This window comes from Antennarius striatus, chromosome 5 (assembly GCF_040054535.1).
Source record: "Antennarius striatus isolate MH-2024 chromosome 5, ASM4005453v1, whole genome shotgun sequence".
Taxonomy (NCBI): Eukaryota; Metazoa; Chordata; class Actinopteri; order Lophiiformes; family Antennariidae; genus Antennarius; species Antennarius striatus.
Window position 1 is genome coordinate 1,829,229 of NC_090780.1, and position 120,772 is coordinate 1,950,000.

The 120,772-nt window shown below is 39.2% G+C and overlaps 2 protein-coding genes across 2 annotated transcripts; both read right to left on the reverse strand.

Moving 5' to 3' along the window:
• Nucleotides 1–20,512: 20,512 nt before the first annotated feature.
• Nucleotides 20,513–30,795, reverse strand: inka2 (inka box actin regulator 2). The gene is made up of 2 exons (XM_068316141.1): nt 30,402–30,795; nt 20,513–21,863 (listed from the first exon to the last, which is right to left on the reverse strand). Exons 1-2 carry the CDS (start codon nt 30,471–30,473, stop codon nt 20,622–20,624), a joined length of 1,314 nt encoding a protein of 437 aa, XP_068172242.1. The 5' UTR covers nt 30,474–30,795; the 3' UTR covers nt 20,513–20,621.
• Nucleotides 30,796–37,239: 6,444 nt separating this feature from the next.
• On the reverse strand, nt 37,240–104,801 carry LOC137595745 (A-type voltage-gated potassium channel KCND3-like). Its single transcript, XM_068316007.1, has 6 exons — nt 103,699–104,801; nt 49,897–50,059; nt 44,389–44,490; nt 39,310–39,402; nt 38,231–38,475; nt 37,240–37,477 (listed from the first exon to the last, which is right to left on the reverse strand). Exons 1-6 carry the CDS (start codon nt 104,799–104,801, stop codon nt 37,240–37,242), a joined length of 1,944 nt encoding a protein of 647 aa, XP_068172108.1.
• Between the last annotated feature and the right edge of the window lie 15,971 nt (nt 104,802–120,772).

The window sequence follows — 120,772 nt, forward strand, 5'->3', positions numbered from 1 at the left end:
TTTACAACATATATCGAAACATATATTCCTTAAATTCAATTGTCTGTTCATTTTCAAAATTTCTTGTACTTCAGAGTCAGAAGCTTTTAATAATCTCTGACTCCGCACTAAAACAAAGGTTGATTTTTTTAATAAAACAAAGTGTGGATCACATGATTCACAACACAAACTGCATTTTCGGCGCTAAAATGAAATACTTTTCACATCTGCAAACATTATTGGATGTATATGATGAACATTAACATGCAGAACACATCGCCTGAGATTGTGAACAGACAGTTTTATTATTATGGCGATGGACTTCACGTCATGAGTAGTTTCATTCAGTTGGAAATAGATGATTTATTCCCCTCTGGTTTGTCTCCATGTTTGAATAAGGAATAAGAGACAATTAACACACAGAAAATTCCTCCTGTATTTACACAGGCAGTCGAGTGTGTGTGTGTGTGTGTGTGTGTGTGTGTGTGTGTGTGTGTGTTTAGACAGTGGAAACAGTTGCCCCAGTTGGTCACTGCTTGTATTTTTAAAACTCTCTTGTATCTTTACATATCAGTTGACACCGTGATTCACAACGCTGGAAGACGTCTTCAGAGGTTTTGGGGTACATCAGGGCTCTATATTTGTTCCATTATAATTTACATTGAACAAAACTGTTATTCGACCTAACTACAGTCGTGCTTTACGTGTCTGCAGCTCTGATCCACGTTTAGTTTGTTAAATTCTTTCCACAGACACCGATTAACACACTTCAGTATAAATTGAAATCCGCAAATCTAGATCTGAATGAACTTTTATTTCTGTATTTCATTTTGGAGCATTCTGTAAAGTCAGTGTTCATGTTCTAACACGAAGATCCTTCAAGTTAAATTATTTTATTCCTCTTGCCGGTCGTATGTATGTCTGCTAACCTTTTCTTTCATCTCTCACTTATTATATTTATTTCTTGTTCACAGCTCGAACACCAAACCTTGATCTAATTACTTCCAATGTAATGTCTTTATTGCTGCACCAGTGAGGTCATCCTGTCGTGAACCATCCCAGTGTTACACCAGTCTCACTCCAGCAAAGGAGGCTTTACCCAGTTTGTCTCCCAGATTCATGGCCGGCAGTTTGTGATGACAAGAGAATGTAGAAAAATCAATAATAATGTGTTTTAGAAGAAAGTGGCTGCCTTGATTTCCAGTCAATTACTCTTCCTGTTCTGTCACAGCAGCACTCAGCGTCTGTCTGGACATCGAACGAAACGCTTCACAGCCTCTGATCAGGAATGAAGAACGGCTTCCATCACAGTGTTTGTTAGAGCTGTTGTTTAGAGCTCTAAGGAGGTTGAGTGTGTTGATACTTCAATTAATCCAGTAACATTATACAATATAATATAATATAATAGAATAGAATAGAATAGAATAGAATAATGATATATAACATAATATAAAATAAAATAAAATAATAGCATAGAATAGAATAATAATATATAACATAATATAAAATAATACAATAGAATATATTTTATAATTGCCATTTAAAATGTTTGCTTAGCTCAGCGCTTCCTCAGACTCATAAGTTATACAGTAAATACCACTGGCTTAAAAGAATGGAAATTAATTCATACATGTAGTAAAAACGTCTCCAATATTTATAATCTGGCTTAACTGCCGACCATAAACACCAATCATTACTTAAAATGCTGCGTCGCCTTTAGGGAGTGTAATGCTGACTGATTTAGCTGTTGGAAAAATGAAGAACCATTTTTTTAGTAATATTATTGGATTGTCGCAAAAAGTTTTTCTCGGTATAAATATCCACTGGCAAGGTATTTCAAATTATTTTCTGGAATATTTCATCAATAATGATTAAAAACTTTGTCCTAATCTTAAGTGCTTGTATTGTTTTTTTTTTTTTTTACTTTAACATCTAATTCTAACATCTTTGTATGTGTACTTATACTATAGTTATTAAAGGTATATATTATATTATAGTTATCATTCTACTTAAGGTATTTAATGTCCCAAAACTTCACAACATTTTGACATTCAAGGCACATCTTCTTTCCACTGACAGCGTGGGATTAATCTTCCCACCTCCTCCGTGATACAAGATTAAATGTTTAATTCATACGTATTTCAATTTTCAACCTTATTTCTATCTTACATTTTCCATTGCTTTATTTGTCATTTCTCATCTCTATTTATTATCTCTGTTTGTTATGTTTGCTGCTGTATTTGCTTAGAAATAAATGGTGAATCTTTTAGTGATTTAAATGTACATGAATGTATTTTTTGATGTGTTCTAGTCCAGTAGCCCCCCCCAGCTCCCCTGAAAATGTCAATAGGAGCCTATCTGTGTTCGCCACCGGCTTTGTTCAGCATTACCTCATTGTCCTGCTCGTCACCGGCCCCCACACGCATGTCACACACCACAGTGAGTGTGTGTGTGCATGCATGTGAGGTGTGTGTGTGTGTGTGTGTCTAATGCTGCAGTCATTAGGATGGGGGCACTGTCTGCAGCGTTACTGATGCATCAATACCAATTTTCTCCAGGCCTCAGCGTTCTTCTCCCCCCACCGCCTCCCTGTAATCTAAACCCTCAGCCTCTCCTGGTCTAATAGCAGGTCAACGGGCTGCTTAGGTAGTCAAGGTGAGGGTGGGGGTGGAGGTGGAGAGCATATTTAATGGAAACCCTCTCCAACCACCAACGATTTCATCAGCACCAGATTCTTTTGTTTTTCTCCTTAAACAAATTAGAAATTGTGAAAAATTGGGTTCAGATTTTGGTGATGACAGTTTTTTTTCTTCATTTACTTATAATTGACTTATTATTATTGGGTTTTTATGAAGGTGCCGTGAGTTTAGATTGAATAAGACCAAAAAATAGAGTAATTTTATGTCAAATATTACAGGCAACATGCTGAATACTAGAAATGCAAAAAACGTTGACATCACATTGGTACTCAGGACTATTTTATCTCTAAAATATACGGCAAAGAAAAGGTTTAAATAAACACAAGTAGAGCCCAAACAACACTGCAGCAACAGTTCTGATGCTGTTGCTTTTTTAAAATTATTTTAAGGCACCGACATTTTGCTGTCATTTTATTAAAATTATTGTCCTGATCGAATTTTTGTGGTTCACACAGGAATGTTTTCAGTAAAGATGATTACACATGGTGGGCAGGGCCCCCCCTCTGAGGTTAATGGCTGCTCTTTGACATCAACAGGAGAAACAGCCTGAATGATGAGAGGACGGGTTTAGTTTGGAGGGAGGGGGTCTCTATGTGCAGAGACACACAATCTGGGGGGGTGGCAGCTCTTTACCGTCCCGTCCCGCTGATTCGGAGGTTTTGTGGCTGTGACATCATTTCCTCCCAATAAACCCCACATGGACTCCATGCCTCTATGGATGGATGGCTGATTTTTTTTCTATTCTCCTCCATTATTATCTAATTAAATTCATCACAGGTGTAATGGGGGGGGGGGGGGGGGGGTGTTTATTGTGCTCTGGTTGACTTTCACGGTTTGCCCCTGGTGCGGAGAGGAGGTAAATCAGCCTCCAGAAAATTGCTTAGATATGCACCTAGTCGTCTCTTGGGGTTAGGCGTTCAGCTCCACGCCTGTTCAAAAATAATAAAACCACCAGCAAGGCAAAAAACCCCCAAAACACTATACATTTTATTCAAAGCTGTGAGCCCTCAAATTATATACCCCTGTATATATTATATATTAGCTGTTGCCTCTTTAATGCCAAGTTTTGTCCTATAGGTTTGGATATTTAATGAAAACAAGATCCTCCAGGACACCGTTTGTGTTCTATTCACATGTGATACTATTCTACATGTGATAGTGTGGAATATCAGGGATTATTGTTGGAATATCTTCTCTAAACTGGAGCAATCCGAGACAGAAAACAAAGAGGGGTGGGGTGTTTTTCTTTGCCAACAGTCTTTTGAAATTGACTTTTAAAATGAGAAATATGTCTTTAAAATTAAATTTGTCAGGACAGTCCTGAAATAACAGTCCAGATACCATCCAATCAGACGTGTCGAGGCCCCCAGAAAAGCAGCAGGTTGGTATTTCGTTCCAAAGGACTCCTGAGGACTGAGGATCCAGCTGCTCTCTGCACTGAGTGTCTGTAATAATTCACCACAGTGTCATAAAGACTGGATAAAAGCTGCTGGATGGCCACTTGTGAGCTGTAACGCCAGATCACAAGGATAAACTGTCCAACATGAATAAGAGCAGAAACACAATTAAAAAAAAACTTTTTAAACATGTTAGCGGTTCACAAAACTTCATGTTCAGACTAGCAGGTAAGAAAAAGAGATTAAATCATGACACACAAGAGATTATTGATAAGTCATTTTCAGTGTTGTAATTTGAATATTATCCTCTACATATTCTTTCAAACTTTGATATACATTATATTGCAGTAAAAATACGTATAGGAATGTAAAATGTGAAGAATAAATAGAACTGACTTTACGGTAAATACAACCTGTGCAAAGCATTTTTTCAGATCACCACCGCTATATATAATATAATTTATTATAATATAACATAACATAACATAATATAATATAATATAATATAATATAATATAATATAATATAATATAATATAATATAATGTAAAATTCCCATGATGAGCTCTCACAATGCGTTGCAGGGATCTTACATGGGTTTGCGTAATGCTGGTGCTGCTTCCATTGTGTGAACATTTTGTACGTTAGTAGGGCCACACTTAGGAATACATCATTAAAAAATGTTTTTCAGAGTGAAGTTATAATATCACAAGAAAGTTTTTTTTGTGTGTTTTTTTTTATAAGAAAGGGAATCTCCATCATCTTTTTTGGAATTTTCAGAAAATTTCCCTCCAACAAAAATCGTCCTTGTGGTGGTTTCTCATGAAAAAAAGAAGAAGAGCAAACTGGTTTGGACACGTCCGTTAGACCCCATGACGACCCACCCAAACAGCTTTAATTATCAGCGCGACAATAAACTGAACGATCACTGTCGGACAGAAACAAGAGGGAAAACCCAGACTTCCTGTTTGTGTAAAAACAAAGACAACAACACAACACGCTGCTGATAATGTAACTCAAAAGCATCATTAACACACATAGTATTTTATGAATTAATAGACACACAAAAGACAAAAAGTGAGCTTTCATTTTTGTGTTCATGTTGTGTTCTGGTATCATAATCATGTTTTCCTTCAGCTGAACGCACGAGTCCATTAATAATAAAGAACCAGGAGATGAATCCAGATGCCCCACATTAACTGTGGTCATGCTGGGGGGGGTTTTAGGGGGGAAAAAGACGTTCTCTGGTTCATATAATTCATTTGGAGGCAAAGCTCATTTGGACATTCCCCCAGCAGCACTGGCTTTGCTGGGGAAAAGCCTTCATTACTGTATTTTCACAATATTTTTCCATTAACAGCGGAACCTCTACTTACGAAATTAATTGGCTCTGGAAGAAATTTCGTAAGTCGAGACGCGTTTTCCATTCAAATGTCCTAATCCGTTCCAAGCCCCCCAAAATTCAGACATAAATGTTTTATAAAGCATAAAAATGCATGCAGAGACGTTCGTTGGTAGAGGAACCACTGGATCAGGTGCACTGGATTATAAGGCACCTCCAATGAATGTCCTGTTTTAAAACATTTCTCATATATAAGACACACTGTCGGTTTTTGAGTAAATGAAACGCTCTAAGGAGCACCTTGTATTGCTGAAAATCCTGTGGTGTTTCTGTTCTCTGTGTTCATGAACATGGGTCTCTGAAGCGCTGATGTTTTTTTATCGTCTGGTAGAATCATCAGAGCTCAGCGAGACGCCGCCGGGAGCATCAAGCACTAAACAAACGAAAGACACCATCCAGTCCGTCCCTGAAACAAATGACGTCCTTGACTCAATGACCGGACTCCTTTGGTTGTTTGTCTTGTTAAAGATGAACATGAGACACCTTGAAAGAGGTTTTGATGAGACCAACATGTGCTCAGACCTCTTGTGGTTCTCTCCGGGCCTCCAGGATGGGACTTTATGTCCTGAGCTCCAGCTTTGTGAATAAACAGACAGCTGCTGCTCTGTTTCTCCCCCATGAAGGGAAAGTTGCTCCGTGTGCGTTTAATGAATGTGAATCCTGTAATCTTCATGCCAGTGGAGGTTGGGACTGGTGTTTGGGTCTAATTAGGGTTTGAGTCACCATATGTGTCTCTAACTGAGTTGATGCTCGCAGACGAAAACCAAAAAGCTTCTTTTGTCTTCATCACTTCAAAAAGAACTCGTCAGATTTCACACGTCCTTATTAAAATGTTACGAGCATAATTATATCTTTCAAATGTCCTGTCGTTATCATTCCTTATGCATTCTAATTGTTTTTAATTGAAAATGACAAAATGACACAACATTTTTCCCAAGAGCGTCTTCACAATGGGGAGCCTTTAATACAAGGAACAATGTGTGTGTGTGTGTGTGTGTGTGTGTGTGTGTGTGTGTGTGTGTGTGTCTGTCATGTGTTTCACAGGAGGAGGAAGACATTTAAATCAGACAGGAAGTGAGGAGGGACGGGGGGGGGGGGGGGGGCCGAAGGGCTCTTCTTCTTCTTTTTTACATTCTGTCACACGTCCTCCCCTTCACCTTGTGCTGCAATCGCCATGACGACATACAGTATAATGAGCACTGAGGGGACTCACATGCAAATATGATGCACACATGGTGATGGCTTAACCAGTGTTTACTATGATATTTAAAAATACATCTGGATGGATGGATGGATGGATGGATGGATGGATGGATGGATGGATGGATGGATGGATGGATGGATGGATGGATAGATGGAACGCATTAACTGTGATGAGCGAGGGATTACTGTATATCATATGTTACATATGTTAATATGTATGTATTTTTTTTACAGTATTATGTATGTATGAAGACAAAGATTTACAGAGAACGGATGCAGTTGTGATTTCTTTGTTCCAATGAGCTTCACGTGACGCAGCACACGAAGAGCACTTTTAATTTTCACATGTATAATTTAATCCAGTTTACAATCAAGAACACAGATCTCCTGACTCCATTTCTTGTGCAAATAGGGCAACGTAAGCCTGCAGGTAGAACAAACATGCTTCCGATGGAGATTTATATAACAACTGGCAAGAGCTGGAGGGGAGTATGAATGAGTAATTCTTTACCACAGGAAAACCACGGCGTAATTAAAGAGTTATGATGCGGTTCGACCTCTCCTATTGGTCAGCATCTGGGCCCGACCTTCATGTGTCCTTGGATTCATTCACCTTTAGCTTTGAGATGCAGGGAAGCTCAAGTTTAGCTTCTGTCACAGATATGCGCCTGATTGATTTTCTAATATATTTACTTGAATGCCGATGGCTCATATATTGATCGCAGGACTCTGATACAGTAAAATATACTGTAGTGTTTCTTCACAGCTTTTTTTCTCATCTGGTTGACAAAATTATAAAAATACTCCTCGATATGATGTCAGTGTTACTCAGTGAGGTCAGAGTCTGAAGTATCTCAGCGTCACAAGATTAAATCTAATCCAGACACCCATTAATCCCACATGATGTTCATCCTACCGACCTGCCATGAAGCATCAGAATGAATTTTGAATGCTGACGACTATTTAATGGATGGGCATCACTTTTGGAACAAATATTCACATTTCCCCCCCAGAATTAACTGTAATAAGAGAACTTAGTCACGAGTATCCTCCGTGTGCATCTTAAATATTTTTTAAAAGCATGATGCAGAAGAGCTGTAACTGCTGTAAAAGAAGTTTGACCAAAAAAACCTGAAACCCATCGTCTCGTCTTCAGCTGCCTTTTCCGCTCTCAAGGGTCTGCTGGAGCCAATCCCAGCTGGCTACCAGCGAAAGGCAGGGTACACTCCATATGTGTCGCCAGCGCATTGCAGGGCCAGACATAGACCACTCTCAAACAGTACAGTATTTTCTGCACTATAAGGTGCACTGGATTATAAAGCACACTGGATTATAAAATTCACTGGATTATAAATCACGACATCAATGAATGGCCTATTTTAAATCTGTTTTCACTAGAATAGGTGCAGTTTAGACTAGTCTATTGTTTGTTTTTGAGAAAATTAAACGCTTTTAGTTGCGCCTTATAGTGCGGAGAATACAGTGGTACCTCTACTTACAAAATTAATTGGTTCTGGAAGAGATTACGTAAGTAAAAAATTTCATAAGTAGAGACGCGTTTTCCATGCAAATGCCCTAATCCGTTCCAAGCCCCCCCCAAAGTTCAGACATAAATGTTTTATAAAGCATAAAAAAGCATCAAAACATGTAACAAATACATGTTACGACTAGATTATTACACAATAAATGAGAGTTGTGCATAACGTAAAAAACAAAGAATAGAGTAAAGAATAAAATGATGGTCATTTACCTTTTAACTGCTGTCCTCATTGTTTTTTGCCCTCTTTGGTTCATGCCCTCTTGCCCCACCATGAACAACAGAGTGAATTCCAGTCCTCCTTCTGAACTTCTCCAACCACCCACGCGATGCCTTAAACTCCTTCAACTTCCTTTTGTTTTAATAACGTGGTGATTGTAGATGCATTACGGCCATATTCTTTGGTGAGATCAACCAAACGCATCCCTTTTTCATGCTTTTCTATCATCTCTTGCTTTGTTTGTATGGACAAAAAAACTCTTTTCTTTTCCTCTTTTCTCCGTCACGTTCTTGGGGTCCATAGTGAATACTCTAAAAGTTATTATATATTTACGTAAAACCATCAGAACACCTCATGGGTCGAGGGCTGAATGAAGAGGACGCTGCGTAGACACCTATCTAGATATACATAGAGGTCCCTCTTAGCCAATGGGATGCCAGGATGCTAGGTAATAGCCAATGGCAGAGCAGCTATGAGAATGTTGCATTCAGGAACCTGTGGGAGCTGAAAGTATCAGCACATACTGTATTTTTACCTTTCATAACTCAAAATTTCTTTCGTAACTAGAGGCAATATTTTCCTGTTGAGGCGTTTCGTAAGTAGAACATTTTGTATGTAGAGACATTTGTTAGTAGAGGTACCGCTGTACTGTATTTATAGCAAACAAAAAAAGGAAGTAAAGGTCAGTGGGTCAATGCTTCTTTGGAACATCAGCACTAAAATTCTGAACATTTTTCAGCCCAGCCAGCAGACTCACCCCCGCAGCGAACGTCTGCCTGCATTCCAGCTGAGGTGACACAGAAACTGAAGCCATGACACAGAAAAAAGTCAGTGGAGGTTGTGTTCCATTGGTTTAGTGTTCCAGCGGTGTGTTTTCTGCACCAGCAGATGATGTGATGTAAGGCTACGCAGCAGCAGCAGCTCTCATCCGGCGGTGTAAACGTGTCTGGGTCAGCAGAGGCTTCATCCATATTCATGTGCTGAGGGAACGGGATGTCGCTGCTCCAAGAAAGTGGAGAAAGTCAGCAGTTAAATGTTTAATGGCCACAGCTGAGATGAACTTTCAGGATGAAGAGTGAAGAGATGAAGGGATGGAGGAAGGAAGTGAGATCCTAAACACCACCTCGAAAATATTTGCAAAATAGATAATAAATAAATACATAGATAAAAACACACAGTAGCACATATAGTGAAAGAGGCTTCGAGGTCAGGGAGTGTTTCCTGTTCACAGACGATGACGTGTAAAAGCTGAGCAGCGGATGCAGACGTCATGTCGCATGATTTCTGGATAATTAACTTCATAAAACTTTTAAATGTTAGAGTTATTTACTACTGCAGCTAATCGTTGTGAAGTTTCCTGCGCTTTCAAGACGGTCACATCACTATTTAATTCCATAAAAAACGCTCTTAAGACATCCGACACACATCCGATTGAAGATGTTTCAAAAGACACAATAATAATTTGAAATAATCATTAAAACCCACTAGAATAACTTTGTCTATTTTCTAATACCCACATAGGTGATGTTAAATAGGGTGGGGTTGGCAGGTTCTTCCTGTGTCTGCATGACTTCCCTCCAGGTATGCTGGCTTCCTCCCAAAGTCCAGGAACATTCACTGGAGGTGAGCTGGTGTTTCTAAAACTCCCAGTAGGTGAGAATGTGAGTGTGACTGGTCAGGAGTCTCCCCAGCTCCAACTCCCCCACGACTAAAGAGAAGCAGTCACAGAAAATGAACGAATGAATCAAAAACTGTGTTTTATTTTATTTTGTTTTAATTTATTATTGTTATTATATAATTTTTAATGTATTTAAAGTTGTCTATTTTCTATAATACTATAATTTCCATTAATGTTTGACTTTGGGTCAGAATGGTCAGTAAAGGCCACAGGATGACACGAAACTTAACCTTAAGAGGTGAAGGCAAAACAATTACAGTATTTTTTGCACTATAAGGCGCACTGGATTATACAGTATAGCGCACTGGATTATAAAGCGCACTGGATTACAAGGCGCACTGGAGTACAAGGCGCACTGGATTAAAAGGTGCACCGGATTATAAAGCGCACTGGATTACAAGGTGCACTGGATTATAAAGAGAACTGGGTTACAAGGCGTACTGGATTTAAAGGCGCACTGGATTATAAAGTACACTGGATTATAAAGCGCACTGGATTATAAAGTGCACTGGATCATAAAATGCACTGGATTATAAGGCTCACTGGATTATAAAGTGCACTGGATTATAAAGCACACTGAATATTAAAGGCTTTTATTGTGGAAAATACTGTCCTATGCTCGAACACCCCAGACATAAATGTCACACTCAGTTATGCCACCATTATTATTATTATTATTATTTTTAATTAATTTTTAAAAATTATTATTATTATTATTATTATTATTATTATTATTATTATTATTATTATTATTATTATTATTATTATTATTATTATTATTATTATTGTTATTTTCGTTTCTTTCAGGGTTTTTCAGACAAATCCAAATTTTATTCTAGATAAAGGAACACACAATCTAGAAAATCACAACATAATTTCAGTTTAATTGAAGAAAATGTTTATTTGAAATCAATGACATAAAAAATGGGACACGTTGTATTAAAACTGACTCACGGGGGTCGGATGGATTCACTCTGTGAATGAACGTGAGCTCCTGACCACGTGGTCGTCGGACGGAAACCAGCCGCTCCTGTCGACCCCGAGGGGTCAGCCTGACCCCACAGAGGTATTGACCCTCAGCCTCGTCACACTGGGATGGAATCACGCCGCCCTCTAATCGCCAGACCACAACGGTTGCTCCGGTCCGGGGCAGGGCTGCGTCTAAACTGCCCTGTGAGGGTTAGAACTGAAACCCACATTGTTAAATTTTGATATATGGGGCAGTTAGTCACATGGCTGGGGGAGGCTGAGGCAAAGTGAGGACCATTGACTACCCTGCTCCCTACACACATTTTACTACACACATATAACAACACTGGCTTCCCCAGTACTCTGTTCGTCCTCGGGGGCCGACGGTGGACGTCTCATTTCATTCCATCACCCTCCTCTTCCTCCTCGTATTCAGACTGTAATGAAGGGCAGAGATGCTGCTCGTCCTCTCCTCCCACCCCCCCTCCCTCCTCGCTCACATTTTCTTTGGGTTGCACTCATTGCCAAAGAATTACAACAGAATGGAAGAGCAGGTCAGACAATTGGCGTGTGTGTGTTTTTACCCAGAGCTGTGTGTACAGTTTATTTCTGCTATTGCAGATGATTTCTCACATCCTAAAAATGATGCAACACAGAGATTGTTCCGGCAAAACGTCCGTCACACACAGGCCGCTGTGTTTTTCCTCATGCTTCAAGTGATTATATTGTAATTTTAAGTGGAATGTGGAGAGAAATGAATCAACAGGTTTCCTTTGAATGGGATCCCTGATGTGATAAAACAGCACCACATGACGTCTGGACGTCTTCTTTTAGGAAAGAAAAAGACGTTTTTGTGGGTATTTACACTCTCCTGTCTCTCTTATATGATCTGCAGTTATAATTTCACTGATTCATTCATCAATGTCTGTTTTAAGCATAAGAAAATATCTCCTGGGAACATTCAAGTCATTTTTTTTTAATCAAACTCTGCAGTTTCCACTAATCCCTGCTAATTTAGAGCAGCGTCATTTGCATAACTTGGGTGAAACAGACCCAGACGCTGACATGATGAACGCAGCAGAGCGTTCACACTCTGAGTCAGTTTTCATTTCTATTCAGCATCCAGTGTGAGACAATGAGAGTCCAAAGGGCCTCAGCTGTGACTATCAGCGTTTCAGAGATATAGCTGAGATGTAGCTGAGATGTTTTGTGTGTGTTTCTGTGACTCCAGGCTTTCGTTTCCGAGCACAATGATCTGTCACTGAGGTGAAGAATGGAGGCGATAAGAGAAGGAGGGAGAAACTGTTGGAGGATATTGGGGGGAAAAGAGATGAAGGACTAGAAGATGAAGGAAGGAAGACGGTTAATGACAGAAATAGGATGGGAGATATCCATATTGTGGAGGATCCAGAGCAGGGAAATGTATATGAGTAAAAGGAGGAGTAGATTAATTTGTCTCCGGATAACCTTAAAACTGGGGTAAGACTTGAATTTTTAAATTTCTGACTCATCTTTGCTCATGTTTGAATAATTTACCTGATCTTCGGCTTGGAGGCAGAGACAGTGAATAATCCTGATTCAGTGTCAGGATTTGGGTCACCAGGAATCAAACTGGTGAGTCACTGCAGTGGTATGAGAAAAGTCCACAGAGATAATTACTGAATTTTTTTTAATGATAATAATCTGTGTTTCTCATCCACTCTTTGGGTTTTAATCTGCTCCTCTTCCTCCTCTTTAGAGACGTTTGGTGATGCAGAACGGTGCACACACGTCTCCAGCTGTAATGACACAAGACAGAACTGGGTTCACCATTAGTGAACCCGTCTGTTGAGGAGGGAGGAGAAAAGAACAAAGCAGTAAGAAGAAAGACTTCCCAATTTTACGTCAAATATGTTTGAATCTAAATAATCTGTATTATCAGGTCATCATTTGCTGACTATTTGTTAAAAAAGTTTTGAAACAGGTCATTCATTGAAGGCGTGCCTGATAGTCCAGTGCGCCTTATAGTGCACGAAATATTGTAGGTGTGCTTTGAGCAAAAACTACATTTCCCATAATGCATTAACTCGGACAGTTTGATCCTTGATTGGTGGAGTTATGTTATAAATTTTATTTTCTGTGTAACTGTAATGTTTGTAACTTGAATAAGTAATAAATTCAGAGTTATTTAACATTAGGGAGTAGTTACATTTAGTTACATTACACTGAGTTACATTTAGTTACATTTATTAGTTACATTAAGGAGTAGTTACATTTAGTTACATTACACTGAGTTACATTTAGTTACATTTATTAGTTACATTAAGGAGTAGTTACATTTAGTTACATTACACTGAGTTACATTTAGTTACATTTATTAGTTACATTAAGGAGTAGTTACATTTAGTTACATTACACTGAGTTACATTTAGTTACATTTATTAGTTACATTAAGGAGTAGTTACATTTAGTTACATTACACTGAGTTACATTTAGTTACATTTATTAGTTACATTAAGGAGTAGTTACATTTAGTTACATTACACTGAGTTACATTTAGTTACATTTATTAGTTACATTAAGGAGTAGTTACATTTAGTGACATTACACTGAGTTACATTTAGTTACATTTATTAGTTACATTAAGGAGTAGTTACATTTAGTTACATTACACTGAGTTACATTTAGTTACATTTATTAGTTACATCTGGCCTTCTGAGGACAGCTGTTATGCTGAAAATGAGTTTGACACCCCCTGACTCAGATTCACCAAAGCTATGAAATCACACCTAGCTAGCAGATTTAGTGTCAAAACAGAACCCCCCCCTCCGATTCCAGAGGCCTTTGGAAAAGAAAAGGACACACAAAGTGTTTATTTCTGTTGAGAACACTAGGAAGTGATCAGATCTATTCATGTGTTTAATTTCAGATTTTTAAATGTCCCATTAGAAATAATCTCCAGCTCCACGGCCTGACATAGATTGGAGCGGATTATTCTCCTCTCCAGCCTGGAAACGGATTCTATTTCTCTCCCAAACTTTACGTCCTATTTAAAAACCTCTTCTGACACTGAGACAGGCACGGGGGGAAATGTGGGGGGACAGTCGGTCGGTTCGTTGGTTTTGGAGAGAATGATTTTAACGTCAGACGACAGAGATCGACTCAAGGATGGATTTTTAAAATTCCTGAAATGTGAAGGAAAAACACATTTTAAAAATATATCCCAATAATAGACATGATTAAATAATAAAATTGTCATTATTGGGGACATACGTTGAGTAACAAGATGCAGCACTAAATAAATAACGGTCTGTCGCTGAGAGTCAGAACTGGGATTATGTGTTTAATCTGGATTAATGAGGATGAGGAACCCCCCCAGCGGCTCACAGTTATCATTAAATGAAAGTGGGGAAGAGGCAGCGACCCCCTGGAGTCGTGTGTGTGAGTGTGTGTGTGTGTGTGTGTGTGTGTGTGTGTGTGTGTGTGTGTGTGTGACTCCAAACAGCCAATTCATGAGGACACCCTGTAGAGATGAGGACCGGCTCATTTATTTCCTGTCTGAAGTGTTTTGGGGGGGATCTGAAGGGCTTCAGGAGAACTGAGGTGTCTGTTGTTGGGGGGGTGGGGGGTGGGGGGGTTTAAACGATGGCTGCTGAGCCATTAGCAGGAGTCACCTCTAATCCCAGTGTAACTTGGTCATGTTCAGCGATGTGTTCGCTGTAACCAGGGGCGACGGCTGCGACCGACAGGAGGAAACCAACCTGCTCAGAGATGATGAACAGCCTGACGCCGCTGAGATTCCTTCTCAAGGGACTTACTGGTGAAATAAAAGTTAAAATAAGACTAAAATAATCTCATCAGACTGAAACTAAAGTTAATTTCGTCACTGACTCGTCTGATTATCACTCCTGGATTATCTGTTAGCTATTACTGCCATAGAGTAATATTCCTGTTAATTTAGTCACATCATTTGTGTCGTAAGCCCAGCGGTCTGAAACAACCAAAACACAAATTCTCACATTTTTGATAAATTTTCCAAATGTTTTACCTTCATAATGGAATCACAGAAGAGGTGTTGCAATGAAATTCAGTGAAATGTAAAAATATAATTCCAGATGCACGTTATTGCATTCCAAAAATACATTTTACACGTCTAAAAATGAGATTTATATCAAAATGAGATGAAGAAAAAAGTGCCTACTCGGCACAAAGCTCAAACATGTTTCATTTCAATTCATCAAGAAGATCTGGTTAGCAGGAAGAAGCAGGAGTCAAAGAGCCGGAGGTCCTGAAACGACAGCACCAGCAGGTCTTCTGCTCGTGTGTGGCGGAGCTGGAACAACATCCTACTGCATTTGTACAAATACAAAATGAATTCCTCACATTCATAAAACCCCAGCAGGCAGGAGGAAACATTCTGAGTGTTTGCTTCACCTGTCGGAGCATCTGAAGGCGTCCATCGAGGCTTCACAGGAGGGTGGTCTTCAGTTTACAGTCTACAAATGTTTATTTTTGACATTTTATTGTCTTTTAGTTTTTTTTAATTTCACTTCATTTTATTTTATTTTATTTATTATTTTATTTTATTTAGTTTTTATTTAAAGTCACACGATGAAGGGACAAGAAGCATCAGATCTCCTTGTTAAAAGACGCCTCATCAACCTTCTCCGTTCCCATGATGATAAGTTTCAGTACCGAAAAGCTTGTGGATTGATTTGCAGCGTGTCCCAGTATTACAGTGTTTTCCTTTAAAATGCATACACCCTTAATGAAGTATCACACTTTTCAGCCTCCTGGAAATGTTTTTTTGTGGTTTTTATGGACAGAATCTTGAGGCGAGAGACCGATTAGCAGAATTTTGAAAAAGCATCTCTGTTCTTTGCAGATGATGTGTTTCAATTCGCTTCAAGATGTTGAAGACTGGTATGAGACTCAGCACCTCTGAATCTGAATGGATGGATGGACGAATGAATGGATGGATGGATGGATGGATGGATGGATGGATGAATCCATAATGATTAATTCGTTCCTCGTTGAACATGTTTGAATCCACATGCAAACACAAATACAGCCACGTGTTCCCGTCGGCCTCTTAAAGCGTCATTAATGCATTTTTTTGTGTTAATCCACGTCTGTCGCACCTCATTTACGATCCTTGTTAAATAATATTTCATGCGACATCATTACGTGTCTGTGAAGTTCCACTTTCCGTGCATTAACGGCAGGAGAGATTGTGATTTAATCGTTACGATAGGAATGGCACTGCAGAGCAGCCAGATGTTAAATCCAAAATAATTTGGCCTACTTTCAGCACCGCCTTTATCTCCTGGCCAAATCTGGTCCCGCTTTGTGGTTTTAAGACGCAGTCTTTCATTTCAGTAAGTGGGGGGTGTTTACGTGTTACTACAAATGACCTATGGGTTTTCTAGTCTTAGCGTGTCTGAGTGTGTCTCGTGTTTCTGGTGGGAACCTCTTGCAGAAAAAGCCGCACAGAGCGACGATTCTGGACGTCGAGTAGAGCTGACAATTATAAAAAGTGAAATGTGAGCACATTCCTGGAGTTGTGTGTCTGCACAGCTGAGGGCTTATTGAAAGACGAGAGCCCAGAGGGGTCACGGCACACACACACACACACACACACACACACACACACACACACACACACACACACAATGTACATGCTCACACACTGCATTTCTAATTCACTTTGCCCCATTAATGAAGATCCACTTTTTATGGTCATGCACCACATCATTAAAACTAAATACATATTGTATTTGTCACTTGCGCTTCCATGTCTTTCCTAATGCTGTGAAATCTGGGGAAACACATTTAAACACATTTAGATCCTCTGATTAAATTGCAATAAAAGGGCAATAAGACTAATTAATAAAGTAGGGTTTCATGATCATACTAATGACATTTTCATAAAATCAAATGTATTGAACTTTGTCAGTTAAATATGTTAACGCTTGTATTTCAAATTGTAAATAAGGACATTCCTTTAACCATTCAATACTTTTACAAGCTAAGAAAAAGCACATTTAACCTCTGAGGTTTATTACGATTAGAGTCTGTTAAAGCTAGAACAAATGTCAGGCAAAGATGTGTGTCTGAGCTAGGAGTTAAACTCTGGAATAATTTGGAAGATGCATAAATCTCATTCATTCATTCATTCATTCATTCATTCATTCATTCATTCTGTTCTGGTGAGAGGTTGCAGTCACAGATACACTGGATTCGGACCTCAGATGGCTCTGAGATCAACTCACTAGTAAAGTTGTGTGACTGTGCCGCTCGTGCCCCAGTTTGGGGCTGAGAGAAGTGTTGTGAGGCTGTGAGAGAGCGACAGCTGACTAGATGGGACCGGGGAGGAGGGGATGGGGGAGTGGTGAGTAGGGGGGAGGCGGTGTGTGTGGGGGGGTTGTGCTGGTCAGAAACTCCGTGTTCACTGCTGGGACCCCGGAGGAAACTGTGCCGAAAGAGAGGAGACTATAGTTGCAGCTGTTGTTGCTCTTTCTCTCTCTCTCACACACACACACACGCACACGCACACGCACACGCACACACACACACACACACACACACACACACACACACACACACACACACAGAGTTCATATACGTCTGTATATGTTATAAATTAATCTCAAATCACAATGACAGCGATGTCCAGCCGTCTATCATAAAAAAACGACCACAGCTCATCACTATGTTGACTATTAGATGATTTTCAGATTTGTTTTAGCTGATTTTCTCATGATTCCATCTAAACACATCAGAAAATAGCATAAAAAAAGACTGTTTGGAACAAATTTCCTGGATAGGGGAATTTTAAAATTATCTGTTGTATTAAAGCAAAAGTAAAATCCAAGGGTGTTAATCTTAATGATATCAATTCAGAAGAATTATTATATCCCATCATCAGACAAGCTGGAATCAGCACATGTCAAACATTTCTTCCGGAACAATGAAATTTGAGCTCTGCGACGGCCACAGAACATCAGATTAGAAGTTTAATTTATACTCTAAGGATAAGAAGTGCAGTATCTCTGCTGAAGGCGGTATTTTATGTTCCTCAAGGGACAGAAATATAAACTGATTTATGTTATCAGAAGTGCATCTAAAGCAGGGGGGGTAGAGCGTCATGAATAGTCTGTGATAAACTGCTGTGCTGCTGAGTTTGCGTAGCTTTTATTTATTTATTGAAGATGCTGATGGAGTGTGTGTTCAGATTTAGAATCAATCTCGTGAGCAGTGGCGCTCAGGCAGCGAGAAATGTGATGGCTTTGCAGAGCAGAAACAAGATTTACGCTGAAGCAAAAGCTGGTTGCAAGATGTTTGTCCTCCTCTCTTAAAATGTTGTGAAGAGTAAAGACGCATAGAAATTTGTTTTTGAAAATTTAATTTACAAAGAGTCCGTGACGGTTTATTGTGCACATGACACAAAATCAATACTGAAGGTTCGCAGAACCCTGATGAAGAATATCAACGACAGTGCTGAAAATTTCACTGAGACACATAAAATAAAAAATACATCTACCAACATATTAGGGATGCACAATAGTATTGCCGTTGACAGTATCTCGCAATGAAAATGACAAATCACCTCATCCCAAAATGAACGTTTGTGTGTCTGTGACACTCCGGTAGCACTAATCTTAAAAATAATAGTGTCCAGTACAGGAGAGAACAAATGATATGATATGACATGACATCACAGACTGTGCTCCATAGTGGTTTCTGTGTACGTTGGACCCTCTAAAATGTATGGTTTGACCTGGATCCTGACAGCACCACATGGATCCACTGGCCAAGACACTCAAAAGTCCTGCGGCCTAATCCGTGGCAGCTGATTGGTCAAAGTCAGCTGTTTGCTTCATGATAATAATTATAATCTCAGATTGTCCTTGGACAATGGTGGACCTTTATGAAAATGACGTATTTTGAGTCAGAGCAGGTACCGTCCTGAGGGGCTCTCTCTTAAAATGAAAAACACCAAAACATTTGACTATACAAGAGAATATATACTGTAGGCCAAAGTCTATATGAACTGTAAAAAGACTGTGACATAATTATTTGTGCAGAATTCTAAGGACCATGCACTGAGATATTACAATATTATAACAGTGTTATAACATGTTATAACGTGTTATAACATGTTATAATGTGTTATAACAGTGTTATAACACGTTATAACACTATTATAACACTATAATGGTGTTATAATACACTAATATAACACTACAATAGTGTTATACCATGTTATAACACTATTATAATGCTATAATAGCATGTTATAACACATGTTATAACACTACTATAACACTTAATCATTATTGCTGCTGGTTAGTTGGTGACAAATCTGTACAAAAATTTGCACATTTTCATGTCTGGAACATGTGATAGTTGTTACAGGCTTTTCCCATCAGTGTCTCAACCAACTCATCATCACACCCTGCAAAGTATTTGCCCATATATACAGTATTTAACATCATTATTATCATCATTGTTAGGTTTTTTCTGCATCTCCTCCCAACCTGCAATGATCCAGTTTTATGTCATGACTGTGCACCAGATAGAAGCTAGTTAGTAGTTCTGTATTTGTCATCTGTACCCCCTCCTCTCTCTGCATAACCCTGGACAGTTGACTCAACATGTACCATGTCTGCACAGCAGCCAAGAAAAATGTGTATTCCGACATCACAAATAGCACTGCTGAATACAAGGGACAAATCTCAGAAGTTAAATCTGCAGTCTTTGAACTCGTCATGCACCATATTGCTATTTCTAGGCAAAATGAGAAGAGGCAAGACTTCCTTAGTCAAAAGAGCATGCATTCCCTGAGCAAGGTGAATGAGACCGATGGGTTCAGTTAAACCTGAGTTTCCACAGCGTCATGGCTCGTTGGAAACGTAAGACAACATATGACTGTATTTAACTGGCAGTGCATTCAGTGACAGCTGCTTTGTAGCATCACAAAAAGAGTAACAAGGCAGTGTGAACGTTGGTGTGTGTATTCATAACTGCCAACATGTAGTATATACTGTATATTGAACAATGAAGTTAAAATTTCCTTCAACATATATACAGTGTGAAAAATACACATCTGTGATGGTGACATTCTGAAAAAGATGTACCGTCTGTAAAGATATCCCCCCTAAAAAGCTAGATATAACCCTGTCATACATGCACACTCACTTACAAAGACCACTGAAAAATACAAAACCTGCAGCATAAAGATTATCTTTAACTCTCTCTCTCTCTCTCTCACACACACACACACACACACACACACACACACACACACACACACACACACACACACACACACACACACACACACACACACACACACACACACACACACACACACACACACACACACACACCAAACAAGGATTGTCAAACCAACTGTTGGACTGATATTCTTGACTGTTCATCTGTCCATTTTTGGACAATAACTGCAAGCCTTTCATTCAGTCATTCACATGGGTTAATTCCACAGCACCTGTCACTCATTCAGTTTGGCATCACTGGAAGTCTGTTGGCCTCGCCGTCACACCCACACAGCTGTGTTGTAGTCAAATAGAGGCTGCATTTTCTTGAGACCCGTCTCCGACTGTCTCCTGTCTATATAAACTCCTGCAAATGGCGGCTGGTGGACCTGGGGGAACTGGTAATGGTGGTTCCCATCTGTCTCACACAAGTGAGGAAATGGCCTGTTTTTGCCCTGCTGTGCATTGGACCAAAACGGCAGGTAAAAGCTGTGTTTCGAACTTTTAGGGGCCAGTTTCTTTGGCCTTTTGAAGAGGTCACTCTCTGACAGTCCAGGAGCCATCCAACCTGGTCTCTCCTTGAGCAGCTTGTCCCTGTCCGGCCTGACGCTGCGTAGGAACTTCTTGAAGATGTTTGTAGTTAACGAAAACTTCCTGCAGATCTCCTGTGAGCGGCTGAGGCGCAGAGGGTGAGCTGGAGAGTCTGGTCTGTCTACCCCTAAATCCATTATCCTGTCCTCACTCCTCCGGTCTTCTTCCCCTTCTTCTCTCTCCACCTCTGGCAAGTCCAGCCAGTTGCCCACAAGGTCAGCGAAGACATTGTCACCAAGCACCAAGGGCTGACGGTTGCGGCCGCCGCTCATGAGGGAAGAAGTCCAGTCACTGTCATTGTCTGTGCTGTCCTTGGAGTAGTCACTGTCCAGTGAAGGACCCTCTCGAGACAGGTTGTACAGGATCCCAGGGAGGTCCACCAACTGAGCGTGATGGAGAGCTTTAGGGGGAGGATAGGGCTCTGGTGGAGGGTTACCCACCACTGGTCCATAGAAATCCACTTGTGGAGCAGCGTATCCTGACCACCTCTTGGGTATAGACTCAAGGTCATGCAAGCTTTGGCCACTCCTCATGCTTCTGTCACTCATCTCACTGTCAAGACTAGACGCCAAAGAGGAAGAGGAGGGTCCTAGGCTGCTTCTGTTTAGAGATGGACTCCTGTCATCAAGGCTCAAGGTGTTTCCACTCCTCTGTGAGGACCTCACACTTGGAAACAGACTCAGGCTAGGTTCTTCAGGCACAGTTTGGCTAAAGCAAGTCCTGCGATAATTGCCTGAGGTTGAAGTTGCTGTAGCTGATGCTTGAGGTGACGCTGGTGGAGCAGAGCGTGGAAGACTTCGGTTAATGGGTCGACCTGAAACATCAAGGTTTTCTAGAGCTGTCTGAACCTGTAGGAGCTTCAGTTCCTGAAGGGCTCCCATCATGGAGTTCATCTGAGCATGGAGGCCATCTCCGGCTTCTTTCATAGACACCTGGAGAGAGACAAAGATCATCAATGGAGGAGATAATGATGAAGAAGAAGAATCTGACATGTCAAGTTATGCTTCACATCACTGCTGTAATCCTGCTTTTTAGTTTCCTGCCTTTGAGACTTCTCTTTTGTTTGTCTCAGTCTGCTCACCGTGTTTAATTATGGGTCATGTAACGCGGCTTTGGATGACCAGGGCCCCATATGGTCAGCATATGAGACACGATCCAGCCTATGACAGCTGTGAAACAGACTGGCTTGCATTTTCTTTCTCTTCCACTCTTCCTATCTCAGCCTTTTCCAGTTTCCATCCATTTAATTTAGTCCACATTTGATCCTTCCTTTGCTCCTTTGCATTTTTTCTACACTCCCACTTCTCCCCCTGCAGCAGTAATCATACGTTACTCCTCTCTCTTTTTGTTCTCGTGTTTAAAAACCTGATCTAACCACCTCCTCCTGAAGGCAAACAGAAAGGCCTAAGGCAACATCGTGACCCGTGTCTTGACTTGTTTGCCTGAATCATCCACGCCTCCATCTAGACTTTGAATCATAACACGTTTAAAAAAAAACACACCCACATCGCCAAAAGGTAGCAGCTGATTGATGAGCAAATCTGTAGCGAACCCTTCTGATTTTGCAAAAAATGGAAGAGGAAAGAAAGCATGCAAGGAATTTGGAGTAACGTGTGGGGGGGTAACTCCTGGTGAGAAAGTTTTAAGACACACCTAGTGGGAAAGATGAAACTGATAAACAACTTATAAATGCAGCAACACAGACATCTGTTACCAAGACAGAAATAAATATTAATTGCCCTTATAATACATCTCTTACCGTCACCAAGCAGGAGGTGTGGATACGTCTGTCTGACTCTGTTGATAGTCTCTGTTTCTCACCTCTATATGTATCCTTCTCCAATAAGAGAACATTGTTGGGTATCGCAGCCAATCAGAGCTTCCTATCTAGGCTAATACATCCAAACGATGGGGGGGTAGGGGGTTACTCAGGCGGAAATGGTCTGACAATGACAGGAGCAAGAGGGGAGACTCTGGGTAGCCGGGATGGTGAGAATGGAGCAGGTTGGGGAAGGGATCCCTCGCCATATGTTTGGATGCTGAGGAGAAAACTGTTGATGGGTTTAATTATGGATGACACCATAAGAACACAGAAGGAGGTTAGAGGCTGTGATATTTAATCTTGGGGGAGCAAGGATTGTTTTCAACCCCAGGTGGGAAAAGTAGACGTGTTGAACAAATGGCAGTCACAAACAAAGGCAGCGATGAACACAGTGAGAGAAAGAGACGCCGCAGAGGGTTTTCTGGGAAATCTGACAGACGTAACAGATACTCAGGTTTGACGCTGGTGCTGTATGAACACTTAACGAAGCCTGTAAATATTTGTTCTGCTATCAAATTATATTTGACTACACAAAACCTTTTAGAGTATGATCTTACGTACTATACACCTACTATACACGACTTATTAATTTTATTTCCTTAGATTATCCTCCTGATCATTTTATTATTTAACCTAACTTATCAATTAATTAAATTAACTTATTAATTATTAATTTTATGTGAATACACATTGAAGAACCCAAAATCAGAGGAAATCTGGGTATATTTGCCGCTCTTCTGTGACAAGTTGATCATCAGGGCTTGTAACGAAAGGCTCTGCTATTTCTCACAATATGTACCTAACACCTTTACAATGTTATAACATGTTATAACACTATTATAACACTTTATCATTATTGCTGCTGTTTAGTTGGTGACAAATCTGTACAAAAGTTTGCACATTTTCTTGTCTAAAACATGTGTCAAACTCATGGCCCGGGGGCCAAATGTGGCCCCCCACATCATTTTATGTGGCCCAAGAGAGCACAAACGATTGTCTAAAATAAATAGGTCAAAAGTGTGCTTTGACCTGAAAATTACATTTCCCACAATGCAGTAGTTCAGCCCATTTTAACCCTGACTAAATGTTGTGAACAAAGTTAACGTCCAAACTTGTGTCTGATGTTATTTTTCTTTATTGATTGATAGTTTGATCCTTGATTGATGGAGTTCTGTGGGTTTAATAACCTGACAAATGAAAAGGATTTATGTTAGAACAGAGAAACAAACATATTTTTTTCTGTGTAACTGTAATGTTTGTAACTTGAATAAGTAATAAATTCAGTTTTTTAACATTACGTAGTAGTTACATTTATGTTACATTGTGTTTAGTTACATTTATTAGCTAAATCTGGCCCCTGATGTGGCCTTCAGTGAAAAAGAGTTTGTCACCCCTTCCCTAAACCATTAACACACTGGGTTAACACACAGCCATATGGATGAGTGGGTTTACCAGTGCATGAACAGACTTAAGATCAGATAATAACCCTATCACTGCACATGCTGGGAACAAAAGCCCCTGAGCTTCTCTCAGATCTCTAAATTATCTAGTGAAGGTTCGTGTAATTATCACCATCAGGGTGTCTCTGGTCTTTGTCTCTGGGACATATGGCTGACTTCATTAGCTATAAGTCCCAGGAGAGGCTGGGAGAGAGCTCATAATTACAGTTCACTTTCCGTCACAACAAAACAGTTGCTGAAAAGTTGGTTACTGTTGTTACAACTCATAGTTTATGTAGGGATTAGCTGTGGGGATTACCACAATCGGAGCTGCTGGTGTAATCTGGACCATTTAAACACATTGAAGCTGCTATCCTGAGTAGCGTGTTCTCATGCGGTGTAATCGGGCCACACCTGTTTGCACACGTTACCCAAACACACCCAACGTAAACGCTCACACGCGGCTTTTTTCCATTCATGTGTAAACGTGTTACTTAAAACACTCTGGGCTGTTTACAGGCATTTCTATTCTTGGACAACATTAATGAATCATATTGTTTCCCAAGGAACAAACAGAGTTGCAGTAGCTAACCTGGACTCCATCGCTCCACCTTCACCAGGCTGAACTTGGTGACCTGATTGTGTCAAACGTTTTCATTCCAGAACGTTGATGCTAAAAGTGACTTCACAACAGCGTCCCGCAGCGATTTCTACTTTAAACACAGACGCTGTTCCTTGTGAGATGTCTCAGATTTACAAAGTGTGAATCAGCCCAGGGGCCTTGTTAGGATGAAAACACAACAGGCCTGATTGGAACACCTTACAAGAGATGTGTCCTTTCTAATTTAATAAGAGGACTGGGATTAAAATGGGGGCCGTGGGGGTTTCTGGCTGTATTTCCCAGAAACACCGGCATCATTAACTCATCCTTGTGAAATTTAGTCCTTTTCTTGAAATAAAGGCGTTCCTTTAAAATAAATAAATAAATAAATAAATAAATAAAAATTAAAATTAAAATTAAAAATAAAAATTACATAAAGAAAATAAAAATAAAAAGTTTCTTGAAGTAAAGCCGTTAATATGCGTTCTTCAAACGTTTATTTTTGTGTAACACCATAAAAAGCCATCCAAGTGAAAATCTGAATGAACAGAAGAAAGAATGCCCCTGGATGCCCCCTTCTCACCCCCCCCCCCCCCACTTCTTCTATGGCTGCAGTGATGCCAGCCAACCAGACATAATTACCTATCAAGAGCCAAAGGCTTCAAAGTTTAAGAACAACGACTGACAGTCTTGCATTAATGTTGAATGAAGGCTTATTAGAAAAAAAAGATCTGCCCATTTTAATGAAAACCGTTTATTCTTTAATTTATACTCTCTCGCCAGGATTCAACGACGTTGAAGATGCATCCTGAAAGCATCCAGTATTCATGCAGGTAAAGTAAACCTCATGAACCAGTGGCCTTCATGTCACCTCCATCCAGTGATGGAGCGAGGCAGGAAATAGTTGTGCAAAAAAACACACACTGATCGCACAGATTCACACGTGTTCAGACACGACTGGCATGAACCAAGTCAGTGTGTGAACGACACGCATGTTCCTGTTTGCATGTTGGATTTCAGCTCCGTCCCCGCTGTTGTTTATTTATTATTGGCTGGAGGGGGGAGCAAACAGGGAGGCCAAGGTTATCAGGCCCAGAAGCTCTTCCTGTTTAGAGGGTTACTCCATCCTCTCTCCACCTTCAACCCTAATTAAAACTGAATGGGGGGCTGTGTGGGGGTCGAGGACAGGAATGGGGTGTCTGTCCATACAGAGGCTGACTGTGGCTGACCTGCTGGATGTGAGGCAGACGGCTGCGTTCAGCCCAGAGGTGTACTAACGCTGTGCAGCAACGGCTGAGAGAAATAAATGACAGTGCTGTGGCCATGAAAGCTACTCTGGTAAAAAGGGCTTTATAGTAACTGTGTTCAGTCTGAATGTCCTCAGGGTCACATTTAGTGGAGGTAAAAGAGTGAAAAGTGTTCACTCCTGGAGAAAAAGTAGCTTTAATATGTCGACGCGACAAATTGGCACATTTTTAACCCACATTCTACTCTTATAATATTCATTGTGTTGACTAAGATGTTTGTGCAAGATGAGATACAGTAATCCCTCGAGATTCGCACTTCAAGATGACCGGCTTCACCTTATTTTGATTTTTAGTAGGTAGTCACATGATACGGTACGCACATTCTATTGGCTGACAGTAATCCGGAAGTGCGCTGCGTTACGAGACTCACGCACTTCTGTGGATTAAAAAAACAGTTTATCAGAATGTTGGAAAAGGTCACACAGATAGAAGCTTTAAGCATCACAGCGCATGTTTGGTCCGCTAACACATTAATGTTCGACAACATGCATTCTGAAGTCACAACAACACGGGGACGGGATAACGTGAACTCAGACTTCTCCTCAAATGAAGGCAGAATGTGGAGCAGAAAGACTAGAAGTCACCCCCCAGCTGTCCTGAAACAATCAATTGAAAATGTGTTTCACAGTGATTTTTCTTCCTGTGACACATGACAAAGCAGTTCCTGTGTATTGTAACAAAGTGATAGAGCAGCTCTAGCTCAAACACAATGAACACCCAAAGAAAAGCCCCACAGTTGCCCCCCCCCCCCGCAAGAGCCGGGTTCCAATTTTAGTGGAGGGGAAGGAAGGGCAGGCTGGAGAACACGAGCGGCGGGGGAGCCACCGAACAAATGAGCGTGAAACCAAACCATTATAGTGTCCCATGTTGGGTACAGAGTTCTGACACCCCCCCCTGGAGGTAATAAACACGATGGAACTCTGGATGGTTCCAGAACACCCTCCGGTTTCTCTCAGGTGATCTCACGCTCGTCGGGTTCATCCTTGAATTCCACGCTGACGGTTGTGTTTGAAGATGAGCCTCAGGCGTGAGAGAAAGAAGGAAGTCTGGCGCATATGAAATCAGCTCCAGCAGTGATGTCATCAAAGCTTTGACTCGCCGTCTGAAGGGCTGGAGGAAAGCAGGTGTGAGTCCTTCGCGGTGAGTCAGAAGACTCCCCAGCGTGTGGAGCTTCACCTCAAACCGGCAGGGAGGGCCGGTGTTGCTTTAGTGTGACTTTATGTCTGTTTCTTTAAAGAACGGTGAGTCAGACGTGAACCTGAGACATTTTTCACTGCTGCCGTCACATCATCAGGACCAGACTCGGACTTGAACCCTTACAGCCCCATGATCACACCCCCAGTGATCAAATCACATGATGTTTTTAAACCATTCTTAACAAATGAAGTCTGTCATATGGATTGTTGTGCGCATGTTTACGTGAATGTAGAGATGTGAAACTGTCTTCTGGTTTTTATTTGGATACGATTGACCCCGGAAAACTGGAGATATAAACGTTTACACTTGATCTATGACATTTGATCTATGATATTTGATCTATGACATTTGATCAAATGGCTTCTTATAATCAGACGGCAGGCGCCGTGTTTCTGTCCGTGTAGTCGCCATCGTACAAGCGGTGATGCATGTATTCATGTGATTCGAACATGTCTCGCGATTCGTGCATTTTGTCACGTGATGCAAACATGTACCGTGATTGGTGCATTTTATCATGTGACGCAAACGTGCATCAAAATTTTCGCATTTCAAGTTGCGCCGTCTTATCTTAAAAAAATTCGATGAGCGTGTTTTGGGTTTTTATGCGCAATAAAATACAATTCTTCCATTTCCAAATTTGACTGTGTGTGTCTATTTTGCCCCAATATGTCAATATAATAAGTTATAGGGAAATAAAAACTATCTCTTCATGTAGCTGGAGCATGGGTATGTTAAATCATTTGTAATGTGGTATATAGAGACAAATATCAGAAGTACCAAAAAAACCACCAAAATAGGTCAGGGCTGTAAGGGTTAACAACCCTGTTAATAAAAGTCCAAAGTCAGGACCAAAAAGCTCCAAAAACAGTGTGGAGGTCAGAGAGACTTGACCCTACCCCACACAGACTGACCCATCCTGACCCCCCACCCATGATGCAGCGCTCACACACACATCTGAGCCGAATGCATTGGGTTTCGTGTCTACAATAGAGATTAAGTTGTAATTATGTGATTTTTAAATAAACGTTGAATGCTCAACTGTATCAAGGTCAGTGTATGTGTGTGTGTGTGTGTGTGTGTGTGAATCTGAGCTCTTATTTAAACATAATGTGTGTTTTATAGAGCTGGTGTCCAATTTCAGGTCTTTGTGTGTAATTTTGAATCATTTCCACCAGGTATGACTCTAAAAACTCTAAAAACTGTTGAAACACGTGTTCGGAGGCGTCTGATCGGCCCGTTCGTGACTCCTCACCCTGTGGGGGGGGGGCCACAGAATGCAGACATCGTGTTCTTACTGGTATCAGGAAAAGGAAAATGCACGATAAAGGTGATGATAATGGATGAGATCATTACAGATGCTTTTTGTGAGTTAATAATAAGCAAATATCAACACTATATAACATGAAACACATGACCTCCACCCAGTGACCAATGATGGTGAGCATGACATCATGGATGGATGCAACACTCATGACTGATCAGGACAGGGTCGGGGCAAAGAAACTCACCTAATAGAATATTAAAGTGAGATGAAATGGTAAATGAATGGTAATATGGTCAAATCAATGAATGTTTGTGATCAGAACCGTCCAACCTTGAATAAAACAATCAAAACGAGCCACAGACTGAACAAAAGAAGCGTCTGGATACGGTCCATCTTTACTCGATTATCTTTGAAGAGGAGCCACAAGTGATGAAGAACAGCTCGGCTCCAGGTTGCAGGTGTGAGTCAGCGATGAGATGTTTGTGATCTGCGTGGCAGATGGAGCCGGTTTACGGATGAAGATGAAGGATGAAGAAGCCTCGGAGCGGAAAGAGGAGGGACAACCTTGGCATAGACGCCTCTTATTTTCTGAACAACAGATTGCGTCCCACATGGGACGGTGCAGACGGAGAGAGAGCACGGGACCATGTGGGGCGCCTGTTTAATCCACAGCATGGCAGGAACAGTTTTTCTATTATGTTACCAAACTGTGTGTGATGGGGCAGCTGGAACGCAACACCCCCACCCCCCCAACCCCTCAGCGTCGACTCCCTTAAAACAATCTGAATGAGCCACTTCAGAGACTTGTGGCTAATTTGGAGCATCCAAATCTCAGTGTGGATCGTGTTGCAAAACAGACGACCATGTGAGGCTGAATGGAAACAAAAAAGAAAAGAAAAAGGAATCTGTTTGTGCTTTGAAGATGATTCCAAATGAAATCTGTGCCAGTTGCTGGCTCGTTTTCCAAAAATTGGTCCACAGTGTCGCTGCCAACTGATTTGGTGTGAGGGTGCAGCTCAAAGCTTTTGTGTTTACATTTCAAAGACTGGATTTAGAGATAGAAATGTGAGTTTGGCACCAACAAATACATTTATTTACCAGAGGAAAGGGAGACACGAGGGAATACCAATGTCGTGAAACTCCCTGAGACTGCAGCTTCTCTCAAGACCCCACACATACTGTACATTACAGGTGTGCAATAAGCAATATTTTGCTTATTTTGAGCAGCCGACATAATAAAAATCAGATTACGATAAAACAGAAAATTTAAAATCACACACAACTGAAGGAGGGGAAAGCAGAAAATCCTTTGAATTCCTGTTCCAGGAATAAACCTAACATGTGGTCAACTCTTAAAATAGTTGAATAATTCTGCCTCAGCAAATAATAAACCGTTTATTTCCTGGTCTGCAGCAGCACAGGAACACATTTAATGCAGGTCAAAAGACTGAATCATACAAATATTTCTCTAATATTTCTTCTAACACAGCAAAAGGAACCGACTGGAACTCTTCTAGTTTCCAAACGCATTTACAGAGAGGAGGAGAAGGCGTCCAAGCTTCTGCTGCGCTCAGAGAACCGCTTTAGAATAAAAAACGTGATTTTAAAAAATACAGGCGCGCAACCCCCCCACCCCCACCCAAAGGGGATCTTAAAACTACAACCAGGTCACACAATACGCGCAAAAATAGTAAAAATAAATCATTTTACTTTAAAAATATATATATTTATGAGAAGTTATTCGTTAATTTAGACACACTGCATGTTTAAATGCGTCATTACGCGTTTATTACGCGTTATTGAAGTAGACTGAATGAAAGAACAGAAGTGTCCAACATACCAGCTCCTGCTTCAGGCGTCTCAGACACGCGTCCATGTTTCTGCTTTCTGCTTTGGAGAGCTGTGATTCCATCTTTATTTGTGGTGGTGGGGGGGGGGTACAACAATTTCAGATGGAATGCTTCACCTATCGCGGCTCGAACATGACCGTGAGATCTTTTCTATCGCGCAGACAAAATAAAAAAAAAAAACACTCTCACGGAGAGCGCAAACCCATTTCCAGCTACGAGATGCGCAAAATGTTGTTCCGGAATGCGCGCTGGGGTTTATTGTGACGCGATCCTTAGAATAAAGAAAATAAAAATAAAATCCCAATGAATAAAATGCTGTAAACACGATGGTGTCCTGATGATGGCTGCTTCAGGACTCTGCTGGCCCCTGTGCGTCTTACTGGCTGCTGTTGGCTGCTGTCAGCAGGTTGTGCGCTTGCGGTTTTTTTTTTTTCCTCCTCCGCTGCTATTTTCCCATTCAAGAGGAGCGCTTACGTTGTTCATCCAATTTCCTCCAACCCGTGAGCGTCACGGGATGTTTCATTCAAAACGACATCCGATATTAATAACTCTTATGATTATTATTTCATATATTACTATTATTATTATTATTATTATTATTATTATTATTATTATTATTATTATTATTATTATTATTATTATTATTATTATTATTAATATTAATAATAATAATAATAATAATTTTATTTTATTTTATTTTATTTTATTTTATTTTATTTTATTTTTTATTTTATTCATGTATGAAATGACATAAATGAAGAGAAAGAGTAAAATCTGTGGAGCATTTGGATCCAGGTTGAAGGTCAGATGATTGAACTCCTCTTCTCTCATTCTGGAGTCTGTGCTGGAGGAGGTTTTCTAGAGGATGTCTAAAGAGAACCGTGTGCTGAGAGGAGCCACAGGGACAGCTTCCTGTCACCGCGTCAGGCAGGAAACACCTGAGCCTCAGGCTTCAGTTTCCTGACCTGGATGTAAAACTTTATTAGCAGAGCAGGAAGAGCTGCACAAACACTCATGTTGTTGTTGAACACTTTAGTTTTAGGAGATGTTTTACATGCAAAGCAGAAAACTTTGAATATTTCAGCTCTAACTCAGGTTAAATATTCACAAAACTGATGAGGGAGACTGTCGTTTACCCAGCATGCAGTGGGTGTGGACAGTCGGTTCCAAACAGCTGTGTGGATGTTCATCCAGCTCCCAGCCGACATCAGGACCTTTGACCCCTGACCTCTGACCTGCGTCTGTCTCTGGTCCATAAAGCTGCTGATGAGACCCACGTGGATGAAGCAGAGAGGAAGAGGAGGAGAGACGCTCCTCTGGACCCCCAGAGTCCTGGTTCTGTTGGTTCTGCTGGTACACAGAAGTACTCAAAATACTATGACTACGGAGAGTACTACAGTACTACAGCTGGAATTACTACAGAGAGTACTACAGTACTACAGCTGGAATTACTACAGAGAGTACTACAGTACTACAGCTGGAATTACTACAGAGAGTACTACAGTACTACAGCTGGAATTACTACAGAGAGTACTACAGTACTACAGCTAATGGACGCGTTTGTCTACTCCAGAGCTTCCTGTCACTTGTGACATTAAATACTACTGTTACTACTATTACTACTACTATCACTACTATTACTATTACTACTACTACTGCTTCTACTACTACTACTACTTCTACTACTACTACTACTATTACTGCTACTACTACTATTACTACTACTACTACTGTCACTATTACTATTCCTACTATTACTATTATTATTACTACCACTACTACCATTACTACTGCTACTACTACTACTATTACTACTACTACTATTACTAATACTACTACTACTATTACTACTCCTACTACGTCTACTACTAATAATATTACTACTACTATTACTACTACAACTACTATTACTACTACAAATACTATTACTACTACTACAACTACTACTATTACTACTAATACTACTATTTCTACTACAACTACTACCATTACTACTACTACTATTACTACTAATGGTACTAGTAATCGCATTAGTACTAATATTCCTACTACTATTACTACTCATGCTATTGCTATTACTAGTTCTACTACCACTACCACTACTACTACTACTACTACTACTACTACTGCTACTATTACTACAGTATTTTCTGCACTATAAGGCGCACCCCCAATGAATGTCCTATTTCAAAACTTTTTTCACAAACAAGACACGTTGTTGAGACAATGAAATGCTTCTAGCTGCACCTCATAGTGTGTAAAATACTGTAATTATAATATTAATAAATCAACAATGAAACACTGGATCAGGTTTTTTTATTCCCACATCTGTTGTTAGTTGTTTTCACACGTGACTGTTTGTCAGACTGGACGTCTGTCTCTGGATCCTCCTGTCAGGGTGGATTCAGTCTCTGCTGCTCCGACTCCACCAGGATTAGATCTGTTCCTGCAGTTGTTGGTCCCCCAGGATCCACTTCCTGGTCCGGGTCTGTGTTCCTGCTGACAGCTGGGGGGACGCGTCTCTGGATCACTCAGCGCTGAAACACATGGAGCAGCAGCTGCTGGACAGAGAGCTTCATAGACTGTCTTCACTTCTTTAGTCACACACACACACACACACACACACACACACACACACACACACACACACACACACACACACACACACACACACACACACACACACACACACACACACACACACACACACACACACACACACATTCAATACATTTGATAAGTTTCAAACGAACCGACCATGATTTAAACACACACATGAACTCTGACCTGAACAAACAAGTGGAGAGTTTCAGGTTTTGAACACAAACAGGATGCAGTTCACATCTCGACCAGACGGTGGCAGCACACGTGTTGGTTCCGTCCACCTGTTCCCAGCGGTCCTGCTGTCGATCATCAGGGGATGAAGATAAAATCAAAATGAGTATAAAACAACTTTTATCAATTATCCATTAATTATCACACATTTCACCATCTTTTCTGCAACAATTCTTTGTTTGCAAAATGTTTTGAAACCTTAGAAGAAGAACAGTTGATAAAGAACCAATAAAGAAAATATTTGATGTTATTTAAACTACATGACTCGTTGTGTCTCAATGTAAACAAATAAACAAACAAACAAATAAACGAGCTTTTCGATAATGCTCTTTGTTTTTTTGAGTATTCCGCAACTTAAAAAAAAATCTTTACAAATGTTGATGCTATGCATGAGGAATGTGAAGCAGATTTGCGAGCAGGTGGATGTGTGTGTTTTTATCTCCAAACTAGTCAGAGTGTTTAAATCAGTGTGTGACGGGATAAACCAGGCACTAATGATGGGGGGCAAGATGTGAAAGTGTGAGTCACCGGGAGGTGATGGAGATGACAGAACAACACCTGGACGAACCCATGAGGCGCGTCAGAAGAACTCCACACGACGCTGTTGCATTCAGAGGCAGGTTCTCTTTTTTTTTCACCTGACCCTGAGTTACCAAATAAACCATTGGGATTTAAATTTATATAATATTTAATAATAAAATATAGAGTAAGAACTGTGGATACAATAAAGTGTGATACACTATGTGTTAGGGGTGACAAGCATCTTTATCTAAATGATATATTTCACATATATTCCTCTGTGATGTGTGTTTTCCAGGTGACAAAGACAAATTGTGTCCCAGAAAGTTAAACTCATGAAACAGACTACATATTTTTGTTAATCCCACTTAGAGTTGTAATTCAACCTTAAACTCCTTGGTTTAGTTTTAAATAGAACTCTTGACCTGTTTCAGTCACATTTGGATGAATGCTGGTGAGAGGATGTTGAGACGCTTAGTCATGTTCTGGAGGGTTCTGTCGCGTTTCTCTGTCTGTTAAAGCGCTTTGAAATGTCTGCTGATGTGATTAACCGCTTTATAAATAAAGGATGATTAATGGATTGAATAGTTATAAAATGTTCAAGAGTTTTCTGAATGATCTGTTCATATATAATTTGCTGCCATCTAGTGGAAGACACACACACATGCAGGGAGGCACCATCGTGCTACAATAAAGTTATCCTGTATTTGCAGTGACGTTGAAAGAGCAGAACCTTTTATCGGTGTAATGCTGCAAAATAAAAAATAAATGAACAAAGTAAATATTGAAATTAGATAGTTAGAAATTTTAGGTTATCTATCATTGCTTTATTTCACTCTGACATGTGTACTTCAATATATGTTTACTTTTATTTTTCTCAAAAAGGTGAAAACTAATTCAATTCTAAAATTTATTCCGAGACAGAATAAATTTATAAATCTTGTATTTCTTTGCAGCTGTTCACTCCTTTGGTGTTAAGAGCGAGAACAAAGACAGCGCCGTGTTGTTGTGGCAGATTTTATTTCTTATCTGACACTTTGTCGTTGTTCTAACAAATAAATTGACAGAATACTGTAAGCACAGCAAATGGACAGAAAAGCTCAGTTCAAAAAGGATAAAAAATAGAAGAAACAACACAAACAGCAATGCCAAGACTTTTAAAAAAGTGACCCTAGAAAGTCCATCACAAAAATGACAACATGTAATCATCACTCACTGATGGGAGAGAAGTGCTGTTTGTTGTTAAAGCTGATACTGCAAAAAGCCCTAATGTGTAGAAACCGCATCCATCAGCGGGAACCGAAACCCAAACTATGAACACCATGATGCTTGATATTTTCGGCATTAACACTGAGAATAAAAAGTCACCTAAAGGGATTGATTTTTTTTTTTTTAAATAGCAGCATAGAGAGCGGGACAAAATACTGATATGCAACACAAATTACAAAAAATACAGCAAAATAATGTCACTGGTACTTCATGATCAAAAAACACATGAAGGTACAAATGAACCCAAAGGTAAAGTCAAAGCACAAGTAGTCACAAACTATTCCAAACACCAGGCGTCTATTATTCACTTTAAATGAGCAACAATGTGCAGCAGATAAATGAAACATGATCCACTGAGCAAATTCATTTCAGGACTTTTTTTTTTGCATCTTGTGACCTTCTCTGAGATCAACCAAGATCCTCTTCAGAAACATCCCTCAACAACAGTCTGTCAGAATCTATTGATCTATTGATTTATCAATGCTGGTTAACGCTTTACATCCATTTAATGCATATCGGCGCCCAAAGAGACCAAACCGTTCATTAAGGACGGGGTGTTGATGGCTGACAGAGAAACAGGACATTTAACAAGGATTCTCCTGTCAGTTCATAAACCAAACAATGCTCATTTGTACAATTTGTACATTTTAAATGTGTTTAACTGTTAAAAACTTTTGTTTTAATAAAACATCCTTTTATTAACGGTTTCATTTACAGTCAAGACATCAAATCTAATCCTTTGTTCTTCTGCTTGATTCAAGAGACGACAGGAAACAAAATAGGAACTCTACCTGAAACAACTCAATGATCAATCAATCAATCAATCAATCAATCAATCAATCAATCAATCAATCAATCAATCAATCAATCAATCAATCAATCATTAACTCAAACAACCAACCAACCTTTTAATCAACCAATCAACCAACCGACCAACCAACCAACCAACCAACCAACCAACCAACCAACCAACCAACCAATCAATCAATCAATCAATCAATCAATCAATCAATCAATCATTCATTAAATGAACCAACCAACCAAACAACCAACCAAACCAACCAACCAATCATTAAATCAATCATTAAATCAATCAAACAATCAATCAATCAATCAACCAACCAATCAATCAATCAATCATTAAACCAACCAATCAATGAATCAACCAACCAACCAACCAACCAACCAACCAACCAATCAATCAATCAATCAATCAATCAATCAATCAATCAATCAATCAATCAATCAATCAATCAATCACAATTTCTTCTTGTTCTCTCCACTTTAAAACTGAAAATTATCAGATTTTCACAATAATGTGGCTGTTTCTCACACACACACACACACACACACACACACACACACACACACACACACACACACACACACACACACACACACACACACACACACACACACACTGTACATGTCTGATGTATCTTTTTAAATTCCCTCTCATTCACACTAAACCACTGAAACTGGTCTCTGTTGTCTGAAGCTGTTCAAAACGGTTTCAGTTCTGATCTGAAGCCTCTTGGACGAGAGGAGAAACGTCTTCCTGAAACTTCCTTTAAGTCCAGTGGGTTGATTTAAACAGCTTCAGGTACTAGACTGAAAATAAAACTTTTTTAAAATCATGTTTTTGCGACGACTTCTTAAAGTTCTCGTCTCCCATTGGCCTGGGATCTGAGCGCCGACAGGAGATGTTTCTCACCTCCGTCTCTCCGGTTCCACAAAGATGGAGTCATGTGAAACAAACATGAAGCGTCTGAAACACAGTTTGAAACAAACCAAAAAAACCCCCCCAAAACTTTTCAGTCTCACAAATACTTTTATGACGAAAACTAAAACTTGTTTTCTGGAGTGTTTTTTTGTTTTACTCAAAATATATAAGACAAACCACACACAATACAAACAAGACCGACCAACACTTCTTCTCACTTCAACACGTTTAAAGTCCACAACATCTCCAGTTCCCTGCTGGACCAGCAACGCTTTACATTTGTCTCCACAGCGTCCGATGACTTTATAATTGCACGATGTCTTTCGTTCTATTCTGGCTGTACTTCACCCGTCTCCCACTGAAAAACTGGTGACTCCTCTGGAGCTCAGCGCTCCTCCTGTTTACAAGGGGGGGTGAGACACTCCTCATCCTCCCCTTCATCGCTCCTCTCCTCCTGATGGACTGTGTTACCAGCCAGAGAGTCACAGCGCAGAGACTTTGACGATGTTGGTGCAAGCTGAGCTTCTCGTGGTCTGGACGCTGGGGGCCACCGGGAGCCCCATGGGAGGGGGCAGCCTCCTGTGCTGGAGCCCGTGGAAACCGTCGCCCTCGGGGGTCAGAGCCGGAGGAGAAGGGAGGCTGATGATCGCCGTGGTGATCCGGCCGCTTTTGCAGTTAATTCTGCCGCTGTTGTCGGTTTTCAGGTTGAGGCTGGAACGACTAAAAAACAAAAAATACAGAAAGAGTTTATAAAGTTATGCAGGTTAACATCTGTTCAGAGATAACATCTCTGAAAAACGATAAAATATTAAAATATATTCAATCACCACTAATCAGTGATCTGGTCGACTAACTTGTTTCAAGGGCTTATTTGTACAAATGTTTGCTTTTAATCTGTGCAGCTTTTTCCGCACAAACTCAAAGTTCACTTTTAATCATAAAAAATAAAAAAATAATATCTAAACAGGAAACTTTTCACACACAAACTGGTCTGGAGTCTGAGGAAGGAAGCTGCTCCATATTACGTCTACATCTGTTGCCAGCTGGAAACAGGAACACAAGACGGAAAATGTACATCATCTAACTACAGTATGTTCAGTTTACGCTAAATAATCCACTGGATTATTAGAGAAATATGACTTTCTTCTGAACGTTAGCTGATCTGAAGCCTGGAGGGATTTCTTGTATTTCTTTTCCACCCAACCGGTCAAGGCGGATGGCTGCCCAAAAGAGTCCGGGTCCTGGCCGGAGTTTCTTCCTCAATGAAGGAGTTTTTCCCTGCTGCAGTCGCTGATGCTCGCTTATAGAGGGTTCTGTTGGGTTTTTCTATTTGTTAAAGCACTTTGAAATGTCTTTTGCCATGATTAAGCGTTTTAAAAATAATGATCGATTGATTAGCTTACAAGCATGGAGCACAGAAATCCATTCATTCCTTAGTTTAGTTTCTGCGTTTCTAACATCCTTTCCTGTTACCTGGCAGCGTGATAGGGCGGGTCGTCACAATGCATGCGCATGGCGCTGAGCTCCTGCAGGGGGTCCTGAAGGGCGGGGGGCAGGCTGACGTTGGGTAGGGGGGTGTTTGTCTTCCGCCTGCAGCCACAACCGCTACACCCGGCGCTGCTGCGGCTGGACAGGGACGCGCTGCGTGACGGGTACGTCTGGAGCGCCGTTTCCAAACAGTTCTGCTCGAACATCTGCTCGTCCACGAACTCGTGAGCCTGGATGGAAGAAACAGGTTCTGAAGGTTTATTTACTGCCTCCTGGTGGAGGGAGGGAGCACGTCTGTGTATTAAAGAAACACTTAAAAGTGCTTTAAACCTTCTATAATCTGTCAGTATGTCAGTATGGGGAGGGTTCATACACGTCTAAATTACCGTAAATAATAAAATAAATAGATCGTCGCAATATCGCAGAATTTCGTTAGTTGCGGGTCGTCCTGGAACGCCTTAACAGCGAGTAACGAGGGATTACTGTATACATTTTAGACAGTATATATTGACTATCAGAAAAAAACAAGTCATTCTTAGGATGAACTGAATTCACACAAAGACAGAAATAAATGTCCATGGGTAGTAATTAACAATGGAGGACAGGGAGTAAATGAAACCATGAAAAGTTGGTTTAGGTGTGAATAAAAACGTAAACTAAATAAGAATAATACAAAAAGGAAAGTGATAGAAAAAGAAATAGAAATAGATTTTTGTGAAAGTATATTGTTTCTACTCCAAATCCTTGTAGTTAGTATATTACATTTACATTTTCTTGCGCCTCATAGTGCGGAAAATACTGTAAATATAATATAATACCTACAGAAAAAATTTAAATTTTTTAAAAAATTTAATTAATTAATTGATTGAATTTTTTAAAAAGCTTTTAATTTTCTCAAAAACCAACAATGCGCCTTATAATCCAGTGCGCCTTATATATGGAAAAAAGTCTTAAAATAGGTCATTCATTGAAGATGCGCCTTATAGTCCAGAAAATACTGTAATATTGGTAAATACAATAAACAGTAAACATCACACATGATCAGATGGGGATCAGGTACCCACTGTTGTTTTTTCCAGACAGTGCAGCAGGTGGTGATGTTGGCTCTCTAACAGAGACACGGACTTGATCAGCTTCTGCTCCTCTTCCTCTGTGTCCTTAAAAAGTCACACACACACACACACACACACACACACACACACACACACACACACACACACACACACACACACACACACACACACACACACACACACACACACACACACACACACACACACACACACTTGATAAATGCATTGTTTGTAATAACTCTGATGTGGGCTCTGTCTTGAAGGTTCATACTGACTGATGGCCGCTCATGCAAATTAATTTCACACTAATGGTGAGCAGGTAGTCACACACTCCTGCTGGCATTCAAGTCGTCCACTTGCGGTTACATAACGTCATTCCTGCTAGGTGTGAATTAGTCTTGGGAGTGTATTTTTATTATCAATTAATTAACTGCTTCCTTGTGTAATAAAAAAAGAACTTCTTGTTTGCTTGAATATACAAATAAAACACAACTTGTACAGTTGCGTTGTTCCAGGCTCTGTTACTTAACTCTCTAAGTCGACACCACTGGGTGTTACGAGACGCTCCGAGGCAGCTGAGCGGTGGTTACTGATGTATGAAGCTTCATAAATTTGTGAAAACAAGTTGAGGAAAAACAGAAAAAAGAAACATATGGAAGCAGTTTTTTGTTTTTTTTTGGTATTTCTCCAAGTGGAGGGTTTGATTTCAAAAGCCCAGACTCCAAATACTGTCTCATAGTAATCAAAATTGCAAGAAAACATAAAAAAAAACGGAAAACAAATTAATTCTCCCCCCTACCACCCCATTCCACATGCACATTGTTACTCAAAGGATTTGTGTGGGTGGTGATCCAGCTCAAGGGCTCTCATTCAGATTCCAGACACATGAACAATACAGAGATGTGGGCTCCAGAGAACGCCTTCTGATGTCTGAATGTGATGATTTTCTCCATGGAAGGAGGTCCTATCAAAGACGGGGTGCAGCTGGAGACTCAGGCCTTCTCCTAGGTTCAAAGTTACCTTCCTGTGAGTGAAGGAGTGACTCTGATGCTCTCTGAAGCGTGTGACGCCGATGGCATCACCAAAGCAGCTCTTCATGATCACACGTTTCAGAAGGTGATCGGAAATACAATCCCTTTAAAATTCAGTCTAGGAGTGAACGTTTCCCCTCGATGGAGATAATCCACTCATCTGACAGGTGAAGCATCAAAAATCTGCTGATTGAACAACACGTCGTTGTTACACAGGTGCGCGTCGGAACGATTACAATAAAAGAGCCGCGCTAAAAGATGCAGTTAAAACACAACACAATGGCGCAGATGTCGCAAATTGTAAAGGTGGGAATGTTTCCATCCACTCGGCGTGACAGGAGTGGTTCAATGAGCCGATAAACAGCGTCATTAGAGAACAGGTGTGGTCTGGAATGATCACTATAAAATAAAAACACTAGCATTTGTTGAAAACTGCAATATTGATCGGAAATAAACAAAAAATATATAATAAAAAAAATAAAAAAATAAAAAATGTATAAATAAATAATATAAATAAACATAATATAAATAATATTATAAATTAATAATATAAATACTTTTAATTTATAAAATAAAATAATAAAAAATATAAATATAATAATAAAAAATATAAAAAATATGTTTATTGACATAAACATTAGCACCTTTTTTTAAGTGGTCAGTATCTGGTGTGAAAGATATTTTCCTGTCCATCATCTGCATGATTGAGGCGATCAGGTTGTTGATTGCAGTCTTTGGGATATTGGTTCGCGTCCCTTCAGTGGCAGGATATTGGCAGGCGCTGGAACACGTCGCACACACGCTGATCCGTAGGATCCCGTGATGCTCAGTTGGTGATAGACATGATGAAGGCCATGTAATAACTGGGATGTTTGCAGCCTCCAGGAATTGTGTGCAGATCCTTACAACACGTGTCTCTGGTGTTTTCTCGCTCCGACGTGAGCTGATGGTGCAGAATGAAGGGAATGAAGCCCTCAGGATGTGTGCCCATCATCAACACACACCTGTGTTCTTTGTCTAGTTTATGCTGCACATGCTACAACTCCACCGCCACCATCAGGAAGCTGAAGCTGCAGGTGTTTTACCCTGGAACAGATTCTACTATACCCAAAATCTTTGGTCAGGAGGGGCAACTGCTGCCTCGGCTGTCTGGTTGGCTGGTCTCAGGTGGTGTGTGTGTGTGTGTGTAGACTGTGGATTTAGCCATACAGAGCTACTATCCACAAGTCACAGATTTTAAGCAGGTAGTCACAGGATACTGTACCAAATGCTGTTTGCTGATGACATCCTGCTTTTCGTGAGAACACAGCGCACTTCTGTGAGACACAAAAGTGTTTTAAACAGTCTATCAGAGTGTGGGACAAGGTAATACAGATAGAAGGTGGTTTAATATCAAAACAGGGAGGGTTCAGTCTACATAATGTTAGATTTCTGACTTAACAACTGGTGGAAAACAAAAAAAAAGTTGCTGTGGTTGTATTTTATTTATTCGTGGGGAGTCTTTCTGTATGGCTCAAGTGCCTTTAAATCATTTATTATGGGTAGGTGATGTGATGCTACATAAAGGGGGATGCATGCATGGTGTGTTTTACTGGTTGCATTAAAAGACCGGAAATTAATAAGATCACAGATCATCTGGCGTCAAATTAGAGATGCTGTGTTTTATTGGATTTATCTTTATTCCCCCTAAAAATCACTGTTTGCTATCTTAGTCAAAGATGTCAAATGGCTTTCTTCATCCATCGTACTACTGAGTACTTTACATAATACTTAGATATATAGCATAACCCATGATGGAGAATCTTATCTATAATTCCCTTTTCTAAAACGCCTGCAGCTGTTTTCATCTCATTCGTTTCCTTTTCTGTGGAAAATTGCCTTCTGTCATTTCTTATGTATTTGGGCCAACCGTGATGCCGCATTATATTTAAGTCAAAAAATGAATATTAAGTAAACACCCACACTAATAAAGTCGAATATTTCACGTCATTGTCGGCTTTATCAATAAATCAGTCGTTATGATAATGATCCTGTGATGCGGTAAACAAATAAATGTCATAAAATGAAAAAGCCTTCAGGGGGAAACAGAGAAGACTAACAGAGCAGAACTTATAATTTAACTATAGAATATGAGTAAACCATCACTTTATCATATAGCCCCACTCACTCACACACACACACACACACACACACACATACACACACACACACACACACCCCGCCGGCTAACACGGCGACTGACTGACAGTAGTGACGCCGCTGTAATTTGATATGCCAAGACTCTGGCAACCTCATCACACACACACACACACACACACACACACACACACACACACACACACACACACACACACACACACACACACACACACACACACACACACACACACACACACACACACACACACACGGGGTTGGGGTCGCTCAGCACTCACAGATGGCATTTATATGATAATTCCAACCACTTTCAGACACCCATGAGCTTTCACACCGGACTCCGACGGACCCAAATGGGTTTTAGTAACCATCTGCAAAACAAGGGACTGTGTCACCGAGAGCAAGAGAAATTGTAGTGGATGGGAAGAATATAGGCAATTTGCTCATGTATTAACAAACACCTTTTTTTTCCTGGTGGTGTCATGTTTAAAAGATGCGAGGGAGGGTGGGAGCACGCCTGCCTTAAAAAGCAGAAACGCAGCCTCCGCTTTCAAGCCATCATTAAGAGAATGAGATAATAATATAAACCCAGAATTAACATCTGAAGGATTTTGTTGCTTTTTTGCTTGAAAGATAAAAGTCAAGGATGTGTGTGACTGGGGAGGAATATATGTTCTTAACATCGATCTTTTATTATTGACATAATGCTAAATAAGAAAGGATAAAAACTGGTTTTTCTTTCTAAATAAGTTAGAAAACATTAATTAAGTTCCGATCATGTGTGAAGTCTGGACCGGTCACAAAGGAGCACATTTCATTAGCTCATTCTGTCGTGTCATGAGGGGAGTGTGTGTGTGTGTGTGTGTGTGTGTGTGTGTGTGTGTGTGTGTGTGTGTCTGAAGTCACAACATGCAATTATTCAAGTAAATCTTCAAAAGGATTAAAACCGAGTTTCCGGTTCCGTGTGGGTTTCCAGCTGTGGAGATTGTTCAGCGTTTAGAATCGCGTGAAGTCGATTAACGTCAGAACGGCTCTGACATTTCCTCCTGACGCAAAAAGAACCTGAAAAAACTCTGAAAAGGCACCAGAATAAAGTTTCTGTTAAGACAAGCTTGTGAACTGACTGCACTGCCTGTTTGAATGTCGAACAGCTGACTGGGGCGGGAGGCAGGGTACACTCTGGGCGTGGCGCCAGTGCACTGCTGAGCCACATAGAGACAAAAAAGCACACATACACACACACACACACACACACACACACACACACACACACACACACACACACACACACACACACACACACACACACACACACACACACTCACACCTAGGGGCAATTTGAGAGCGGCCAACTTGCCTGAAGCTCATATTTTTGGAGGTGGGAGGAAGCCGGAGAGAACCCACCCATAAAAACCACTGTTTTAAATTATGCTAATTATTGCAGTGTTTTTTTCCTCCATTACACCTGCAATTATCCAGAAATTCTAAATTATAAAGCTTTGTTAACAAATTCTCTTTTTCTCCTGATGAGTTTCCACAAAAACAAAGAAAATCCCTTGTTAAGGTTTAGTGTTCAAAGACAAAAAGAACATAAAACAACATATAAATGACCTCTTTTTGCCCTTTTGGTTCATCTTAGCAGTAAATGTTGCATCATTTTGTGTGTATTTGTGTGTATTATGTAACCTGCTTGTGTGAAAATGTCACTTCTGCACTAGTGAGAGAGTAAACTTGAATTCTTAGCGTCAGGATTCAAGTTAAGGACCAATATAAGGAGTTATTTGTCCAACTCATTCACAATCAGATGATATTTAAGGAATGCCCGGTAACAGCAGCTACTTTGCTGTTGTCGGCGCTCAGAGGGGTCAAAGGTCGTTCTCACCGTCAGCTCCAGCAGCTCATTGAGCAGCCCGTTGCGTTTGCTCTGGATGAAGGCGTTGGCGCTGTTGGACTTGGATATTCTTATTCTGGCCAGTCTGGCTTTCTGTTTGTGGGAAGAAAGAGAGGTCAAGGGGTCAGACGGTACATTCCAAAATGTTTGGAGTCAGAAAACTGGAATGAGACACACTCAGCACAAAACAGTCTGTTCTTACCTTTACAATGACATCATTTTATTATTATACACCAAAATGAACCAGAGATATGAGATGCAGATAAAACAAACACACCCACATCGGCCAATCGAAATACAAACTTAAAGATTGTTTGGTAAAAATCTCACGCAGATTATTTGTTCAGAGAAAAGATAACAGAAGAAATGAGTTACTTGAAAATGATTTTATTTCTTTTTACTTATTGAATTTGACTTATTAATATATTATTTTCTCCAACTGTGTATCAGATTGTACACATGTAGTAATCCTAGTGTTGTACTGTAGTGTCTTTAATAACTGCTGGAGTCCCTCAAATTACAACAGAGGAATAAACCCGCCTCTTTTCCCTGGGGTTTGACACCCTTTAGAGTGTTTTGTGTACTATTTCACATTATTTTAATTGTTTTTCATCCTGATTTTATTTCCACTTTTAACTTATTTTAAATTGTTTTTATTGGATTTTTATTTGATATTTAATTTAACTGCATTATTTTCATGGTTTTATGGCACGTTTGTTGCGCTTTTATCTAGTGACTGTGCAGCACTTTGGAAACCCATTGTTTATTTAAATTGTGCTATATAAATAAAGTGGATTGGATTGGATTAACTTACAAAAGCGTAATAGAGAAGGTCTTAGAAATAAGTTATTATAATAAATAAATATGATTTTTATCTATTTGATGTTGTCATTGGCTGTGGCCATAAACATTATAAATATACAGTCTCTGTGAGCGATAGCAGAAGGATAAACCTGATCTGATAGATGGATGTGATAACTGAGCAGAGCAAAGGGACAGAGACAGTCAGATAAGATATGAGAGAAAAATAATATTGGGAATTTCTTAAAACGAAGCGGATATTACCTCAGGAGGACTCCATAAAATATTTGGCTGCTTCTAGTTCCTCTGGACACATAACGTTAGAGATTACTTTAACCTCTCCTGCTGAACTTTGTCCCTGATAAACGCATTTCAGAAACAGAAGAGAGATGGACAGAAATCCACATCAAAAGTAACAGATTTATCTTGGAAGCTTCACAAATTATAGATGACTGTAGACACCTGTGAAGATCTGAGGCGTGTTGGAGATGTGGACGTAATAATAATTCACACAGAGTGTGAAATGAAGAGAAAGAAGGGAAATAAGAGACGGTTTGCTGCTTCTCTCTCGGTAGCTTTGGTGAAATCTGAACAAATTTAAAAAGAGGAAAGCTCTGCTTGACACACGGCGAGGAGCGTTTACCCTCCTGCTGGGCTCATCGGAGGCAGTGGCTGCTGAAACTTTTCATGCGTAGGACCCCTGAACTGACATAGTTTAGACTGAACGACTGTTTCAAAGGTCGGTGCCTCACGGCCATTAGTTTAGACGTTTCATTGCAGGAGGATGTGGGCAGCGTGGTCTGTCCAACCTGAAGACAGAAGTGGAGGTAAGCTGGATTATTTGAGACTGTGCTGTTTTGGTCTGGCACATTTCAGGACCGCATTTGGCCACTTCCAGGAAAAAGCATCCGACGGTGAGTTTGTGACAGCTTCATGACTGCAAACCAGAATTTGTGGCAGAATTGTATCTGATATAGATCCTTCCTGATGTCCCTCATCTTTATGATTCCCTTTTTCTGTCTTCAGACATTCACAGACCTCCTCAAGTCCGTCAGTAAGTCACTGGTGATGGGTTCTACTACTATTTTTTACTTTATTTATTTCTCCTGTCATCTGCGGTCCTGGTTGAGCGAGCATTTCAAACCCAAATGCTCTAACATTACCACCCATTGACAGTCAGACAGCCAAGGTAGGGCACCAGATTTTCTCACCTCTAAGACAACAAAAACTATCTGTGTGTGTGTGTGTCTATATACATATATATGCATATACAGTATATATGTATATAGACACACACACAGTTTATGTTGTCTTAGAGGTGAGAAAATCTTGTGCCCTTTATATATATACATATATATATACACACACAGTATATATGTATGTACATATATACATATATGTATATATACACATATATGTATATATGTATGTTTATGTATATATGTGTGTGTGTGTGCATATACAGTATATACAGTACACACACACATATATATAGATATATACTTTAATGATCCCAAGGGATATATATACACACAACACACACACACACACACACACACACACACACACACACACACACACACACACACACACACACACACACACACATATATATACAGTATATATATATATATATACATACATGCATACATGTGTGTATATATATGTGTGTATATACACACATATATATACACACAGACACACGTACATTAAGTATATATATATGTATATATGTATCGGCTCCATAAACTCTCTTTCTGTGAGTTCACCCCCAGTTTTCTCCTCCAAGCCTCCATCTTTTTGGTTTTCCTCACATTTATTGTCTCTGGTGGGTTGAAACCATTCAAGACCTAAAGACTCTACTGGAGACTACAACGCACCGCTGAGTGATACAGTCGTCCAGAGAGCTTGTTTCGCTCTCTGTGGGGGATTTCAAACTAACAGGAGAGCTTATACTCTTGGCTGACCCCCCCCCCACCAATCCTTACTACAGTAGGAAATAGGGAATGACTATCATTAAATCCAATTTGGTCTCTATTTCTGTTTCCACTGTGAACAGAAACAGACAGGATCTTTTTGTCAAGTCAAACCCCCAGATGGCTACGTAATTGTAATGGGAGCCTGAAGCAGCCTGTTGGTAGATAAGAAAAAAGACAAATGAAACCTAGAGGGGGGGGCGGGGGGGCTAGAAGAGACAGAGTAATAGATGGAGGGAGAATGGACGAACACAGTTCATATAAAACAGATTTCCTTGAAACTTTCTCTATTGATTTTCTTTTCCTCTCACGCCATACGCTACAGCAAAGAAGACAAATTGATGTTTCTGAACGCTGTTATAAATAAGGTTTGATTGGTGCACAGGGACTGTGAGGAGAATCTTTTATATGTGTGCACTTTTCACCAAACCACACAGAAACATCTTCTAAAGCACCTTTTGAGAAAACAATCAATTCAACAAATTCATTATTATGGATGCATTCAAGTTAATACCTCATTATCATTAAATCACGTCTACATCCATCTATTATGAGAGCAACAACAGTTACTTTAATATATGAAACACTGCAGTGTGTGCTGGATACTTCCCCTCCATGACAGCTGCAAAAAATGTGACCCGTTTTCAACTATAAAATATAAATTCCACATTAAACTGTTACGCACCATTAAGCTGAAAGGGGACGGTTCACAATCCTTCTCATTGTAAAGTAGAAGAGATTAGAAATGTGTGTGTTTAGACTCCTTGATACTGCAGCAGTAAACAATAATGATATTAAAAAGAACAATAAAATTCCAATTAACACTACTGTATGCAATAAAGACAGCAAAACCATACAAAACAATGAAACATGCTGGAGTGGTGATTCATATAAAGTGCAGATTATAACCTCAGAATCCACGGTTTGACTCCAGACTTTGGGTCAAGTTTAGTCAAACAAAGATTCAGCGAAGATTTGTGGTTAAAAGTCATCAAACAAATGAAACGTGTTCTCAGAACATATTTTCTTGATATAATCTATACTAATTAATTTGTGAATTGCCACACGCAATACTCTTCTTTAGTTCTTCTTACACGAGAAAGAAAGAAAAAAAAACATCAACGTAATCAGGTTATTCTAAGGTACGAGTTACCGTCGTCTTTTGGACAGAACTTTACGGTACCGTAACTCGTACCGTAGGCAAGGGAACGCAAATTAAGTGAAAATTATTGAATACAGTAAACTAAAATAAAAAGCACATTACAGTCACGTTTTCTCTCGACTTTTCTCGCCTTTTCTCGCTCTTGCCAGCGAGAAATAATAATAATAATAATAATAATAATAATAATAATAATAATAATAATAATAATAATAATAATAATAATAATAATAATAATAATAATAATAATAATAATAATTCTAAGACAAAAAAAGTTCTGAATTTCTTGGTTGAATTCCGAGTTGTTCGATGTCTAAAGCGCTGGAAAACAAGGGTTTGCTTGTAGAACATAATAACTGGTTGTCATTGTCATTATCAGTTGTATGCAAACCTAATTTCAAGGATAGAATTACAGCATCTGTTGGGATACTGAAGTTGAACTACTTCATTCATTATTAATAGATGTATTAAACAGAAATTCCATTCCAGCATGTTGCTTCTTTTCATTCTGCTGCAGTAAAATGTAAGTGGAGCTGCTTTGTGACGTCACAGCTGGTTTGAAACAAGGATGAAACATCAGGGTTCAGGAGCTGAGACACTCGCTTTCATTTATCCGTCCACCAACCCTCTCCTTCGCTTTCTGCTAACAGCTCAAGTGGGTTTTTGTTCTCTCTGCTATGTTTGAAGATGAAAACATGAGGGTATGATCTTATTTCCTCTGGTTAAAAGAAATACATCAATTAATGCATCTATTAATTTAAGATAAGATTTCATTTTAATGTCAGAGTTGTTTTTTATATCATTATTGTTATTATTTTATTTATTTTTTGTCTTATTTATAATTTATTTATATTTATATTATTTATATTTATATATATATTTCATTTTTATTTTATTTATAAAATAACACATCTGAAATTCTTGCATCCCAATTGGAAAACACACCCAGGATTCTTTTATTACTAGGGTTTCAGACTCACTTTTTTTACCAGCAGCTGCTCTTCCTAATACTCAATAGCTGCTAAAATCTAAATTCATAGACAAGCTCACTGGCAGTGTGTGCTGAGCGGATGGGAAACATCTGGCATTTGGATTTTAAGTGTGTGTGAGGTGGAGTCATAAGTGTGTGTGCATGGCCTGAGGATGATGAAAAACATGGATCCGATAGCAGCAAATTGTGTGTGTGTGTTTGTGTGTGTGTGTGTGTGTGTGTGTGTGTGTGTGTGTGTGTGTGTGTAAGAGAGAGGAGACTACGGGATGACGTATATTGATGACACCCAAACGTAATTCATAGTTGAGGTCAAACCTTTTCACATCACCTTTTTTAAGCTCGTAAAATACGTCATCTGTCATCTGAATGTGAAAAATGACCTTCAAATGGCTTTTCATCATCAGCCCCCCCACCACCACCACCACCACCCACCCCCACAGTCTGTGTTTTTAATTAATACTTGAATCCTCCATTCATTGTCATTTTCTTAATGACCCTGACACACACTCTGGCCTATATAAAACCACGTTGGCCTGGTAGCGTGTCCGTCCACACGCTCCGGGATCGATTACCTTCTGAGACCTGCGTTTGTCCGCCCTCTGGTTCTGATGGTAGATGCGACTGAAGTTGGAGACGATGACGGGGACGGGCAGAGCGATCACCAACACGCCGCTCAGGGAGCAGATGGAGCCGAAGATCTTTCCCGCTATCGTCTTTGGCACCATGTCTCCATACCTACATATGAGACACACGGGAACAGAATGTTAAAGGTCATGTGGAACATTTCATCAGGTGGGTTCAGTGTGTCTTACAGTTCTGTCAAACCAACAAGAACATTGAGTTTTTGAATAAAAGAACCTCGATATTCTGGACCCAACTCCACTTCCACAGGTAAAGCCTTTATACAGTACCAGCGAGCCTTTAATGCATTTAGGGAACCTGCTATTCATCAGAATGATCCAAAGTAAAGAATAGAGAGAATGGCAGTAACAGCAGGGGCCTCCATGTTAAATAATGACTTATAAAAATATCAGAGACATGACTGACGAGGCTTTTCGGTGACATCATGAACAGAAGCATCAATGGTACCGATGCTTCTCGCATCCTTTTATATCAGAGCGAAGGTTTCTTGATGTACAGCGAAGAAAAAACTTTTTTTTTTTTGGCCAAAAAGCTAAAAGAAATTCATGAAAACTGACAATTTTTACATAATTTCCTCTCAGATTAATAAAGTATCTATCTATCTATCTATCTATCTATCTATCTATCTATCTATCTATCTATCTATCTATCTATCTATCTATCTATCTATCTATCTATCTATCTATCTATCTATCTATCTATCTATCTATCTATCTATCTATCTATCTATCTATCTATCTATCTATCTATCTATAAAACCATACTAAAGCACCGAGGTTGAGCTGTTCCACCTGACGCAGAAGGAGTTTGCTGATTGGACAGGATCAAAATTGTTTTGTGTCACTATTTTCTTTGTGTTAAATAATTCATTCATGAATTCACCTTCTTGAAGATGAGATGATTGTAATTGTCTCGTATTCATCCGATTATCTGAAATATGGTTCATGTAGTGAATCACAAGGCCACGCAAGGACGAAGAAAGATTCGTGCTCGCATTCACGTCTCCAGTACGTCGGAGATTTGTGAAAGTTTAGTAAAATAAACCCCAAACAACTCAGAATGAAAGAGTTTTTTAAAGTTTTTCTCTGGAAATCCTCATTTTAGCGAAATCCATTCAAATAAACAATAAAATCGCCTCAGTAGCAAAAAAAAAGAAAAAGCCACCGTTTGAACAGTCGGCTGCTTGGAGGAAAATGTTCTCGGAACAAATTCTAACAGTTTCTGAGTGATTCTCTGAAAAGAGAGGCACAGACAGATAACCCCCCCCCCATTCCTGATACAGTTCATATCTCTGATCACAGTTGAATTATGGGCAATAGGAAAAAAAACAATGAGCTGAAAGAAACACAAAAACTAGGCAGAGCTGAGAGGTTCTCCTCAGGGTCTCATATGAACATAATATCTGATTCATGATAAAGTAAACATAATGATTAGAGCAGCTTCATTCACGACTGAGTAAATAAGACTCATGTTTGCTGCTTTCCTTTTTACAGGGTTCCAGGTTTACTGCGTGTGGTTCTCAGCGTCCCTGAGGCGTGCTGCCTGTGAGATCTTAATTTGATTTCACAGGTGACTGGCTGGTGTAACAGGTGGACAGGGGGGGCTGTTTCTAGCTCAGACTGAACAATACAAATACCCCAGGGATCCAGGGGGGGCAGGTAGAAAACAAGGTTGAGTCGTGGGCCAAAGCTGTGGGTAATGACGGTGTGAAGTGGAGCAAATGGATTTTAAAACACAGTTTTCTGGGGTAAACTTGTAAGATTTAAGGTAGAGATGCTAAAGTCACACATTTATGAATAAAGAAAAAGCATGAGTGAATAAATATGATCAGAGATATTCTATGGAAGCACTGGTGACCAGAACACAAGCTCCACGAGGGACTGGTTTTTGTAACATACTGTAGGCACTAAACTGACTTAATACCCCAACAACTACAGAGGTACCTCTACTAACGAAACGCCTCAACAGGAAAATATTGCCTCTAGTTACGAAAGAAATTTCGAGTTATGAAAGGTAAAAAAACAGTATGGGCTGATACTTGCAGCTCCCACAGGTTCCTGAACGCAACATTCTTATAGCTGGCAAAAAACAATGAGGACAGCAGTTAAAAGGTAAATGACCATCATTTATATTCTTTAGTCCATTCTTTGTTTTTTACATTATGCACAACTCTCATTTATTGTGTAATAATCTAGTTGTAACACGTATTTGTTACATGTTTTGATGCATTTTTATGCTTTATAAAACATTTATGTTTGAATTTGGGGGGGTTTGGAACAGATTAGGGCATTTGCATGGAAAACAAGTCTCTACTTATGAAATTTTCTACTTACCTAATTTCTTCCAGAACCAATTAATTTCGTAAGTAGAGTACCACTGTAGTACCACTGTATTTTAGAAAATGCAACTGAGCTCAAAAGTTTTATTTTTTATTTTGATCCTCAAATTTTCACTGACTCTTTTGTAAAAACATCTTTCTCCTCTTCCTGTCTGGCTGTTTGTCCCGTTTGGTTTTCCTCTCCAGTGCGTTCTCGACACCAGGAGACTGTCGACAGGTGAACCCCGTGAACCTGTGACCGCTGCGTCTCCTGAGAGCCGCTCTCGGCCCAGATGTGGGCGGACGCTGGCTTTCCACTTATCTGGTTGTTTTTTGCCCAAAGCCCCATTCGCCGTGCTGAGAAGCGCTCTGATCACTAGACTTACCTCACGCTTACTGCCCACAAACTGAGGAGCAGGAGGATTACAACAAACCCAGCCTCCTGCTGAACAAACACGCGTGAGAGGGAATTTGTGATGTTGCTGAAAATCCTTTTTTGAACATTACTTCATCTCCTTGTTATTTTTTTTATAGAGTAAGGTGACAGCAGAGGATGCAGACGGCAATATGACCCAAAGTAGTAGATAGAGTGCAGATCTCCTCCAGGTTTGCTAGGAACACATGGATTAGGGTATTTGACAGCAGGGGCATTTGTGAGGAAACTACAAAATCCAGGCTCCGAAACACCAGAAAATGAAAATGTCAATTTCAACACAAAAATGCCAATAACATAATCTGCCGAACTAAAAAAGTCATACTCAGACGTATGATTAGATAATACATCTGTATGATTTTTATTTATATAGCGCCTAATCATGGCAACAGACATTTCAAAGTGCTTTAACAAACAGAACAAACCCAACAGAACCCTCCAAAAACACAAGAGACAGCGGCGGGGAAAAACTCCTTCATTGAGGAAGAAACTCCGGGCAGGACCCAAACATGAATTTTAACCAGGTAGGAATTAGCTAAAATATCATGTGTATTAAATAATCCGGTCTTTCTTACGGAGTTGTGACGGTCAACAAAATATTTACTGATTCTTTTTTTTCTATTGAAAAAAAGAAGCAAATATTATAACAACATCAAAAAATAATAATAAAAGAAAAACTTTATTACTTCACACACTGAAAGTGAATCTCTAACTCTAGGAGTTACTTCTTGTGTTCTGGTGAAAAACTCAGGCAGACAGGCTGGAAAACAATATCAGACGAATGATTTCACAGTTGACTGTGACCGTCTTCTGGCTGCAGTAATGTTAGACACCTAACACCCATCATGGTGTGTCAATCATATAAAAAACTGTGAACCTGGGAAATATTCAATACTTTGCTTTTTTGAGTCACCTCAAAAAACCTTTTTTTCCATTAAAATTTTGAAGGACATCATTGGACAGCAAAAAAATAAAATTATGTGGAATGCTGAACCAACAATAAGCTAACTTAAAATCTTTACCCCACCTGAAAAGCCAAGGATGGATTAGTGGAAATGTAGCTGCATTTCACGTCATCCGGTCAATGATAACAATGACATCATTCCTAACCTGGATTATTTGTGAAGTCAGAAGAAAATAAACATTTTGATTGATGGTTTCGCCCAGGATAAAGCACAGGAATCCTGGGTAGGAAAGGGAACAAATAGGAAAACATTTTTAAAAAAACAAGCTCACTATTGATTCCAAATTAGCGACGTAAAAAGAACCGATCAGTGGAGGGAAAGAATCCACCTCACTGACAAGTGGGAAGCAAATTCTGACTGCTGTTGGATTTCTGAGATTAGACAAAGAACTTGTTCTCACTACTATCAGCTAAAACACACATCCGTCTATTTGAAAGGACTTTTCTGACCTACTGAGAAGGAAGCAACCTGAACTCATCTCAGCAATGAAAGAGGCCAAAGACGGAGGAAACATTCCATCGTCACATCTGTGGAGATCGTCAGTCTCCCAACAGAGAGTTCATCAAGTGGACTGTGAGAAAAGCTAGAAGATTTTTTTCCTTTTATAACAGACGCTTCTTCAGTTCAAATCCAGGTGACTTTTAAAACAGAGATCTACGCCAACTTTAGTCGTGAATTCACATCGTAATTCAGGATTCCTAACAAGTCTGATGATTTGAATCATATCCCAACAAACATTACATTTTGTTTTTTAGTCACGTTCAATTATGGAAACTCATCCCAATTCTTTTGTGTCTAGTTTACTAGAGATTAGTGATCCAGATGGTAACTTAATCTGTGTGCAAAATAATACTGGGTAATTGAAAGATCATTTTAACATTTGAAGTCAAAAATTGTGAATGTTCTCTCCTTCATGTTGATGTTTGCAGTCTTCCAAGAAATCAATCCGTTCTAAATCTATGCTTTAGTCGTCCAGACTACCAGTTTACCATCACAGGAATTACTGGAACATGTTTGTCTACGGAGAGGGCCAGTTCAAGATGTTCACTTTGTTCATTCCAGCCTGGGGACTTAAGATGTACATAACGTTGTAAACTTTAAGCACATTTGCACATGTAGACCGCTCAATCCGTCTCTATGAATTTTAATGCTTATATAAACCTTAAAGAAGACACAACACAGCTGCTAACCTCAGAACATCCAACCATTTTTGGTGCAGGTATCTTCTTCCCAAGATCTTTTGCTTCCATCAGTAATAATGGAGAACATCTCATTTTCCTCCACTTCCTTCCAAACAGAATCACACATCATACTGCTCGTTTGGATTGCATCGGTGTGTGTAAGCCTTTTTTTTTTTTTGTGGTCTTTTCATAAGACTGAAATAAATATGGAACTCATACAACTGAAATCCACCATATTTCAAGTCTTCTTACTGTACCGTGTGTGACCAGTCTGATTCAGGTCAGGTTGAAGCATCATTATCACTGCTGGAAGAAGACATTAACTACACCTAAAGCAATCATTTCTTCAAAAGGTACTTTCACATACTGTACTTTTCTTCATTGCCTTAGGAAACACTGAACACACCACTCAATGTATGCATGTAAGTAAAAACAGACAATGTTTTAAAGAAGGCAAACACAGATGTACCCCATCAGTGCTGAAGGGCATCCTCACCGCCATCCTTGTCTACATAAACGCACATGGGGAATCTTTTTCTATGTAGGCTGGGTGAAATTAAATTAAGTGTCACTCAAAGGCGATCAGACGCTTACATACAGACATACATTGACATACATATCAGTGTGAGCAGCTGAGGAAACATTTTTTCTTCACTTTATATATCATGAACAAATTAACTGTGCAGGATGGGACTTGAAAAATGTAAAATTAAACTACATATTTCTCCACAATAAAGTTTGAATAAGTTTGCTGAGAACTTAAAGACTTGCAAGACGAAGACAACTGAGAAAACCTTTAGCAGTTCAGACTTGATGCCTGGATAACAGATTTTATTTCCACTGCAGAACTTATTCGGCACCTTTGTAACCTTTTGGTTCTCACAATGACAATATTTGAGTTTTTGCTTGCAAGCTTGATTCACAAAAACCTGATTCAGAAAACATGTCTTAGACCATAATTTCCCCTCCTTTGCATTTGTCTGTGCGGAGACACATTCAAGGTTGATTTTTCTTTTGCCCAGAATAATATTGTGAAGAAAAAAATCCATGGACCATGGACCAAGGTATTGGAGGGGTTTTTTTTTGGAGTGTTTTGTATTTATTTGTAATACTTTGTTGAATTTCTTCTATGTATTTTTTGCACAAATATATATTATTTGGAATCTGTTCCACATTGAACAGTTTCATTAGTTGGTTTTGGGGTTTGTGAGTCACTAGCTATCAGGTTCATACATGTAAATCTTTGTTTATGAATATGACAAAAGCAGCACGTCAGGAAGGTTCTTATCTTCTATATAACAACTCCGGTGATGACGGGAGTATGAAATAGCGGGGCAATTTCTCTAGTAAATGGCTTCTATTGCTTTTGCTTTTCCATAATTGAAAAGGGACACCTAAGCAGGTTGAAAAATCAATTGTGAGAAGAATTTCTTCAATCATTTGCTCTATCCTTTTCCAATCTCTTTCTTTGTTGTGCTATTTAATAAAGTAAGCTCTGTGGCTCCACAACACATGGAAGGAGCGAGGCGCTCCTGATGGATCTGTGGTGGGCATCAAATAAAACGGGCTTTCTGTTTCACATGCTGCATTAAAAAGGCACAGTGAAACCAAAGCAATCAAGCTGGCTGAATGATTTCTGTTTATGGAAGGAAGAACTGAAAGCAGTGGAGTCAAAGCACTCAGATGTTTTTATATGTCTGATGCAAAATGTCTGTTTTTGTTTTAAATCAAGCAAGATCTGAATTATTCTTTACATGACATATATTACGAGCTTAATTCAACTTACTGTTCTCTCTTTTTAAGAGATTTGATAAAACAAAACATCAACATGAACACATTAGCAAAGAGAAATAACATTTACAACAATATAATCATCACCTAACACGTCAGTGGAAGCTCCCATCTGGGATGGAACACACACATCGGCCCAAGCCCAAATTACCTTTAAATAAAATTAAAACCTTATCAGAATCACAAGAAGACACATGCAGCAGTGGAATAGTTCAATTCAAAGTTTGTTTAAAGTTCATCAATTACTCTTCTATACCAGGTTTATTTCACAGTTTGATACGTAATTGGTAATAAAGGAAAGAAATATCACATTGGCAATTTAATTCAAAGACATTTAGTGATTTGTCTCGTTATTAAAATCCAATCCAAACGTTTCTTGACGGTAAAACAAACCAAAAATGACCCAAAGAAGCCTGGAATTTGGTTTGAAGCTTTAAAAAAAGCAGGGCACATTTGTTACGCCTTACTTTATTTTAGCAACATCACCTGCAGCCTGTTCTGTTTCATCTTTATCTGTAGGGTCACTGAAAATCACTTACAAAATGAATGCAGAAGATAAAGGAGGGAGGTCAACAGTATTTAGAATGATTTTGGAGTGTTTCTTACAAACTTGTACCGATATGGAGTGACCTCCTCATTGTTGATTCGTATTGTGAGTAACATACTGTCATAGCTTTATCTATTATATAATATTGTTTTTTTGTCACCTACAGATGACAATGATGGCAGTCAAAGTGGAGAGTGTGTTGTTGGTTTTGTCTCAAGCCTCAGCCGGATGAATTGACCTGATAAGTGACAGCTCCAGGTCTGTTATTAGAGGGACAAACCAGACAAACGTATTATTGTTGTCTGGAATGCAGGAGGCCTCTGTGATTAACAAATCCTTAAGGGGCTCAATGTCTGGGATCTGCTGGTTGTTTTCATAGATGCACACAGAGGTTGGTGGAACTGAAACAACTGGAGGGTTCACTTGAGTAATTAAGTATATTGTAGTTGCCCAACTACAATCTATATGCCAGGTAACCAATATAACATGATGAAAACAGATAATAATAATAATAATAATAATAATAATAATAATAATAATAATAATAATAATAATAATAATAATATAAATAATTATAAAAAAATAAATAAAATAAAAACCAGTATAGAAATAATAATAAAAATAATAATTAGAAATAAATATTTGCCATGAGTTTTTCATGCTACAGAAAAACATGTGATTAATAAGTTAAAAGTGAATAAATTGCATGAGAATAAAGCTTTCTCTCTCGTTGCCATGAGAGCTACAACAAGGGAAGGTCTTTATTGGACCTGAACCCCCCTCCCCCCCCCACACACATACACACACACAGCATCATCCAGTGAATTTTGCTTCCATTGTGGCTCATTTCCAACATGGAGCACCAGGACTCCATCACACGCCTGTCATTTTCATTTGTTTGAAGACTGATCACATGAATTACAAAATCTGAAAATGCTCAGAAAAATCAATAAATGACTAGAGTTACTGAACATTAGAAGTCATCAATCAAAGCACACACACAAATACACACATATGCACCCCTCCCACACACACACACACACACACACACACACACACACACCTATATGTGGAGGCCAAATACTGGTATCGGGTCTGTATTACCTTGTCTTTGTGTTTTATTGTACTTGACATTTAATTTTTTCCCCTAAACCAGTCTGAATCAGGAATTGCTGTTACTGTTAATGATGCACAAGTAAAGACTGTACATGCTGCATCCCATAAACAGACAGTATGCATGAAGCACAAGAGAAAGAACAAACAGCAGGTGCTGTTTAAGATACCTGCCGGCTGTTGCCCGCCTTCAGGCTGATGCAGATGGATGCTAATGCACTCTGTAGTAGTTTATAGAGTTAATCACACAGAATTTTTTTTTAGAGATTTCTGAAAAGAGGTGACTGATTATTAAAAGAAGACAAGAAAGATTGAAGCTTCCACATTTCTAATGGTAGCAACACAAGGAAAGATTATAAAGGGACGCTGCTAAGAGCTTTGAGATCATTACTCCTCAACAGGAAGGCCATTACATTTTCTAAATAGTGCTTTGCCTCTGGTGTTCATCTGGTGCAACTGATCTGCAGCTGACAAAAAAATGATGAATTTATTGCTTTGGGTCTCTAAAGATTTTAAGAATTCTCATATTGGTTTAAAAAAAAAAAAAAGATAATAGGGCTTTTCCTGAATGAAGAAAAATGATAAAAACTTATTTTTGTAGCTATGAAGTTGAAATGATCCAAACAGGTAATTCATATGGTTATTTTTTCAAGAAAGCAACAAAACATTACATTAAAAATCCATTTTCCAGACTCTTTTATGTCTTTAAAGGATTAACAAAAACGCATTCATTTAAATCTGATAATGTGGTGAGCCGACACGTCCTGATTGCTTTTTGTGACAGAACACGTTTGCTGCGTGACACTGCAGGTTAACAGCGGCTCTGTTTTGTGTTGTTTACATAATCTGCCTTGAATCTGAATGACTCTCGAATATTCTGATGGAATCAGGGCCCATTGTACACACAAGAGCGGAGTTTGGAGAATGTCAGCCGACTTTGTCACGCACTCAAACCGTCAGCCACACAAAGAGGCACTTTGAAGCTGTTTGAATAGATGAAAAGAAAAAAATCATGTTCATGTAACAAATGTAATATTATGAATGCTGTGTATTTTTATTAATTATATATTTTTTATACTTTTTAATTTTTCCCAAACTACATGTAGTGAGTATTCATATTTAATTGAAAATCAAAAAATAATTTTGCTTTTAATTTGCAGATGACAAAATCATCCTTAAAGTGATTAAAATTTTTTTTAAATTGTCATTAATTGTATATCTGGTGCAATTATCCCATCCTTATCCTATTTGCAAATATGATTTGTGATGTTAATAATAAAGCATTCGGCTCATTTTATTTGATTAATTGTTGTTTATCTGTGTTGGCAGGTTTACGCAGGCAGGCAGAGTTTGGCTTGTGGCAGCAAGACATCATTATTTTTGGAGGGGATCCTAATAAGGGGAAAGGATGGTTTTGGGTTTTTTTTCACATTTTTCTACGAGACTCTTTGCACTGTTTTTGTCAATTATATTTGAAATACTTGAATAAGTAGCATGAAACTGGGTGGAAAGGTGGGATTTTTCCCAAAAGATGGAGCCCTTTTTGAATAATTTTGCATAAATGGGGTGATTCATGATTATGACATGGTGCTTTAACTCTGAGGGCAGCTATTTAAGGTTGTAGTCTGCAACATGTATAAAAATAACTTTTATACATGTCCTATTGTCTAAAAATGTCATGTATTTTTTGGCATGACTAACTTTCCATGTGAACTAAAAAAGTAATACAACCACAATCTCACCTTTCTGTATGGAAATGAAGCAGGAGACAGGTGTGTGTGTGTGTGTGTGTGTATGTGTGTGTGTGTGGGTTGGGGGGTGACAACAGCAGACACAAGAGGGCACAGAGAGTGAGATGTTGGGATTAAACAGAGACAAGGGAAACAACCCGATGCCTGTTATCACACAGAAGCATGAAAGGAATAACAGATTTGCATGACCCGCTGTCGCTCGGAAGAAAAGATCATCCATCACGACCCACGTGAGCTCCTGTTTACATGAGATGCTCGTGTAGCACAACTGGGGGAGTTAACACCTGGGCCAAACCGACTGCAGAGGGTCTATTAGAAAATAAATGAGACAGTAGGGAACTCATTCTAAAGTCTGAATAAACCACGTCTAACTTATTTCTGGGTGAAAGCATGATGGATGAGAGAACAGCGGATGTACAACAGAAAACAGGAGTGAAACCAGGTAATTTTTCTTCACCTTCATTTAGTCATTCCACAACACATTCATGGGATGTCCTTTTACACTTGCTGCTTCACACTGATGCAGCTACTGTGTCCTGAATGTCTTTGTCTGGGTAACTGACTTTTCTCTATTAGGGTGTTCTTAAACCGTCTCATTTAATAGAACCTGCTTCGTAGTTACAGGAACATGTGACTTTGGGAGGTGGTGTAGAGGTCGCCCACTAATCAGAAGGTCAGTGGTTTGACCACTGCTGGTATATTGGAGATATTGAACCCCAAAATTCGTCCTGATGGCTGCTCAATCATTGTGTGAGAGCATGTGACAGGCTGCTAAGGGTGTTCTGGACAGTCAGGGTGACTCCTTGAATAGCAGTCATTGTCATCTCTGTGAATGTTTCATGTGTGTGGTAACGTAATGAACAACTTAAATGTGGGATCATGTCTGACGGAGTCTTATGTTCATTTACCTTAAGATTTAATGTGTCTGTCTTAATGTTAGAGGTGGAAACAGATCAATGTTGGTGATATACAGGAGATAAGAATAGTATATAAGTAATTATTCTGTTGAGGCAGCAACATAATTGACTCTGTTTTCATTGCGCTGTGTCAATGCATCATTATCGAATTAATTCTGCTATTTCTGAGAGCTTGTCGCGTAGCACACACACCTGTCCGCACAATTATGTTGTTAACGGTAGCTACACGTTGATGCAGTTGAGTTTAGTTGCGTTATACGCTGTCAAAAAAAATTTGACTGGGTGGGAAAAAGAGAAATAGGACAGCAAGGACAGCAAAGGTAAAGCTGGGCTTCATCGATGTTGGCAACAAAGGGGTTCTGGAGAAGACGGCGTTTTTTTGCATTAGCGTGTAGTTCACAGAAACGCACACCAAACTCCGTAATTGATGATCAACACAAGAATGTGTGACATCCTGTCAGAATTAGTGATTGTTCAGGGGAACTTGGCTTCTCAAGAAAATGAAAATGCGGTGGTTAATAAGTAAGAACTGCTGTTCTGTCATACTAATGGGCCGGTCTGGTAATTCAATTATTGAGCTCCACCATCAGAGCAAGAAATTCTAAGTATGCAGGAAACAGATTGAATTCACATGTCAAATGGTTATTAGATATAGGCACACTGGAAGGTGGAGAGTCCTGATGCAGAGCTGGTCAGGGTACTGTGGTTATATTCTAACTGTGGGGGCTGCTGGGACAAAGACGGAGGGTGTTTGGAGGCTATGAGAGTAGGACTTTATTCATCCCTTCAGGAGGTTCCATCAAGGAAATTAATTTGCAGTGGAGGGCAGTCTGCATTTTGTTGTTCGTCCTCTTGTTTTGACCATTTGCAGACTGTGGATTGAAGCCTGATGACAAGTTGATTGTGGTCCAAACCAACATGCAGAACTTCTTCCAGAAGATGGAGGTAAACTTAGGTCTTCAGTTTGAAACCACATCAACTGGAAGTCTGAACAAATGGACAGTGTGCAATAGGACAAGTTAAGCACTCTCCTCTCCACGGTGAGAATGACAGTGTGGCCGTGGAATGGTGAGAGTCCCGTGATTACGCCCAGTGCGATGTGGGACCAGAGATGGTGAGGCACAGGTAGGGGCTGGAACAGGCTGTCAGAGGCCTGATGGGAACACTTGTGTTGGCTGTAGACTGGTTAGGCCCCCACAAACTCATGGATGTCCTCCTCCAGTGTGGGCCACCAGAATCTAAACAGAAGCATGTCCTTTGTGCATTGGATCATTGGGTGGCAGGTGAGTCTGGAATTGTGGGCCCACTGGAGAATGTTGGTGTAGGGTGGCCTTCCAAGAGCTTCAAGGCAGAGAAATTGAGTGGGTGGGGTAATGGTTTGTGACCATAATGCTGTTCATAATGTTGTTCACTTGCTGACTGGAGGAACCTGTGGACCATTCTATATTGGAGTTAAAGCCAGGGGAACCATAAGGTGAGCTGTGGAGACTCAAGGATATACAATTGGATGGTCTTGTGATGGTTGCCAGACAGAAGCATGTGTACAAGAAACATCTTATGGTTGGCAATCCCAAGAAAGTGTCAATTGAAGGCATTGGCAGGAATTGGGGGAATGAAGAGTCTATGAACACTGCCAGTGGGTGAGAACCTACTGGTAGCAGCAGATGGGCATGACACAGAGGGTGTCAGAAGGAGGAGAGACTGGAGGCACGACTCACCAGTATTCTTCCTTCCACTGGTAAGTATGACCTTTGTTGGACACTGGGAGATAAAACAGCTGGAATGGCTTCAGTAGGAACATAGTTTCCCCTGCATGGGTTCGCCTCCCTTCTCTACAGGTGGGTAGCAAACTGTGGTGTCAGAGGAACTCAACTCAGTTAGTCCATCCAGTGATGTGGAGAGATCATATGAAACCAGTTTGTCCTTCTTGTGATCCTCCAATCCCAGCAGGAAAGCGTTGCTCTTGGGATCTCCAGCATAGAGTTCACCCGGGTTCCAACAGCAGCTGTGGTGGGACCGGCGTGGGCTCTGGAGATGTTGGAGAAGAGGCACCACCTTGGTACCCAGAGCACCTCAATGATTGTTCCTGGTTTACAGCAGCCAGGTGAACGTCAGCGTTGAAGGAAGAAAACACGAGTCTGGGTTGGCAGAAAGTCTGCTCAGTCTTCCCAAAGCAATCCTGGATCCATGCAGGATGGAGCCATTCTTTGGAATAGACTCTGCATATCTACTCACTGGTACAATAAAGTTATCATATTTAACACGAGTAATATATTTGTGATGCTAGCCACCTTAGGGAATTAGCATTGTACCATTAGCTTGGTTTATTAAAATGGAAATGTAGTAAAATCCTGGGAAAATTTAAAAAAAGATGCAGATATAAAAACAAGCAGTACATATTGACAAGATGTGGGTGGCTATATAACAATACGTTTCATATTTCCAACCAATAGTTGCTGTAATGTCAACATGATGTTGAAAAATCAGGGGATTACTAAATTAATTAAAATTCAATATCTTGGGATTATAATTGATATTTCGTTGTAATTCAATCACTTGTTCCATCTGGACTAAATACCAAAGTAACATTTCTGCTTCTTAAAGCCCGAGAGTGTTGCTGGGTATATTTAGAGACAACAAGCATTGAGAGGAAAAGAATGTTCAATAATATTACAGTACAGTGAACATCTGAATCAACTGAGCAGTCCATTAGTATCCATAGTGATGGACTCATCTTCATTATCCAAGAGAGAGTGTGGGTATAGAGGGTGTCCAGGATATTTACTTTCACACCAGTGTTGGAAGGGGGAAGAGTGTCTTGTTTGGGACTGGATCAACTCTAGAACCATCGTGGGCACGGCACAGGATGTGTTGATTCCACAATCCTTATTTGAACTTGCACAAGAGAAGACTACCTGGAGGTAAATGTTTTGGCAGGCAAGCCTGAAAAATGAGATTATACGCATTGGAGAGCAGGGACCACAGATGGTCAACCAGGCTAATCACGACCAAATAAGAAATGTGTGCAGTACTGTAGTTTAGTGGTTTGTTACTGTCCTTCTAGACAACACTCTCCAAACAGATGCTGAAGTAAATGTGATGCTCAAAATGCAGAATTCTGAATGTAACGCCAGCCAAGGGACACTTACATACTCTTGCATGTATCGCAAAAGCTAAAATACATAAGTTTGGCGGAATGTGGTCAAGACTACTGGCTCAAAACAATGGCTTTGTTGCAGACCTTGCGTCTCCGGTGTACCCTTCCTCACTTCTGACCTCCAATCAGCTGTCTCTCCATCTGGCTCCCTTATAGAACATGAGATGAGAACAAAATGAACATGCTTTCTTTGGGATTTTTCTAAAAAGACCTCTTAAGTAGGTTACAAAAGAAAGTAGGCCGTCAGGGACACTCAGGAGATCTAGAGAGCTATCACTAGAGAGGAGTGGATCCCACTTCAGTTCATATAAAGGGAAGGATACAGATGTGATAATTGAGATGCTACAGATAAAAAGAGTACATTGTTCTGAGATGTGTCCTGGAGCGCAGGGGGCATTCACAGTGAGGGGTAACTGGTATTCTACAAGGTGCAGGGGTAATTATTTCAGTCTGTTGATGGAGTTTCAGATTTCTTACGTGTAACCTGATGCTTCAACCATTACAACTATACAACAGTTATTACTTTAACAATGGTACACACTATGTAATGTATTATTTTGTTGTCAGCCATGAACAAACTAGAATTCAGATGATTTACGACAGGTAAGTTGGAGCGTGTTGTAAAACTATTTTGAGATGTAAAATCATTTTGTTGAGCAACAAATGAAGCCTTAGTGGAGGTATTATTAAGAAAAATGATCTTATAATGCCATCCATCCACATAAGAGATTATTAACGGTCTAGATTTATGATCAGAATTGTTTAATAAGCATCCTAACAAAGTACACCAATCAGAGAAATCATTTTTTAAGAAGGTACCATAATTACACTTTGAGACAAAGATAAAATCTTATAATTACATGAATATAAAAAAGGTGTTTTTTTTAAACCTTGTTTTCTTTCACAAGGGACAAACTGAGATTCTAATTCTAGGACAATCACACTAATAAGCACAAACAACGTCCGAATAAAAATATGCCTACTTATATAGTAACTTAATCGGAATAAAGGGAAATAAGTTAGTTTGGAAGATTTGTTCTAAATAGTCAGCTGGCCTTTGGGTCCAAACATGTGGTAAGAAAAGAAAACGACTGAATCTGAAAACAAATGATTGTGAAGTGGGTTTATTTAAAAAAAACCAACAACAACTGAAAATGAAAATTAATTCATTAATTTCCCAGATATTTCAGTGCCTTTTCCTTTAAAACAGATCCACATCAATCTTCAACAAAAAGGAACTTGTCCATTAATTTTCTGCGGAATGAGTAATAACTGCTATCATGGATGTAAAATGAATATGTTTCAATAATACATTTTTTTGTTTAATGAGAGAGATATCGGAGCAATGCATGTCTGTAATTAGCCTGAAGATGAACATGATCCCATCTGTTGAATATGGAACAAATTCTTTTTTTCATCACTGAAGCTTAATGAAGGAGCGTGCCCTGCCCACAGCATCCACAGCATCCACAGCTCATTCAACACCAATGACTTTCCCTCCTCTGATCTTCCTAATTAAGACATCTTTGTTTTCTCTTGTTGGCTCAGTAAACTGTGCCCCCGGGGGCGACAGAATTCATACCACAATGAGAATAAAAAACCAAAACAACAACACTCCATGCCTTGTATAATGTCCTCTGAACACAAAGACACAAAGGAGGAAAAAAACTCAGTAAGAGCAGTAAGAAAATGAAGTTATTACCTCTCTGAATATGATATTCATGCACATGAATAATAGATTTTTTTTCTTTTAATATAAGACATTGCATTCTGTTAGATACAGAGTGAAACAAATCCTTAATTTACTGGCCTTCAATCTATAGAAACAAATGTATTCATGCTTCTGCACTTTCACAGCCTGTGTTTTATTTATGGTCTGCATATACTTTAATTTTAGTCATGTTTATGGATGTATTTTTCTGTATAGGAGGTATTATTATATGAATTTAAATATATCAAACAAACAACTCAGTATCATTTGATTCTTCTGTCTTTCTGCAGGACGGGAGAATGCGAGATTGAGATGCAGCGGATGTTTGTAGCATCTACTCACATCAACGTTTATGACAGTTATTCCTGGCACTACAAGCGGCGCGCTTTGAATGGATGTTTGCTCTGTAACTTATGGGTGCCAGCCTTTTAGCTTAAAGGTGGTCTTTATGCCAGCAAACCTTGTCTCATGCTTGGAAAGTAGGCTTGAAATTGATGGATGGGCTAGTTAAAGTCTGGGAATATGCTGCAGAACAGTCAGAGTTTATTCTAATTAATGCACTCGGTTTGCCAATTTATTACTGGAAAAATGGGTGCAGTCTAAAACAACCATGAAATGAATTCAGCATTTTTTTGTTTGTTTTTTAGAAGTGTGTTTATTGAACGCTATGGTCAATTTTCAAGCTTCTGCTGAGGGTGCTGTTTAACTTTTAGGAAAAAAAACTTGCGTGTACATGTATGTATGTAGATTTGAGTTGTGAAGTTGTTAAAATATAGTAGTAAAATAATAATAATAATAATAATAATAATAATAATAATAATAATAATAATAATAATAATAATAATACTACTACTACTACTAATAATAATAATAATAATAATAATAATAATAATAACATACCCGATGGTATACAAATAGATTCAACTATTGATTCAAGCCATATGGTGAAACTATTCTTTTCTTGCATGCTGTGAAGGAGTTCTTCTGTTTTTGTTCAGCACACTAAAATCCAATTACTTGTGTACAGTGACTATGCACCAACACTTTAATTCACCAATTCATGCTAATAGTGAAGGTTAATTATATGTGATGCCTGATATGATTGCTTCCAACTCCAGCCCATTGAAAAAATATGTTTTATCTCCAAATATTATCAAACAATTGATATTTCAGAAATGTAATTGCTGATTATTTTCAAAGACAATTGACTGAATCACTGCATTCATGTGCAGATCTGGAGCGCGGTTTGGGTGATTGGTTGAGTATGCAAAGTGGAGCCTCCAATAGATTAGTGGTGACAGCGGCGTGAAGATTACAGCAACAAAAGTACTTTTAAAAAGGTTAATGAAACACCATTCAATCCATTCAGCATGCCAGGAAAGAAATGAAATATCTTATCAAAGAATGTATCACCGGCATGCTCTGTATTGACATTTCTACTGCTTGCTGCATACGCTAACTGACATTTCCTTATGATGTTAATAGAAATTCTAATTTGTGCATGATGTGTGTTTTATAAATGTATTTGTTGTGTCTGATTAGCTGCATATAAATTATATTTGCAGGAACATATTTAGCAAATAATGATATGACCAGCCAATCATGAAAACTGATTTAAGAGCTATATAATGAGGGAATCCTGAAGTGTTCAACAGTTTAAAATAAAATCAGATTAAACCATCAGAAATGCGGTACATTTTTTCGGTGTAATCACTTGTAAACATCAGTTAAATTTGTTATTGAAGAAATGCCAGATATGGATCTGGTCTATTAGAGCCGGATTACATCAAATGAGTCAAAAAGGCATTAACCCGTCTAAATGTGAGGCACAACAACTGAACCCCACACATTATTCGTTATGATGTCAGATTTGGGCACACATTCAGAAAATTCTAAGACCATTACCATCTGTTTACGCTTGTCTCCCCATGTCGGCCCTCAAACAAACATTATTCACTCGGCGGTTTCCACGGGCAAACATCTGCTCAGCTGTGATAGGTTTTAAATATTAGGCAGCAAAGCTTCCCCAAGCTACCTTGCAGTCGCAGAGTAAATTATATTTGACATTTTCCATGGGGGGTGATTGTACAGGGATTCTGTGTCAGTGGAAAACACTTGATTTTTCTTGTTATTTATTCAAATGCCGCTTGATTCATTTTTTTACTCAGTTATATATCAAATGCATTTTACAACAGAATTGTGAATAAATGCAACGGTGTCTCGTGGGTTTCTCACCTTATGTCTAATTTTATTCTCTTCATCTCGTGTCTTTGAATAGGTGGACTAATAGGGTAATAGGTTCGCTACACGATGAAGACAAAACAGGTGAAAGGTATTCAGGAATAAAGATGAAATATAATCTCCATCAACAGGAATCAGCTGACTTTGGTGGAACTCCATCTGATTGGTTTAATCTTCAGTGTGTCGTTGTTTGGATTCTCTCTGAACGTTTACTTTCTGTTTTTGATCATTTATTCTTCTTTACATGTTTATCTCCTCCTCAGTCATAGTTCCTATCTTACCTTCACCTGCATCTCATTGTCTCCTCTTCCCATTGTCTCCTTATCTCCTGTTGTGTGTGTGTGTGTGTGTGTGTGTACTCCTTCTTTTATCCACATCTCTTATTTATCTTATTTATTTAAATAGTTGATGGGGTTTTCCTCTTGTAGGAGCCAAATGATGTCATTGGTGGTAACTGGTGCTCAGGAATAAGTATGAACCAATGTTGGCCGGGTTAGGTCTCTGCCTAGAACAGTGGTTCTTAACCTTGTTGGAGGTGCTGAGCCCTGCCGGTTCCATATGCTCACTCACTGAACCCTTCTTTAGTAAAAAAAAATATTTTTTTTCCAGTGCCAGACTAGAGTTTCTCAACTTGACATTCAAATCCTGCAGATTTGACTCCCATCACGTTCCGTTATACAGTACATGTAAATCAGGTTACACATATTCGTCCGACCACGTTCTTTTTTTTCTCGACATAGTTACTATGAATTAAAATATTAATATTATTATAAAATATTCATATAAATATTTGTGTATGTTTGGCAAAAACACCCGACAAACGCCTGAGACCAACTCACCGAGCCCTTAAGGTTCGATCGAACCCGGGCTAAGAACCACTGCTCTAGACCCATTAATAATCACAAAGACTCCTGAATTAAAAGGTGAGAATTCAGCTAAAGAGAAAGGTCACGGTGATGCACTCTTTATAGCACTGAGCACCGATGTGAGATTTCTTCATGTTTCTGCCTTGATGAACTCTGAGGTTGCATGTGGGTTTATTGCTACTTCAATTTTTCTATTCTTCCTGCATCTGTTGTCTGTATTCGGGTCTTACTTTCTAAATGATCCATGACACAGTTATGAACATGTTCTGGATTCTTTCCCTTACACTTCTTTAGATGGTTTTTCAAGGAGAGACATCAAGCGTTGTAAATATTTTCATTCCCCTGAAGCCCATTATTATTTTATTCAGTTAAGAACAGAACTATGACTTCTGTTACAAGGCTGTAAGTTTGTAATTTAACAAAGTGAATAGAGAAGAAGTTTAAGCATAGCTGCAGGCTGGTAAACTGAGAAGAGAAGATTCTATCAGTAAGTCTCTGTGTGCGCTGCCCTCATATAAATACTGTACATCACCATAGATATCTAAAGAAAACAGACAAAAAAGAACATTATTAAGGATACTGTTCCAATTATGTGTCATAACCTTCAATACTATGACATATCTGATTAAAAATGCAACTACACCGGGGGCCTACTGGTCCAGCCTACTTTACTTAAAAGGAGAATTTTCTCATTTCTGTCTCACAAGTAGCAAACCTGAGAAGTCAGTTCCAGTTTAACAGCAGTAGAATTAATAAAGCATGATAGAAACAAGAGTGCTGTTGCAGACTTTAAAAATGATTTTGTGTTCTGTTTTTCCTCTGGCAAACACAGCTGATCGTGGCAAAAATATTCAAATCTTTCTTGGATGAATTACAGCTCAAAACAAACAACATTTAACAAAACTAAGTTGTGTAGGTGATGCAGGATTAAGCCTTGGGACTTAAAGAAGAGCATGTTGTGAGTTCAAAATCCAGCAGTCTTATTTCCATGTCGTGATACTGTGTGAAAATGCAAACTTTTGGAAACTATAGAAGACTGAAAAAAATTAAAGTGTCATTCCAAGCTTTTAAAAAGTTCTTACATGACTTCAGAATTGTGGATTCTGTGTGGTGGAAGGTAATACATTTAAACTTTTACTTTTTTTTGTCCATAAACATCTTCAGAATTAAAACATTGATGGTTATATGTGCAATATTATTATGAATTAATAACAATAATAATAATAATCATCATCATTATTCTTATTATCATTAATTAATATTGCACAAACAAACTTTTCTACTTTCACAAACTACACCACAGACCCAAATGTCCCAAAGGACAATGAAAAAACTATTTTCTGATAAAATGTTGACAAGCAGAAAAAAAATTCACCTAAAAATTCAGATCCAATCTGAACAATCTAGACATTGAATTTCAGCCCAATTGACACCAAAATCCACAAGTGTAATAACTGGAATCTGTTGTGTTTCTGTGGCAGGAATACGACGGGGGATGTATGAGATGTAAAGGACGCATGGAGAAAGTCAGGTTGAAGGTGTCGGAACACTTTGTGTCTCTGGATATTAATTGTGTCTTGGACCGACTGCAGGATGGCAGCTGATGACATCCCAACAGGGGTTTCGACATTTTGCATAATTGTAGAGTGAGAATATGGAACAGTTTCCTTATATACGTATGGAATATCACACGTCGGTGTGAAGAGATGTGAAAGGTGATAAGATAGAGATCTATAGGTCATGTGTGACTGCTGTTCTCTGAAGGGTGACGATGTTTCTCCATGCCAACGACGCCCATGATCAAATGTCAATCAAAAAATAAATGAATAAATAAAATAAAACAAGGTCATGATGCAAACCAGAGCCTCTTATAGGCTGTGTGGGAGTCAGTGTCAGCTGTGTGACGTCACACACACACGCACACGCACACACGCACACACACGCACACTGTTTCTGCAGGAATCTGCTTCAAACACAACAAGATTTTTATATAAAAAAAGGAGGTTTGGTCAAGTGGATCAAAATGAAGAAGGTGTGTGTTCAGATCCCACCAATGTGATTTTTATCTCTTTACTCAAAAGCCAGTTGAACAACAGCAGAAACAAACACAGAAGACACTATCATTTCAAATTGTGATAAAACATGTTGAACTCCCACCACGGAAACTAAAACAAGATAGTCACACTACTTTTGGTGATGATTTGTATGTGTTTGGATGTTTAAATGAACCCCCCCGTTGGTTGCTTTTATTTTATTCCAGCAGTAGACGGTTTGATGCTCTGCCATCTTCCGCTTGATGTGGAATTAGGGATTTATAACTTGGCAGGTTTTTATGCAAAGCAGAATTTTGCATAGAAGGGAAAAGCTTGATGGCCATAATATCGGCGATAATAAATTCTTTTTTGTCCACACTCCATACAGAAATACTCCATGCAGAACTTGAACTCGGGACCTTGTAAAAAAGCGAAATAAAAATAAATAAATAGAAAGACACTGTTAGAGGCCATTGGCTCTGTGAATGAGAACGTAAACAGTTTGAGACAAGTGATGCAAGAAAAACATCCATTGGAAAAAATGTAAAAGGTTCCGCCATAACACAAAAGTCTAAGACTAAAGGTGGGAAATGGATGTTAACATGATTTTAGCCACCAACCACTTTAGAAGGACTTGAACAACCAAGATTTAGTGAAAAAGAGCGTTTTAGACACAAACCGTTCACAACCTGCCTTTTTATACATGTTTTATGTAGTTGTTTGTGTTAAGCTCCATTTTTAACATGTGCAACTTTAAAGTGGACCCTTTGAATATTAATGGAGAGGAACATTGAGAAAAAAAGACTGTTTTTACTTTGATAAATGTTAAAATGTTCATTGTGTTATCTGTCCAGGAAACACAACACACTGTTGAAAACAAAATTGATTGAAAGCGCGAATGGAATGGAGAAATCTATTTGAACCAGAAGCAGCATCAGAGCTGGAGTGAGGATTTTATTTCCTTTGAAACCATGTTCTGTTTTCGTGGACGTCATCGTGTCTTTCTATGTAGAACTGTTTCACTTTGGAATTGTCATTGACATCCTTGCTCTGGTCTGAACAAAGCTGTCGGCAGAGGAAAACAATAAGTTAAATGCTGACACCACCCTGCAGGAGCTGTCTGAGGCCTTACCTCAGAAACCTGTACGTCTCCTGGCCTGGATGACCTGCCAACTGAATCCAACAAAGAATATTATTATTATATTACATATATAATATTATTATTATTATATCACTATTGTGGCATCAGGTGTGAACCCTTCATGGGAGTCTTTCAATCTAAAGAAATCACCATTAAAGTCAAACTGTTGGAGATCTCCAGTGGGGGATTTGACACGGTTTTAACTGTTTTATTTCAATTTCTAATCCAAATGAGTCGGAAAACTGTCCGTTCTGTTCTGTTTCCTGTTTGCTCAGAGGCTCAAAACTCTGTTCCTGCTTTCAGAGAGAATCTTTCTCTCGTTTGGTCTCATCTTTAACAAACTGGCATACATTAATGCAGGAAAAAAAAAAAGAAAAGATTTTAAATTTCCTTCTGGGGCAGACCAAAATGTCTGAGCAGGGAAATAAAAGGTCAGACTCATCTGACTGTAACGTGAAAACGATTCTGAAAGAAATGAATCCAGACAAGAATCAGAGTTGACTTCAGTTTTTACAGAGCAATGAATCTGTTTAGTTTATGTATATTTTATTGGTTTGTCTATTATTTTTCTCTTGCTTATTTATGTTTTGGTTGGAGGGATGAATTTCTTTTCTTTGTGTCTGTTTGAGTCTAATCTGTAGATTTAATTTCTGTAAATAAACGTGTCAAATTTATAATCTAGAATTTGAAACACATGTTGTTATCTTCTTGAGGGTACACCCTACAAAAGTGGTACCCAAACTACGACCGGTGGGGCGGATGCAGCCCACCTCCACATTTGGCACCCCCCCTGAACAGAACCAGGAAAATTATCTATTTCATAAATAGTGTTCTTTATTTCATTAATAGTGTTATTATTTATTTCATGATGTTTATTTTGTCAAGATTCTGGAAAGTTATTAATATTTGGTTCTAGAAGACCATAAATGTTAACATTTAGGCACCCCTGAGATTTCTAAATAAAGATAAAACCTGTTAAGAGTAAAGCATTTGTTAGATGTTAATCTAATAATAAAAGATTTAATAATACTATAATAACTAATATCTCTACTATAATAACTTTTTAGGAAATAAGAGGCTGGATTATAATAACTAATATTAGTTATTAGTTATTAATAACTAATAATTTTAATAACTATAATATAATAACTAATAACTCTACTATAATAACTCTACTATAATAACTCCACTATAATAACTCCACTATAATAACTCTACTATAATAACTCCACTATAATAACTCCACTATAATAACTCCACTATAATAACTCCACTATAATAACTCTACTATAATAACTCTACTATAATAACTCTACTATAACTCTATACTCTTCCTTGAAAATTTTATCAAGGATTTCAAGGAGAAGCCTCCATCACCTGAAATAAACTGTTAATAATTGCAAGATCCTTCATAAATAATAATAATTTAAATAAAGAAACTTCTTATTTTTTTTAGTTTCCTGTTACGTTGGTGATCTGTCAAACCAAAACCAGTGGGTGACGATACAGAGGGTACGAGCAAAGCTACCAGTTCTTTCTTGTTGGCTGAAAGAGTTAACGTAAAAGGTCTTCTTCTGCTCCAGCCGTCTGAAAATGTCAACACCCAGTGATTTATCTCGTCTTCTTTTTTTAATGTGTGCACCAGATATATGACGTCAAACTGCTTTGAGAGACGAGGCTACAACCAAAGTAGAAGAATAATTCTGAAGCAGGAACAAATACAAATCTACACCCCCTGTTTGAGGATGACAACTCCAAATACATCCATTCATTTCATTGTTATACAACACAAACGTCCTCCAATGCCCTGAAATGTTTCTCATCTGGACTATCCAAGGGTGAGTGGACTAAAATGTTATTGCAGACAGTTGAGTATAGATGCATTTGCAACAAGTTGTATAGAAAAATATATTGGTTTTTGAACACTAAACATTGTTAACCTGTTCTACTAGACACCTGAAAGTTCATGAAGATCTGCCTGCTTCGGTCTATCCAGGCTTTCATGAAGAAATGTTTCTGGTGTGGCTTTCATTGTTTAACCAGGAAGAGATGCGGGTTATTTAGACATTCATTATTGTGGTAAATAAATTACACAAATCCATTTCTAACTAACTTTAAAGCTATGCATGAGATATGATTTGTCTCTGTGAGGATCATAGGATGCCTCACTTGTTTTTTGTCCAACGGGTTCATCCTATAGAGGTCACACGTGACGCGTTCGCAGGCTGCTGTTCAGGTCCGGACCCTCGGAGGATTTCAAGTGAAGAGAAGTGGATATAAAGTGGATGAGAGCCGTAAATGATGATGAAGGGCAGAGGGAACAGGATCGGACCCGATCCTGTGGTTCTTGAGCTGAGATGCACTCTTATTTCTGACTTTCATTTTGAACTAATCACTTCTTAAAAATAAGAAGATAAAGGAATTGTATATGCATGAGCGAAGGAAAGGAAGAACAACTATTTGGGTCTAAAGCTCGACGACCTTTGGGTTTTATGCGGTTCGTGTTGCAGCAGGCGATGGTTTCTTTCCTGATTTTATCTCTTGTCCCATTAAACTCTGATCTGTTTGCAATACAACCCAAACCCAGAGGAATCAGCTGTATATAACCTGATCGCTGTGTTTTTAGACAGACTGTGTATGCAAACCACAAAAGCCCAAAAGATCAAGAAATGTCTAAAACATGTATTCAGTAAAATACCCAACCTCACCCCGTACCAAAAAGAAACAACGCAGCTAAAACATAAAAACTTGTTAAATAATCATTTTATTTCTACCCATCAGTTGTTATAGAACATTAATAAAAACCAATTAACAAGTTGTTTAAAGGACTTGAGCAGAAGTGAGGCATGCAGCTTGTTTTTTTCAGTGTTATTTCCACATGAATCGTTCTTTTAATGTTTATTCACCTGTTAAATCATTCATTCAGTCCGTGCGTACAAAGAAATGTTTAGGTGTTGATGTTTCCTGGCAGAGTTCAGGGTGAAAACTCAAACACTGCATAGATTCTGTTATTGATAAGATGAATTTTTTAAAAACCTGCAGGCTACTGTTGTTGTTCATGGCAACCATGTAGAGAAATTTTAAAAAAATCAAACAGGTGGAATTCTGCAACTTCCTGTTTTGAAGTGTGATGGAGAGTAAAAAGTCCACTTCAATGACTGGGAGTCATGCAGGTGATGCTTTATGAAGAAAATGCTTGTATAAAATTGAACATATAACTGGATTTAATAAGATCAGCTCATCAAAATCCACAGTTCTGGCTCTATTCTGAGCTCTCCTTCTCCTCCATCATCCCCTGGTTTTCACCTCGTAGAGGTTCTGGGTTGGGGAGCGAGAACAGAACGTGTTCACACTTTTCAGAGCCGTCCACCCACTGTGGTCCACAGCAGGGGGGGTCGACAGCCCCACTCGTTCTCGGTCCCCAATCAGACTCTGAGGCTTCACCTCGTGCCCTTTCAAAGTGACCTCAACCTTCCTTCTCTGCTGAAAAGCACTTTGGAGACTGACTCCCTGTTTCTCTTCGTTTTCATCAAAGCCTCGAACATTTTTTAAACATTTGTACAGTCTGTATCTGTACTTTGGAAAATTACAATAAAGTTAAATCTAATTAAACCATCAGCAAAAAACAACAACAAACAGTTTCCAACACATGAGGTGAAAACCACATGTTGGGTATTTCATCAGTGTCCTTTTATTGTTGCACTGCAGGAAAAATGAGGGACTCATCACAGTAATTGGGATTCATGTGCAGCAAGGAAATGTTGAGATATTCTGCTAAATTTTAAAATAATTTACCGAAGGAGTTAGATCAAGTCAGTTTCAGCATGATTACTGTCCATCCATCCATTGACGCGTTTCCGCTTTAAACCTGGAATCTTCTGTCAACATGTTGACAGATATTCCTATTTTTCTTATAAGAATAATAGGAATAAGAATAAGGAATAAAAACAATAGTGAAATATAATATTTATAATTAGTCAGTTATAATAATACTGAATATTGTAAACATGCAAACATGTGCTGAATTCAAATGATTTAGTTTGGTTTATTCAGTTTATTTTTCTTCTTTCCAGACATGTAATTAAAAAATAAAATGCATAAAAATCATGCATTGTTATATAAATCCATCCATCCATCCATGCATCCATCCATCCATCTTCTTGCAGGCGAGTGAATAATTGTTTTTTTCCAAACACAAACACAGATCATCCTCCATCCAGTAGTACACACACACACACACACACACACACACACACACACACACACACACACACACACACACACACACACACACACACACACGGATGATGTTATAGGAACAACTTGATCTTTTTTAATCCACATTACCCTAGAAATCGGTAAACTAGTGAAGGCGTTACTATTTTAAGCGACGGTTTAAAGGTGCGGTGTGTGGGATGTGGGGAGTAAATGATGAATATTCATGATCATGTTTTCATTAGAGTATAATTCACTTAAAACTCTGGATTGTCGTGTATTTTAGAATGCTTTTATCTCTAAAAGGTTCGTGTTCTTCCTCTACAGAGTCTGTTGTTCTTCTTCATGCATCATCCCATAATGGAAAAATGAAACAAGAGGACCTTTGGCATTTTTCAGAATTTTACTAGTCACAGGGTGACGGGGATTTTTGCACGAGTTGTGATCTGAAACCACAATTCCTGTTTTCCACTTGTTCCATACTTAAACCATTATCTGCTGATGTGTGGAGAAAAAACATGGAAGTTTTATGGTGAATGTCAGCTGAACTTGTAAGAAAAGCTTTGAGATGTTTTGTCTCTCATCCACTTGCACTTGTGGAAAACTAAACTGAAGATATGAAGACGCCTCTCTGATGACAGACCAAACGAAATAGTTCAGTCAGGAACTTTGAGCACAACCTTCACTAGCCTGGATGGTAAATTGTATTCCGTGGTGATAACACAATTTATCCAAGACCCGTTGCAGGTATCCCTTTCAATCCAATCAAACCTTTTTTTTTAACGTCTCACAGGGATGATTAAATCTTCAATCTGCAGCCGTACCGCTGAATCAGCTTCAAGGACGAGAACAGACAATCACAGTCCCAGGTTATTTTAGACATTTAAAAAAAAAACAACCCAAAAAACATTACATAAAAAAAACATAAAACAAAAAACATAAAAAATTTAAACATAAGAGCAACTGTTTGGGTATTAAAGTGATTTTTTCCAGCACCTTTTCATGGACGACGTACAAATCAAAACTCTGACCAGAGTCGTGTGTTATAGCAGTGGATTTACATTTCACCACCACGGCGTTAAATTCACATTAACAGATGGTCTCCTTCACTGCAGCAATTTAATTAATGCCAGAGAGGCTTTAAGTTCAGTGTTATATTTTTGCATCCCTCCATGATGATCCATTTATGTGTCGTCTATCATCCTGCTGGACTTTGATTTTTTTTTTTCTGTTTGATCGGCTGCAGTTACACCATCACGGTCGCTTCGGGGAAACGGGGTCTTTTGTCTTCTTAATTGACGTCATACAGTCAAAAACAGGGTTAGAAGGACAACAACGCAAATACAAGTGAAGTAAAAACACTATTTGTGCATTTAAACAGTGAGAAACATCTAATCCAGTGACAGACAACTCAAAGAGAATTTATGGAATAAATAAATGTATATTTGATTAGAGTATGTCAGCACGCTCCTTAGTCATTTATAAGGTTTGGTCGACCTGTCCACTTTCTCTTCTGGGTCTTCGTCAGTTCTGGTGTTTATTCACCCCCTAGTTGTTTTAGTGCACTCAAAGACAAGCCAACATCACAACCAAGCAGTAATTCGATTTTTTTTGGTAACAACAAAAAAGACGAGGGAGCAGGAAGTGTGTGTCATGTGAAGGCTTTGGTGAAGGTTTTGACGCTTTGAAGGTACCGACTGACACTGAGTTCAAATTGAATTACTGCACATAAATCAGGTAAATAAAACATGTTGCACCTCTTAGGCACATGGGAAACAGTAATAAACATTTTATAATAATAGTAGGTACAAAATCACTTTTGTTAGCTGCAGTGAAGTATAAAACATTTTATTCAACAAAGGACGTATTTACAGACACTCCTCACTGATAGATACTCGTCTGTCCAAAATGCTAGACAGACGTCCTTAAGATTCTAGAATAACCAGCAAACAAATACTGTAATACACTAACAATAAACTCTTCTCAATTTCACGGCCTCAAGCATAGGGTGTGTGCTCATATATGTATATATATATATATATATATATATATATATATATATATATATATATATATATATATATATATATATATATATATATATATATATATATATATATATATATATATATATAAGCTTTGACTGCAGGTGAGTTTGTGATAACTGTGACTGAAAGACGGCACATTTCTATCACTGATATACAAAACCATGTTCAGTTAAGATCTACTCTACCTCCTTTGAATTATTGGTTTTCTTTAAAGACATCAATATCTATTGATTTGAAGGACTAGACCCACATCAGAACATCATGATAAATTTAACCAGAATGCATCAACTTTACCCAACTCTACTCTCCTTTTTTGGCTTTTCATGAGCTACAAAGTTTCTGGTATCTGGTCATAAATACTTTGTACCACATGCACTGCAGTTCAAAGACGTCACATGAGGCATTTGCAGACCGCTGATTGGTCAGAGAGATGCAACAGCAATGCCTGGAACGGATGGAATTTTCTACACAACACAAATCAATGATGGCCAAGCTGTTACGTTTTGATGACTGATGAGAGGATCATGACAGGTATTGATGCATCTGTCACAAGACTCCATGACGCCAAAGCCGATGTTGGGTCAAGTCCTGCAGACCGTGCACCATGTACTGGGAATGCAGCTTAAGGCTAGAGGCAGTATCAGCTCTCCGTCTGATCACTGCACCTCATAACTGTTCTGGTCAGATGAAAAATACTACAGAGATCACTTTGATCCAGAGCTGTGAGTGCAGGAGCCCTGACAGGTTAGGCGTCAACATCACGGCTTTTCGTCTGCTGTTTGAAACTGCTCCTGTGTGTTTGGTAGAACTGATCCTCTGGCTGGTCTATGTCTTACCGTGTGCATCACATTAATACACTTTTGCATGAGAAGAAACATTATGGGATAAATCATAGAAGAGAAGCAAAAGGGAGTTGGATTGATGGATAGAAAGGCAGAGTGAGACTGGTAGAGGGTGGGTTGGTGCGCTGAGGGAGTTTATTGGTGCTCAAGTGGTCATCTTGTTGTTTAGTTAGCTTCATCAGTGACTACTCATCCATTAACATAATACGATCCCTCTGACTCACATCTCTGGTGTGTAGATATACAGTAGATAACAGATGGGCAGACCAACAACACTAAAGGGTTTGCTTTGTCCACCCTCAGGCACCAGAATCTGTAGGCAGGTCCAACTCTACCACGTAAAACAGTTCCCAAAGCATCTGGAAGCTGCACCACATTAAGAGTTTTCTTTTTAATCCCATCCTGTTCTTGCCCCCCTTCCATGCATCACCTGCCACCTTTGTGTTCTCTTTCACAGACGTGTGTGTTCTTTTTTGTATTTTGATCATTTCCTCCTGACAGCAGCTCTATCCTGTCGCCCTTTGACTTATTACAGCTAGTCCATAATTTCTCTTAAAACATCACAACCCCTCTGTTAGTGCTGTACCATGTGCTTTCTCCAGCTCTATGAACACTCTTTGTAGCTCTCTCTGGCTCCTGTAGTTCCTCATTAGCATTCTAAAAGACCCAATCAAAAGAATTTGCTAAAAACCTTCTATCTTTATTACTTTTTCCCACATTTTTATAGACTATTTAAAACGCTTTTGTTTCAAACAAAAGTGTTTCTTTAATACACGAAAGTGTACTAAACACATGGACGCTATCAGCCAATAGAATGCGAGCACGGTATCACATGACTACCGACTAAAAATCGGCGATATAGTGAAGCCGTGCATCCTGAAGCACGAATAAACAAGGGATTACTGCACGTTGTGGATAAATCATGCTTTTAATCCCACAAATATATCATTTTATGAACCAATAATCCATTTCAGATGAACTGGTGTTGGTCTCATTCCAATCATTTGCTAATTTGACAAATTTTGTTTGTAAAACTGTAAACATGTGATTGCAGTTTTCCCCATCGACCTGCATCTAATGAATGAAAAGACACGGAACCAGCACCGACTGGAGCTCCTTACGTTCTCCTAATGTTTCTCTGTGGTGCAGAGAAAGTAAGATTGTTTTCTTGATAAGACAAAATCAATCCACAAATCAAAATGAATAATTACTTAGCCTTGATGTTGAACACACTCGTATAACAAAGTGTGAATTTGAGAAGTTTTGGATGAATCACTTGACGCCACATTTACCAGATGATTTTGAAGTGCTCTGCTGCTTGGCGTCCTAGAACACCTCCTCTGGCAGTGGGCCAGAGATCCCACCACCACAAGAACGGCTTCAAGGATGAGCACCAAACCAGACAGCCTGTCTGTTACGCTGAAGATGATGGGGGGGGGGGGCATATTGTTGAAACCGCGTACTGTGATGCCACTTCATCTGAAGACAGGAAAGAAAAGGCCACAGGAGAACATTGGGATGCGTCTCCATGGTGATGCCAAACTTTTGAAGAGCTGCCCTGTTTATTTCTGGCTGACTCGGTGCTAACAAGATATTTCCAACATGGTCTAAACACAGGCAGCGCTTCACTGTGACGAGATATTATTAGGATCCCCATTATAAAGAGTTGATGAAACTTTTGAAACTTAATGAGTCGACTTCGTGAAGTGTTGTGTGTGCATACAGGCGGTGATAGAGGACTGTTTCCTTTGGTATTCATGGTGTTTGGAATCTCTACAGTCTTTTGTTATTGTGGTATGTCTGCCAGTTATTTCTGGAACAACAGGCTGTTGACTGAATCTTTGTTTTTCTTGTTTTATTTACTTGATTCATTTTCTTCCTTTGTAGCACGAGAGGCACTACAAACAATTCATTGTGAAGTTCAGCAACCCCAGTCTTCTACACAATAAAGATAAGCTTATCACTTACAGCGGCGTCGTGATAATTATCTAGCTGTCCAATACGGAGGTGCATTTCTGGGGGACACAGATAATGATGAATAAATGCTTTGCCAGGGTTCCACTCAGCACGGCTCGGACTTTAAATGAACAACTCACCTGCACCTTTTGTTTAACCCTAGTGGCTGTAAATTCTAGTGAATTGAGGCGCCACCTGGAACTGGACCAGGACTGGGTTTAAATCATTGAAAGGGGGAAAAAAATGGGCACTCAGAAGTCCCTTTTAGAAACACTTATTGTTCATTTTTGTTTGTTGGTTTTCCATTACCTAAAGCATTTTGAATTCTTCTATGTGGAGTGAATTTTAAGGGTTTTCTGGTGGATAAATTTGTTTATTTTCAGGACTTAATGTCTACCAATCAGTTATGGAAAATATGTGCTTTTTCAGTATTTTGAAGAGTTTTTTTTTTGTTGTTGCATATTTGTGATAAAGTTAGACACAGGATTGCGTTACGCTGTTTATCTGAGCATTACTGACCCTTCCTGACTGCTGATTTTTGTTTGCTCATTTCCATTTTTTGCCTTTCCTGTACTCCTGTCTTCTTTTTCATTTTAAAACATTATTAAAATGACTTCTTCTGATTGACATATGACAACAGTTAAATAACACTTTGCTTCTGAAGACGGTTTCACATCCTTCACTTTTCCCTAGCAGCTGGATAGATGTTAACATAAGGAGGTCAGGTCCTGAACTCACTGCTGGATGCTTTGGTCTTAACTTTGTATTAACATTGATATTTCCCATAGTAGAAAATGCAGTAACAATTTCAAACCATACAATCATTAAAATATAATTATTTTACTCCATGTTTGTCCACTACTTTGCAAAACTATTAACATTCTCACATTCTTCAGCTATTGATGATATTTATGAAAACTAGCTTAACTAAATTAGAATAATACTCACGCTAACCAAACCTTTGTTCTTGTTGCTGCTCACATTCATCTCTCTATTAACTCACTAATTTAAGAGAGGATTTTGCAGCACGACACAAAAGTGAGACTGTTCTCTGAGAACAGCAGCATTTTAAAGGAAGGATAGGGCTAATACCTGGTCAACATAATATTTAACTATAATCTTAACTGTAATTGTGAACACAAAGGTCTGCTAACCCCAGAGACAATATCTGAAAATGATTTTTTGTTCTTCAGTCCAACCATTGAGCTTCCATGTTATAAAATGTACTTTTCATTCTTCCTTTGGCAGACGCAGACAAACAACTTTGTTTCGCTGATAAAGAGTTAGATCTGAAAGCACTCTTTCATTCCAGCAGGCATTGACAAATTATTTATCTAGATGACACGCTGTTGACTGAACGAAAAAAGACCGTTTCATGTGAAGGACACCGAAACAAACATTTGGAGCTGAACTTACTTTTTCTAATGAGCTGCCATGAGTCCATGATTAGCAGACCTTGATTCCATTTTCTAACCCTTGGCTTGAAAAGAAAAGTGTTAATACACCCCCCCCCCCACCTCCATTAGTGAAAATAAAAGCAAGAAATCTATGATGGCAATCAGTGCTGGATGAGAGGTGATGGTTGTGTGGAAAAAACTATGCAATCTCCTGAAGACTTTTATGAACAACTGACAACAGTAATTCAGACGAGCAGAATAAATGGAAGGATAAAGGCCAGGTACACACACACACACACACACACACACACACACACACACACACACACACACACACACACACACACACACACACACACACACCCTCATAAGCAAAAGTAGAGTACACCCTTTGCTTCAAAAGGTTCCATTAATTCGGGTCAAAAGTTCAACTAGCATTGGTGTCTCATTATAGCTCACTTAGAAAGAGGTAGAAACCACTCTGGTGTCTAAACAAGCTCTTAAAGAACACACAATACTGTAAAGAGACCAGTAACAACCTTAATGGCCCTGATATCAAACACCTGAGACTAATATGAGAGTGTGTCTTTAGATGATGAAAAAATCTCACTCACTTTCAACGCTTATTCTTCTATTACATAAACTCCGACAGTCATTCCACCTTAAAAGAACCGCATTTATTTTTTACTTTGACCGTCAATGCTCTGATTGGCTGCGTAGCATAAGTGAACCTTAACGTATCATTGGCTGGACACCTGTCACTCACTGAGTTACAATGCAAAATGGTAAAGAAAACAATATTATTGATCTCATTAATTAGATTAGATCTAATACTAGATATTATTTAATACGTTTGTATTGAATGTTATTTTTTGCGCTGCAGAAATTCGATGAGAATGTGCAAGGAGTGCACAACTGTGCACATGCGCTACTTGTAGGGCTCTTTGGTCCTGACGGCTGCATTCTAAAGAGACCAATGCCTGCAATCTTTGTGAGAATACCGAGACACAGTACAACTCATTTAAATCTTCTAGTTTATTTTTGCCTGCACACTGGTATAAAAGAGAACTCTTATCGTCCTATCGAAGGATTACGTGCTGGGTCTGAAACTAACAACCACCCAAGCGCAAATGGCAGGTGAATTTTCTGTTTGAAGAGTAAATTGTAGAGGTTATGTACTTGGTGTGTCATCTGGAGGGAAAGTACATAAGGAGACTTGGTGGTGGAATGAGGAGGTACAGGAGTGTATACAGAGAAAGAGGTTAGCTAAGAAGAAGTGGGACACTGAGAGGACTGAGGAGAGTAGACAGGAGTACAGGGAGATGCAGCGTAAGGTGAAGGTAGAGGTAGCAAAGGCCAAACAAGAAACTTATGATGACTTGTGTGCTAGGTTGGACAGTAAGGAGGGAGAGACTGATCTATACCGGTTGGTAAGACAGAGAGACAGAGATGGGAAGGACGTGCAGCAGGTTAGGGTGATTAAGGATAGGGATGGAAGTCTATTGACAGGTGCCAGTAGTGTGATGGGAAGATGGAAAGAGTACTTTGAAGAGTTGATGAACGTGGAAAATGAGAGAGAACAAAGACTAGAAGAGGTGACTGTTGTGGACCAGGATGTAGCAAAGATTAGTCAAGATGAAGTGAGGAGGGCATTGAAGAGGATGAAGAGTGGAAAGGCAGTCGGTCTTGATGATATACCTGTAGAGGTTTGGAAGTGTCTAGGAGAGGTGGCAGTAGAGTTTCTGACTGGGTTGTTCAACAGGATCTTAGATAGTGAGAAGATGCCTGAGGAATGGAGGAGAAGTGTGCTGGTGCCCATTTTTAAGAACAAGGGAGATGTGCAGAGTTGTGGCAGCTACAGAGGAATAAAGCTGATGAGCCATACAATGAAGTTATGGGAAAGAGTAGTGGAAGCTAGACTAAGGGCAGAAGTGAACATTTGTGAGCAGCAGTATGGTTTCATGCCAAAAAAGAGTACTACAGATGCAGTATTTGCTTTGAGGATGTTGATAGAGAAGTACAGAGAAGGCCAGAGGGAGCTGCATTGTGTTTTTGTAGATCTGGAGAAAGCTGATGACAGGGTGTCCAGAGAGGAACTGTGGTATTGTATGAGGAAGTCTGGAGTGGCAGAGAAGTATGTTAGAGCGGTGCAGGACATGTATGAGGACTGTAAGACAGTGGTGAGGTGTGTGTAGGTGTGACAGAGGAGTTCAAGGTGGAGGTGGGACTGCATCAGGGATCAGCTCTGAGCCCCTTCTTGTTGCTATGGTGATGGACAGGCTGACAGACGAGGTTAGACAGGAATCTCCATGGACTATGATGTTTGCAGATGACATTGTGATCTGTAGTGAGAGCAGGGAACAGGTGGAGGAGAAGCTAGAGAGGTGGAGGTTTGTCCTGGAAAGGAGAGGAATGAAGGTTAGCCGCAGTAAGACAGAGTACATGTGTGTGAATGAGAGGGACCCAAGTGGAAGAGTGAGGTTACAGGGAGAAGAGATCAAGAAGGTGGAGGATTTGAAGTACTTAGGCTCAACAGTCCAGAGCAATGGAGAGTGTGGAAAAGAGGTGAAGAAGCGTGTCCAGGCAGGATGGAACGGGTGGAGGAAAGTGTCAGGTGTGATGTGTGATAGAAGAGTTTCAGCTAAAATGAAAGGAAAGGTGTACAAAACTGTGGTGAGACCAGTGATGTTGTTTGGTCTAGAGACAGTGTCACTGAGGAAAAGACAGGAGACAGAGCTGGAGGTAGCAGAGATGAAGATGCTGAGGTTCTCTCTGGGAGTGACCAGGATGGATAGGATCAGGAATGAGTACATCAGAGGGACAGCACATGTTAGAGGTTCTGGAGATAAAGTCAGAGAGGCCAGACTGAGATGGTTTGGACATGTCCAGAGCAGAGATAGTGAATATATTGGTAGAAGGATGCTGAGTTCTGAACTGCCAGGCAGGAGGCCTAGAGGAAGACCAAAGAGGAGGTTTATGGATGTAGTGAAAGAGGACATGAAGGTAGTTGGTGTGAGAGAAGAGGATGAGAAGACATGGCTAGATGGAGGAAATTGATTTGCTGTGGCGACCCCTGAAGGGAAAAGCTGAAAGGAAAAGAAGAAGAAGAAGAAGATGTACCACACTGGTGAGTAAATTTTTCTACCAATGGGACACAGAACTGCGTCTTGGGATGTCCCTTATACACAAACACACACACACGGATACACAGCAACAGACCGGTGTCAAGTAATAACTGCCCTCTCTTTCCTTTTCTGCCACTAATTGCCTCTGACCCTGACACATTTGGCTCGCATCAAGAATCAGCCAATCAGAGGCAGAGATTAGTCATTGATTGAAGAAGCTAATAAAAAAAGTAAAATTAATCAATCTAAAAAACTTCTTGGTTCATAAAAACTGGTTGGTCAATTCCTTCTGGATTTTTTATACAAAAACCGACGCTATCCAGAAACATGTTGAGGTCAGGAAAGACATTTTCTACTTTGGTCCTCAAACCTTTCATGTCTTGCAGGATTTTTTTTTTATTTTTTGCAAATCACATTTTTCTGTTATGGCTTCTTTCAAACTGTTGTCGCTTTCATTCTCAGAGCTACTTGTATCAGGAGTTGTCTCAGGTGTTTCTTTAGCAATTTTCTTCGCTTTATTCATTCTTGCTTTCTTTTAGGAGCTATCTTTAATAATTCCTCGTCTATCACAATATCGTCCTCCTCCTCCTTCTCCAGCTGAGACTCTACCATCCTGGCAGCTCTCTCTCTGGCCCCCTCAGCCTCCACCAAATCCCTCTGTCCATCCTTTGTGCTGTTATCCGTGAACTGCGTGTCATTCTGTGGCTCCGGGTTGGTGGTTGGCGACTGCGTAACCATTCTGGCGGCTAATCTCCGCAAAAGCCCCACAAACTGCCCAACGTTACAGCGATGTAACCGTCATTAACTGAAATGTGAATACATATAGAAAAAAGCATAAAAAACTGAATGAATAAACACGCAAAGACACCACACTCTCCTCTCTCCATCTCACAAAATCCAAGAGCGTAATCGTGGTTAAATGAAGGTACACAAAAGCATGTACAAACATATAAAAAACCAAAAAATAGAGTGAATAGATGTGCAAAGATGTTACAAACTCCTTCCTCCTCTCAGATCAGAGTGAAAGAGAGAGAAAGACTTGCTTGGTTCAAACCAGCCAGCATTTTATGTAAAGACTTTTTTTCCCTAAACTGAGGAATTTCTGCATTTCAACCGTTCTCGCATTGAGACGGGATCAATCCGTGTTTGTTGGGTGGTTTCATCGAGAAAAACTCTGCCAACCTTCTAACCTGCCACCAGAGGATGCTTCAACCTAGCAAACCCTGCCAACCTTCTAATACTGCCTCCATGGAATGTTTTCTGAAAGCTTAGCATATTAATGTACAACAGGCTTAACAAACATTACATGTCGAGCTATTGTAGCTACAGTACTGCTAGTCTTAGTCGTAGCAAGAGGACGCTTCACAGAATGCTTGTATGCTTGAAGTTAAATGAACCACTGTCTTTTTACTTTATTGATTGGGAAAGCATCAGACCTGGCATATTTTCGGTTTTACTGTAATAATTCTGAGTGTGTACGTTGTAGATAATAGTATTTATTTAGTTTTCTGACTGCTTTGCAGTCCTATCATAATCAGCTTTTTTGTTTGAAAGCATAAACCGTTCAGAAATGTAAGGCTTCACAAATGAGTACTAACAAAACCTAATGAAAATAGGAGCTTCTTCTTTTTCCAAAGCACTTGTTTATATTCCTTTTCAAATTTTTTTTTTTCAATCTTCAAATGTACCTGACATTTGCTGGGACTTTCTGTCCTCTCAGCAAAACAACAAGTCCTAGTATGTTTATTTATTTGATTTAATCCTCATAGAAGTCTTATTGAGACCCAACGACCAACCATGTGACCAGTGTAAGAAAGAAATACAAGGAGCTCTTTAATATCATCACAGGGTGATACAATGAGGACATGGTAGCAGCTGTCACAGTGCCATCAGATGGGTAACAGACGCCGATGAGGAACGAGAAAAGTCACTCACAGTGCAGGAGAAACACATTTTAACCAATGTGCTTTTCTGAAGGCCAAGGTGGTGAAAAATACACCAGCTGGTTTCCTGTGCGGTCTGTGTTTAATAGATTTAATACCCGTCTGAAGATATCTAAATTGGTTTTATTAAACTTCCATGAATATCCAATAGATCCAATTCAAAACCTGTCAAAAAAGTTTGAGTATCAGAGGAGTTTCACATCGTCGTCTTGAAGATGAGACAATGACAGTCAACCTGTCTTATCCACATTGTAGGCCACAGATCTACCGCAGCCTATCTCAGGCGCTCTCAGGCAAGAGTGGGTACACCCTGGATGAGACGCCAGCTCATCGTAGAGCCACACGAAAGACAAACTATTCACAGACAATTTTGTGTGACTAATTAGCCTAATTTGTATATTCTCGTTGGTGGGAGGAAGCCGGAGAACCCGGAGAGAACTGACGCAGACATGGGGAAAACATTCAAACTCCACACAGAAAGGAATTGAACCCACAACCCTTTTGCTGTGAAGCATGAGCACTACCCACTGCACCGCTGTGCTGCTCGTTATGTTGATTTAAATTTCCAGATATGTTACTGGCCAAATAATTTCAGTTATGTATTTTATAGAATCTTTGGCTAATTAATCTAAAAAAAAGAAATCCTCCGTGTCTTTGTTAGTTCAGTTACAGTTAGACTCACCAATAAAACCTGATGGGAGCATTCTGTCAACCCAACTCCAAGTCTTAAAGACTTTTCTTCGACTAAAATCAAACAAGACCACTGAGGCCAAGAACATCTTAGGATGCCTGGGAAGACTCTAAGACGTCCAGGTCTTGGTAGATGTGTTCTCTAAAGTCATCTGGACTTGTCGGAAAACCTTTTTACCTCTCATCCAACAGAGAAACATCTTCCAGCTTCTCCTTCAAGTCTACATAGCTACATACAACACAGAGATACAGTACATTAACCAGATCTGACTTTTACCGCAATATCTTGAAGTAGAACACAGCCTATAGGTCCTATAGACAAGCATTTGTGGACAGATGGTGGAGTGATGGGTTTGCACCATCAGCACCTTCAGAGTGCCTTGCTCAAGGGCACCTTGGAGTGAACTGGCACATCTTCAGCTACCAATTTACACTCCATACTGTGGTCCATGCTGGACTCAAACCTTGCCTTCCTCTTTCCAAACCAGCTCCCAGTGGACTGAGCCCAATTAGTCCATGCATGCATTGCTTTTTCCCATTACCAGGCCGTCTGGGTTCTCTGCTGCTCATCCAGACTGACCAGAGCTCTCTCTCACATTAGTCTGCACTGAATCCCTTTCTTTACAACACAGAATAGATTAAATGGAAGTTCATGGTTCTCTATTTAAAAATAGGATAATACAGTACGCTCTTAGGGTTCGGTGTTACTCATGTTTGAGTTCATAAAAGGCAAACATTGTAGTCGGTTGTTCCACACAGCTGTTACTACCTACTTGCACATAGAAAATAAAATAGGTTCTGATTCTCAACTGAAAACTGGAATCAAATAAGAATTACAGTTGAACATTTTGTGGACGTGTGAACACAAAGCCTTTTAGTTGTTTACATGATGATAGGACCTCACCTCGCATCAACACCCTTTTTTTTTTTGCCCTCTGATCACAGCCATACAAAACCATGAATGACTGAACATTACCTGGAAATAACCTTTCATGCTATACGCAGTACTGTATATGATAAGAGCACAGGATGTGACTATTCAAGTGGCTTAGAATTAATATTGTTTTATCAATGTGATAAAGGAAAAATGTAGTTAGATGTGAAATCTCTCCTGACAGAAGCTGTGATCACTACTTCATGGCAATTAGATAATTTTTAATAGGCTCTCTGTCAAAAGAGACAACATCTGCTTTCATAGCGGTCATCAGAAGTAGAACCAATCCATATTTTGACAAAATCTATTGCCATACACAGTGTGCAAACTGACAGGACGTTCAGATGCTGAATTAAATCTATAACCTTCTTAATAACCTGCTGAAAGAGACATAAGGTTTAATTTTACAAAGACCTGCCACACTGAGCTGTTTATTCAAGAGAGATGTGCCACATTAATGTCATCCGTAATTAAATTGCACACCTCCTTGAAGATGGGTATGGATTTGTGGAGGCCTTGGAAATATATGGTGTTTGTTTCCTTTGAAATGTATTATTGCTGAAGAATTTTTAGACTGAAATCACTTAAAAACAGTATGTACAGAACTTTGACAGTGAATGACAGTCACCTAAATTCGTTTAATATGATGTATTTTACTGCTACACAAAATAAAAGCACAAATAACTCCCGTACATATGAAGCCAAAAGTGAAAGTTTATGTCTTTATTATGATATGATCATTTCAAACAGGCTCTAATCACTTTGTGATGTTATTTAGTTTGTTATTTTCATTATATAAATGTTACCTCTCTTGCATGTAAATCCGTCAATGTATACCATATCTAAGGTTGATTGGCTTTGAGTGTCCAATCACAATTATTCTCAAACATTTTTCCAACAAACAAAAAAAAGGAAAAACCTAATATTTTTTCACATATATCCTTGGCTGTATATAAAAATGAAATTAAGCGTAGTGTGAAAGGAAGGCAACATATAGCGTTGTAGGGCTGCTTTTGAGACTACATTTAAATCTACATTTACTTACTGTGCATTTCATTTCATAGCTTTATATTTACTCAAACAAAACAGCACAATCAAAACATGATCAAAACCATGTTAATTGCACTTTATTTCATTTTTGCTGGCCATCAATCCATCGATCAACCTAACAACTATCTTGCAGTGAAGGCGTCTCCACGGTTTCCTCGTCGGAGTCCTTCCTCTCAGCCCGTCGGTTCAGCACCAGGTTAGAAGAACTTTTTCTTTACCTTTTCTCTGAGCCGGCTGTGAAACGAGATAAGGGCCGAGCGTCTAAAAATACCCGTCTTGTTCGGAGCACATAGCACGCCGTGTCATTCACGGTTCCTCTTTGTGGCCTGATACAAACATCTTAAGATGGTACACTGGAAACTGGACTTAATAGTGTCACATGGCTTCCATCCAACCATGGTGCTTTTTCTTTTCCTGCACGCTTCTACATCTACTTGAACTCTTTTCCTTTTTACCTTTCAGCTTAATCACCAATACTATTAAAGTAATGTTCATTATTCTGACTCACTCACTGAGGTGTCATGGCTGCTGGGTTTACAGTTGAAGTGTTCCTGCAGATGGTGGACAAAACATGTAAATTTCATGTTGTCATTGTTCCATTGCTGTTGAGTAATTCTTTTTCCAGTTTCAAAATGTATTAAACATGATAAAAATCAAACTAATATATATATATATATATATATATATATATATATATATATATATATATATATATATATATATATATATATATATTATTTATTTATTTATTTATTTATTTTTCCCAGCAGTATTTCTTTCATCTTTCCTCCTTTACTCATTTCCTTTATTAACGTCCTCATTTCCTTATCTTTATTATCTTACTGTTGTAATGTTCTTATTTTCTGGTCTCAGGTTCTTTTTTTATTTTCACATTTTTGAAAGCAAAATAAAAGGAAATGAGGAAACAAGAAAGTAAAAAAGAAACGTTATCGTTAAACGATGTCATTGATGAGGCATTTGTGTGTGAGATAGCAACAGTTAGCAGGACACACCATATCCAAACTGACTGGGTTTGCATGTGATGTGAATGTGATGATTTGATTGGTCCACTTTGTGCTGCTACAAAAGAGGCTAATCATGGCATCACTCATGCAGTTACTGCACAGTGAATAACAACCATGAAATAAGAAAAGAGACAGCTTATATTCTCATACGCCACCATCCAAGTTGAATTATTTTTCAAATGAGTTTAGGTGTCAATTGAATTTATGTTGGAGCTAAATTAAGTTGGAAAGGTTTCTATCAAAACACCTTATGTTGGGAAACTGACTCAGAGAGCATCTTGGCTGGAAAAGGTCAGTAATATTTATTCTTATTTTGTCTAAGCTCCACTCGTTTTGACCTCAGAGGTTCAGCTGAGCAGAAAAATACACAACCTGCTGAAAGCAGCCATAAAAAAAGCAGTCATACAAAAGCACCATATCAATAATGCGAAAGACTGCTCCCCCTACAAACTCCACAGCTGTCCATAGCAGTTCTTTGTGGAAGAAAATCCTAAATTATTAACAAAACAACATATGACATTTTATATTTAGCCTATAAACTTTGAATTTATTATGAAAAAACAAATCAAAAGAGATCAATTTTGCACACCAATCACGTATTACAATGATAATACACAGCTCACACTCTGGAGATGTTCTGGCGGGAGCGGGAATTGATCCACCGATGGCTGGGCGATCTGTCTTCAAGACATCTGCTCTACCGCTGAGCCACTGCCGCCCCTAGTAGGTAGTCATGTGACACTGTATGTGCATTCTATTGGCTGACAGCATCAGGAAGTGCGCTATGTTCCGTGTCTATCAGAGTGTTTTAAAGGTAATACAGATAGAAAAGACCTTCTCCAACCTCTCCTGGCTATTGGCTAGCTCCAACCTGGGCCTTCATCATCCGCATTGGGCTCATCCCTTTGGACTACAATGTCTGTTGGTCTTCCTACTCGGTGTGTAACAGCTCTTGTTCCGCTGTATTCTAACCTGCTATTGCAACAGCTACGTAGTTCCGATTCTTTCATCTCAACCAAGCCCCCAATGAAAGATGAAATCTCTCAATGTTTTAGCACTGCTTTTTGTCGTGTGTTAATCATTCTCATGTTGGCCATTTCAGGGCCTGCTAGAGTTAATGTTAGTCCTACTGCTCCTACTCTGTTGTTTGATGATTTTTGTAAACGGTAATCCCTGGGCTTTTTACACATCAATATCCGTAGTCTTTTACCTAAACTTGATTTGCTAAAATCCTGGATACACACTGAAAATCCTGATGCTTTAGTGAAACATGGCTAAGAAGGAGCATTGCGGATGTTGACACTTTAATTCCAGGTTATAATGTCTTTCACCGGGACAGAGCTATCAAGGGTGGGGGCGTGGCTCTCTTTGTGAAGGACCATCTGCAATGCTCTATTTTATTGTCAAAGTCTGTTCCCAAGTTTCTCGAACTGCTGGTGTTAAAAATCAATCTGTCAAACAATTTATATATATATATATATATATATATATATATATATATATATATATATATATATATATATATATATATTGTCACTGATAAGTCTCATATGGCTTCACTTCTCAATCAACACTTTGTCAACTCAGTCCATGTCTCTTCTGCCAAGTCCCCCATTGCTGCCCAATCATTTTTTACCAATACCTTCCTGCTCAGGCACCTTCTCCTTTAGTCCCATCCTGACCTCGGAGGTTTTAGAGGAACTCATCAAACTGGACCCTAACAAGTCAGCTGGCTCTGATGGGCTCGAACCCTTATTTTTAAAAGTTGCTGCTCCTGTCATTGCCACCCCCATCTCGTATCTATTCAACATGTCTCTGGAGCTGTTTGTTTTTCCTTCAGACTGGTAATCCGCTTTGGTCTTTCCACTCTTTAAAGGTGGCTCTAGCTCTGATCCCAACTGCTACAGACCTATATCCATCCTACCGTGCTTGGCCAAGATCCTAGAAAAATTGGTTCATAGACAGCTCGGCCACTTCATTGCTTCTAACGATATTCTGTCCAACCTACAGTCTGGGTTCCGGCCTGGCCACGGGTGCACTACAGCCACTTTGAAGGTTCTGGATGATGTTGTTACCTCCTTGAACTCCAAACAGATCTGCATTGCTGCCTTTATTGACTTATCCAAAGCCTTCGACTCTGTCATCCACTCCATCCTCCTGCAGAGGCTCACTAGCATCGGTCTGTCATCACACTCCTGCAACTGGTTCGCTAGCTACCTAAACAACAGAGTTCAGCAAGTAAAGTCTGTAAATGTCCTGTCTGACCCTCTTCCCATCGTGAAAGGGGTGCCTCAAGGTTCCATCCTGGGACCAACGCTGTTCTCCATCTACAGCAACGATGTAGCCAAGGATGCCGGCAATTCCAAGTTTCACCTATATGCTGATGATACCATCTTATACTCAGTAGGCCCTTCTCTCCACTCTGCAGCATCCATACTACAACTTAGTCTCTTTCATGGCCTTCATCTTTCACTCAACACCAAGAAAACCAAATGCATTATTTTTGACCGGACACATGATTCCACCACTGCCCCTAAAATCCTCTGTGCTGATGGCTCTGAACTGGAGTTTGTGACCAGCTATAAACACCTCTGTCTCTGGTTGGACTCATCCCTCTCCTTCACCATCCACATCAAGCACCTGCAATCAAAAGTCAAAGCTCACCTGAGCTTCCTCTACAGGAATAAGGCCTCCCTGACCCGTTCAGCCAAACGCACGCTTGTGAAAATGACCATCCTGCCCATATTTTATTATGGTGACACCATCTATAGGATGGCTTCCCTTTCTACCCTTAGTAAACTGGACACTCTCCACCACTCTGCCATCCGTTTTGCTACAGGCGCTCCATTCAGAACTCACCACTGTGACCTGTACAACCTGGTAGACTGGACATCCCTCCACACCAGACGGCTCCACCACCGGCTTCACCTCATTTACAAATCCATACTAGGAAAAACACCTCCCTACCTCTCCTCCCTTCTACACTTTTCCCATCCTGCCCTCAATCTTAGGTCCAGGAAGCTCATCAAACTCTCCATCCCTAAAGCCCCTACTGTCTTTGGTCGCAGTGCTTTTCGATTCGCTGCAGCTAATGATTGGAACACTTTTCAAAACACCCTCAAACTCACTGTCCCCATATCACTCACTGCTTTTAAACAAAACCTGCATGAAATTGTAGCTGACAGCTGCACTTGTTGAGTCTCTCTCTCTCTCTCTCTCTCTCTCCCTCTCCCTCTCTCTCTCTCTCTCTCTCTCTCTCTCTCTCTCCCTCTCCCTCTCCCTCTCTCTCTCTCTCTCTCTCTCTCTCTCTCTCTCTCTCTCTCTCTCTCTCTCTCTCTCTCTCTCTCTCATTCTCTTTTGTATTGTATTTATTTTTCTTTATATTTTCTGTATAATGTATAACTTTGTGTTTATTTCAGCCTTCCTCCCCACCCCCACACCTCTAAGGGCCTCTGCTCTTTGTTCAGGCTGAATTTGTAAATAAGAACCTGTTCTTAATTGCTTGCCTGGTTAAATAAAGGTTAAAAAAAAAAGGTGGTTTAATATCAGTATGGGGAGGGTTCATAAATGTTTTAATTACCATAAATAATATGATAAATAGTTTGTCGCTCTATTGCGGAATTTGTTAATCGCGTGTGGTTCCTGGAACGCATGAACCACTTAATTCTAATAATCAGTTCATTCTAATAATCAGTTTGTCAAATTAAATTTTAGATATTGCCAATATTGTCAGCTTCAATCTTGTTAGACTATAAAATGTTCTTTTTATTTTTCATTCAAACTTAACACCTAAAGTAGAATTACAGCCTCACATCCAGATGAAAGGAAATGTTGTAACTGATCTGCTCCAATGTCAGACCAGCAAAAACGTGACGTTACCTCAGCTCTAAACCAACAAAATCAAAGGGACACAAGCTTTGGGATTTTTCTTAGTTTTAGGGAACGTCTAATAAGGCCGTGTCGATGTGACCTGGTGTTCATCTGAGTGAAGAGTGAAGTGAGGTGAGAAAAAAATCCATTGATTTATTTGGATGCGTCTGTTTGGCAGTTCATGCACAGAAGTTAATTTGATGATGTCTTTTGTGCCTCATGCTGACCCCCCCCCGTGTGATCCAACAAACAAACAGACAACCAGATTAATAGGATAGCTTGCTGGCAGTAATTACAAACACTCGTCAACACAGTGTAGATGACCCAAGTGGACATGGACTGATGACAGGATGAAGGACGTTATGCAGGATGTGAGTCGCAGAAGTGCAGCTCAGGGATTTAATGACAAAATACTGACGACATATGAATAAGTAAAACTAATTCAGATAGAAATATTGTTCATCCATCCATCCATGTTTTTTCCTTGATGAGACAACCGTCATCATCAATAAGTTTAATCAGGGGATCAATACAGCACACAGGGAATAGAGCAAGACGGAGAGGGACAGAACAAAAAAAGCAAGTAAATACAAGAAGAGGAAATGCACCAAATAATTCATGTGGAAATAGATAAATAAATTAAGTAATTAATTAATAAAAATATATATATATATAAATAAATAAATAAATAAATAAATAAATAAATAGATAAATAAATACATACATAAATAGATAAATAAATAAATACATACATACATATATACATAAACAAATAAATAAATAAATAAATTCATGTTGATCAATGGTGAAAACAATAATTCTTTGAATTTTGTGCAACACGGAGCAAATCTGAGCTAATGTTCAGTGAGTCCAGGTCACTTCCTTCCCATGCTGACCAGCCCCCCATCATTGGTTACTTTAGAAACCGAAGCACGGATTGCTTGACCTCCCTCTTCCTGCTGTTTGGCCTGTAGGCCCCGTCTACAATATCTACTAGAGACGTTGAAGGGTGAACACAGTAGGAAGCGAGCTAAAAGTCTCTCTGAAGAAAGAAGCAGATTATATATAGCTGCTGATTAAGGCAGAGATGAGAACATGACCTACATGCATAACAATATTTTCTCTCACTTTCCACTAAAGAACGAGCCTCTGTCCAGGACCAGGACTCCACAACTGGGAGAAAGACTCTAATTATAACCCCAGAGTCACATTTCAATACACATCTCATTAATATTTCTTTATTATTGAGGTTAATAATGGATTTAGAAGGACGAGAGAGAGTTGGCAGAGCCTGTGGCACGGCAACGACCACGTCTGTCGGGCAGGTAAAGAAAAATTGTTGCTATCATCCGTTTGTCCCGTATCGTGTATCAGATTATAGCTCAAGAAGATAAGTCCTTTTCACACGCAGAGCCTTGTTCTCAAAATAGCCATTCCCCTGGGAAGATGATGGGGGGATGGAGAGAAATAAAGAGAGAAGGTTTTCTCCTGCAGCAGCAGTCCGTCCCACTGAAGCCAACGATGGTACCAATGGTGTCTCCGTCTGACTCCAACAGAAACACAAGTCCCAGCTCAGACTCAGTTCAAGTCTTTAACCAGCCACCTGTGGCTGATTTACCCCTCCCAGTCCTGGACACAGAAAGTGGCTGATGAATCAGCATATGAATGTACCTACAGTATATTCTCTTGGAGAAGACACTGTCTACTCTTCCACAGCTTTGAAAAAGCACGCTGTCATCGACGTAACATCACTGCGAAATGTTTTATTTCTTCTATTTTTTTTATGCCAAAGTTCTTTATCAAATTAATGCGTCTGCGTGCTATTTGGTTTTCCAAATATATTTGACATTTGGACGTCATTTATGGACCTCCAACCCCAATAGAAGAGCTGCAGCCTCGACAACTCAGTGTGGCTGCTGCTAGTTCCATTACTACCTGCTATTTTGAAACCGCATCACTTTTTTCCAGTATTTCTTCTAAATGTTTTCTTTGATGGTCCCTATGAAGGCTAATAGATGAACTGAGTTGATAAATATACAAGTTATTTCACTACACCCTGCAAAAAATCACCATAGTGTACTTCAGGGGTTGGTCAAAGCACCAGGGACGACGTGAAAATGTGTTTGAAAGTAATTAAATTACAGGTTTGCAAATGAAAATTTAACTAACGGTTGTCACCGTTAGTTAAGGCCTCCTGACGTCTGTGGTTGGTGCTGAAGCAAAGAAAAGAAAACGTACATTTCATTCTACCAATCACCTTCAAGGGGGAGATATTTCCCCTCCAAATTGCAAATTTAAAAAAGTTCATATTTTATCAATAAAGTATTCAACTTGTACGTAGAACACATGTGCAGCCAAGGCCCAAGCAGTTCTTCACACATCTGGATGACTCGTCTGACCCAGACTCCACGTGGACAATGGAAATCGGTGCAGTTGTTTCTTGAATAATTACAAAGAATTGACGAGGCCCTTTATTTGAATCTACTCCAGATTGTAACGGCTCCTTGCCTGGCCCAGCTACAGTAATATTCATCCATCAACAAATAAACCAGCCAACCTGCCAACCAACCAACCAACCAACCAACCAATGGTCACGGTTCAAATTTTGACTTCATTAGTGGAAGTTGAAAAAAATATTTTAGTATATTGTGCAACAGTGACGTGCAGTCAGGAAAGAAAAAAGTGGAAAATGTAAGAAATAGTTATTTTTTTCCAGTGATGAGTATTATAAATTTAACGTCACTAATTTTAGCTTATTTTTACCGAAAATTGCTGAATTTTCACATTTACATCTGAAATACTGATTAGAGACTTGCGGTGAATCATTGATCACCATGGGTTGATCAATGACTGGACTAGCTGTCGAGCTAAACAGTGAGACCGTAATGCTATCTCTTTAAATGTCGCTATTAAAATGTTCAAACACGTTTGCTCTATGAACTAAATTTCCATAGTTTAGCTGATGTACAGTATATAATGTAGTGTTTTTTGTCAACAACTGCATGTGTGTAACGTCTTTCTGGAGTTCAGTGGTCCTGAAACAACTGGGAAAAGGCACTAAGTGAGGCACGCATTTCTCCTGCCTCATGATAGGGGGCGCTGATGATCCCAGAGATTTTTCTTAGGACTATTCTGCTGCAGAATAAGTGACAGTAAGCTACAAACAAGTTATCGATGCTTTTGTTCAGGAGGAGCTGCTTATGGACTTCATTTTATAAGTAAACATAGAAACAAAAATGTAGGTAACAATTTTTTTAATCAAATGTGTTAATTTGTGTTACAATTTGTATTGGTTAATTATTCTGCTCTGAGAATTTAAAAATAGCCCACTCACTGCTGCTAATTAAATGGTGAATCAGCTAGACTGTAGGTTCATGTGTTCGTAAATGTGATTATGATGAAGTCAGTGCCTCACCAGCCATGAACCTCATCGTAATTTTTTCCCGTGAACCCCTTTGGATCCGGCATGAAGACCCACATGGACTGAAAAATAGATTCCAGATATGAATTGTACCAATATCAATTAGAGTGTGAGGAAATGGAAATAATAGAGACAGTTTGATTGAGGTATAATTTTGACAACTGGTAACTATTTCAATTTCTGCCATAATCAAATATTAGGAACATTTCAAACATGTCTGTACAAAAATTGAATAATTTTTGAAAAAGCAATAGATCACAATCGGCTATGAAATAAATAAATATCTTTTGCCTTGTGAAATTTATATTGTAAAATGAACAGGAAAAGGAAAAATCAAGTGAAAACACTTCAAATTATCTTACAAACTGAATGAAGGAGCAACAGCATCACAGGTCGACCATGAACCCTAACTGTTCTGAATAAATGTGTCTCACATCACCAGCATTACATTTACACTCACCAAAGTGTGCCTCAGTCTACAGACAATGTAGTCTGTGAGATTTCCTTCAATATGGTTTTTAAATATAAAAAGCTGACTATCAGCCAGAAACAAATTCCAGCACTGTCTGGTGGTGGATGGGCCTCGGGTGAGAGAGTGTGTGTCTGGTTGTTGTCGAGCCAAAGAAGAAAATGTTATCATCACCTCACAGAATGAGAAGAGGCATTTTTATCCACTTAGTTTAGCACTAAACTTTGGCTTATTTCCAAAACAGCAGCACAATAAATACACTCAATATCAGCCAGATAGTTCAACATCAGGAGAACCAGAGGGTGGATCTTATCGTGTTGTACGGACCATTTAGAGGTCGTGTTATATTTTGTCACTGGCATCTTTAACCCTAATGATACAGAAACACGATGGAGGGATGATGGGAGAAGGAAAAGAAATGGAAACGATGGAATTCAATGTGACAAGGAGAGGATTCCTGCAAAATTATGATCATACATCTGATCATACATCATACTTTAACAGAAGTGTGAACAAACATTCTGAAAAGAATATGGACATACGAAAATACATACATACATATATATATACAGTATATATGTGTATGTGTGCAATAACCCAAAGCACTTGTTAGACCTATAATGTCCAACAAAAATTGGTGCATTTGAAATAACGTGTTTTTTTGTTTTTTCCTCCTATGATCATTTCGTTTTTCAATATAACTCAGGAACACAGAATGAGAACAAGTTGTGTTTTTCCTGCACTCTATATAGTTTTGAGATTTTCACACCACTTGTCAAGTGCATTGAAAGGCCATTTCTGATTGTTTAGCAGGTGAAGTGAACAACCAGGACAGAACGCTGTGAAAGATTTCAGTTATTGGCTTCCAGCTGAAAGTGAACCTGGAGGAGGTTGTGGGGAACACACTGTACTCCCAGTCCCATTTCAACGTGTTTTACTGAACCCAATTACATGCAAATGTTTAGTGTGCAGAGACTAAACTATTTTTTTCCCATAGGTATGTGGACGGGGTAAGCTATGCATTGGATGGGAAGACTAGATTAGGTTGTAGTGCATGGTTTTTTGAGTGGCTGGATACTGTGCAAATCATATTTAGATTTGTGTAAGCCTGTTCAGAAACCAAAGCCTTGAACTGTTTCATAAAAAAATATGTCTTCTTATTTTACGGCCTCATTTTATAAATATCTCGGGTTTTTTTGTTTCTGTTGCACAAAGTCCCGAACTGAATTCATACAGACATAAAACAAGCTTTTCTTTTTATTCATCTACATCGCTGCTCTGAGGCAAAAAACACGTTTTCAATGGGAAAGGAAGCTCTTTTTGCTATTGAAGTGCCGAGAAAAATCTGCAGTATTGTATTGCATTTGAATTCAGATTTAATATGGCACAGAAATGTATCTAAATATGTATAATTCCGTGCCTGTAAACAAAAAACGTGGCCTAGAAGGCTCACATAATTGTAACAAAAGGAAAATGCATCAAATGATAGGTTTGTAATTGCAAATGTCAATTCTCGGTTGGTGAAGAGCTGAACATGACTCTCGGAGCTGCTTCCTGTTGTGTAGGAGGTAATGGCTCCATTATGGCCTCAGGCTCAATGCTCAGGGGTCACTATTTGCATCGTATTGTCACCTTGACTCTTTGGTACCTTTCATGTGCAGCACAAAGGTACTGTTCTAATGCTTATGATGCATTTAAACATACACACAGATATTGTCGTATCGGTAAGGTCAGGCATGTTTTTCAGTAAAGAATGTTCAAAGTTAATTTATCCATTATAACCTGAGAATTAACAACAATAGATGTTTACAATTCTGAAACTATAGCAGCCACATATACAACTCCTTAGAAGGAAAACTACTACTAAATTTGATGAAGGAGGAAAACGGTCCACATCAACGCTGTTGTTAAGTCTCAAATGAGGGGAAACGTGACACCTAGATAGTCATTTCAGAGAAGATCTCTTCAACTCAGGACTGCTGTGGGAATGTTGGAGCTCAAAGCAGGCCAAAACACTTCATCATATATTTTGGAAGTACATAAAATAATTAGGAATATCATGAAAATACAAGGATTCCAACTTTAAACTAGCATATGAACATGGAGTTACTGCTTTCAGCAGTAGTTCCTCCTCTTTGCAGTGGTGGTGATGACAACTTGTGATAAAACGAGTAACGGACGTTATTTTTCAAAGTTCAATCACATGGCATAAAAGTAACAACATCTATTATAACGTACTGTATATCAATAATGAATTCTATTTCCAAAATCTAATAATACAAATATCCATTCATTAAAGCTTTGTGCTGTAACTTTCTGCAGCGACACATTGCAGAAGCCTCATATTAGCTTATCTGATCTTAAGATTTTATTTTCCAAATAAAAGAAGAAAACTGTGGATTTGACTTGACACATCAAAATCCTCCCATCTTGACCTGCCCTTTAATATAAAATGAGCATGTGGGTTTTCAGACAAACTCTACTCCTTTAATATAATCCTACCTGACCACTTGAAATATCGCAACCACAAAACTGACATACCTTCTGCCATTTTCTTTCCCTGAATGACATGTTTTGCATTTTCATATACAGCATTATCTCCCAAGAGAGTGAGGAAAAGAAAAAGTTTTTTAAAGGAACTCATAAATATTCTCCCACTTTACCTTCATAATAGAGTTCTTCACTCAGCCAAACTTTTTGGAACACTTTCAAGTTCACCCTGTCATTCATGCCACTAAATCTCAGTAAGCACTTGTGAAAGATTAAGAGCCTGTAGTGGAATCACAATAAAGGTGACAGCGGATCTCTCAATGGAGACTTCCCTGAGGCGCTGCAGAGATCTGACTTTATAATGCAGTTAAATGAATTCCTCAAAGTAATTTTAGGACTGAATGCCGGAGCCATAAATAAAGTGCTGCTGGTGGGGCATCAATTAGGACAAAAGACGTGTAGAAGCTCACGTAAAAAAAACCCAGACTGAAAGTGTTGATGATAAAATTGTTGTGTGTGTCTAAATACCACAAGGTTGCAAAGGGGGACAAATTGTAAAGATTTCTATCAGGACTGTTACAAATTGGCCAATTAATTTGAACTGTTTCTGCCAGAAGTGGCATTTCAATCACAGCGGTTCAGACCTTTTTTACACGTCACAGTCATGTCGAGCTTTGTATTCTCCAAAGACAAAATCCGAAGTGGAAAAAAAAAGATTATTTTAAGAACAAAAACACTAAAACGTAGCTCAAGATCAATCGTGCACGAATGAGTCAGTGTCTCACATGCATATTTTCTCAAGAGCTCAGATGTATTTGTTCAAACACTGCCTCATTATTTGGTGAGTGAGTCAAGCAGAATCCCACAGTACATAAATGCTACCGCGCCCACCTCCACTCACACTGGCAGCTCAGACGAGCTGCAGCATTCTGTAACACGGTGGAACATGTGGGCAGGCAGCTCAAGAATATTCAAAGGGGTTAATACAAATTATTCCACTAATTAGACTAATCCACCAAAAACATTTTGTGCTTCTATTATCTGAATCTATCGCTTGATGTGTGTGTGACAAACACAAATACACTATAGCAGAAATTAATCAAACAATGCTTGCAGTGTGAGCATGTCTATGGACAGTATTTTCTGTATCATAAGGGGTACCTTCAATGAGTGACCCATCCCAAAACTCGTTCATATACAAGGCGCACTGGACCATAAGGCGCATCTGATTATAAGGCGCAGCTCCAATTGAATGCCCTATTCTAAGATGGTTCTTCATATATAAGGAGCACTGGATTATAAGGCGCACCTTCAATGAACGACCTATTCCAAAACTATTTTCATCTATAAGGCACACTGGATTACAAGATGCACTGGATTATAAGGCGCACACTCGATTGAATGTCCTATTCCAAAACTTGTTTTTCATATGTAAGGCACACTGGATTATATGGGGCACTGGATTATAAGGCACACCTTCAATCGAATATCCCATTCTAAAACTGTTTTTCATATATAAAACGCACTGGATTATAAAGTGCACTGGATTATAAAGCGCACCTTCAATGAATGAAACAAAACTATTTTCATATATAAGGTGCACTGGATCATAAAGTCCATGTGGATTACAAGATGCACTGGATTATAAGGTGCACACTCGATTGAATGTCCTATTCTAAGATGGTTCTTCATATATAAGGAGCACTGGATTATAAGGCGCACCTTCAATGAACGGCCTATTCCAAAACTATTTTCATCTATAAGGCACACTGGATTACAAGATGCACTGGATTATAAAGCGCACACTCGATTGAATGTCCTATTCCAAAACTTTTTTACATACGTAAGGCGAAATGGATTATAAAGCGCACTGGTTATAAAGCGCACTGGATTATCAGGCGCGCCTTCTATTGAACGGCCTATTCTAAAACTATTCTTTCATATGTAAGGCACACCGGGTTATAAAGCACACTGGATTATAAGGCGCACTGTCGGTTTTTGAGAAAATTAAAGGCTATAGGTGCGCCTTATAGTGCGGAAAATACTGTTTATACCTCACAGTCTTCATGGCCGTGTTCACGTCTGTTACTCACCCCAACGTCGTCATGGTGACAATAGTGTACCAGAAGGAAGCTGGGATGCTGGTGAACTTGGTGGAGCTGGAGCCCTTCTCCGCGTAGAACATGACGGTGGCGAAGATGATGATGGCCATGGTGAGCGAGAAGAGGAGGAAGCCCAGCTCCGAAGCGCAGCTCTTCAGCGTGTAGCCCAGGATCCGGAGGCCCTGCGAGTGTCGGGAGAACTTGAAGATGCGGAACACTCGAAAGACACGCAGGGTCACGAATGCCCCGCTCACGTCCTCGTTGTTGGTCATCACCAGGCCGATGTAGTACGGCAAGATGGCCACCACGTCGATGATGCTCATCACCGAGCGCATGAAAAGGTAGCGACTGGGCGCGGCGAACAAACGCAGCAGGTACTCCACGGTGAAGATCATCACGCAGGCCGTGTCCATGCAGAAGAACGCCACCGTGTAGCGCTCGCCACATGGCATGTCCTTCTGGCTGGGGGTGAAACCACAGGGAACCGTCTCCACCACGTTAGTGATGACTGAAATGGCGATGAAGAACCCGGTGACGTAGTAGAAGACCAGGGCCATGGTGGAGGTGTGGGGGTTCTCAAAGGCCCGCCACATGGTCTGCCTGAAACTCATGTTGGGCAGCTTCTGGTCCTTGTTCTCCTCCTGGTCGTCCTGCATCCGCTCTAGGTTCTCCCTCTTCCTGTCCTTGTACTCCTCGTAGCAGCAGTCCCCGATGATCTCAGGGATGATTCCGAAGAAGGTCAACTCCTCGTCGTAAGCGGAGATGCACTCGTGGCGGGGGTAATGGAGCTTGCCCGTCCGATAGAAGTTGAGGATGCTCCTGAAGGCGTCGGGGTCGCGGTCAAAGAAGTACTCCTTGGTCTCCTCGTTGTAGAAGAAGTCTTTCTCGGAGCTGCCCAGCAGGGTGTCGGGGTAGCGGTCCAGCGTGGTCCTCCACGTCTGGAAACGACGGCCGCTGACGTTCAGGACGATCAGCTCGTCCTGTTTCTTCCTCTCGTCTCTCGGCGCGATGGGCATGGGGCAGTTGGCAACGGGCATCCAGCCGATGGCTGCCGCCCTCGCAAAAGGGAGCCATGCCGCCACTCCCGTCGCCATGGCGAAGCGGTCTTCAAACTGGTCCTCCTCGTCCTCACAGCTCAGGTTCCACAAAACCAAATGGCATCTGAGATTACAAAATAAAAGAAACAAAGAACACCAGACCATCACCAAAATATCACTTTTTACCAAATAGGAAGGTTGTGTCCTTTAAAGTTTGTTTGAGGTTTTTTTTTTTTTTTTTCAATTCAATTTTGAGTCAGTTTTCTCTGATTTAATTCCAACTCAAACAAGATATTCTCAAAATGTAATCCAGTTTTCAGGAATAGGTGATATTCCGTAACAATCTATAGCATCACTATCAGGTTTTAACACTAATATCTCACAACACAGCCAGATTTAGAGCCTTTTTGGTGGGGGTGTCCATATTTATGTCATAAATAAACACATGAGCAGTTCACTTCCACCCATTAGTCCGTTGTCTTTGCTTTTGTTTAATCATAACTCCTCACATGAGTCTAGAGATTGGTTCTAGCTTACTTAAAGGTCTATAGTGTTACACAAATGATGTATTTGATTAAAAAAAACAACTAAAAAAAAGGTCTGACCCTAAAACCTCACAATAAGGTTTAGATGACATATATGATTCATGATTTCTACAAACATCTCAATCCTATAACAGATTCCTCTTGTGCGTGATTGAGTTGTATAAAACTAAATAACCTTTGGACCAAAAACCATATTTATTTACACACATGATTAACAGTGACCACTGTTGATTGGTTGGACAAGCATCAGCCCCCAATGCTACTTACATGAGTCTTGAGCATCAAGGGATGGACTGACTGGGAAATAAACCTGTTGAATTGGAGGCAACTCCACATTTTTTGTTACCCATGCTTTGTGCAAGTTATAGTGAGGTTCCTTCAAAATTAAAACATGAATGACTTGACAGTTCTAAATAAATACCTGGTGAGTTGATAATGTTTATCTACAGTTTTGTAGTATACATTGGCATTGATAAAAACAGGAAATAACATTTGCGCACCTGACGATCTCGTTTTGAAAACACATCACGGATCTGAAGCCAAACGGATCAGACAGAAGATATAAACACACTCACCGATAAAAGTAGAGGAAGGGAGGGAAAATCCCAACTTTTCCACACTGGGAAAGAGTTTCTGTGAAGACTGAGGCTTCATGTAGGGACAGGAGGAGAAGCTGGGGTCCAGCCGGCGGAACGCAGCGGCGCGCAGCGCCTCTCTTCCCCCATCAGGTCGATGGACTCATGCGACGAGCAGCGCGCACAGATCGCGGTTGATGGGGCAGAATGAAGCCGTCAGTGGAACAACAGAGGGAGTTTCAGAGGGAACCGGTCTTGTAGATTTCCTTTTACTTGATTGCACATCGTGGCTTCCTTTAGTTTTCCTCGATAGTGTTTTATAAAGTGAGACGTGATGTCGAGGCGCAGCGCGCACCTCTCTCCAGCGCCAACTGAGCCCACAATGCGCGCCTCTCCCTCCTGTGCCAGCTCCGTGTCATCAGCTCTCCGTCCCCCCTGCCTCCTCGTCATATATGACAGTCATCCTCTCAGTCACACTACAGTAAAAAAAAAAAAAAAAAAGTATTTCAGCCATAAATGATAGCGGAGGTTTTTAGATTTCATCCCTGGAGACTAAATTATGAAGGTTTTTTATCATTTCATGCATTTGGATGATGCGCCTTCACAATTTTAGTAAATTAGGACTCAGGTAAATTTAATTTGTATCAGAAATTTGACTTGACTTGCAATACGTACATCAGACACAACCCTCCACTATCTGACCCTCAATCCTTTGAGGAAAACTCCTCCACAAGCAATTGATTTAAAAAATGGAAGAAAAACCAGCAAGCATGTGGCAAAACACTGGATCCTGCATTGCCTGATTGACAATCCATTCTTGGTGATTGCCTACTGAAATAAAGCTGCATAAAGTTGAGTAAAGTTGAGTTGATCACATCTTTGAAAACTCCAAAGACATGAATCTAAGTCTAAGATCTTAAACAACTTATTTTTTACAAATGCAAATTTGTAATATATGCAGTGTAATAAAAATGTAATTAAAATTATTTAGAAAACTTTTACTAATAAATAATACGAAATAATACTAAGAAATAAATAAGGAATAAATAAATAAATAATACTAAATAATATATAGTATAAGATAAATATAATAAATATCATATATATATATATATACTGTATATATATATGTGTGTGTGTGTGTGTGTGTGTGTGTGTGTGTGTGTGTGTGTGTGTGTGTGTGTGTGTGTATAAATATAGCATGATAAAAATGAATTAGTACTTAGGCATCACAGCTACTACATGTAAGGTCAGTACTGCACACATACTGAAGGTTCCCTCGTGATTTTCCTCAAGCTGTAATCATCAGATTGTGAAAAAGGACTATTGTGGTTGAGAAAGGGAGCCTCATCATCAGAGGAGAACATGCACCGAGCTGGGCTGTCTCTGCCACCAAACAGGTCTTCGGTCACCTCAAGGGACTGCTGTAGCTGGAGGGGGTGTGTGGGGGGTGGGGGGTGGGTTTGAATGGATGGCCTTGTGTGTTTCTGAGAAGAAAGAGAGAAGCACAGCAAGAAAGGAAGCGGGAGTGTGAGACTGTGTGGCCTTGGTGTTATAGCACAGATGGGCTATTGATGGAGTCCACTACATTCAGATGTTCTGATGAACTCCTGGAACCTTTCAGAATATTCATAAAGCAGGTCTGTATGTTGGTTTTTGTTTGTTTGTTTTGTTTTTTTGGAAGGGTTTCATACACTTCTCTTTCATTTGAGGTCTTTGACACCTCTGGAGTCGAGGAATGAAAAAAATTTTTCTATGTCTTTCTTTTTTCCTGTGAACCTGTCTTTCATTTGTAGTGCAGCCACTTATATTTCACTGAATGCACTCAGTAAATAGACCAGGTCTTTGAGGAGAAATCATAAAGCACAAAATCGCACAATGCCAACGTCTTAGCTTCATCAAGAGTTTCCCACAGTGCTCAGATTTTAAAATAAATACATAATTCACTTAAAGCAATAAAAAATAATTAAGATGCTCAGGATTTCATGACATTTCAAAAATGTAGTGAAGCAGAATCAATGATATCCACATATACATATCATATATATGTATGTATATATATATATATATATATATATATATATATATATATATATACTGTATATATACTGTGTACATATATACTGTATATATATATATATATATATATATATATATATATATATATATATATATATATATATATATATATATATATATATATATATATATATATATATATATATATATATCAGGGCCACTGTCCAGGATGAGACATCAAAAACCCAAGAGTACATCAGGAAGATGGCCCCAACAGATGAACTGTTCAGTGAATGCCTTAGACAGCAGAAACCTGAGGAGGAAGAGGAGGAGGAGGAGACAACATGGAGGGACAAGCCCCTACACGGCATGTACCACCGTCAGATAGAGGAAGTGGCTGATATCAAGAAGACCTACCAATGGCTGAATAAAGCTGGACTGACAGACAGCACAGAGGCACTGATCATGGCAGCACAAGAACAGGCCCTAAGTACAAGGGCAATAGAGGCCAATATCTACCACAGTACATCTGACCCAAGGTGCAGGCTATGTAAAGAAGCCCCAGAGTCAGTCCAGCATGTGGTAGCAGGGTGTAAGATGCTCACCAGTGACCCCCAAACTGGAAGAGTGGCTCCAGCAGATTCCTGGAACAACATCTGAAGCCTCAGTCCAGAAGAGCGCAGTCCTAGGAACAGCTAAGATACTGACAGAACCCTCAGACTCCCCGGGGGTCTGGTAGAGGACCCGAGCTTGAGGATGACACACAAATACCACCCCACAAGGGTGAGAGGAACATTTATATATATATATATATATATATATATATATATATATATATATATATATATATATATATATATATATATATATATATATATATATATATATATATATATATATATATATATATATATACTGTATATAACAGCCAACATTAAATATTATATAAAAATAGTAATATTACCAAATTATAAAACAAAACAAAAAATATTCAAAGCCCTACTTGTTAAAATAAGAGCCCATGGACAGCATATTACATATCACAAATGACATAATTGAAACAGTCTGCACTGTGGAAGTATATCTTCCATACTTAAATATATATTGTGCACACGCATAACGTACTGTATATCAAAGTGCACAGTATGCATGCAGGCTTACAGTGTGTTATGTATTAACTTTTATAATCCTACACAAACATCCAAATAATTTCGGTAAAAAAGAATCCCACCATTTCTTTCAATAGCACAAAAGCAGCATGTGCACCTGGGGCGAAATCTATGGCGCAACAGAATCTGAGGAAGTTCTGTCTGTGCTATTATTATTATTATTATTATTATTATTATTATTATTATTATTATTATTATTATTATTATTATTATCTTTATTATTATTATTATTATTATTATTATTATCGTCGTCGTTATTATTATTATTATTATTATTATTATTATTATTATTATTATTATTATTATTATTATTATTATTATTATTATTATTATTATTATTACTATTATTATTATTATGGCCGTACACTTCTAGCTTTGACTGAGGCAGTTGAATTCAATTAGATCTCTCATACTTTTGACATTTTATCCAAGATTATTTTGTTCCATGCATTTCATTCAACCTCCCTTGGTTTTCATGGCTGTATTAGCCAAACATTTCTTTTTCTTTGACCTTCAAATGTGGTTATTCTCTTATGAAGAACAATAATTATATGAATGGATTTTGTGTAGAAATATAAATGAATGATAAATTACTATTATTGTTCTTGCAGCTTTCACAAAGCAGCAGCCCCACTTTATCTCCAGAGCAAAAAAATAACCTTTAAGACAACGGATGCTGACCACTCTTACACACTGCACACAACAAAACCCTGGCTGTAGCTATGAATCTTTCATGAGTGGCTGACACCAACATTTCATAACTAGACAGCATTCACAAAGCTACGGCGCGTAAGCGGCTCGGTCTATCCCCTGTGAAGCTCACTTCTAAATGCAATTTCAATCTCCCTGTGGCACCCTTCCTTTTTTTTTTTTTTTCCACCAATCTGTAATGCAGCTCACCTCCACAGAGGCCTGGTTTCCTCTCCTGGAAGAAGAACTGCATCTCACCTTCACTCGTCTCCCTGATGAACACCATGAGTAGACAGCCAATCAATGAACCGTACAGTGTGTGTCTGTAACGCCTCGTCCCACACCAGGAAATACAAACATATACATTGAACTTCCTTGGCTTTAGTATTCCATTTTTAATTATCACATGTTTCTGTTGTTAAAATGCTTCCATATGTTGTGCAGGAACGTGTCGTATGCACTATAGAACACAAATGCACAGTTCTTCCTTTGACTGTATGGAGAATTGATGTTTTTTAGCTAAATTATTGTTTTTCTGTCTTTGTGTGGCCCAGAACAGTAAATACTGTTCTAGTGTGTGGAGACCAAATCGGAGCTACAAGCAGAGTGAATATTGGGCTCATCGCAGACAATCAGGAACACGTCTCCACGTGATTTAAATTGTTCCATCTCTGTTGGATTTGTAATCATTCAAATATCAGCTAACATTTGTTTTTTATCACATTTATTACTTGTTGAGTGTCACCAAACACTTATCACAAAACTGACTCTGAATTATTAGAAATGGTTTTTTTTAACCATCTACCTTTGAGGAATGATGTTTGTGAACTTTTAATCTATTCAACTATCACTTATTTATTTGTTTATGCAATTAAAACACTGGCTTCTGAATTGGTTTTGATGAATTTATGGGGGGAAAAAACTACGTTGTTAATGAATCTGTTGCAGAATAATCTGTTTTTCAACTGAATTTTGACATTACAAATTTCATTCATCTATTAAACCTTGTAATATCATTTAAAATCCAAATTTAAAGACTAAAAACATATAGTCTGACCAATGATGATACCAAAAATAATAAAGTAATAGCATCCTGTCACTTGGTGGCGTAATCCCAGTCTGCTGACTAATTAACATGAGTAGGAGAAGTTTAAATATAGAGAAATTTATGTCCTGAACCTGGTAATAATGAGTCCATAGGCAGCGCTCAGTAACTTTTTATAGTGTAAATATGCTGTATTTACAGAGAGATACAATGGAGAGGTGGTGGTGGATTAAGTTAAACGATGCTTTTTGGTTAAAAGTGATGCATTCACAAGAGATAAAAGTGAATAGAGTGAAAGAGTTATTGAATTGGTGGAAGTCAAATAAGTAAGGTGATCACTGGTGTTCTTTCAGACATCCATGCAAACATCTGGAGAGGCTGCAGGAAACAACAAAGAAAAGATCCAATAGAGTTTCTGAATCATTCAGTTTATGAAAAATCATAAGTGTGTATCTCAAAGCTAACCTTCATTCTAGCAGAGAATAGACCCGAAGAGATGGCGTGGGTGTGTGAGGAAAAAAAAAGGGATAAAATGAAAGACGGTAGCTTTGATTTTGTCTGAGTAGTCATCTTTTGATTCACATACAAATAGATCAGAGCCTCATGAGGTTTCTTTGTCGGAAATACAAACTTCTGCCTCTACAGGACAGATTCTACTGATCCGAACTTTTATTAGAGACACGGGGAAAGAAAAAAATAGAGACCAAGGATGGATTAACTGGGTTATTCACCAACAAAGTCAGGCAGAGCAGCTGTTGAAGCACTGCTATTTTAAAAGTGAAATTATTTTGACCTTGTAAGCCTCATGTTACCCCTCAGATCAAATAAGTCTTCAAAAATCTATCTTAATATCCCAAACATGACTGTCACCATTTCATTATGGACTAATTACCTGGAGTATAGTCCTTCAGTTGAAATGCAGGGTTGAGTTCTGCCAATATACATCAGCCTGATTTAATTTGGTTTTAATTGTATAATAACAATTAAAACTAAATATATCCATGCTTCATTTTTTGCAGCAATATTATATTTTAAAAAAATCACAGAAACCAGATTTGTTAAAAATGTTTCTTACCTGCATGTCAACCAGCCACCAGGAGGCGATCTAGATATTGTTGCTTCACTTTAAAGTAGCCCCTCGCAATGTCCATTTTTTAAATAAGGAATAAAATAGATTAAAAATGGACAATTTCAAATAACATTTGATCAGTTTCACCATAAATAAGTACAATCTAGTTTGTATGCAAATTTAAATTTCTTCAAAGTTAGTATGATATTAGTATTCTTTTTGTATTTAACAGCAGCTTGCAATGTGTTTGGTTTAAAGATGAACATAAGCCTCTAATGAGCAGAAAAAAACCAAGAGTACTCTTAAATGTCAGTGTCAGCATCATAGAATAATTATGAATCCATTTTTATTGAGTTGTATTTTCACACGAGCCACAGAATAATTAAGTTACATCATTTGAAGGACAAAGCAAGGTTTGAGATAGTGACAGCAGAGTACAAAAACAATTAAGTAACTGAATGTTTGTACTTTAATTTAACTACTCAAATGTTGTTACGCATCGTAACAAGCAGGGAGAGATTTAACTCTCCCCCATTATGTGTCATTACCCTTCATATAATAGCAATGTTATCTTAGTTCAGTATTTTAATTAAAAGTCTAATGAGTGCAGTGACTGTTCCAAGGACTCTGTGGCTGATTTATGACAAAGTGATCAATTATATACAGTAATTAATATTTTCATTTATAGTCATTCTGTCAGACAAATTCAAACCCAAACAGTTCAAATGAAACAAATGTCTGTTTCAGAAGTGTTTTATATTTGTTTTCTGGTACTGTATTGTATTGTGTGTGTGTGTGTGTGTGTGTGTATGCCCTTGTGAATGAATGACACCCTCACACAAATGAACACATGGCTGCTGATGTGAATGCCCGAGTGCTCCTCTCCTGCTTTGACCTACTTACTGTATGAAGGCTTACATCATCTGCAAAACTGTTACTTAGAGACATCAAAGCTTCAAGCAGATGGAAGAAAGACATCAGATGGCGCTGAGGGGAATACAGGCGGAACCATTTGGAACAAATCCACGATGATATTTCAATAAATTAGACAGCAATGAAGCGATGATTAAATCACTATTCAAATGGCAGAAATCTAATTTGGAGTGATTCTACCGCGATCATGTGTTAAAGTCGTTTGAGTAACAGAATTAAGAGTCGTGGAGCTCTGTGATGGCCAAATGTTAATATCAACGTGCAAACCTCTCAAAGTGACAAAGATAAAATGAGATCTTGACTTTTTTTCCATGTTCAACGTCTGAATTAAATCATTTTCCAACCCGAGCTGCATCTCTGCCCAGCTGCAGGTGAAAGAACAAAACAGGAGGAAAGAGCTCTGACCACAATGATCTTCCATCAAGATGTCACGCTGGACGCTCTGATGGCTTTTTAGTCATCAGTGAGAAGAGAAGAGCACTAGAATCCCACTGGGATGTGAACACACACACTGGGATGTGAACACACACACTGGGATTTGTTGCTTAACAACACGAACACACTGAGCACCACGGGTGGTTCTGGATGCTCCTGAGCCGAGGAGCAGAAGACACGGATGTGGATGCTGGACCAAGATGGAACACGGATCAAAATGGACCCATTAATAAGGAATCTGACCAGTTTCCTGTTCGACCGTCTCGTTTTGCATTTATGTTGGGCTCTGCCTCTTCCTGCTGTTTACAATTTGTTTGGTACGATATGATGCGCCGTCGAGAAAACTATATCAATCTATTATTATTATTGTCATCTCGATTGTGGATGGAGTTTGCCTTTCGTGGATTAATTTTATTTCTTTTTTTATTTTATTTTAATAAAGCTGAGACAGTATAAGGAATCTTATAAGTTGAATAAACCCCAGCAGAACATTGTGAGTGTCGTCACAAAACCACCAGCAGGAAGCCTGGAGCAGAACTGTTCCTTTGACTGGTTTTGTTTGCATCTAATCTGATTTTAAATCAAATCATAGGAAATAAAGACCTTTTCCCGTTGTGTTTCACACATACAGACCACAGCGTGCACACACTCCAGAGGCCAACAGACTCGTAAGGAGCAACGGTACATTAAAGGAAGCCACATGGCGCTGCCATCGGTTTTAGGACGGATTTGAACCACGGAACTGAGAATCCTAACCAGAAACCAACCGGCCACTTGTGAGATGACGACTCTATTTTAACCAGGTAGTTACTGACCCGGTTCCTTTTGAAATCCTAGAACTGCGTCTTGTGTCTGCGGGGGCACCCTTCACTCTGAACGGGTAAAAGAGTAGCAAGGGGATAATTACATCCTTCCAGATTTGAAATTTATAACCGGGCTGCTCACTGAATCCATCATGTGTGTTAGAAAAAAACATCTGCCTTTCTACCTCAGCCCCCCCACCCCCACCCAGCAGAGTTAGGTGACGACATGCTGCTTTATATTAGAATATTCTCTTACCTGCTTACCTTGCCTGTTTGTCAATGGCGTAATGTGTAATGCAACACATTCTATTAGTAGTAAAAACTCTGGGGGGGGGGGGGGTGTTGAGAAGCCAATCCAACAGAATCTATTCTAAGAGCGACTTGTTGCCGATCAGTTTCATTCTATGATAATTTATCTGTTGTGTTTGGAGCGGTTATATGGGGAATGGAAACCGTGTCTGAGAGAACTGATGAATGTGTTTTATGTGTGGAGATACTGAGACGGAGTCGTGGAGATGGAGGAGTTGAGTTTTAACAGCTTCTAGAACCCTGGACTGAAAAATTTGTTCTGGTGAGGATTAAAACAAACACTTTTATGCGAATTCTCTTTTTTCTCGTAACTCAATAAAAACCTTGTTTTCCATTTTTCTAACAGCAGAAATGCCTTGTCTTTAATTTAATCAAGACTGTATTTACTTTCATTATTATGCAGATTTTTGTTTTTGTACATTTCTGTGTCTTCTTTTTTATTTAAATGAATTCCCATTTTCCACATTTTCTTCAGCATTTGTTTGTTTGTTTGTTTGTTTGTCTGACTTTAATAGGATTGCACAAAAAGTACTTGATTAATTTTCATGAAAAATGTTGTGTGGGTAGAGGCATTGAAGAGCCCATTAAATTCCTGCATGGATCCAGATAGAGGCTCCCCCCCACCCCCCACACCATCAATTAAACTGCCTGATGGATTGCCATGAAGCTGGATGTAAGGGTGGGACATGTGCCATGAAAGAAATTTAATTTTGGAGGGGATCTACATAAAGGACAGGCTCCATGACTGCATCATTTCCTTCACCATTGTTAGAAAGGACGGTTTTCAAAAAATGTGATTAATTATGAATGATTTACTGGATAGATTTCCATTAAAAGCAGATGAAGTATGTCGTTTGTGCCAAACCAGGATATTCATTTTTGGAGTGGAGCCAGACTGAAGGGTGAATCCATGATTTCTTTTTCCTTTCATGTTAAGAAAATCCCACGGCCTCTCTGGAATACCCTTTGCTTTATTAATTAAAAAATTAGATTATTTGATATTAAAATTCATCTTTACTTGAAAAGAAATATTTTACTTTGCTTTTTGAGCAGAACCTAAACCATAAAGTGTAGAGGAATTCTCACTTCAAATGGTCAGAGTCCAGATTGCAGATCCTGAGCGTGTGTGCATGCGTGCATGTGTGTGTGTGTGTGTGTGTGTGTGTGTGTGTGTGTGGGTGTTTGGATCGACCACAGACATCAGACTCTGGTACCGGGGTGTGAAGACTGTGGCCAATCATCCAGCGGGGCGATAGCCGCACCAGATGTGAGGTATAATATAGAGATGACATTTAGATATTTCCAGGGCTGCAGTGAAGTTTGGCTTTAAAGCTACAAACTGACTTTGAAATATGAGCTTTAAACATCAAACAATTTAAATTGGATGCTTTAGTGAGGAATGTGGGTTTAGACATTATCCTTTATTGAATATCACGCTTGTGAGCTTTAACTTTAGCTTTAACTTTAATGTCCTTATATGAAGAAATGTATTCAATGGACAATATGTAAAAATATTCAGATTTTTCATTACTTATTTATTCTGTAGCACAGCATTTACTGAATATATATGAATTTATGAATGCATATGCATGACACACACATACATAGAAACAAAATATATTATTATAGTTTACAATGTTACACACTATGAACTAATATTTGATTCTATAAAATACATTTCCCTTCTTATGTTAAGGGATTTTTTACCTTCCTTATGACCTGACCAATTCTAAAACTGACGAGGTGGTATTATATCCAGTTCTCCTTGGCTATTATTATACCTCATTTATAAAAGCTCTGTCACTAACCTTATTCTGGGGCTTTAATTTCCAATTCCATTAGATTAGTGTGAAGTATGACTGAGTACTCAAAAATTTTTGGGTGGCGGGACCCAGACATTTCTGGCTGTGTCCAATTTCCTCCCAGCATGGTATGTGTGTAACGTTTGGGAAATACTTCACCTAAATACCTGAATCCCTTTAAAAGATTCATTTTTCATCATACCCCTCCCACCGTGAAACCGTTTCTATCAGAATTTTGTTTTTCTTTCATCAAGTTTCTTCAATATCTGTTGCAAAAACTTTCACTCTGCAATTTGTCTGACAGCTCAGATGTTCCAAAGTTGTTGTTTTTTTCCCACTGATGAAAATGACAGAAAATGTGGTGCTTTTTGCCCATTTCCAGGAATAAAAGGAGAACAAATGAACAAATGACCAGAGCCAGACAGACATACAAAGAAAAAAACAATCTACTTCAGCCGGTCTGATTGGGCCTTTGAATCAATCGGTCTGGGGAGTGATAACGACAAAGCTGGAGGTAAACACGGGACCATATGAGCAGTCACAACCTGCAATTTCACATGAAAGAGAGAATTACTTTACTCACTGGTGAAGTTGAAATGCATTTACTCATCTAACGACAGATCGGAGTGGGGGGGGGGGTTTACGCGCATCACATATTATTTTATCGGTTCAATACGTCCCAGTCGTGATCATAAAATTGATTGTGTCTCGCGGAATATTTTTAGTCAGACATCTGGTCAAGTCTCTGCAAAATAATCTGCTCAGATTTTGATTTTCTTGCAGGAACACACCCCGGATCCTCTCAGGTGGATCTCTGATACGGAGGGGAATAAGGGGATGCTTTGACAACCCCCTGAATCAATAATGGCACCATTTCAGTATTAAAGTGAAAAAAGGGCTTTCAAACTCACTTTAACAGAAAGGCACCCATAATCCCTTGGGATTCCTGCTAAAAAAAACAACAACAATATGTCTTTAAATTATCGATTAGTTACAGTCGCAATCTGTGAGAAAAAAACCAAAAGAGCTGTTGGTTATATTTTTTAGTCAATATGTAAACATGTCCATTAAAAAGAGAACTCTTAAATATACAGTTGGCTGTCTTCTTCTTCTCCTTTGGGCTTTTCCCTTCAGGGGTCGCCACAGCGAATCAATTTCCTCCATCTAGCCCTGTCCTTTGAATCCTCTTCTCTCACACCAACTACCTTCATGTCTTCCCTCATTACATCCATAAACCTCCTCTTTGGTCTCCCTCTAGGCCTCCTGCCTGGCAGTTCAAAACTCAGCATCCTTCTACCAATATATTCACTATCTCTCCTCTGGACATGTCCAAACCATCTCAGTCTGGCCTCTCTGACTTTATCTCCAGAACCTCTAACATGTGCTGTCCCTCTGATGGACTCATTCCTGATCCTATCCATCCTGGTCACTCCCAGAGAGAACCTCAGCATCTTCATCTCTGCTACCTCCAGCTCTGTCTCCTGTCTTTTCCTCAGGGACACTGTCTCTAGACCAAACAACATCGCTGGTCTCACCACAGTTTTGTACACCTTTCCTTTCATTTTAGCTGAAACTCTTCTATCACACATCACACCTGACACTTTCCTCCACCCGTTCCATCCTGCCTGGACACACTTCTTCACCTCTTTTCCACACTCTCCATTGCTCTGGACTGTTGAGCCTAAGTACTTAAAATCCTCCACCTTCTTGATCTCTTCTCCCTGTAACCTCACTCTTCCACTTGGGTCCCTCTCATTCACACACATGTACTCTGTCTTACTGCGGCTTACCTTCATTCCTCTCCAGTTGGCTGTATGGTACAAAAATTATGAGCAGATCAAGAATTAAGTCCATTTTAAAAGTTGCTTTCAGAAATCCCAATTCTGAACGCCAATTGTCAAATAGATAAACTGGCAGATTAGGATTAGGATTCTCGTCATGCTTAACAGGAACACATGAGGTTGTAATAAAATAACTTTGGTTGTTGGTGTCTTGATTTTATCAAGAATTAAATATACAAGAGCTAAATTCTAACGAATGGGACAAAATGTTTCCAGGGCAGGAAAGTCAGTGATTCAACTCCCATTACCTTCACTTTGTATGTGTAATTTACATTTTATTTGTTTCAAAGGTAGTTAAGAATTACTCTCTACAACAACTGCTACTTCTTTAATGGATGCTCACAAAAAAAGTGTGAAGGTTTGCTTGAAGGTTTCAAAACCTTCTTCTTAATTATTTTGGCTTCTTTGTGTTTTGGTGTTTTTGCCCAAGGCCATCATCATATTCACTTGATTTAACAACTCTGCCTCATTTCCATTCGTTTTCTTGGAATGTTGTCCTCCGTGACAATTACTGCATTCCCCACTGACACGTTTCTTCTGGGTTTTTATTCCGCTGTTGTCTCATTCTGTCACACAAATGTTCCCAAACAGAAGTGCCAGGGGAAGAAGCAGCACTGAAGCCTTCATAATGGACTAACGATTGTGTGTGACAAGGGTGAACATTCTTGAGGTTACTGTTTGTGTTTATGGTGAGTGGACATTTGTTCACAATTGACACGAATGCATGGAAAAATGACCAAGATAAATAGAACCAAATAGAATAAATCCAATATGTTGGCATGAAGTCTCCATGTTTTACATCCCGCTTCGAAGCGGCGATGTATTGTAATTGTCAGATGAAACAAAAAGCAGATTACTCAGGCAGCAAAGGGGATAAAAAGAAGATGATGACCTTGACCTTGACAAAAGTAGGTCAAGGTCAAATTTGAACTTTTTTACACTCAAAATAAGATGAGTAGTTTGCAGTGTAAGACCATAGATCAAAGCTAGTGCTTTGATCAATGACAGTACGTCAGAGCACTAGCTTTGATCTTTGACCTATGCAAAAGTAAAATTTTGAATTCAGGGGTGTCGAGGGATGTTACAGTCTGTGACTGCATTGGTTCTAGTTTACTGGATTTGTTTGGAAATCAAACCATGATTTTATGCACAGAAAAACACCAGGATTCACTCTTAAACTGCCTGAGAACCACCTGAGAGTTGATCAAGACATGCAACCTTACACCCGTTATTGAAGCCACTTTGGCTTTGCCCATGATCAGTGCACAATGCATTTGTTTACCAAGCAACAACCCCAATATAATGTCCATAACCAGAAGCGCTGGCATCTGAGGAGTCATGTTGTGTAATGTTTTGGATTGTGTCATTTTGGTATTTTGTATTTTGATTTATTAAGGTTCACTAAGTGATGCAGTCATGTTTTCCACTTGGATATCAGTTCAGGAGAAGAACTTATGTCCACTGATATCACACACCTCTAGAAACACTCCTTTCTCATCCAAAAATAGAGCGAGAAAATGAGAATGTGTCAGTGCCTTTGCTCCATTTCACTCCCAGTACACTGTGCACTGTTGTTGTTCACATTGACATCATTCACCACACGAGCACATCTACTCTCTGGGATCACATCCAGGGCTGCTCTGCTGTTGGACACACGTTGGTGTAAATGTGTTCTCTTCTGATCCCCGGCGTCTTCTGCTGTTTCTTTGGTTTTCTCCCCTGAATTGATGCTGATGGTCAGTCTGGAGTCATTCCTGGGATTTGCTTCTCATTTTCTCCACATCACAGGTAATTTCACATCTGTGCTCAGAAAAACTGCACAGCTCTCCAGTCAGAATATTAATTAAATTACGTCCAGTGAGTCTGTGATCCATTAGAGAGGTGCCTTCATATTAGGGAGGGTACTACCCCAGTCATGCTTGCTGGGGTAGTACACCCTGTGGTGGGGAATGTACAATATATTGCCCTTTTTTGTGTCAGGTGTTCACTCCCCATTAATATATTTAAAGAAATTGTCATTATATGACATGTAATCCCCCCCTTTTTTTCTAACATTTTATTATTTCTAAACTGACAGACATCAAAAATACTTTGAGAAACCGTAAAGACTTTAAAATATCTCTGAGTTTGGAAACTTTTATTCTTAAACCTGCATTTAACACAACATTGACTCTCAGTGTTTGACTGCTGAAAGCTCTGGAAATTCAAGCAATTCAAGGTTATTTGATCATGTAATGTAAGATGAACAAAACTTCCTTATTTTAGCTGGAACACAATGCTGCCAACCCATAACCCTCAGAAAGAGATGACTATTTATGGCTGAAGTTCTCATTCTGAAGGAAACTTAAAGCACATTTTACAGACTGAGAACTTATTAAGCTTTACATCAAATGTAATTTCAGAAATTCGACTCTTTGACTCACTTTTGAAGATAAAATTAGTGATGAGAAGAAAAAAAAATCACAGTATCTTTTTGAACTTGAAAAATCTTGCTCTGTTGCTGACAAATTTCTTTGTGAATCCACAGAAAAAGAGGTGTAAAAGTTGCCTTTCATGAGTTTTCCCAGCTAAAACAATTATTATGAAACAAGTAATCTGATTCAGTTCAATAAAATTGTACCTAACAGCCACACATGCTCCGTTCTTTGAATAATTGCATTTAATCTGCTGAGCCATACTTTATATCACAAAAGATTTTTTAATATTGAAAGAGCAACTGTCCTAGATAATTATAATTCATCATTAAAATTCACTCTGTATTTGTTAAAGACATAAGGATTTAGTTAGAGCCAT

Excerpts from the sequence above, each read along its gene's own strand:
- inka2 (XM_068316141.1), bottom strand. The coding sequence starts at position 30,473 with ATGGAATCACAGCTCTCCAAAGCAGAAAGCAGAAACATGGACGCGTGT. Across the intron at positions 21,864-30,401 it reads GACGCCTGAAGCAGGAGCTG|GTGTCTATGAAAGAAGCCGG; the intron begins GTATGTTGGACA and ends GTCTCTCTCCAG.
- LOC137595745 (XM_068316007.1), bottom strand. The coding sequence starts at position 104,801 with ATGGCGACGGGAGTGGCGGCATGGCTCCCTTTTGCGAGGGCGGCAGCC. Across the intron at positions 50,060-103,698 it reads GTCACCATGACGACGTTGGG|GTATGGAGACATGGTGCCAA; the intron begins GTGAGTAACAGA and ends TCTCATATGTAG. Across the intron at positions 37,478-38,230 it reads CCGCCCTATCACGCTGCCAG|TCGTTCCAGCCTCAACCTGA; the intron begins GTAACAGGAAAG and ends TTTGTTTTTTAG.